The 144,179-nt window shown below is 30.9% G+C and overlaps 10 protein-coding genes, 2 long non-coding RNA genes and 2 pseudogenes across 13 annotated transcripts in view; 9 read left to right on the forward strand and 5 right to left on the reverse strand.

The window, feature by feature from the left end:
* Nucleotides 1-10,503: 10,503 nt before the first annotated feature.
* LOC114412127 (21 kDa protein-like) lies at nucleotides 10,504-11,355 on the forward strand. Its single transcript, XM_028375920.1, has one exon. The coding sequence runs from the start codon at nucleotides 10,548-10,550 to the stop codon at nucleotides 11,193-11,195; it is 648 nt and encodes a 215-aa protein (XP_028231721.1). The 5' UTR covers nucleotides 10,504-10,547; the 3' UTR covers nucleotides 11,196-11,355.
* A 2,219-nt stretch (nucleotides 11,356-13,574) lies between these two features.
* Nucleotides 13,575-15,617, reverse strand: LOC114412128 (annotated as a pseudogene).
* Nucleotides 15,618-25,767: 10,150 nt separating this feature from the next.
* On the forward strand, nucleotides 25,768-29,672 carry LOC114412129 (elongation factor G-2, chloroplastic). The gene is made up of 4 exons (XM_028375921.1): nucleotides 25,768-26,130; nucleotides 26,539-27,953; nucleotides 28,495-29,007; nucleotides 29,237-29,672. The coding sequence occupies exons 1-4, from the start codon at nucleotides 25,884-25,886 to the stop codon at nucleotides 29,402-29,404; spliced, it is 2,343 nt and encodes a 780-aa protein (XP_028231722.1). The 5' UTR covers nucleotides 25,768-25,883; the 3' UTR covers nucleotides 29,405-29,672.
* Nucleotides 29,673-29,991: 319 nt separating this feature from the next.
* On the reverse strand, nucleotides 29,992-33,832 carry LOC114412130 (hsp70-Hsp90 organizing protein 1-like). The gene is made up of 7 exons (XM_028375922.1): nucleotides 32,829-33,832; nucleotides 31,614-31,902; nucleotides 31,376-31,461; nucleotides 31,063-31,286; nucleotides 30,893-30,959; nucleotides 30,729-30,788; nucleotides 29,992-30,637 (listed from the first exon to the last, which is right to left on the reverse strand). The coding sequence occupies exons 1-7, from the start codon at nucleotides 33,690-33,692 to the stop codon at nucleotides 30,524-30,526; spliced, it is 1,704 nt and encodes a 567-aa protein (XP_028231723.1). The 5' UTR covers nucleotides 33,693-33,832; the 3' UTR covers nucleotides 29,992-30,523.
* A 7,589-nt stretch (nucleotides 33,833-41,421) lies between these two features.
* LOC114412131 (vacuolar-processing enzyme-like) lies at nucleotides 41,422-45,817 on the forward strand. Its single transcript, XM_028375923.1, has 9 exons — nucleotides 41,422-41,943; nucleotides 42,167-42,331; nucleotides 43,321-43,477; nucleotides 43,692-43,777; nucleotides 43,870-44,069; nucleotides 44,500-44,548; nucleotides 44,630-44,839; nucleotides 44,990-45,196; nucleotides 45,429-45,817. Exons 1-9 carry the CDS (start codon nucleotides 41,713-41,715, stop codon nucleotides 45,609-45,611), a joined length of 1,488 nt encoding a protein of 495 aa, XP_028231724.1. The 5' UTR covers nucleotides 41,422-41,712; the 3' UTR covers nucleotides 45,612-45,817.
* Nucleotides 45,818-60,350: 14,533 nt separating this feature from the next.
* LOC114412132 (NAC domain-containing protein 7-like) lies at nucleotides 60,351-66,994 on the forward strand. Its single transcript, XM_028375924.1, has 4 exons — nucleotides 60,351-61,162; nucleotides 63,405-63,595; nucleotides 63,876-64,147; nucleotides 66,052-66,994. Exons 2-4 carry the CDS (start codon nucleotides 63,436-63,438, stop codon nucleotides 66,712-66,714), a joined length of 1,095 nt encoding a protein of 364 aa, XP_028231725.1. The 5' UTR covers nucleotides 60,351-61,162; nucleotides 63,405-63,435; the 3' UTR covers nucleotides 66,715-66,994.
* Nucleotides 66,995-74,189: 7,195 nt separating this feature from the next.
* Nucleotides 74,190-74,777, forward strand: LOC114413819. The gene has a single exon (XM_028378345.1). The coding sequence runs from the start codon at nucleotides 74,190-74,192 to the stop codon at nucleotides 74,775-74,777; it is 588 nt and encodes a 195-aa protein (XP_028234146.1).
* Nucleotides 74,778-83,184: 8,407 nt separating this feature from the next.
* Nucleotides 83,185-83,976, forward strand: LOC114413820. The gene is made up of 2 exons (XM_028378347.1): nucleotides 83,185-83,415; nucleotides 83,518-83,976. Exons 1-2 carry the CDS (start codon nucleotides 83,185-83,187, stop codon nucleotides 83,974-83,976), a joined length of 690 nt encoding a protein of 229 aa, XP_028234148.1.
* A 15,746-nt stretch (nucleotides 83,977-99,722) lies between these two features.
* On the forward strand, nucleotides 99,723-103,100 carry LOC114412134 (protein YABBY 4-like). 2 transcript variants are annotated; one of them, XM_028375925.1, is made up of 7 exons: nucleotides 99,723-100,096; nucleotides 100,283-100,438; nucleotides 100,798-100,921; nucleotides 101,876-101,924; nucleotides 102,081-102,156; nucleotides 102,521-102,595; nucleotides 102,702-103,100. In XM_028375925.1, exons 1-7 carry the CDS (start codon nucleotides 100,001-100,003, stop codon nucleotides 102,768-102,770), a joined length of 645 nt encoding a protein of 214 aa, XP_028231726.1. In that variant the 5' UTR covers nucleotides 99,723-100,000; the 3' UTR covers nucleotides 102,771-103,100. The 2 variants fall into 2 exon arrangements, with proteins under 2 accessions (XP_028231726.1, XP_028231727.1); XM_028375926.1 differs by having other exon boundaries at nucleotides 100,008-100,132.
* Nucleotides 103,101-114,798: 11,698 nt separating this feature from the next.
* On the reverse strand, nucleotides 114,799-119,343 carry LOC114412135 (monocopper oxidase-like protein SKU5). The gene is made up of 9 exons (XM_028375927.1): nucleotides 118,862-119,343; nucleotides 118,464-118,573; nucleotides 118,093-118,363; nucleotides 117,830-117,968; nucleotides 116,821-117,187; nucleotides 116,065-116,430; nucleotides 115,903-115,981; nucleotides 115,286-115,485; nucleotides 114,799-115,190 (listed from the first exon to the last, which is right to left on the reverse strand). Exons 1-9 carry the CDS (start codon nucleotides 119,018-119,020, stop codon nucleotides 115,088-115,090), a joined length of 1,794 nt encoding a protein of 597 aa, XP_028231728.1. The 5' UTR covers nucleotides 119,021-119,343; the 3' UTR covers nucleotides 114,799-115,087.
* A 7,099-nt stretch (nucleotides 119,344-126,442) lies between these two features.
* Nucleotides 126,443-130,093, reverse strand: LOC114413821 (annotated as a pseudogene).
* A 6,495-nt stretch (nucleotides 130,094-136,588) lies between these two features.
* On the forward strand, nucleotides 136,589-140,069 carry LOC114412137. Its single transcript, XR_003666590.1, has 2 exons — nucleotides 136,589-137,089; nucleotides 137,686-140,069. It is a non-coding gene; the product is annotated as an uncharacterized LOC114412137 (long non-coding RNA).
* The window catches only part of LOC114412136 (acid beta-fructofuranosidase), a 4,913-nt gene continuing 606 nt past the window's right edge, over nucleotides 139,873-144,179 (reverse strand). Inside the window, exons 1-7 of the mRNA XM_028375929.1 lie at nucleotides 144,134-144,179; nucleotides 143,476-143,484; nucleotides 141,554-142,410; nucleotides 141,149-141,310; nucleotides 140,822-141,057; nucleotides 140,478-140,565; nucleotides 139,873-140,360 (exon numbers count right to left, since the gene is read on the reverse strand). The exon at nucleotides 144,134-144,179 is cut by the window's right edge and continues 606 nt beyond it. Coding sequence (XP_028231730.1) covers nucleotides 140,157-140,360; nucleotides 140,478-140,565; nucleotides 140,822-141,057; nucleotides 141,149-141,310; nucleotides 141,554-142,410; nucleotides 143,476-143,484; nucleotides 144,134-144,179 — 1,602 coding nt within the window. The 3' untranslated portion in view covers nucleotides 139,873-140,156. The remainder of the gene's footprint in view (nucleotides 140,361-140,477; nucleotides 140,566-140,821; nucleotides 141,058-141,148; nucleotides 141,311-141,553; nucleotides 142,411-143,475; nucleotides 143,485-144,133) is intronic.
* Nucleotides 143,032-144,179, forward strand: part of LOC114412138 — a 1,385-nt gene continuing 237 nt past the window's right edge. The window contains exons 1-2 of the long non-coding RNA XR_003666591.1: nucleotides 143,032-143,324; nucleotides 143,455-144,179. The exon at nucleotides 143,455-144,179 is cut by the window's right edge and continues 237 nt beyond it. This is a non-coding gene — a long non-coding RNA (uncharacterized LOC114412138). The remainder of the gene's footprint in view (nucleotides 143,325-143,454) is intronic.

Consider the following 144,179-nt stretch of genomic DNA (forward strand, 5'->3'; position numbering starts at 1 on the left):
GGATTTTTTTAGGTTCAATTAGTTTATTAATCCTTTAATTTATTTTTTAGGTTCGATTTTGTCCTTTAATTTTTTTGAAATTTAATTTGGTCCTCTAATTTTTAAAATTGATTCAATTTGATTTGGTTGTCTAAATTGGACTAATGATGTTAAGAAATCATAGTTTGTGATTGTTTAGATGTCATAACCACTCAAATTAATTTAGACGGCAAGATCATATTGAATTGATTTTAAAAATTAGATGACTAAATTGAACTCACAAAATTAGAGGATTGAATCAAATCAATTTTAAAAATTTGAGTATTAAATTAAACTTGAAAAAAAATATAAAAGATCAAATGTAAAAATTAAATTAGAAAAAATTAATTTAACTTTTTTTATTATGCTTAATTTGGTAGCTCATAAACGGCCCGAGGGACACTTCATCACAAATCAACCAAGAACAAAAGAACAAAAACAATATGAGAAACTAGACATGGAAAACAAAAAAAAAGATTTAATGTTTGTTTAGAGAATAAAATTATTACAAGAGAGGTGCTGAGTGTGAATGCAAGACAAAAGAAAAGAAAGAAACAAATGGAAGAAGCGTTTTGGAATGTTGACTATATCACATATGCTTATTAAACAATAAATGACAATTATGTCAACAACAAGTATCTCATTTTCACTTCACTTCAAGGACTTGCATTGTTCAACGGTCAACATGGGAGGCTGACCATAAGCGCTTCCAGCTGTCCAATTTCACTTCTTCATGTTCCAAATCTGAGCATGTACACACACAAAACTACAACAAATTTGTTTTTATATGTTGTTTTAAACTTTAAATGAAATTAATGATTTTTTACTAATTTTATCTTTATTTCCACCTAATTTTCAATTATTTTATATTTTCATCGTGAAATAATGATAACTAGGAAAAGAAAAGCTAATCAATTAATAACATGATAAGATATATAATAGTAAAAACAAGAATTGTATGTGAATTCTTATGTTAAGGTGTTAAAAGACACTCAATAAAAAATGGAGATAATATTATCATCATGTCTCACAAAGTTGAGGATGAAATTATTGAATGAATTTGTTAGAGTTAATCTTTCATTTTTTTTAATATATTAACGGAAATATCATATCTTTAAAACATATAACTATACACGCATGCTGTATATCATGTTTCACAAACTCACTAGCATGGAGAGCATAAACTTATTTGTCCTACATGATAAAATACATGTTGGTGGTGGTTTGTTTTACAAATAAAAAGAACCAAAAGAAAATTTAAAAAATATTTTAGGAATCACTCAATACTTAATATATATTTTTGTTCAAAGACCAAATGCATAACCTATAAATTTTTTAAGGACCAAAAGTCAAGAAAAAGTTTATTAAAAGCCAAATGTAAGATCCATAGATTTCAAGAAGCAAAAATATATTTAAACTTAAAACTTATTAGTAGTGATGGCTAAAAATCATCACTATGCTAATAAAAAATAATTTTTTAAAGTGTATTTTGTGGGAGGTCAGAAACTCAAAAAATGTTATGTTAGGACTGTTTATCATGCAATGATTATATGTCATGGGAGAAAAATATTCACAATATTTTAAAACACGAGACAAACTCTGCAGGAACATTAGGGTAAATTTTTCAAGAAATAAATAAATTAAGGAAAAAAAATGCAATGAAGCCTATGTTATGTTACTTATGGTAATATGATAAAAACATACTCCTAACAATACATAAACACATTACATCTTGTACTGATTAATTGAGAATAATATATGTGACCTTTTAGTTGTTTGCTTGTCTCTAATAAGTAATTCTCATTGACCATGTACCATGGGGATAATTGAATAGGGAAGCTTTCTTAGCAGCAGCGTAATGGTAGAGAAACTATTGGCTTGTAGGATGTAGAGGAAGGTTTTATAAAAGTTTCAAGCAATAATGTTGTTTTGGTGTTTGGAAGGATTTTTGCATGAAGTGTTCTCTCAGGTAAAATAACGGTGATTTTGTCTTTGACGTGGAATAATACTGAATGTGTGAGGATATATATGAATTGCAATACTCGTGATGTTTGGGAATCAGTTATACATGCAATTAGGATGTGGTGTTGGGGTGTCAAAGGGAATGGATTACTATGGTGAAAATGGAAGGTTGTGCAGTTGCGTGTGGTGTTTTGCATGTTGTGGAGAGATTGTGAATGAATCTAGAATGTGCTAGAAGTATGTAGCTTTTGGATTAGCAGATGGCACATGTGCACAAGTACTTACATCAAATGAGGTCTCGTTTTGGTTTAGTACTTACATCAAATGTTTGATGTGCAAGGGCAATGGATATGAATTTGAAAATGCATGTGGGATAGACAGCTGGATTCACCAACTATAGCCATTGCATTTTGATGATGGCAGTTTTAAGTTTTAACCTGCATGTGGCAACAAACAGGAAAAAAATGTTGTAATTCAGCATTTTTATAGTTACTTCCTTGTTGGACTCCGGGTGCTTTGTTATAGATTGACCTTAAACTTATACAAATAAAAAAACCTTTAAGCTTTAAATATGATTTATTTGATTGCTTGATGCAATTGCGCAGCAATTGGCTTCAAGCTGGGATAGCAAGGGTAAATGCAAAATGTAAAGTATAATTTATTATATTAATAGTTTTTTTTAAATGTTAACTATTTTGATCATGTATACTAGATTCTAATTAACTCAGTGAATCTCCAATGGACTTTGTTACTGCGTGATGATAAGTACTTGCTTCGGTATCGTCTAGAAACCTTTCATGGGCAAGATTGAGGGCGATTAACCTAAATCTAATAGCACAAAATTCAGTGATTATTTTTATATGTAGAAATACTACAGGTAGAAGTAGAACTAAAGTCTAAAATTGGGCTATGTACCGAACTATATCTAATTTTGATAGCACAAAACTCGTAATTTATTTATTTTTTAATGTCCAACTTGTTTTTATCATGTTCAAATCTCTCATGGACTTTAGAAGGTACCCACCCATTGGTTTGTTTGACATGATTAAGGATATCCTTGTTCTCATGTATTTGAACTTGGAGACGATACTTGCCCCACGTTGATATAATTTTGTTATCGTCTTTTAGTTTGAAAAAATAATATAAAATAATGTTGAAATGCAAAATGAACATGTGTTTTCTTATTCTTTTCACATCTACTTGAAAGTTTTATGCTCTCCCCCAAATTTATATATTCGCATCATAAGTTTTTTTATAAATTGATATTACATCTATCTTTATAAGGATCTTGCACATTAGAATGCATATGGCTAATTGACTTCACTACACATTTTTTCCTCAAGAACCGAGTTAGGATAGAAAAAATACCTAATATAATCTACATTACTCAAGGAGAAGAAGAGAAGGAAAATATTTATTTCCTTGATTTCCCCTGTTTTAACCTCGTTCTCTTTATGACTGTTTTATAGTATTTGAGGGGAATATGTCTATGCCTTTATCAAAGAGCTAAGCGCGTGCTCTCTCTCTAAAAAAACTTATTTAATTAATGAATATTTTAGATTTCGTGAAATAATTATTATTGTATTAAATTTTTACTACAGCATTTTAATACTACATATTAATTTGTGAATTTATTTAAATACTTAAATTGTTACTCTACATATAACTAGCTCTTGACTTTGAGTAATTTGCTGAAAATTATGAGTGTTCATATTTGCAAAGTTAGGTTATTAATATGTGGTTGATTTGAATGTAATAATTTAAATATCCTAATTAAGGTCTTGGAATTGAGTCTGATGAAATAATGTGATTAAAAAAAATTCATTTAAGATAATCGATCAAATTTCTTGATAAAGATTAATAATTTATATATTAACTCTCTCCTCCTCCTCACCCACCCATGCACACACACTTCACATCAATAACTTAATAACCCCCGAAAAATTGCAAGTTAGGTTCATCAAGTAAAACTCACTTTCTTTTTGCTCAATTAACTAATAAGGATTTTCAAAACTTCATTTAAAGTACTAAACCCTTAAAAAATCAATCATTAAGTATTCAAAACTAACTATTATTAATATACTATAACTTGTTGATAAAGAATAAAACTTTAGCATACTCATCTGATGTTATTCACCATTATTGTTTTGAAATTAAAAAAAAAATTGTTCTCAAAAGATTCAACACAATTGATAGATAAGTAGATTTCTTAAGTGTGTTTTAGGACTTGGATTCATAGTCATGTGAATGGAAAAAACTTTGTTGGAAAAAGTATAATTCACTACCACAATCTTTATGTCTTTGAAAGAAATTAGTCTTTTACTATCAATTGGGGGAATATCCTTTGTTCACCCAGAAAAGGAACTTGGAAAGAGAAGGTACTGCCGAGGTGAGATGGAGATTTATGTAATTGGAAGAGTTTTTCAAGTTTGTAAAAAAAAAAATTTAATAAAATAGTTTCTAAAATTTATCCAAAATGCTTATTATAATAAGGAAAAATTTTCATGTTTGTCCAAAAAAATTGCAATCTTATTTAAAATAAGAAATATTTATTGAAATACATCTATGGATTTAATTTTATACATTGATCCTTAATTGTTATTGTGGGAGGGGGTTTGTTTCCCAAACAATCAATATATGATATCTCTAATTGAAAGTTGAAGATGAATTCTTTTGAAGATATAGAGATTACTTAAAGTATGTTTTGTGTCTTCTATCAAAGTCTTTTCCACACATGTAATGTACTCATAAAAGTATGATGTTTTTAAAAATTCAAATATATTTTAAATCTTTTATATATAATCTTTTTAAAAATATATTTAAAAAATATATAATTTTTTTATAAACATGGATAAATATCAATGGACACTAAATCTCAATATTTTACTCTTACATCACTAAATATATATTTTAAAAAAACAAGTTACTTAATATAATTATTGAATCATTTAATCATATTTATTATCGTATGTATTAAATTTCACATAATTTGCTGATTTGGACATTTATTGGTCTGTTACCTAGTAATAGACATTCATTTTTATTTTAAATAATATTTTATCCATGAGAATAAAATAAATTTGAGGAGATATCAATTAGAGTGTCTTTGATTCGCTAAAAAGACATGATAAACATAACAACATCGAATAAGTACTTAAGTCACAAGATAACTTTTTGTATTATATGTTGTTTGGTGGTTGATGTATGGTACAAATAATTTTGTGTTGTATCTTATTTAACGTGCGTATATATTGGACAAAATAATATAAATTTTGCTATAATACCATTTGTAATGTGCAATGTTTGATTTGCACTAGGAAAAAATATAGAATAAGATTTTGAAACTTTTTAAATTATTTTATTATTTAACATAAAATTTATTATCATGTTTTAATAATATTTATAATTCATTAATATTGTGATATATTTTTAACTATATCTTATAAGTATCATATTATAAAAATAAAAACAATTCAAAATAAATTAATGAAATGCATAAGCAAACTAATAATAATTTATTTATCATATGTTATAACTAAAACTATTTCACAATCATACAATGTTATAAAAAATATAAAATCCTATTAAGATGAGTTTTGGTAATATGTAAATTCAAGTTTTCTAAATTATTAAATATTGAAGTAGAGGATGGTGGTGTTGGAAGGGGAGTATGGTGCAAGGGAGCGGATTGAGATGGCGCCAAATAGGGAGTCATGGGTGAGATTCATGGAGCGGAAATTGTCGATGGCATGACTGATGGTTTGAAGAAGCATGATGATGAGCTTGCCAGAAGGGGGAGGGTGCAGAGGTCGGACCAAGAGAGGAACTGGAGGAGGATGTGGTAGCAAAGGACGTCGGCAAGGGCGGTTAGGGAGAGGTGGTCGTTGGCAGCGAGGTAGACGTTGGGGACGACGAGAATGGAGAGGAAGAAGCGGTTCGAGAGATCCACGGTGAGGGGTGTGGCAAAGGCAAGGAGGGAGGTGAATTGGAAGAGCTCCAGCACAGTGAAGAGGAGGGTAATGAGGTTGTTAATGTTTGGAGAGAGAGGTTTAAAGAAGGAGACACATGAAAAAAGAAAAAAATGTGTGGGATAATGAAAAGTAAAAAAATAGGATAACATTGTATTTTTACTTTTGTTAGACATTGGACAAAAAGTTATACAAAGTTTAGTGAATTATAAGTTTTTGAACACTTATCCGGTCTATCATTCTTTATTTTGTACTGTCTCTTAGTCATCTTTTAAACTAAACATTGAATAAATATTTTTGTGCTATTCAGTCCCTTATTTTTTAACGAATCAAACACACTTCCAATTTTTTATTTTCCTGGAATTTTGCAAAGATATTCTGCTTTATAAAAAAAATCACTTCAATGGTTAAATTGGTTATATTCATATTCTACAAAAATGTATTAAGTTGTGCAACTACTATAAAAATTTAGCACTTATTTGTTAATCGATCTTTTTCTCCACTCAGATATCTGTGCATCAATTAACGTGATCAAACACATATACTATTATGTTTCTATCTTTAAATTTTTCATTAAGTAATTTAATTTTTCTTAAATTAATCCCTATCATTATTTGGTTATATATCATTTAGTGATGACATGATTAATATAATGTCATCTTATATATCACTTTATGCAATGCTTTCTGTCATGGCATGATGACGTTTGATGTTTTTTCTTCTTTTGATAATTGGATAAATAATCATTTTTTTTCTTTAATATATAATTCACTGACAAATGCGTCTCTGGAAGATGAAAATATAGAATTTAGTTCCTAAAAGTGCAACAAATATATCTAGCCATTAACTTTCGTCCGTCATCGTTAATAAAATAACCTACGTGACACGGAGAGACAAATTTGTCACTAAAATGATTGTCAACGTAGATTGCTAGCATAGGGGCATATTTGTGATGATATTTTTTTTTGACTTTTCGTCTTCCCACTCCGCTGACAAATACGTTTCTAAAAGATGAAAATGCAAAATTTAGTTCATGAAAGTATAAAAAGCGTAACAAATATATCCGGACGTTAATAATGAATTGTATAGGAGAGAATCTAGGGAAAAAGGGATTAAAAAATTAGTAAAATACAACTTAAAATTTGAACTCTTATACTTTGATTATTTATCTATTTATCAATCTATCAAATTGTTAATTATTTTTTTAATTAATCAATATAGCTATTTATTTTCCAAAATAAAATAATTTTTTTAGTTTTATGATATAAAAAAATTGAATTAGCATTTAAAAATATGAAAGCCTTTTATTTCTTGAAATTTTTTATTTCTTTAATTAATTATTAATCTTTATTATGTACTCTGTCACAATATGCCAAATAGAATGTAAGGTCGTTGCAGCCCTTAAATCAGCGAGAGATACAACTCTATGTCCCAAAGACAAAGAATAACCTCTATATTAGTTTTTTTGTTTTGTTTTGAAGTTAACCTTAGTTTGAGCATTATTGTATTTTTTATTTAAATTTATTTGGGTTCTTTATTTGCTAGTAAGTGTTTTCATTTCATCTATATTATGTATAAGAAGTGTTGCCTAGAGTGTAAGCACATAAGGTTTATTCAATGGATTCTTTCATATTTGAGGTATATATATACATTTTATTAATTAAGGAAAAAAACTTATAATTCCACTTTACCTTTATCTAGTTTAAATTTTGTGAGACTTTTTTTTAAACAAACAAATAAATAAATTTGGTCTCACGATCAATTATGTTTTTCTACTCAAAACTGTCGACATATTATTTTCAATCTAAATATAGGGGTACTTAAGTTGGAATTGGGATGTGCAATAACTTTAAAAATTAAAAGTGAGAAATTTAGTAAAAATTTGATAAAATTATAAGATATAAAATAAAGTTTTTTTTAACAGCAAAGATTAAGGTTTGACAAAGAAATCAAAATAATAAAAATATATATATTAAAAGTCAATTTAAAAAATATATTGCATAAGTCCTAAACGAATAAGAGCAGTAAATTACAAATAATAATAATAATAGTAATAATAATAATAATTAGTCACAATCTATTATTAACGTTCAAATATATTTGCTGCACTTTTTATATTTTCTGGAAATAAATTTTACATTTTTATCTTTTAGGGACACATTTGTCAGTGCGGAGTGGGAAGACTAAAAGTAAAAAAAAAAAATATTATGACATATGTTTCTATGCTGTCAATCCACGTTAGCAATCATTTCAGTTTTAAATTTGTCCCTCTGTGCCACGTAAGCTATTTTATCAACGGTGGTAACGGATGGAAGTTAACCGCCGGATATATTTGTCACACTTTTTACACTTTCAGGGACTAAATTTTGTATTTTCATCTTTCAAGGATGCATTTGTCAGCAAATTACACATTGAGAGATAAAAGTGACTATTTATTCTTGATAATTTGATAATTAATAATTGATTATGTATATTAATATCAAAGTCTTAATTTGAATAGATAAATAATATAGGTATAATGTGGTAGAATATTAGCATGATTAAAATCTCAGCTATTATCGATAAGATATGGTCGTGTCATTTTATATCTCCATTTTCATTCCCTTATATCTAATGGGAGTTCTATTAAAAAAAATGAAGGATTATATGATTCATTGCGCAGAACCTGGTGATGAAAATTATGTTTTGTAGGGTGAATTGTATTCATACTTGATCAAGCTCAGTCTCTTAGGATTCGCTTTGAGTTAGTGATGATTAAAATGCTGGCCATGGACATGGTCTATAAAGAAGGGTGAAGGTGATGGGTACCTACAAAGCAGTTAAATGTCCAAATTAGCATGTGAACCAGAAGAGTAATATTGATACTTTTCTTGATAACTTATTTAATTTATAGGACTTGCGTGCAGGTGAATCATATATAGTCCGAATACAAAAGTGCAACTATGAGCTAAACTCTGCCTGCGTGGATCTCCATAAGTGTTAAATGTTTTGAACGATCTTTATGTGAAGTATATGAGTAAACATGAGATATGATCATCCTCAAGTTCAACTTTTAAGTACAGAAAGTAGTGAGAATTGGGTACCAAATGGTCATTGCCCCATTATTAATCTGGACCCTTTTGGGTTCTATAGATCGATGTTTGTTCTGGTAGAGTGCACCTCCATTATTTAATCCAGAATAATACTCCACATTGGAATCTCGTTGATGAATCCGCAGTTTTGAAGTTCACATTTGCAACTAGGCTTGTCTACCAAATCTCACTTTATTATTCGTAGTTTGATTTGTTGATTCGGTCCCAATCCAATCGAAAACAGTCGGTCAATGCCGTGGAGGCGTGGACGAGAGACGTATAAATCAGCATTCGGCAGAAACACATATGTATAGAAAGCTAAGAACTGTGCTTCAATTTTTAACATAATACCTTCGTTGGAATTGTTTGTCTTACTATTTTAGAGTTGATATAGATGTGTTATCCTAGATTTTTGTTTTTAAATAAACACTAATAGAGTACAAGTTATATTTTTTCAGGATAGAAAAGTTTAAGTTTCTAAAATAGATTTCTTTATGACAAAGAGATGTTGCTCATCAACGATTATTTGAAAACAAATGATATTTTAGGTAGTGCTTGATTTAAACAGTGGGAAATGAAAAATAAAATAAAATAAAAAAAGTCACTGCAGAAAGAAGGGGTACAATGAATCAGAAACTTCCAATTTTAAGAATGGAAACATGGAAAATGAATTCGATAAAAACACATAACTGTAGCCTGTAGGTGCCATGCATATCTCTTTGGTTTCCACTTCTAATTTTTATCAAGTTATATTTTTTATGATAGATATCAAGTTATATTATTAGTACAATGTTTTTTATAAAAAAAATTGTAACAACATAATGTTTCTTTTTCATATCTAGTATATTGTATTAATCAGTTATATATGGACACTTCTCCATTATAAACATTCCATTAATATCCAAAGGACTATCTTTCAATCATTTTGTAATACTTATTGATGTTACCGAATTTTTCCAAATATTAATCCAATCTGTCAGAGACTATCCTCTACTTATTTCGAATTCTATCTCCGATGAGAGATATAATATTTAAATAACAATTCTGATGATAAAGTCAATATTTATGTGAGCTGTCTAAAATGAAATGAATCATGAATGTAACTTACTTTTTCTTTTCTTATCATATGTCTTGACAAAGGTTATCGAGTTGGTAATAATTGTACATGTGTAACGATAGTCGATTGACTAACCACTAACGATTAACTGTGAGTTCGGTTTAGTACACTTATTATTCTTATATTTTTCTTTATATTATCTCTTTATCTCTTTAAGTGTTAAATAACATAAGTGTGCATTAATCATTTTTCTTGTTATTTTTTTGTCACACACAGCCGCATTTTTTTTTCTTCCCTCTCTACCTCTTTTTTTATTGTACAAAACTATACAGTATACAAACGTGATTTCTCACCAGAAATAATACAAGAAAATACATAAAAAAAAAACAAATTTTGGCACTCCTCCGATCCCTATATAAGTGAGCACCACATTGCCATATTTTACTACATCACAACACAAACCAAACTAGCATGGCATCAAAACTACTACTAACCCTTTCTCTGCTACTCCTAACTCTCATCCTTCACACGTTTGGCACCACCGCACTTGCCAAACGAACCAACCCAAACCCACCCCCAAACCAAAACCCAACAACAACAGAATTCATCAAGTCCTCATGCAAGGCCACGCGCTACCCCGCCGCGTGCGTTCAAACCCTCTCGGGCTATGCCAGCGCGATTCGCCAGAGCGAGCAGCAACTCGCTGTCACGGCCCTCTCCGTGAGCGTGTCCAAGACGCGCTCATGCGCGTCGTTTGTGAAGGGAATGAAGCCCAGAGAGTACAACGCATTGCGTGACTGCGTAGAGAACATGAACGACAGCGTGGACCGTCTCAACCAATCGGTGAAGGAGCTCGGGCTCGTGGGTATGGGTATGGGTATGGGTAAGGCCAAGGGTAAGGGTAAGGCAAAGGACTTCGCGTGGCACGTGAGTAATGTTCAGACTTGGGTTAGCGCTGCCATCACTGATCAGGACACGTGTCTCGATGGGCTTGATGGGCCCCACGTGGACGCCAACTTGCGGGCTTCCGTTAGGCCCAGGGTTGTGTATGCTTCTCAGGTCACTAGTAATGCTCTTGCGTTGGTTAATCACTTTGCCTCCAAGTATCGTTCTGCTTAGTGCATATTTTGTTTACACTTAGAAATATTGCACAAGTTGCAATGCACGTTTTAATGCAAATTCAATAAGTTGTCACTCGTAATTATGTGCCGTTAATGGTTTAATTTGTTCAATTGTATCCTCGTGGTTATAGAAGCAGATTCACTCTGTTTTTTATTTACGTCCAGCTCGAGCTCATTTGTTTTGAAGCTAACTATAAACGCAATATTGTTTTGAATATTCCAAAATAATGCACACTTCAACGTCTGTATGCTTTTTAACAGGCGATCACGCGGTCTTCCTTTACAAGCAGGAGACTAGACATGGTGGGTTGATCTCCCATATCAAATTTTACCATATGCATACAAAAAATAAATCAGTGGAAAATGCTAACGGTTAAGAAGTTTCTATTGTAAGAATCAACGGGAAAATACATGGCTAAATATATGCTTTTCTCCTTTCTGATTTATGAAGAACTACAGCTATGTTTGGATATCTAGTTAGGTAACACATTATCATCATATTAGGATAAAAGAAATTTATTAAATTTGCATCCTCGACATACTTTCTACACCTCAATTACTTGATTTCTTTAAATATGTATTAGGATTTTGTTTAATTAAGTGTGTTTGTGAAGGAGTTAAATCTCACGTATTCGATGTTTAAGGAAAAAATATCCCCAACATTGCTTTGTCTATTTTGTCTTGAAAATCCAAATTTCTCGTGGTTTGGATGTGTTTCCAAACACACTCTAGTTTCATGATTTTCAGCTATTATCTTGCTTTCAGAAGAAATAAAAAGATTAAACGTTACTTTTAATCATTTAACTTATTTGTTCAATGATTTTCTCCCAATAAGTCTAATGTGGTTTCAGCTCCTCTCGCTACTGTGATGCATGTTGTGTGTTAACTGTTGTGCAAGTCTAAATGGGCATTATAATTTGTGTGCTTTACTGATAAAGTGTTTAATAAATTTATGATTTGGAGAGGATTTTGAAGTGGCTAGAGGGATACAATATAGGTGGGTTTTATCCCATGGCTAACATGGGATGCTCAATTGGTTGAATAAAAAGCATAACAACAACTTATACATGGTGAGCATATATATCCAAGGGTCAAATTTATTGCTTAGCACCATGGATAAATAACGAACCACCAAGAATATATAAGCATGAAGCTAATTAAGACCAAGACTTGGTCTACCATGATTAGAACATCACATGGTCAGCGTGAGCCCAACTCGAGACAAACAACACTTAGGAACTCATGGAAGGTCTCTGCATTCTTACTCAAATGCCACACAGCACTCACTGTTGTCGATCATTGCATTATCTACATATATTAAGCTACTCTGCCACGCCCCTTGCATTTTCTGCATCCCCCGACAAACATAGCTCATGAACCAGTGGCTGGAAACAGCATCAACATGAACTGATAATTGTACATGGCCCCAATAGCATTGCCATCGGTTAGAACTGACCCAAGAGTAAAACAACTAAAACTTAAGTTTTAGACTCATCTATACAAAAATATTTTCTAGCAATTTTTTAGAGTAAAAAAAAAAATATCTCTTAAATTTTATTTTATACTTCCCTTATTATGGGAGTAACCTTGCTTCTAACTGAGAATACGTGTGATTTATAAAAAAAAATTGTTCCATAATGTGATAGATAAATCTCTGATTCAAGGTCAGAGTAAACTCCAAGAAGAAGCACCGAGAAGAGAGAAATTGGGCCTCATTCCATCTTTCAATAAAAAGAATTACATCCGTATATAGGCAATAGCTAAACCAAGTACCTTATTCTAATGGAATTATCCCTCTTACAAACTCTCCACTCCCTCTAACAGATTCACAAGCCACTCCCTATAACCTTCTATTATCTCTTTATCAGTAATAAACATAATCAGAACACCTATTAAGCTTAGCACTGGTTCTTTTGGGCCTACTAATTTAGGCTTCATCCTCTTGGGTCATAACACTCCACCAGTTGCTTGTGCCTTGTAATTCATACATGTTGCCAAAGTATTTGCACACTTATGTCTAAGACTCTTTACAAAACGAGTATTAATATGTTACTTTGTAATATATATTTTCACATGATTTTACTATGGACACTCATGTTATTTAAAATACTAATATGTTATGTAAAAGGACTTAATAATAAATATTTAAACTATGGGAAAACCTACTATATACATGTAAAGTAATGAGGGATGACGGATGGACCAAAATTTTGGGTTCACTGCATGTAAGAAAGTAGAACTAGAAGCCACCATCCTAATGACGTTTAATAATTCGTTCTTAGTTGGACGCACAGAAATTATCATGCATAGTAGATTAAACAAGGCCATAACTAGAGTTATAACTTTTCCTTAAAATGTAAATAAATAATTACGACATCAAAACATTTTCATGAAAAAAGAAAATCCTTATATGTATAACATTTCAAATATTGGCAAAAAATCTACTAATTTTTGTTGAAGAGTTGTTCGCGACAATCTTCAGCTTTGGGGAATTTTGCACCGATTATTTGTTCAATACTAGCAATTGATACAAAATATAATGCAATTTAATTTATTCTTTAAGCCACTTGACAAACTTGTTGAGGTTATCTGAAGATAGCCCTTTGTTGTTCATTAACTCCTCCTTTAGCTTCAAAGACCTTGATCGTATGTTCTCATCACTAAGTAGTTGGTCCAATTTGTTTCGAATCTCCAACCTTGACACAAATCCACTTTCATTTGAATTCAATCCCAACCCAACTTTCAACTCATCACAAATGTATGTTTTGTTATAAATTTGGTCTGCAAAATATGGCCAGCACAAGAAGGGCACACCACTAGACAAGCCTTCTATGGTTGAATTCCAACCACAATGGCTAAAAAAGCATGCTATGGCAGGGTGACTTAGAACTTTCTGTTGAGGTGCCCATCCAACTATCTTACCTTTTTGTCCTTGGAATTCATAAGGGTATGCCATCTTATTGTCTTGACGCACAACCCAAAGAAAAGGTCCATTGGCAAGGTCTAGTGCAAGAGCTAGTTCATTGAATTGGTTTTGGTCAAAAAGACTGATACTTCCAAAGGCAACATATGTGACAGAACAATGAGGCTGTTGATCGAGCCAACTCATGCATGAGAGATCTTCTTCATGAAATTTTCCTAATGATCTTGCAGTTGCATTATTTGTATTCAACAATGGGCCAATTGGGAGGATCTTTGGAGCAAAAGTGAATACCCCAGGTTCAAGTTCATATGTGGTGTTACAAAGCCACCATTCTGTCAAATTTAAAGTTCGTGTAATATGCATCATATTCATACCATCTTTTGTGCCAGGCATATTTAACCAAAAAAATGTTCCTGGGTTCATCTCTTGGCATATTTGGTGATAGTCGAATTGTCTTTTTAGTGGTTAAGAGTGATCCTGCAACGAAAAATAATTAAGATAAGGCTAGTAATATATGGAAATAGAGCTTCTCATGTCAAAATTTTCACTCCATTTTTTCTTGGTAAATTTTTGCAAATTTGACTGGCTTTGTCTATTTCATTGCTGCTAAAAAAGATATGCACAATTTGAATATGAATGTCATATAAAAATCTAAACCAGAATGAACATTATTGTTATTTTCAGAGCTTATAATATAGAAAAATATCCCCATTTATATTAAAACTAACTTTTCTAATAATTTATTATCACTTCTCTTTCATTTAAGATTTATGTATGAAGTATTTATAATTAGGTAGAGTTTATAAGCAGATATTGATAGGAAAACAAAAAAGAACAAAAGAAACACAAGTTAATTTACATGCTTCATCAATCTATCAAGTTTTCTAGAGTAAATAGATCTAGTGAAACAAATTAATATGGATAGTGAAGCATGATATTCTTACCATCAGAATTTATGATCCCATCATCAATAAGCTTGGGGCTATTGCATAACAAGGCAAACATAGTTGCTGCTATAGGCAGAATATAGCTCCTTTGATTCCAAATTTTCTCCCAACCTCCAACGCCCATAGCATGGCCAAATCTGCAACAATGAAGCCAATTCTGTTGTCACCATCCTCATGAGTATTCTCTAAGAGCTTCTCAAGTGTCGTAGGCATAGTTCTTACAACAGCATCATATAGTGCTCCGGGATCCATTCTGTCGTCATCGGGTCCTAAACCATCGGGGATCGAGACCAACTTCATTAGTGATTTATCATCAAGGCTACCTTGTTGCTCATACACCATGGAACTCATCACTCGCTTGTGGTTGAAGTCTGAGTTCACAAAAATGACTCTGCATCCACGCTCAACCAACTTTTGTGAGAGGCTCATCATGGGATTCACATGCCCTACACCTGGAAATGGTAAAACTAGCACTGTTGGAACTCTCATGTTGTATTTTCTTTGCTTTTTCTATCTTGGCCTATAAACATATATTTATATATAGTTTGAACTTCACTTGTAAATATTAAAATGTTCACAAAATATATATTTAAAAGGATGCCTAATTATTATGCACTGGTGTATGTAAATAGTAAAAGATATGAATGCGTCAAATGATAAAATGCTGTCAGCTTTATTGTTAATTAGTTGTTAGGTACGTACCACCTATCATAAGGTTTCAGCAGGTTCACTACGTCCTACACTCAATTTACTTGCAGAAATTTATGACTGGGAGCCACTACTATTATTATGGTTGTAGAAATTTGTGATAGGTACGTACTCAAAGAATCAGCTTTATTATTAGTGGACGTCGATTTGTGACTGGGACCTTCTACTATTCTTATTGTAAGGTCATCGCTCATGTACATCCATATAAATAAATAAAATATAAAATTAAAAAATTTATATGAGTAAAAAATTTATATTTATTTTACATTATTATTAAGTAAAATTTATTAAAAATATAATATATTCGACTCAAAATAAAACTGTTTAAATTTATAAAAAAAAATGTTTTATTAAATCAATGAAGTAAAATAAAATAAAATAAAATAACACATGTAATTAGAATAAAAATTCATTCCCAATATCACATCCTATCAGAGTATGTGCTGCAACGTCCTCTAGCACGAGGTTCTTTAAAGTCATCCACATAGTTATCTGTTTCCACGAACATAAGGTTCGAGATCATCACAGGATCCAAACACAAATAGCACACACAGTGAGTGATTTATCACAAAAAAATAATAAAACAAATAAACAAGACATAATCAAAATAAATTATGGAAATATTTATAACATAACTCAACTTAATACAATCCACGTCACTTCACCACTTTATCTTTAAGATTCATTTTTTCTTTTCAATCACTAATCACATCACACACTCGAGTCAAGACACAATAACACTCATCAATTTCATAATAAGCAATTAGCAAGTGTTATGCAACAATTATACTAAGACTTAAGCCTACATGCAATGTGTTCACGACAATCCAATGGTTAACGAGTCTGGGATCATAGTTTTACTGAGACAGTTTTGGATTTCTGTGGGAAAAGGAAAATCTACGATGCGAAGGGTATTTCTCTGAGCTTCGACATGTTTTCGTAATTCCCAACGGTGAGAATGTTCGGAAATGAGTCTGAGGGCTCAAGTTTCACGATGATCTAACAGTGAATGAGTCTGAGATCATCATTTTTCTGAGACGGGTTTGGTGGTATGCGAGAAAAAGAGAGTTTTGGGAGGAGGAGAAGGGAAAATAAAATTGAGAGGAGGGGACGTAGAAAGTATCGTCTGACTAACCTAAGATGTCTCTATTTATAGTTAGGGTACTCACAACCTATTATTTACTCTATTTTTCTTTATTTATTATTTTACAAACAAATACTCTATTTTATTTCTATCAAATGAATAAATCAAATATCTTTTCTTTTTTTCTTTCAAATCATTATTTTAATAAAATTATTTCTCCTTATTTATTTATTTATAAAAATCTCAATATTTTTCTAAAAATTTATTTATTTATACTAATTTTTTAAATTTATTTATGAAAAATGAGATGTTACAATTATGGTCGTAGAAATTTGTGATAGGTACGTACTCAACAAGTTGGTTTGACAAGTGTACCAATTTGTCCAAGTAATAAAAGTTCGAAAGTCCGAGTGTCAAATTCCACAAGGATTTTGTGTTGTGCCTATTTAAATACTTTTTTTCAATTTATAAGAATAAGAAATAATAATTTGAGGGTTGGAGTACAGAATAAGAATTTATATTCGTAAATAAACAATAAAAGAAAAAACAGAGTAATTAAAGATAGAATTCAAATGGATGTGAATGTTAGGATCTAGCATGCCTTAATCGCCTATGATGTATGAATTCATGATTTTCTTTATCAATTCAGTTGATTCTATTCTACCCACATCTATTCATTTTATTGCCTTTGATGTCTCACGATAACAAGCCTATCTTATTTACCTATCTCCCAAATGTCTTTGAAAAGATTCGATAAATAAAATGCATGAAGAACAAATTCTAGATGTTTGTTTTAACGCATGGGTATAACGCAATTATTCTATGTCTAACAATGATTTTATTAAGATATAATTTCTTTTTGTTCTATTAAAGGTTATCCTCTCTCTAGCATATAACCTTTAAAATCGATACATGCATATTCTCCTTAAATCTTAATTAAAGGTTACGCTCTCTCGAGCATCTAACCCCTAACAGAATAATAAGATGAAACATGCAAGATAAAAACAGAAAGGATAATAGAATAGAATGAACCTGGAAGGGACTCCTTTTTGCATTGATAAATTTGAAGTACATGATACATCATTTGACTTTTTAAGCCTGTCAGACCCTAACTAGGGAATTAGCCACTCATGGCCATGAGGGCTTTACAATGTGAGTGATGGAAGAAAGAATTGGAAAAATGATAAAAGAGAGGAGAAGAGGAGTTTTGAGGCTTAAGGTAGTGGCGAGAGTGCTCTGAGACTCGGTGTGTCTTTTTCCCTTGGTCTGACTCTCTGTTTATAGCTACTGGAGTGAATTTGGGCTTTCTTACGCTCGCTTAGTGGGCTCCTCTCGCTTAGCGCGTGTTGTTCTGGCGTCGTGCGCTTAGCGTGTCTCCTTCTCGTGTTGCTCGCTTAGCGCGAGCGATGCACTGAGCGCATTATTTGGACTGGACCTTGATTTCCTCTTTGTGTTTGTTCATTTTTACTTTTTGTCATTCTGATTTTAACACCTGTAGTCAGAAATTACGAAACATTAATTCTTTCACATTTTAAGCGCAAATAACTGTTAAATAATTATTTTTAAAGATAATTTGTTTTATTTTCTACTCTCATAATACAATTGTTTAGCAGTTATCAATTTGTGACCGGAGCCTCTCCTATTATTATGGTTGTAGAAATTTGGTCCATTCTTACAGCTTTAGAGCAAACGAGGTCCATTGGTGATAAAAGAGTTTGAGTTGAATACTTTAATCTGATTCGTTGGCAGCCTGCAACATGATTAACAAAGGAATATGACTTTAATCATGTTAGTTCGTTGATTAGGAGCATGCAACATGATCAACGAAGGAACCTTGGCCAGCCTGCAACATGATCAACGAAGGAACCTTCCCTCTATGATTTCCAAAAACCCAACTATGCTCTACCAGAATACAAAAAGAAAGCACCCATTTTCACGACTAATGTTCCTAACCCAAATCTTCACAATCTACTTCATAGTTCATACTACAATAGCAAAATCAAAGCAAATAAATTCAAAACAATGCTCACTAGTACATTTTCAAGCTTTTTTTTTCGTCTGTGGACAAATTTTGGGGTGAAAGGAGCTTTCTCTGTCCTAGCCTCCTAGGTGAAGCTTTTCAATAGAACGTAGCCCATCATTTTTGGCATAATATAATCATAGATTATTCTAAACTTACCCACTGAAAAAAGTTAAACCATATGTATCATATGAATCAGCATTTAAATTTTTTGCAGAATTAAGCCTGGTGGGTTACTGGAGCAATAGAGGCAGGTTTTTCATTTCTCTGTTCATCTTTAACCAAACCAAGAAACTTCAAGGCCTTACTACTGTATTACAACAATATATTACCATAATTACAAAACATACAAAAAAAATATATATTTCTAAATAAGAAAAAAAAATTGTCCATTAAAAAAATGTAACATAAAAGACCAAACAAAACACATAATTATATGATTCCTTTGATCATATTGTAGTATAGAAATCTAACTCCATATTTCATATGAAAAAAAACCCATAAAAATAACAATAATAAAAAGAAGAGAAAAGAAATATCATGAAAAAAAGAGGTTTTGAGGAGCCTTTCAATCAACATTCTATCAATAAGACTAACAAAAACCACCAAAACATGAAATTGGGCCTCTGCATTCATACCTATATTTTAAAAAAAATTAAAGTAATACTTTTGCTTAAAATGAATTTAATATATCACTTGTCAACCTACTATTCATAATTCCACATATTTGAGTTTAGGCACACAAAAACACAATTGGATTATCAAAAGTCAAAAGTTTAGAAAGAAAAACTCGTTGATTAAGATCCAACACATGATAAATATAAGAAGACTAATCATTCAACAACCAAAACATGAAATTGGGTCTCTGCATCGATACCTATATTTTTTAAACAATTAGAATAATACCTCTGCTTTCATTTGCAAAAAGAAGAGTTGGATATATCACCTGTCAACCCACTTTTCATAATTTCGTATATTTGAATTTAGGCACACACAAACACAATTGGATTATCAAAAGTCAGAAGTTTAAAAACCAAACCAATGGTACAATAACGTTTACAAATGACACAAGTCAATAGTCTTGTGAGATCAGAAATTGAAGCTTTAGACTTCGTTACTTCAGCAAAGATAACAGAAGGATTAGACAAAGTAACTGATACAAAACATTTGTTAAAATGGGAAGTGAATATTTGCACAGGTTGCCCATGACTCAAGATTTATTTATCTGTATTTAATACTTTGACACTGCATGTCTATGGATATACAATAGAAACCCTTTATTAAAATAAGGCTATTGGAAGCAAATATTCTAAGAGTACATAGATTATTCACGGACACGGATCCTCTCAATATGCACCGTTGGATCAAAATGAACGACTGAGATTTATTAATCATCAAAAGTCACCATTTAATTAAACTGATCGAACCCTCAATTCTAATTTTGTTTCTCTTTCCTGTTCCCAAACCAATGCCGGCGAAGTCCTCATCCTCTGGACCTTCATTTCCGGTGACTCCTCCGGCTAGGTCTAAACAAACAAATCTCATTTTCCTTATTCTGGACCTTTTTTTTCTCATTTTCTCAACAAACAAAATTTCCAGAAGATCACAAACAGGGCCATGTTTAGGAACTTTAGGGCCTTAGGCAAATTTTTAAAGAAACTTAATATTATATAAATTATTTTTCAATTTTTTTTTAATTTTTTATGACTTTTTTACCAATTAAACTCATTTTTATATGCTATTTTTAATGAATAGTAAGACATTTATCAAGAGTAGTGTATATATTGAGATTGAATTAATTTTTTAACTTATTTTTTGTTTTGTTTTGAAAACCAAGTTTCTACTTCTATTTTTTTTTTCCAATTACTACAAAGTATAAGAATAAAATAAAGAAGCACTACATAATATAAACAATATATATATATATATATATATATATATATATATATATATATATATATATATATTTTAAATCTGATATCAATTAAGGTATTAAAAAAATATGAAAAAGAGATAGAAAAACAATGAGTGTTGAATAAATATTATTTTTAAGTGAAGGAACTGATAAGTCATGCATCAATATCTCTAGTCTTTAATGCTGTCAAATTTTTTTTATCTCTGTTAATAACCATGTTCCAAATTAATGATATAATTTCTTATAATAATCTACAAATTCAGTTTTCAATTATATATATGATTATGATATTTAGCTTTTTTACCTCTAATTATTAATTAAGATAAGTAGCTAACTTTTGGATAATTTTTCAATCATAGAACATCTATATCTATTGTAATGTGAACTATATGAACAAATTCATATAAAACTTATATAATAACAAATAAAATAAAATTAAGAGGCCTAAGACAATGGTCTTAATTGCCTTACACTATCCATGACCTTGCTCGCAAATCATTCTTTGTTCCATTTGAAAACAATAATTTTCTTGAGATTTTCAATTCTTTGCAAACATTTTAGAAAATAAGGTAGATAGAGTCTTAACTTACTGGAATTTTCTCCACAAAATGGTTATATGAAATTGATTGAGATTTTTAAGATAATTAGTTATATGGTGTATGATTTAATTTTTAAATATTCCTTCTCCTAAACCTTTTTTCTTTATCTTGACTGTTAGAAATATTGCTTTTGGCCACCGCACTACAGAGAGAGAAAGAGAAAGGAGTATTTTATGACACTTTTCTAGAGTGTGAAGTACGGAGAGAGAGAGAAAGGACAATTGAATCCAATTGATTTTTTAATATTTATTGAAGGACATGTGACTAGATCCGGGAGATTATTCACGTCTCATTTTAATCCTTTCAAAAGAATTTGCACTAATAATTTCCTCTAACTATGCAAATTAAAACTTAACAATAGAAGAAGATGAACCACATCATACCCAAGTCAATTAAGTGACTTATAAACCTGCAACAAAAACTGAGCAAGGGTGAGACGCTTTATTGTACACCATAGATCATATAAATGGTTCACCTAGACATAATATTTTGAAGAGTAGTTGTAGGGCTAAGTAAGTTTATGGATTTGCAAATTATTCCACTCACAACTCTTATAAATAGACAACTCTTTTTAATACATGTCTTGTTTAGTTCCATTCACTGAAAAGAATATTAGAACAATGTTAGTTGATTATTAGAATTTGGTATTTTTAAATTAGTTTTATATTGACACCCAATTTTTCTTTTAAATTTTGTGAGAGATAAAAGAAGCATTTTATCTTTTGAAAAAAGTCATTAAAAAAATTAATAAAATTTAGTCTTATTCAAGTAGTAAAATATGCAGTAATGAGCAGGATACGGTTTAGGAGGAATGAACTGACCATCAAAGGGACTCGAACAGAACCACTATGCCATAAGAGGCTCTTAGACTAAATATAGATTGGCCCTAGTGGATCTGAAATAGATAAATCAAAAATAAATGAGTAAAGAATGATTAAAAACATAGCCTCAAAAAACGAAAGCCAAGAAAGTAAGATTTATAGTTATTTCACTGAGAAGAAAATGCATGATAATAAAAACATATACCTATTTACATGATTAATATTGCATGATACTCCATTTTTCTCCACCACCATGCCATCAAAATATAATAGTAGGCTGGATATAAAGCTTGGAAATTGAGAAAATTTGAAATGCTCCACTAGAAACAAACTTGGAGATTATCTCATGGACAAAAAGATCCAGGAAATGCGCATGAAGCAACTTTTTGACGAGCAACTTTAGTTGAAGCAGCATAAGTTATTTTTTATTTTATTCCTTGATTTCTTGCTTAACCTCTAGTTTTGTCCTTGACATTAGTCAATTAATCAAATAACATACATAATTTATCAAAGCAAGCAATAATCTAAGAGTTGAGACTCTGCCCCAGCTAAACTGACTTCTAAACCTGCAGCAAATAAGAATGAGGTTCAAAAAAATAAATTGCATTGGTATGTTTGGGCTAATAAATTTGGCATGGGTTATGTTTTTAACCCACAAGGACTAATTTTTAAGATTTTCTATATACTCTGTAAATGTGTTCAAATGAAAAAAAATGTGTGTACATGAATCCAAAGTCACCATGAACAAGACTTTGAAAATGAAAATTTTCATATTTTTTGTGAAAAAATGGTATTTTTAACAATTTTCAACTCCAATACACCTCAACATAATATTGTTGTTGAGAGAAAAAAATAGCTCATATATGACAAGAAATGGCTACAACTATGTTGAATGATAATTGTATTTTGAGGCACTTTTAAGCTAAAGTAGTAAATACTTCCCATTACATTCAAAACATAATATATATTAAACCTATTGTGAAAAGACTCCTTATGATGAATTGTAGAAAGGACAAAAACCTAATATTTCATATTTTTATCCTTTTGGATAGCGATGTTTCATTCTCAATACTAAAAACAATATAAGGAAATTTGATCCTAAGTCAGATATGGAATATATTATTAAGTTATTTTGAAACTTTTAAGCCATGTAGGCTTTATAATTCTAGAAGCTTAACAGTTAAAGAATCCAACTATGTTAAGTTCAATGACACTAGGACTAATAGAAAACTATCAAAGTTGGACGAACTTTTCAAATCTCCTTCTAGAAGGCACTAAGATAAAGTGAATGAAGTTGACCAAGAACAATAGAAAGAGCCCACTGGACATAAGTAGGGAATTGCTATTGGCTCCATTGCCATTCCTAATGACCCCTACCAAGGGGTTGACACCTTTGGAAAATGTCAAACATGATTCAATTGTATAGTTATATCATAAAATCATATTTCTCTTATGTGATGAGGTGTGTGGACAAAAAATATTTAATGAAAATATAATTTTGTTGTATATTTGTCAATAAAATTATATTTTCATTATATTAAAGGAGTTAAATAAATTAACAACAAAAATACGATTCCGTTGAAACACAACTAGCACTACCTTAAGGATATAAACCAAAGACAATGGACGTGAAACACTGATGGATGAAGGTTGGATCAAGGCGATATGATCAACTTGTCATGAATGCAACATACAATCAACACAATTCAGTTTACTATAAATTCAAGTTAATGATAGAGTGAGAAAGAGATAGAAAATACATAAGTAATTTTTATCTTGATTTGATCACTCCATTATGATCTATATCCAATCCCTATCAATCTAATTGATATTTTCACTAACACCATCATTTGTTTAGAAACATAACAATAATCAAGTACCAACTAAACCCACAAGATTTTTTGTCCCCTTCAAGAAAATGTTGAACCAAACTTTAATTTGTAGAATTTCTCAGCAAAATATATGAGAGAAACCTTTTTCTCAAACATACAGTCACAAATGAAGAAAAGTTTAGATTTCACTTGATGTATGAGAAATAAACAATTCGAAACAACACCTAACTTCTTTAAGACTCCTTGAGACTCTTTAGTTCTGTTGTAAAACCTTAGTTGAACATCATCCTTCAAGAATTTCGTGTTTCTCTTATTTTCTAGGCTAACGCAAAATTTTTAGAATGGAATCTCATGTTGAAAGAGAGAGTAGAGTTTGTTATTTATAAAAATAACTTATATTATTGATTATCTTGTTCATGGACAAAAAATAGAGTCATTCATTATTTTAACACTTAATCAATTATTACAACAGGTATGTATTTTCCAAAACTTGTTATATATTATGTTTTAATTGATTATAACTTAAGAAACACCTTTTCACAATCCAGAGAATATAATCAATATAAAGCGATTAAATATACCATATTTAAAAGAAAATATTCTGATATACAAATTACGTGAGATTTTTTAAACATCTAAATATTATTGACGTGCTATTACTCATCAACACACAAAGAAAAGAAAAATATAATATTAAGTGTTTTGATAACTAGTGGTCTATACAAGACCATAACTTCAATCCTTTGGAATGACAGCCCTACTCAAAGGACAGGGTCAATTGTTATCCACGTAGCCTTTATTTCCCAACCATGAAAAATAGATAGCTCAAAACTCAAACCATGTAAGCTAATTGCATATTTTGCCTCAAACCACAGGTCATTATTTTTGTCGTGTTTATTTCTGGTGAAGCTTAAATTCTTAAAATAATTAATATTACTCCATGTTTGGACTTATTTATAAGCAAAATAAATATTTTGTATAAGGAAATTTAACTAATTTTATTTTATTTAATAATATTATTTTTTAAATATTTTTCATTTAATTTAGTTATATTTTCAATGACTTATTTTTATTTATCATAGTAAGTTTTAATATAAGGAATTTTAAAAATAATTTTATTTTTATTTGAAATTAACAAAATTAAATAATGTTAATTAACTTTCTAATTAATATAAAATTAGTTATTTTTATTTATATATGAGTGTAAAGGAAATATAATTTAATTTATATATGAGTTTAATGATTATACACTATAAAATTATCGTTTAATCATAATTCTTGATTAATATGAATTTTAGAGTAAATAAGTGTATAATCTTTTTTCTTTTAGGATTAACTAAACTTTTAGTTCTTAATTTTTTTTAAATTAGATTTTTACTTCTTAAGCTTTTATTTGATGACTCTTAAATTTTTAGAAATTTTAATTTGTAAGTCATAAATGAAATTTTGAACTCATTATTTTATTTATTTAATGAGATTTTAAGATTAAAAATTAAATATTTAAAAAGTTTAAGAAATAAAAATCTTAATAAAAAAATAAGAAATTTCTACCGATCAAACTTTTATTTAGAAACTAAAAATTAAATTTTTAAAAAATTAAATAATCTTAACGATCAAATTTTTGTTTAATAATTAAAAACTCAACTTCAAAAAATTTAAAAAACTAAAAACTTAATTAAACCTTCTATATGTGTTAAATGTTATATGTATGCAATTACAACGCAAAAGCTGCTGCCTAGTCCTTACCGAAAACTAGAGGCCAGGGTCTGTAGTGTGCGGGTGGGTTTGTTTATCTCAAACACAGAACAGAGGTGTAGAGAAGAAAGCTCTCAAAAGTATGGCGGCGGAGTCATCACTGAGGGTGGCGACTCCCACTATTTGCAACCTCAATGGTTCTCAGAGAAGACCAACCACTCTCTCTCCGCTTCGCTTCATGGGTTTTAGCCCTCGACCCTCTCACTCTCTCACTTCCTCTTCCCTTTCACACTTCTTCGGGAGCACAAGAATTAACTCCAATTCTTCCTCCATTTCACGCCAACATGCTCCAAGAAGAAACTTTTCCGTTTTCGCCATGTCCGGCGATGGTACCTATCTCTCTCTCTCTCTCTCTCTCTCTCTCTTTTCTAACTACGCTAATGTTACGAATGTGGACTCGGTTTCTTAGAAGAAATCAAAATGAATGTTATGGAAAAAAATGCTTTTTTTTCTCTTCAAATTCTGTTTTTTTGTTTTTGTTTTTTGGGTTTGGTTCATTTATGTATCTTCCTTAAAATTTGTGTTATGCTTGAATTTTGGCTTGAGTTTATCATATTGGGGGGAAAAGACATCATTTGTCTGTGTTATGTTGAGGTTTTAAATGATATAAGGTGTCTTAAAAGATAATGGTTTTTGGTTTTTATATTTCCTGGGGTCCAAGTTTACTCTGTGACTATGAAAAGTAGTTTGATTTCTTTCACCCTTTTGAAAATGGCCCTTTTTAACTTTGCTTCCAGATGCAAAGCGGAGTGTTCCATTGAAGGATTACCGCAACATCGGCATCATGGCTCACATAGATGCTGGAAAGACTACTACAACGGAACGCATTTTGTACTATACTGGAAGGAACTACAAAATTGGAGAGGTGCATGAGGGAACAGCAACTATGGACTGGATGGAACAAGAACAAGAGAGGGGGATTACCATTACTTCTGCTGCAACCACTACATTCTGGAACAAGCACCGGATCAACATTATTGATACTCCTGGTCACGTTGACTTCACCTTAGAAGTGGAGCGTGCTCTTAGGGTGTTGGATGGAGCTATATGCTTGTTTGACAGTGTTGCTGGTGTGGAGCCACAATCAGAAACTGTGTGGAGGCAGGCTGATAAATACGGTGTCCCGCGAATTTGTTTTGTCAATAAAATGGACCGTCTTGGAGCAAACTTTTATCGAACAAGAGACATGATAGTAACGAATTTGGGTGCTAAACCACTTGTAATTCAGTTACCAATTGGTTCAGAGGATAACTTTAAGGGAGTTATAGACCTTGTTAGGAATAAGGCTATAGTTTGGTCTGGAGAAGAGCTGGGTGCCAAGTTTGATATTGTAGATGTTCCAGAAGATCTTCAAGAGCAGGCTCAGGAATACCGAGCCCAGATGATAGAAACCATAGTTGAGTTCGATGACCAGGCTATGGAGAACTACCTGGAAGGAATTGAACCGGATGAAGAAACTATAAAAAAATTAATAAGGAAGGGAACCATATCAGCCAGTTTTGTGCCAGTGATGTGTGGCTCAGCTTTCAAAAACAAGGGAGTCCAACCATTGCTCGATGCGGTAGTGGATTATCTACCATCACCACTTGACTTGCCAGCAATGAAGGGCAGTGACCCTGAAAACCCAGAAGAAACAATAGAGAGGGTAGCAAGTGATGATGAACCATTTGCTGGACTGGCTTTTAAGATCATGAGTGATCCATTTGTAGGCTCCCTTACGTTTGTCAGGGTGTATGCTGGGAAGCTAAGTGCTGGGTCTTACGTACTCAATGCAAACAAAGGGAAAAAGGAGAGAATTGGTAGACTTTTAGAAATGCATGCAAACAGCAGAGAGGATGTTAAAGTAGCTTTAGCTGGTGATATTATTGCACTTGCAGGTTTGAAAGATACTATTACAGGTGAAACATTGTGTGACCCTGATAATCCAATTGTGCTTGAGCGGATGGACTTCCCAGATCCTGTTATTAAGGTTGCTATTGAACCAAAAACTAAAGCTGATGTTGACAAGATGGCAACTGGTTTAATCAAGCTTGCACAGGAAGACCCTTCTTTCCACTTCTCCCGTGATGAAGAGATAAACCAGACAGTGATTGAAGGAATGGGAGAATTACATCTTGAAATCATTGTTGATCGGCTTAAAAGAGAATTTAAGGTAATATCTCATTCCATTTTTGAGAATTTTCAATGATCAGTTAGCATGGTTGTGTTTTATTAGCTTTTTATGTTTTCCAAATTTTTAACTCCAACCTTGATGTTGTGCATGAAAAAATTACAATTAGAAATTATAATAGTTAATAAACATGCACATTATTGTATTAGATTATAATGGAATCTGTTTGCACTTTGAATTATCACTTATTACCTGTAAAATAAGGAGAATCCGGGATTTAAGAACCATAAAAATTTATGATGTTTATGGTACATGACTGCTGACCCTGGATAAAGTCTATTTCTATCATCTGATAAAGCATTAGTATTTGTTAGGTATACTATCTTCTTTTCCTTTTTTATATGATTATTCCCTTTGCATGACCTTCTCCTTTTCTCTTTCCTTCAGTAGTTTTTTGTTAGAGTGTTTTTATATATATATATATATATATATATATATATATATATATATATATATATATTAATGATTATGTAGTAATTATATAATTTAATGAAGATCACATTATCTATATTTGTTAATGCAGGTGGAAGCTAATGTTGGTGCCCCCCAAGTAAACTACAGGGAAAGCATTTCCAAAACTGCAGAAGTGAAGTATGTGCACAAGAAACAATCAGGTGGACAAGGTCAGTTTGCAGATATCACCGTCCGGTTTGAACCCATGGACCCAGGTAGTGGATATGAGTTCAAGAGTGAAATCAAAGGAGGTGCTGTACCAAAGGAATACATTCCTGGTGTGATGAAAGGATTGGAAGAGTGTATGAGCAATGGTGTGCTTGCTGGCTTTCCGGTCGTTGATGTACGAGCAGTACTCACAGATGGTTCTTACCACGATGTAGATTCAAGTGTGTTGGCTTTCCAGTTGGCAGCAAGAGGAGCTTTTAGGGAAGGAATAAGAAAAGCTGGACCAAGGATGCTTGAGCCTATAATGAAGGTTGAAGTTGTTACTCCTGAAGAACATCTAGGTGATGTAATTGGTGATCTCAACTCAAGAAGAGGACAGATCAACAGTTTTGGTGACAAACCTGGTGGCCTTAAGGTATGTCAAATAACTTAGCTTCTCCTTGTCATATCATATTAGCTAGTCTATTAAGTTTGAAGGTATGACTTGAAAGTACTTGTGCTGTTTTGTTAGTCTGAAAATGCACAATGTTTCCAAATTAATAAGTTTTATACACAATTCTAAGTTCTGGGGCAACACTAAAACATGAAACTAAAACATCTAGCTGGACTTGTTCTTTTCTTATTTTTGGTGGTGACAAATGCAGGTGGTTGATGCCCTGGTACCTCTTGCTGAGATGTTCCAGTATGTCAGCACACTCAGAGGGATGACAAAGGGCCGTGCATCCTACACAATGCAATTAGCCATGTTTGATGTGGTGCCTCAGCACATTCAGAACCAACTTGCCACAAAAGAGCAAGAAGTTGCCGCTTAATGTATTTGCTTGGTCTCCTAACAAGGAACTTCTTATTGCATAGTTGTATTATGTCCATTGTCATATAGTTGGGTTTGTTTTTGGTATTTTTTTTATTGTAATTTTCCCTTTACCGATACAAGGTTAGCCAACAAAAGAATTTTCAGAAGAAAAATAGGAAACGATTTTTCTTCCCAAGTTGGAGATAATAATGCATTTTTGTTTTAGGGGGAAGGCGCGGAAACTTGGATTTACAAAATAATATTGAGAACCAAAAATTATTTACCTATCTTTAGTTTTTAATACAATATTTGTCCACATGATGATGTTAATGGGGTGAGTATAGCAGTACGTGCTGAATATTTTTGGCAATTTACTAACTGAATTCTGGTAGCAGTATCCCCATTTGATGCAATAAATGATACAGAAGCAACATTGATTAACTAATGTAAAAGTTTGAACTTGAAGGCATTGAGGATCTATTGTTTACTATCATAACAAAAGCACAAATCATAAAATAGTAGCATAGAATTGAAAAGGGAAAAATTACTTCAAAACCCCATCTTGAATTCAACAATTGTAAAACTAAATGACAAACATAAATTTCAAATTACAAGTTTTGACTCTCAGATTTCATTTCCCCTAATAAGTCCAATGTACATTCCCATTCAAACAACTAAAACGGCAGAAATGACTCTGGTCTAAGGTTTACCAAATCTTACTAGACATTGAAAGCCTAATCAACAGCCACAATTACTCCGAACCTACTTTATTCTAAAGTAAAATGTACACTTGAAACCAAAATTGTAGTCATTCTCAAAGAAAAAAAAAAAAACTTGTACAACCTTAGACAATATCTAAATCCACGACATCACATTTGCGCCACAACAAAACTCAACAGAAAAGTCACAGCAGTGACAGCATGCAGGAGGCACCGGTTAAGAGTAAAAATGGACTGCATTTGACATACTCAAATAATATGATGAATTCACCAAGACAAACGAATGCAGAGAGCGACACAAAATCTCCCAATAGCAAATTCTCCTCGTTTTTCTAATTCAATCTATTTAAATTATATGGTCACACTGAAAAATACAATTGTCAATTGTTTCTCTGCTTGATTGCCACCTTCCATCACATTCATCTCATCTGGACAATCCCGGCACTGATCAGCTTTTGAATCTTGTCCATCACCATTGGATTCTTCGCATGTTCCTCTGCAGCTCTGGGATTTTCCTGGAAATCAGTCAATACCTGCATACATGCCCAACTCTCGTTAGCACAGGTAGTTCCTCTATTACATTGACACAACACATAGCAACATTCAATCGATAAGGAAGTATACTTGTCTCATAACAGGGTCTTGCAGAATGCTTTGTATCTCTGGGTCTTGCATTGCCTTGGCCTGCAAAAACATAAAATTAAATATATGCAGACATGAATTGCCCATTCCAGGTGATTTATTGAATAGAGTTCAAAGATTATCAGTATACATTACACAAGTCACACCTGTCTCTCCTTTAACTCCTCAGGAGTAAAATCTCCACGGCTAGCCTTATTGTTTTGTTCTACACATCTAAAAATGTAGGATACTATGGTGATTAGGCACTTTTAATGGTGCATATGGAAAGTGGCAATATTCAACCCACAAATAGCAGGAATGTAGCACGATACCATACCTTCTTATGCCATTAAGCAATTCCTGATTGTTAGGGTCATGTTTCAAACCCTCCTTGTATGTTTCCAAAGCTTTTTCATATTCTTTCATGAAAAATTGCACTGCACCTTTCCTAGTATAACCCTTTGAAAAGGTTGGATCAAGCTCAATGCACTTCTCTGCATCTTTTAAACCTTCGGGCATTGCCCCTAGTTTCGTATAGCATGCAGCTCTGTTACTGTAAGCCTAAAAGAAAAGGGATATCGAAACAGATCAAGATTTGCATTCGCTATTAAACACAAGGATTATCACTGCTATTCAATGGGTATTATTACCTTAGCATCTTTTGGGTTCCTTTTTATAGCTTCTGTATAATGCTTAATAGCCTCAGGATACTTCTGCTGCTTGAATAATTCATTTCCTGCATTTCAATGTTTCCAGTATTAGAAAGTTAGTTAATATTTTAAGCAGAGATAAGAACCATCCAGTCATCAGGATACTTAGTTGCTTTCATAGGAGCAAAGATGCTTGCAAGAGATGGAGAACCCAGGATTGTAGACAAAAAGATAATACCTTTTTCTCTCTCCTCATCAGCTAATTTTGGATCAAAATATTCTTGTTGCTCTAGTTCTTTCTTAGCCTTTTCAGCTTCGTTCAGTTTCTTCAAGGTGTCTGGGTTGCGGTGCTCTGTAAGTGCTTTCTGGAAAGTCTCAATGGCAGGTTCAAAATCCTTAGAGCATTTAGCCATTTTGGCCAATGCAGTACCTTTCCTTGTCAAAGCTCTTGCTATCATCTTGTAATCTGATCTTAGTTCTCTTCCCCTCTCAACAGCCTTTTCACAATCTTTTATGCAGTCCTCAAACTGGTACAAGATAACAAAAGAAAAACCTCATCAATCAGACAGTGCATGAAATATTCACCAAAAAGAAAAGATTGAACATGAAAGCAAAATCCCCCCACCAAAAAAACGAAAAAATAATTCACAAGGGCCTGTTTGATTCATCTCTCACTTTTCTGCTTTAAAACTGTTTTCTTAAACAATTCTACACTACTCACTACTCAGATATCAAATTTTCATCCTTATTTTTTATTTTTGAAAAATTGTTTCTAGAACAAGTGTTTTAAAAACCAAAAAACATAAACGGCTGAGGGAAGCTTTCCCGTCTTCTTTTTCATTTGTTCAGCCTCTCCTTCAATCCCACACTCTACTTCATGCCTTGCACCAGCCTCCACCAACTGTGCGAGCAACCTTGTTTAGTTGCATTTCGAAAACAAAAAACAGTATTGAAAATAAAATTCAACCACAGTTTTTTACACAATTCCCCAGTGTAATACACCAAATACATAGAGAATGAATAAAACCCCGTTTAAATTAAATACACAGGCACGCCATGACCAGACTTAATCAAATTCCTTATCCGGCAAGTAGGCTTCAACGAGAACACTGCTGTGAAGTAATCATCACACGTGCAATGAGATACATAGACTAAAGTCTAACCTCGATAATACATTAATCCTTTCCCTACCTCATCCCCTAATCAATACTCCAAACATACCCGTTCCCTAACATCAACCTTGCATATCATTTTCATTATTAAAGAACACAACGTATGCTGCATACACGGACATAAATAACGGGTAAATATATAACCCCCCCACTTTTGTTAACGAGCATTAAATTTTTAAGGCCTTCCACTGCGTACATCAGTACATGGGCATATAACGCATAAAGATATAAAAATTCCAACTTTCGTTAATAAAACATTAACACAAACGAATACTACATACCTTTCCCATCTCCAAGTAAACAGCGGCACGATTAGTAAGGTAGGAAATATCCTCATCATCCAACTCCAAAGCCTTGGTGTAATGTCCAATCGCGGTTTCGAAATCCTTCTTCTTGTAAGCGGCATTGCCGGCTTCCTTCTCCTTCTGAGCCTGCCCTTTCCTATCCCTCGCCTCCTTCTCCTCCTCCGCCACTTCAGGCTCCGGTTCGGGTTCGGATTCGGATTCGGACTGGGATACAGGGTCATCCTCGGACACGTCATCACCGGCGGCGTCGGCGTTGTCGTCGTTAGGGGTTTGAATTTTGACATTGAGCAAGACCCCAACGGCATGCATGACCCTCTGATCACTCAAATGCAGGTTGAACTTGTTGGGGTCCTTCTGGATGTCCTGCATGATCTTGACGAACTCGGGGTCCTGGAGGTTGGCACGTGCGGTGGGGTCCGCCGTGAGGCGGGCCCACATGTCGGGGCCGGAGAAGGCGGTGGCGAAGGGGCTGGTGGGGGGCGGGCGGGAGGCGGCGGCATGGGCGTCGGCAAGGCCGGATTTGAGGGCGGCGTTGTCGGGGTCGAGATGGAGGCCGGTCTTGTAGGCGGAGACAGCGTCGCGGTGGCGGCGGAGGCCGAGGAGGGCGGCGCCAAGGCGGCTGTAGGCCTTGGGCCAGTCGGGCTTGAGGTCGACGGTCTTCTGGGCGTCGGCTAAGGCCTCGGCGTATTTCTGGAGGGAGGCGTGGGCGGCGGATCGGTTGGAGTAGAGGACGTGGCTCGACGGGGAGAGGGCGATGGCGTCCGTGAAGTGGCGGACGGCGGCGGCGAAGTCGCCGGCGGAGAAGGCCGCGTTGCCTTTGGCTTTGGCTTCCTCGGCCATTGAATTTGAATAATTAATTAATTAACCGGAGTGGAAAAGTAGAGACGGATTCGGAAAAACAAAAAACAAAAAACGAAAAAGGTGTTTGGTTTTGGAAAGAGTTGGGGAGAGTGGAGAGTGGACTATTGACTCTGGAACAGTGGACTATTACTACTCGTTTCGTGATTAAGACAGAATAAAACATGATAGGATATGAGAGTAAAATAAAAATATAAAAAGTTATAATCATATTTAATGATATTTAAATAATAAATTAGATAATAATAGAATATAATAATTGTATTTAAATAAAAAATATTATTTTATTAAAATTATATGTAAGTTTCTAAAAGTTATGCATTACTTATGCAGTTATTTTTCTTAAAATTATAAATAAAATATATAAGTTTTTAAAATATATTTGAATAATAATTATTTAATATTTAATATTTTAACTGATAATATAACTTAAATTTATGTGTCAAAATTATTATTATATATATATATATAAAACAAATAATACGTGGATTAAAAAATATAATATATATATATATATATATATATATTGTTATATATATATAAATTAATATATAATTTATACAGTAATATATTAGATAATAAATATTTTCGGAGGTCTTTTTTAATATATTATGTAGTATATATTAAATAATTATATATAATTAAATATAATTATATGTATGTATATAATATTAATTTATTAATTAAATGTTATAATATCAGAGAGAGAGAGTGAATTTATCCTATCCAGTGGATTCTAATCCAACTATGCTCTTATGATACAAAAAAAATAAAAAAATATATAAAAGTATGTTCAGATAATTGACAAAATAATATTATTATATTTTATTGACACAACAAATAACATATTAGAATAAGATATGATAATAATTTTATCTCGTCTTATCATATCATCATCAAATGAGACCTTTAGTTATAAAAGTAAAGAGTAATTAATTATTTATTTAAAGTTAAGAGTTATATTAATTGAATTTATATTATATATTACATTAATTTTTATAATTTATAGGATTTAATTAGAATAATTTTCTATTAAATAATTGTTTTGCAATATAAGGTTAAAGAATTAAAATATTTTTATCTAATTTTTTTATAACTTATAGGATTTATACCACCAAACTAGATGAAGTGTGCACTTAAATTTTTTACCATTAAATAATTGAAAATTTAGTATAGATATATAGAATATGTTTGGTTGTTTCCAAAAGTTATTTTTTGACCAAAGTTTCACTTCAAACTGAGTTTCATCCAAAAGCAACTTGAGGATTCCTTTTGAAAGCTCATTTTTCATTGGAAGTATTTATCCAATAGGAACATCAAGTAAAAGTATTTTTTAACTAGTTTTATCCAAACAAATTTTCTTTTACCAACACCTTTTGAACAAAACAAAAAATAATCACACTATAATAAACTATTTTTTTTTTATCAAACTTAAGTTACCAACATATTTTGATTCAAGTTTATATTTGCATTGCAATCTTTAATTCAAACATACCTATAGTTGGCATTAAATTTAGATAAATGATCGAATTAAAACAATGGCAACTTCAACTCTATCTTCCCTCACCCATTTTCCCTCGTCGTTGGTCTCCACTTTCCCGTGTGAAAAAAAATCAAAATGACCTACTCACACGCTAACTTATCAGCTATCACTTTGTTCTTCACTTTATTTTTTTTATTTTATTTTTTATAGAAACACTTTGTTCTTCACTTCTCACCCCGCATTCCCATACTTGGATATTACAGCTAGCCAACGTAAATTGACAACGCAACTAGTTCAACCACCTTGGGATATTCCCATGCTACAATTTCTAAAAGCTCCAAGGATAGATAGTTCAAGCAACAAATTAGATAGTTATAGCATATTAAACGATAGAATGGAGCAGTAGAATATGACAGATCGAACAAATAGAGTCACCTTGGAGAGTGAAGAATATACAAGTAATACAAAATTGAACAGAACCTAACCAACTACTGATTAGCATACTAATTACATAGTTAATTTATTTTATTAACTGTAATAGCTATGCCATTGCTCTTCCTAATTCATATTAGGTTGTCTTGCATTTCCTAATTAAGGCGTTTGCATTCAGATATACACTGGCAGGGTGATGGCTGCAGCTTACGTACCTAACCTAACTGGCAGCCAAGAATAAAAAACCTTGGGCCTACAGAAGTTAAATCAACTACATATACACTAACTTAAGCCACATAGAAAATCTAAAGTCCCAACCCCGTATTAAGACCATAGTTGGAATAAGAAATAATTTTCTAAACAAATCCCAGTGCCGTGTTTGGTCTTAGCCACTTCAAACTTGAAAGACGAAAACAAAATCCTTTGATTTAATTCAGCCCTAATCAATACTAATTAAAACACCTAAGGATAATATTCTTTGCTGGGTCAGTGGATTCTTTCAATACTCAATTGATTAGCCATTAAAATATCTCGTTTGAAAAAAGACTTTAATTTGCTTTGTGGTTCTAATAATAGGCGTTGTCATTTGTTAAGAGAAAACAATTAATATTACTAAGCCGCAATGATTATTCCTTCGGAAAGGATTATACATATCACGACAATTGCAACTTGCAAGTACTAGATATTTCACCGTCTATCTAGTTTATTTATTTGGTAGAATCATGAGCTCATAATCTTGGTTTGAACCTTGTTACATTCATCAATCGCTTGACCTAAATTATATATACAATCCAATACACATCAATTATGAGAATAATATGGGTTGCGTATGTGACTAGTTTAATAAAAGTGATATTAAATTTGCAGATTTGTTTATGAAAATACTCGATATAAAGGGAAAAAATCATAATTTGATTTAAGTTACAGTTTGGTTAAAATCATATTAGTTTTTTGACCGGAATTAGTAGTACCTGATAAATGTGTTTCTTGCAAACGACGAAATTATAAAACTCTACTGTTACTTTGAAAAATATGTTATGTATGTCGTATTTATATTTTACTTAATATGAGAATTTTTGTTGTTACATACTTAATAGGAGGATGTTAAATAGTTTGTTGTTAATGTTTTTTTTCTTTATATAAATTGTTAGTGAAATTTGGTTCAAAGAATTTCTTTGTAATTTTAAACAGTATACTGGACTCATACTTTTGATATGTTTTCATTATTTGATTCAAGATGATGGTGTTGGGAACTAAAAATCAAAATAAACTTTAGGTTGTGTTTGAATGAGTAACTTTAAAATTTTAAAGAGTTGTTTTCCACGGTTGAGTGATTGATTAGCATATTATAGATCAAGGATATGAGGCCTTGAGGGTTATATCTAAGGAGAAGGAATTGTCCATTTGAGAGTTGTCACATATGGTGACATAATTAGTTTGTTGCTTCTTCATTAGATTCACCGGGTGTGTGATTCCTACGTTCTAGGAAAGGAATGTCCATTTGAGAGATTGTGATAGGTGGTAACTTAATTAGTTCGCTTCTTGTAACTTGTCAACTTAGTGAAAATCTCAAGTGTGACTTGAGGAACAAATGTAGATCAAGTTGATGTTGAATAAAAATTAAAGGTTTGAAGATTAATCTTAGATTTTTGTTTTTAATAATTTTATAATGTCAAACAAGTTTTAAAAGATATGACATTTGTATTGGATGTTTTTAGACTAGACATGATGGGTGATTTAGTCTTAGTTTTCTTATATCAATGCTTAGTAGAAATCAAACATGATAGATTAATGAATTGATTTCAAAGTTTCTTAGAAGAAATGAGTTCAATAGAGTGTAATAACTTACAAAGTTTAGTAATCAATTGCAAAGTGCTAGAACAAGTAACATAACTCACTTTTATTTAAAATTTGGTAAGAATCATCGAATTAATCGATTATCGATTTCAGTAATCAATTACATAAGTCACTTTCAACAAAAGGAAAATATTGTGACTCAAAATAATCGATCGTCACATTTAGTAATAGATTGCATTTGGAAACTTTAAGAGCTCTTTGTATGTCGTAATAATTGATTACCACATTTGATAATGGATTATTCCAAAATCATAGAAGCTTGAGAAGCTCTCTGTGAAAAGGAATAATCAATTACCACATTTTTGGAAATGTAAAACAAAAAGGGATTGGAACGAATTAATCGAATACCATATTTGATAATCGATTTAATCAGATCTAGTTGTTAAACTAATAAATATCCACACTTGTTCTTTCTCATTAGTGACTCTTGATACGATTTTATCTTTTAGAAAACACATTCTAAGAGTCATCTAAGGAAACTACTTTATATTTCTTTAAGAGATTCAAGTTGATCAAGATTCATTCATTATTCTTCATGATTTGATAATCAAAGCAAAAACTTGAAAATGTTGTGATTTGCACATCAAGGTGTATTGGGTCTAATTTTGACTTCTTTCTAGATTTTGATCTTGGTTATGGTTGCCAAGGGTTTGTATGTGTTGATAGGATTTCAACTCCTGATCCTTCTCTTGTAAGGTTCAAGGGAAGAGTAGAATTTTAAGAAATTGCATGTGCATAGTATTTATACTTGGTTCTCTATTAATGAAAGTTCTAAAGGGTCTTAGAACAACTGGATGTAAATCTTCTTGAGGATTGAACCAATATAAATTCTATGTGTGATTCTCTCTTTCTTTAAACCTTAGTTTTGTAAATTAATCTTGGTAATGGATTTGATGTGAAAGGATAAAACTATATTTTTCATATGTTTTTGTATTCATTATTTTCATTGTTTGATAATTTTTCTTAACAAAGTTTTTTAGAAAACCTTGATTACATAAAGAGGTATGTCTTAATTGGATCTAAATAATGATGAAGTAAAAGTTTTGAAAAGAATTTATTCGACCCCCCTTCTAGATTCCTGGTTAGTCCAATAGTTGATAGAACTAATATAAAATAAGCTTAAATATTTTTTAGTCCTTGTAATTTAGTGCTTTTTTGCTTTTCATCCTTGCAAATTTTTGTTTTGTTTTTAGTCTTTAAAGCACTTTAGATTGTGAAAAAAAATGTTATCTAAAGTGGTATAAGGACAAAGAACAAAACAAACATGATATGCAAGGACTAAAAACAAAAAATGATTTTGTAAGGACAAAAAACAAAAAAAAATGTTAAATTACAAGGACTAAAAAATTATTTAAACCATAGAATATTAGTGCACTCTCTTGTAATCCGTACTCTTTTAATTTGTTTAATTGTGTTTATTTATGAATTTTGTAGGGCTTGGGTAAAATAACTTTCTTTATCTATAATTGATTCATTTGATATTAAATGTTGAGCATGAAACAAAAAATAGTTAATATAATTCATTTCATCCCTCTCTTGAGTTATAAAGGCCACTTGATTAACTTAGTTGATGGTTGAACCGTTGAATATTTCTTGTATCTACCCTTATGAAAGAAATTGAGGAACAAAAAGGGGACTGGGAAGTAAATTCCTATAGAAGGTGATAAATCACTTTTGGAGTGATATTTTGTGAGTTTATGTGTCATTTGCATGCATTTTTTTTGGTAGAACTAACATTTGGAGGCTAGTTTTATTTGGAGAAGCATAGTTGCTCAATTAAGTAAAAAGATTGGAATTCACACTTTTATATAAAGATTTCAAGACTTTGTCACTTGACCACAGTCATGGTAAGCAGTATGACCGTGATAATATGATGACTCCCCTTTTTTAGCCGCATCAGCCTTCTAACGACAATCGTGGTGGATTCACTATGGTCGTAGCCATCCACAACGTCTCAGAGCTTTAACATCATAATTTTTTACCATGGTTGTGGTGGATTTCAGCATAGTTGTCGTAGAGCGCCTCATACAAGTTATTCTTTTTAGGAAGCTATAAATAAGGGGCTTGGAGTATGTAAAGGGAACCTTTTGTCAATTTTACGAATTAGAGAGTACTTTTGAGGGTTTTGAAGGTTGTGAAGTGTAGGCAACACCATAGAACAGATCGTGATCATCGTTCTTCTCTTGTTGGTATGTCTATGCTAATTTCATATAGGCTTTATGGATGTGCTTTGATCATGAGCAACTAGTCACCCTAGTTCGAGGGTTATGATGTAATTTTCCAATTGTACCCTTTTTCTTTGTTCTTAATGAAATTTCTTAGTGTTTTGTGTTAATTAATTATCTTCCATATTTTTATTGTTTATTTGGAAACTGATCAATTTTATGCTTAATTGAATGTACTATGGTGATCATCTATATGTGTTTGGTAGACTTAGGTAGAGAACATTTTACACCAAATTGCATGATCAAATTGTTTGGATAATCTTTGATAGATTAATTAATCCTTAATTAATCATTCCTTAATTTGATTATATCCTATAACTTAATATATCTATGATCATTAGAGTATTGATTTAAGACAAAGAACATCCTTAAACATTGATTATAGGCTTTGATTGATGTTGAGAATCAGTAATTAACTATCTGAGTAATTTTATGAGATTGAGACTCGGGTTAGAGTACTATGTGATAAAGGTTGGAGAGATCAAACATTCTATATGCATGTTTGTAAGAAATTGTTTTCGAGATACTTAGCTATGTTTGTTTAGTCGTTGAAATCACGTTCAACTCCAAAAGTATGCATTCCAGGAGAGAAACACCAATACAACTATCCCTTGCTATCAGATAAACGTGAGTTACATTGGAGTCAACTACAAAACAAACACACTTAATATCGAAGTTTAAGTCTTGATGGTGCCAAAGATGATAGGTGAGAGACAAATCCAAAATACTTCTTATATTAATTAATTAAACAGTTATCGTTAATTTACTTTAATTCTACCGTGTGTGTTTTTATGAAATTTTATTTTTTAATTCCTATCATTTTGTGTAATTGATAATGGACGCTCTAATTTCTAATGATTTTAAAATTTGTATGTCTACGTTGAAACAGAAGTTAGGGGACACATGAATGAATATGCTGCCCTTCAAAAGTCGCATTTGGGTTGCTATGCATTAAGGACAACTCTGGGTTGGTTGTTTATTGATATGATGATTTTAGTTTTACATAGTACCACACGGAGCTTGCGCATGAATACAATTGATAAACGATTTTGCTAATATAGAATAATGACCACGGAGAAAATATTTAGTGATGGAAAAATGATTGGTACAAAATATTTTCGGTGAGCGAAAGGAAAAGAAAAGAGAAATAATCAAATAAAAGCTGTAATAATTAAGAAATACGAACTGATAAAAAAATATAAAAATAATTAGAAATTAAAAAAAAAACGTTTGGTATTGATGCATGAATATCATCCTTATTTAAGGATAAAGTGATAAATTCGCCAGATCTATCGTGAAGCACCTAAAGTCTGCTTCTCATTGACTATATATATATATATATATATATATATATATATATATATATATATATATATATATATATATATATATATATATATAAAACATAGGAAAACCTATTTGGTAGAGCCGATTCCATTCCAACCTTACAGATCATATACAAATATACATCATTAGATGTTTTAAAAATGAAATTATCTATAAAATACACACGTACACATAGGTCGATTTTAAAATTTAAGTAAATTAAATATTGAATTAAAAAAATATTAAAAATTTTAGATAGAAGATCGCTTTCACGAATCCTACATACATAAAATTGTTCCTATGATAAATAATGTTTAATTAATCGAAACCAAAGGTGGCCCAGTGGATATAAATAAATATATACTAAACCATAAACCAGCGGCAAGAGAGACAGAGTGAGAGCAATGCTTTTCCCGGAAAAGGAGAGAGACATAAAAAAAGTTCCAAGAAAGAATCACAGAATTTTCGCAGAAGCAGGCCAAGAATACACGCATCCCAAACCGTTATTAACGTGTCAGCCTCTAAATTTGCATGGCATATTGTCTTTAACTGAGTCAATTCCTTAATAAACCCTCTGCTTTACCAACCCTGTTCTCACTCATTCACATACTATAATACTACGATAGCGTAGACTCTTCCCAGTTCTGTTGTGTGAGTCTGTGAGTCTTTCTTAGCTGATATGGCGGTTGATCGCTCCCTTACGAGGTGCTGTAGCCTCGTACTGTGGTCGTGGATGTTGCTGAGGATGATGATGGCGCAGGGTGCAGCCGCGAGGGCCAACCGGAAGGAGTGGGACTCGGTCATAAAGTTACCGGCTGAACCGGTCGATGCTGACTCGGATCATGAAGTGGGAACACGATGGGCGGTTCTTGTGGCTGGTTCAAACGGCTATGGAAACTACAGGCATCAAGTGAGTTAATTTGGTTTCTATGTTTTTTTTATTATTATTATGTTATTGATACGGCATGAGATTTGTTTAATAACGATTGGTTTTTGAGTTTTTTAACTTTTCCTTCGTCTCCTTTTTTTTTTTATTTCTAAAATTAATTAATTAGTTATATGTTTTGAGTGGGCTTTGTTTTTAATGGTTTGATTTATGGATGTGGTGATGAATTGAATTAAAATAAATTCAGGCAGATGTGTGCCATGCGTACCAGTTGCTGATAAAAGGTGGGCTAAAAGAAGAGAACATAGTGGTGTTTATGTACGATGACATAGCTACAGACGAGTTAAATCCCAGACCTGGAGTCATCATCAACCACCCTGAGGGACAAGATGTGTATGCTGGTGTTCCTAAGGTGATTTTTGTTAACTCTCTAACGTATATATCAACATTTATTTCTAACGTATAGTGTAAATACTATTTTAAAAACAAATTAAGCTCATCTAGCCCCAGCCTAATAGTAGTTCTTATTAAATTAGTCAGAGTTGATCTTATAAAACAAAAATAAAAACTTAAGAAGTATAATATTAAGATAAGGTTGTCTATAAAACATAATGAAGTAACTAAACATTACCTTCTTTATGTCCTTTTTAATGACTCAAATTTATAAACTGTAATTCTTTTATACTTTTTTAATGACTTAATGTAACTAAAATCATTAGTAATGGAAGAATAAATATCTTTAAACAGTATTTAGAACTATAATAAAATCTTATTGGAGTCAAATAAAAATATAAAATTTGAAATTCTATTTTATATCATGGACTCACGGTCGGCATCAGCATGGACTCATGGTCGGCCTGTGGGCTGTAGCATCTTGTAAGTTGAAATTCTTTTATATGGAAAGGTACGTTGATATTATATACTTGACCCGGGAATAAACTTTTTCAAGAAGGAAAAAAAAAAAAAAGCTGCCTTTGAAATTGTTGTTGCTGGCAATTGAATTAATTAGAGTAATTGTGGTCTATATCCATCATAATCGAGTAACTTAAAATCTAATTTATTTGACTAGATAAAAGTTAGAAGAGAACATTGGTTAACGCAATTATTGCATTGTGGATAGACATTAGCGGGATGAGACGTCTTCACAAATAAAATAAATGTGTAAAGTTTGTGTTTCCTATTGATGATATTTTCCAAATAGTAATAACTTAATGGTCAATTCATAAGCTAGCACTAGCTACATTGTCTAAACAGATTAGTCACAAATTATCATAGTTCCAAATAGAAAAAAAAAGAGGTTGTTCGATGTTACCTATTATAAGATAGTTGCTTCTTTTGTGCTGAGCTGTTCTGTTCATTAAATTTGTCCCTTTGATGGGATGTTATTTATTTATCTTTTAGGATTACACCGGTGAGAATGTGACGGCCCAGAACCTCTTTGCCGTTATTCTTGGAGACAAGAATAAAGTGAAGGGAGGAAGTGGCAAAGTGATCAATAGCAAACCTGAGGACAGAATATTTATATACTACTCTGATCATGGAGGTCCGGGAGTTCTTGGTGAGTTAAGTGTGACTTTAAGTAAAAAAAATAAAAATTATCATCCTAAAGACTTTTTTCTTTCTTTGGTTCATGGAGGTATAGTTTAATATGTGAACATAGTTGTATAAAACAAAATTATCTAAGGGTGTAAAAATGATCAATCCAGAACTATGTTCATATTAGATAAAGACATTATAACTTAGTCATTTCCTATTTGATTTGTATTTTGTAGGGATGCCAAACATGCCATACCTTTATGCTATGGACTTTATTGAAGTCTTGAAGAAGAAACATGCATCTGGAGGTTACAAGAAGATGGTAAAAATTCCATTTCTGTAGTATATCATGATTGGAAATGATGCCACTTTACTTATGTGAAGTTATTAAGGAGTTATCATGTGATCATGTAGGTCATATACGTGGAAGCTTGTGAAAGTGGGAGCATGTTTGAGGGTATAATGCCTAAGGATCTGCAGATTTATGTCACAACTGCATCCAATGCACAAGAGAATAGTTGGGGAACTTATTGTCCTGGAATGGATCCTTCTCCACCTCCAGAGTACATCACTTGCCTAGGGGATTTGTACAGTGTTGCTTGGATGGAAGATAGGTACTAAATATAGTGTTCTTTTGTGATCAACCCATATACTATGCATAATATTCTAATCCAAACTATATTTTTTCTCGACAAATGTTAACAATTACAATTAGTATGTTATGACACTGGAAGGATTTGAACTCATCTCATGACCTCCTTATCACTCCAATCCTTTATGTTCCTTTCCCAAGCACTAAACCACCTTATGACTCCCAAATAACAAAATAACACTAGTTGTATTATTCTTTTCTTTTTAAGTTGTTGTGCACCTCACTCTCTTTGATCAACTTCCCTTTGTCATTGACATTGAAATTGAATTGTAAGGCCTGGACTTAAAGTGTTACAGTGTTAAATGGATTGATCATGTTGGCACCCTAAACATTATTAACTTTCTCTCATTTTGAATGATGAAACTTACCTCTGATGCTTGAATTTTCTGCAGTGAGACTCATAATCTAAAAAGGGAGTCCGTGAAACAACAATACAAATCGGTAAGATATTTTTTTTAATGAATTTCAAATATTAGCATTGGTGAAAAGAACAAAAAAAAAACAAAAGCTATTATTGTGCAGGTAAAGCAACGGACTTCAAATTTCAACAACTATGCGATGGGTTCTCATGTGATGCAATACGGTGACACAAACATCACAGCTGAAAAGCTTTATTTATACCAAGGTTTTGATCCTGCCGCTGTGAACTTCCCTCCACAGAACGGAAGGCTAGAAACTAAAATGGAAGTTGTTAACCAAAGAGATGCAGAACTTTTCTTCATGTGGCAAATGGTATGCTTATTTTCCCCGCAAGTCAACATCTACTCAAACCCATCAGTAGATTTCTCTAAATCCTCATTTTTTTCAAGTGATCAAAACCCTTGCTCAAATACTATAACTCTTCTAATAACATCTATCCATAAAATTGGTTTTTCTTAACAGTATCAGAGATCAAACCATCAGCCAGAAAAGAAGACAGACATCCTCAAACAGATAGCGGAGACAGTGAAGCATAGGAAACACATAGATGGTAGCGTGGAATTGATTGGAGTTTTATTGTATGGACCAGGAAAAGGTTCTTCTGTTCTACAATCCATGAGGGCTCCTGGTCTTGCCCTTGTTGATGACTGGACATGCCTAAAATCAATGGTAAACATATATGACTGAATCTTTTTATTCCTTTAAACATTCATTGCATATATGCATTTTTTTTCCTTATTGATCCATGTACAGGACTCACCAATCTTGAAGAGAGATTGGACCAATCCCTGTCCAAGAATTGGATTGATGTACATATTGCACAAAAAAGAAACATCAGTTTAACACTTTTAACTATTATTGTACATTGCTGTTAACTGATTATTGATATATGGGGTTGCAGGTTCGGGTGTTTGAGACTCACTGTGGGACACTGACTCAGTATGGCATGAAACACATGCGAGCATTTGCCAACATTTGCAACAGCGGTGTTTCTGAGGCCTCCATGGAAGAGGTTTGTGTGGCAGCTTGTGAAGGCTACGATTCTGGGCTATTACATCCATCAAACAAAGGCTATAGTGCTTGATTTTGGGTTTTGTACACAGCTTAAAAACCCGGTTGATGATGTAATACTTCTCTATTGCATTCTCCCTACTGGTTTCTGCTGCATGTGTCAAATTTTCTCTAAACTAGAGTAGCCCAATAGCATACGTGTTATGAGCATTGGTCATGTATATAAGTGTAATAGTAATATCTTTTACATATTATAAGATCAGTTAGTTTGGTTTACTAGTGTCTGTTTCAAGCTCTATTTTCTTGAACTCAACTCCTTCTAAATCAAGGAGATTTTTCTTAGTTCTTACCATGTTACTTTCCTTTGGTGAGATTGATTATAAACAACATAGGTCTAACATTCTGACGGACCAACATTTGTCATTAAAAAAAAATAGTGATTGTAACGAAGCTTGAACTATTAGAGTTTAAATTTTCTCCGGAAATTGGTGGTATTAGTGCTTCACGGTGTACTAGCTATCACTATCACCATATCCTTAAAATGTTCAATAACCAGTTACCATATCCTTAGAATGTTCAATAACCAGTGACTTAATCTTTAGATATCAAGGAATTAATAAAGGAAAAGTTAATTAAATATTTATCTAGATTGTTTTATTTAAGAAAATAGTGCTTGTTGATTTTTTAGATAGATTTAAAAAAACAGAGCTTTTACTTTTATGGACTATAATTAACTTTTTCTAACCTTGTTAATCACCTTTGGTTTTGTAAAATGAAAAAAGACATAATGTTATGAGTTGCATTTTTGTAAAATGAGGATTTGAACTCCTTCTGTGGTGTGCTTTATAAGTTCTATGGGGTGTGAACGAAGTTCTTGATGACTTGATTTTTTTCAAAAGAATTATTACTACTACACTTGAGCATTGGATTAAGAAAAACAATTCTAATATCACCTATAACATTTATCATTTATCATTTTTATCTTTTATTTCTATTTCTCTCATCTTTCTAACTCAATTTACCTCATCTCATTCTCATCTTTAGTGTGAACGTTAATCAGCAATCTTAGTTTTAATATTTACATGACATATATATATATATATATATATATATATATATATATATATATATATATATATATATATATATATATATATATATATATATATATATATATGATATCTTTAGTATAAAATTCATAAGTCTTAAATTTGTTTTTGAAATTTGTTTTTGATTTTTGGTCATGTAAGTGAGTTTTTTAATTTTGGTTCCTATATATTTATTTTTGTAATTTTAGTCTTATAAGTTAGTGTTTTTTAATTTTTATTTTTATAAAATATTTTGCTCACTTTTAATCTTATAAGTTTAAATTTTTCTAATTTTGATCTCTAAAAGCATATAAGTTTAAATTTTTCTAATTTTGATCTCTAAAAGCATAAACTTATAGAGACTATAAAAATTAGAATATTAAAGGAATTAAAATTAAAAAAAAAAACTTACGAACCAAAATTAGAAAAACGTCAACTTAAAAAACTAAAATTGTGAAAATAAACTGAGACCAAAAATTAAAAAACCCTAACTTACATGAAAAAAAAAACATTTTTAAGCCAATTTATAAATTTAAATATACAATTTGATTCAATTCACCTAATGACTTCCTCGTTTGACAATTGATCCACTATCAATCTGAATTTAGTAGCATTAAGCCTTTTGAGTTACAAATGTGGTAAACGGAATCAGAATTCTATGGTCTTATTAGAGCATGGTATTGAGAATATATTCTTTCTACTTGATGGAGCAACAAATTTTAAGGCGCCTATGGTAGCCTCCAGTGGTGGCAATAATCTTCTGAACTCTCTCGAACTCGGAGACTCTGCATGGTATGGTTATTACACCCGGATGATCAAAACCATAAACTTTCTCTGCATCCTCCAATAGCTTCCCAAGGAGAGGGTGATTGAAGTGAGTAACTGGTACCAATACACGTTGCTTCTCATCTTCAGATTCGCCCACATGCACTGCCAAATGCCCCTTTGGTAATAGCTCTATTGGGATGTGGCCCAATTGTACATACCCATTTGTTCCTTGTCCAAAACATCGCACCAATTTGAAGATTACACACATGGGGTTCTTGTGTGACTTTCTGATCATTCTCACGGAATCAATTGAAGAGGGGGAGAATTTGAAATGGGTGTGTAGTGTGTACTCTTTCATTGGTTGATTATGGTCCTTTTTTAAAGACGGGGGAATGAACTCGTTTTGTGTATTTGTTAAAAGACTGATATACTTGGCAATTGGCATGGGAGTTTTGCTCGTGTCATTATATGAACGATAACATAAAGAATACGTGGCAGGCGGCGAATGATCCAAATATTTATGTTGTCTTTTATGGAAAATATGGCAAATGGGGAAGATTTTTCTTGTTAATGTTGAATTCTTGGTTTTTCTCAAACGGTATATTCCTTTTCCTTCGACATTGCCCATAAAGGTTTTTTTTTTTACAAATTTGTAGCTTGGGAAAAGACTAAACCTAGAGAAAGGAAACAAGTTATCCGTCCTTGTGAAAAATATTTGATGAAAACCTACAATATTAGTAGACACCTAAGAAGGGAGGAAAAAAACATATAAATTTAATAAGATTTATAATATCATAAAAATAGGAAAATAAAAAATATTAATAAGATATTTAAAATAAAAAATAATTGATATATCATTATTTTTTTTCTTTTAAGTAATGAAAAGGCCTATGCGGCCGAAACAACGAAAAAAAACTAAACGGCCAGTAAAAGCTTTAGCTGACATGGAGTATTAGGTGACAGTTTGTGATGGAATTGGTGTTAAGAAATATGGTGGTCTTTTAAAAAAGGTCCATTTATGGTACAGTTTGAGAGTTGCTGCGGGTGAACATGATGAATTTTTGAATCAGAATGGATTAGGGATAATTAGATTGATAATTTGTCAGGATAAGATAAAAAAAATCATTTTTATAGCATGTAAAAGTAATTATTTATTATTTTACCTTTATCATAAAAAACAAGTGTTTAATATTTATGTATTTACAATATAAAATAGGTTTACATTATTATTTAATTATATTTATTGTTTAAATTATTTTAAGATAATTATTATAAAAGTTAATAAATTTATTATATATATTAGATTGTGATTGAATGATTGTCAAATAAATCTTTTTTTATAATATAGTGTGATTCGAGAACGAATCAAACAAAAGTTGATGATCATATAATACTTCGGACAAATTATACCAAAAAAAAGAAAAAATAAAAAATTTAGGTGTTATATAATTGAGATTGATTTTAAAAAATGAATTAATATTATTTATACTAACAAAATATATCTATTTTTTATAATTTATCATTTAAAAATTCTACAATTAAACATATTTAACTTTAAATAATTATAAATAACTGACCATGTAAAAAGATTATAGAAACATATAAATAAAGGGTCGTCTTTTGAAACGTCTCACATCAATAATTACTATGCTAAAAGATTTTACAAATAAGCATTAAGTAACTTTGGAGTTCCAACTTGCTCCAAAAAAAAAAAAAATTGGAGATCCAACATTTACACCAAATAAAGTTCTAATAAAATAATTTCCCGTGGATACAAAGGACACGGATCAATAAAAAGTGTTTATTCCCAACAAGACCAAATAAGGCGTTAATAAGACAAATTATTCTCATCATCGAGTTGTAATTTATTTCGAAAATAAAAATATTAAAAAAACGTTATCATAATAAATTAATAATTCATTAGGAATTAAATAATATTTAAATACTAGATTCAATTTCAAATTTTTATATTACTTGTAAAGTATTACTTACATTATTTGATTGACATTTAAAGAAATTTTTACTGATGTCTTTGTTTCTATTCACACCTATTAAAATATTCTGTGTAATTTCTCGCTTGAAAAGTTTAATTTATCTATTCTTTTATCCCAAATAGATAACATGATTGCATTAGATAATAGATAATAAGAAAGAGTTACATTACGAGAGTGAACTCTCAACACTAAGGTTCAGCCAGGTGGATAGAAGAAGTATAGAAGAGGAAAAAAGAATAATTGATAGAAAGATAGTTTTTCCTATTGGAGATATTGAGACTTAGATGTATTCATTAGAAAGCTCTAGTCTCTGGGGTTTGGGGTTTGTATTTCTCCTTTGTTTCCTACTCCTTTTATAGGTTTAAGATAGCTTACTTTTCATGTTGACTTTGCGCTGAGCGTGGACTTTCGTGCTCAACACGCCTTTGGACTTTCTCGTGGGCTTTTTTCGTACTAAGCCTGAGTTTTTTGCCTTCTTCGTGCTGAGTTTTCCGCTTAGTAAGGGTGCGTACTAAGCGAACGGTCTAATTCTTTTAATTTTTCTTAAAGATTTTTTCTTTCAATTTTTGTATCAAAATTAAAAATATTTAAATCATACTTAAAATAAACTATACTATAAAACAGTATATTATTTATTATAAGTGAAGTATGAGAATTCTTTGATTATTCAATTTTAATTAACAATTTTATCATTGAATTTTAAATCATAAATAAAAATATTAAAAGACTTAAATATTCTTTTATTCCTCAACAAAGTAGATTTATATATAATTAAGCAACTTATAATTCATTAGCCACATAAGAAAAATGTCTAAGTGTGTATTTGGCATATAAAGTAAAATATTTTTTCGTTTAAATTACATGGACTAAAAAAATCAATTTTAAGTTTAGATTTTTTTTTTTTTTACTAAAACCATTTTTTGGTATAAACTACAGAACTCAAAAATATTAATTAAAATGGAATAATCTTGTGCTATTTGATATATGCAGTTGTTAATGAACTCAAAACATATTTTTTTTATTGAACTCAAAACATATTTAAAACTAAATTAATTAATCATCAATCATAAATTTTACCAAAGAAAAGAATATATAGTTATATCATACCACGCTTAACACTATTTTTTACAGCAGGACCACTCAGTCAAATGGCGTGTTATGTATCCAAGATTTTAATTAAATTTATGTGAGACGGTGGTTGGCACATGATTGTAAATGTTTATTTGTAAGGGTAAAATAGAGTAAGAGGGTAATCATTCCGAATTCCACACTTCGAAACTTTGTTTGTTCTCGTTTCTTAATCTTATTATTATTGATATAATTGTAAGTATTATTTTGAGGGGGACATATAAACCAATAATCATCATGTATCGATTAAATATAGAGTATAGTCCGTGTTGCCTTTCACATTATTGTTGTTGATCTCAGTTTTCACTGACACTGCTGTCACTCTACTGTCACTCCCCATGTCACAACATTCCAAAAAAGTATGATTTTATTAACAATTTTTTCTTAGAACAATGTCTAAAATTGATAATAAATATTTTTATTGAAATTTTTTCGATATTGTTAATGTATTATCGTTATATTTTTAATTAATTAAATATTTTTATATATTAATTTATTTAATTATTGTGTAATAAAATATAAAAAGTAAAAAACACATTTATTGAGTGTTTAAAGATATTAAGAAATTAATACATATAATTGTCATTAAAAAAATATGATAAAAATACACTGAAAATAAAAATGAAATGTTTTAATATTTTATTTATATTGTTTTAATTTGTTAAACTATGTTTCTTCCATTTCTTTTTACTATCCACTTACGGGGACAATGTACCGATATATTAACGAATGTGTAATTAATATCTTCATTTATGTCAAAATTGTTTTTCACTTTTTCATATGATTTTGACTATTCCTCTTGTATCTATGATAAATGTGTGAAGTATTTTCATCCCATCGTATATGTCTTTTTTGAATATTTTAATTTGTCTCAAAATGTTTGTGATTTTAGAAAATGAAGAAAGGTTTTTGTTTTCACCCTCATTTATTAGTATCATACCTAAGTACTTAAATAAATTCATAATTATATTCTAAATTATTTTTTAATAACATATTATAATTTTTTTTTGTAACATATTCATAATTATATTCTAATTAACTCTTTTAATAAGGAATTTTAAAAAAATATTTTTATCACTATATTTTATATCATTATAACTTAAAAGATAGAAAAAATTATATAAGATAAAGAAAATAGCTATTGTTATTCTCTCAATTTTTTAATAAACTCATCGAAATAAATCTATTTCAAATGTTACCGAATAGAAGAAACTAAAGAAAAATGATAGAAGGGTCTTATCAACCAATATCTTAAGTATGCTGGTCAATTTATTTTTTTTAAAAAAATATGTGTCTTAAATTTGAAATCTTAAATGATAAAAAACAAAACGAAAAAATGATTATTTTTTTTAAAAAAATCTTAAATTGATTTATCAATAAAGAGACATATTTTCTAATGTGTCTTGAGACCTTGGTCCATAAACAAATGTATTAGTCATCATTCAAAGATTTGAAAGGCTAAGAAAATACAATATACTATTAGAAGAAAGATTTGTTAATAAATTTTAATTAAAAATTCATTATAATAACTTAATCAACAAACTTAAATTGTTAATGGCAAATGCTAACAAATTTATTTAGGTATCGGTTAAAAAATTAGGAAAAAAAAGTAAAGTTTCTATTGAGATACAAATAAAATTGTGTGATACATTATCTTTTTTTTGCTTTCCTATAATATGATTTTCATACTTATTTCTTTAAATTTTTTAATCGATCTCTCAGGGACATTGGTTAGCAAATATTTTCTAGTTTCTAATTATAAAAATAATTCATATCTTTTAAGAAAAATAATTAATTTAGTTAATCATATTAAATCTATCAATTAATTATACTATCATTCTAAAATTATCATTTTTATCTCTCTATTCACTTAATTTTTTCTTATTAATATTTTATAAACATAACTAAATAAGGATATACAAAAAATAATTAATATATTTAAAAATTTAAAAAATATTATAAAAAATAAATAATTTATTTTTTAAAAATATTATAATTACGGACGGAGAAATTACTATTATTTGTTTTTCAAAAAGTAAATGGACATTATATTTGTAATTATTAGCCATCATGCATTCAGCAAACCAACAATACATGATGCTATGCTTGTGTTTCCGTGCCAGAACAGTTTTTGACCTGAGTAGTAAGTAGTCAATAATATTATACTCACAAAACTTTATACATGAATTTTATGTATATTATTTATAGTTTGATTTTCAAAATAATTAAGTTTAAATTTTTGAAAAGATAAAAAATAATTATTTCTTCAAAATAAAAGATAAACACTTTATGCTATAATTCTCATTACCTAATTGATTGTTTGATTAATTAAAAGGCTTAATTACAAAAAGTTTGATATAAAATAAACAGTTAAATTAATGATTTTAAAATCGAATCAATCGTTAAACCAATAAATACACTAATTCAAAATTTTCAAAGGTTCAACGTGACGAAACCAGAATAATAATAATAATAATAATAATAATAATAATAATATATAATTCATTAAATAAATATAATACTATAATTTTATAACACTAAAATCTAAAATAAAAACATCATTTCATAGTTTTTTAAGATTTAAACTAAACATAACAATAAAATATATCATAATATTTAGGTTTATAGTTTAATAAATACAACAATCTCATTAAGAATTAACATATAGAATAAAAAATAAAATGAGAAACTAATATAATACTATAAAATTATAGGAAATTAAGTTATAAAAATATAAATAACTAAACTATACGTTTTATAAAAATAATTAAGAATAATTAATAAAATAATTTATACTGTTTTTAGAGCATAATTTACACCTATTTGTAAATCTTATTAAATGTCTTTTTGTTTATTTTAAAAATATTCTAGATTAAATTTAAAAATGAAAAAAAAATTAATACCGGATTGATACCTTTCTTTATTATCGGCTCAATGTAAGTTTTGATTGGTTTCAGGCCAATTTGATCAATTCTTGACCGGTTCTAAAAACAATTGATTTATTAGAGTAAACAAACCGGTCATAGACAGGTTTCTGATTTGACCAATTGAATCCATCGGTTGAGTTTGATTTTCAAAATAATAAGTCAAATAAAATATGTGAGAGGAAATAAGTTGTCAAATAAAAGATATATATAATAAAATATAATCTAATTTATGTTTTATTATATATATATATATATATATATATATATATATATATATATATATATATATATATATTAAATTTCATAATCAAACCATTCTTTATATAAAAAACTGGTTTAATTTGGCTAAATTGGTTTCAAACTTCGTTGCGGAAGACTAGTTTAAAATTAGTTCTAAAATTATATTTCATGAAATAATTAAGTTTAAAACTGATTAACTGTTTGTTAAAAGTATGTTCATTCATCCCCTAAAAAAAGTATGTTCATTTATTTCGAAATTGATTTATATTATTTTGATTTTTAAAATATGATTTTTTTTCCAAACCTCTAATACTAGTAGTCATGGAAATTCAGTTTGGTGGGTATTTCTTTAATTCAAATCTTTATAGGCATGCATTGGGGTGTTTGTTTAATTTAATTATGACTATAATACAAGTTTGTTTAATTACTAGAGGGTGTAAGGTAGGATCCCCAATTGGAGGCATTCATCACAAAATTCTAGATAAAACTCTCTCCTCTCTCCGTTAGTGGAATAAACAGCAATAATGTGTACAATGTATATTCAGGTGGAAGTGCAACGAAAAGTAATTCCATTTTTAGTTGGTGTCATTATATTGAATTAATGGAATCTATGTTACGTGTGCTCGGTGATTAATGATGATCAATCTGTTGCGAAATTCATCATGCATAAAGTGGCTTTAAACCTTTGTTTTCTCCTTTTCTCTAAGGATTTCAGTAATTTTTAAATTTTTTTAACTAATAAACATTTTGTACATTGTGCATAAAAATACTTATAAAAAAATAAAAATTAATAAAAAGTATGTTAAAAGTTTTTTCATATGTATAAAAAATTAAATTATAATAGAAATATGAATGTTTATAACTTTTAATTTAAGAAATCTCATACAATAATTTAATTGACAGAATATTATTTTAATCATAATTATTACTTGAAGAAATCTAAATATTGATTAAAAGAATTAAACAAAGTTAAAAAAAATTAAATTAATATTTAATTGAAGAAATTGTATAAATTTAATTTTTGATATGAAAATTAATTTTTTTATCATAAAGTAAGAAAAAATAAATTGTGACGACAAAAGGAAGTAAATATATGGATTAACTTTATTTCTTCCTTCTCTCTTTTAAACAAGTAGTCTTTAAACGTCTAGTGTTTCTTTCTCCACCATCCTCCACGAAGTTTTACACAACATCTAAATTTATTATCTATTATCTATTATTTAATCCTTTTAGTAAGAAAAAAAAGTCAAAAATTAAAAGTAAAAGTGAATAAAAAATTTTAGAAACTAAAAACAGAAATTATAAAAAATTTAAAGACTAAAAATATAATAAATCCAAAAAAATATTGATTGATGTTTTCTTTTATAGGTCTTGCTAATTATAAAACTCATGACTTCATACATACTATTTAAATCCTTAACCCTAAACTTGTAAAAATGATGGTAGAGTGTAACAATCTTCCGTTGCATAAATACACATGGACAAAGCAAAAATCAAAGACAAAGGAGAAACCATAACTACGAATCAAAAAACAAAAACCCTAACAATGAATAAAAAGAAAAAAAACCTAACTACACTTCAGAGACAAAGAATGGTGAAAAAGATCCTACAATGCCCATAAGGTATCCAAGGACCGAGAATAATGAAAAATTTATGGATCTTACATCTTATTTAATGATTATATTTTATGATTTTATAATTTTTAATAAATTTAAACAAATCATAGAATGCATGTTAGGGGGAGAATGTTAGAGAATTGCTCACAATGCACTTTTTATTTTCTTTTAAAAATTCAAAAAACTCATGTTCAAATAAGTGTTTTATGAGGATAACTACCACATAACACTTGTTTAAATAAGCATTATATGAAAGTTTCGTATCATTTAGATATTGCCTCTTAGCATTATCTGAATGCTACCATCTAACTGTTGTTTTTTGTCATAGTGTTGTTTTTCTCAAGCTTTATTAATGACAAAATGGCTATTTCTCCACCCATTTTTCAAACAACAGAAATCATGTTTGTCTTGTACCAATAAATTTTGTCGCAATATTAGAGCTACATCTATCAACTCTAAATTTAAAATGAACTTCTCAAAGTCCCTCATTTTTAATTATTTTGCGCGTAGCCTCTCCTCTTTCCTCCATTTTCTTCACTGCATTAAAACACAGGTGTACGTAGTACTCTAGCTATAATCAATTTAAATTAGGAAATTTTGGTGGCATGGTGTTCGAGCAGGCTGAAGTTTGTTATAAAATTATATTACCGACTTTACAAACGTGGAATCTTAGTCAGAGGATATAAAATAACAATGCCTAGGCTCTCTCCGTGAATACATTTTGTGTAAGGTAAAACGGTAAGTTTCACAATCCCATGTAAAATAGTGAGAAATTAAATAAGAAAAAGGATAATGACGTACTCTCTCACGGTCCTTTGGAGTTTATACTCAACTTAATTACGCGTATACAAAGGGATTAAAATGTAAAGTAAATAAGACATTTCTCTAAATTTCTAAATTGTACTAACACAATAATCTATTAAAAAATAAAATGAACATAAAAAGTTAAAGATCAGAAAAAATCATGATGAGGAAAAGTTTATTGATAACTAAGAGTGTATAGGATAAGCCACGGAATGTTGGAGTAAGATGGCAGGGGCAGAGATAGTCATGTAGCAAAGGGTTTGAGAGCTTTTTCCAATTTTTATAGAACGCTTTTTGAGGAGTTGCCCATCCTCAGTTGAACGTGGGGAACCGAAACAATAATGTGTCTATATCAGCAATCATTATCTATATGACCCCCCACTCTTTATCTCTGGTGGCTTCCACTTGTTAATCCCATTACTTTCGGGCTAATATAGTTTGATTTGCGGGGGAAGAAATAAATTTTGATACAAGATATTGATTTATATTTGTATATCTTGAAATGTCCAAAACAATTAAAGTTCGAACTTGTGATATATCCAAATGAATAATGCTTATGAAATTTTAAAACAAACTTTTCCATAGGCTTTTAGGAGAACTAGTACTTTTAGAAAAAGGATGATTTGATGGTATAATTGATTAATTTTGATGTGTTTTGTGCTTTCTTGAACCTAGGTTGTTTACCCTCAACATTACGAAAAATATTATGAAACTATATTATCAAAACAAGCTAGGGTGAAAAGACTACATAGTACTAGAAAATAATTAATGGAGTATATAAATGGGGGTTGAAGGAAGGTTATAGTGTGTAGCCATGGTGGCATGCTGGGGACAGGATGACACTTGGATCACGTCTAAGACTTTTGCTTCACTTCTTTGCTAGTTTCAACTTACAGACAAACCATTGTGCACTGTAAACTCTCTTACTTTAGCTTTTATGATACCTTTTTCTTTCTTTTGTTTGGCCTCCCCTTCTTTTCGCTGGCACTTTAGCCGGAGTACTATGGCTTAACGTACCGGCATGCACAACTACCAAACACCTTGCAACACGTGTCATTCTTTTTATTGTTCAATGTTTCTAAACATTGCTATTGCCACAGCCCTAAAATGTTATAATGTTCTTAGTAACTTAACAAGTAATTCAACAGCATACATACAGTGCACGTGTTTTTACTTTTAGTTGAACCCTTTATTTGTCTTACAACAACAATATTTATACATTTGAATTATATTTTTTAAATCTTTTTTACCTTTCTTTATTTCTCTCTTTTTGTTATACCCATATTTTATTTGAAGGATTTTGTTACACCATATTATTCATCACATTTGACTAATATTTCTCTTTTTATTGCATTACATTGTTTATCACATTTTTTTTTACTTCATTCTTTTCTCTCTCAAAAAGTAGATATGTATAAAGTAGATTGAAAATTTGAGAAAAAACTACTAAGTAACTATTGTTGGAAATTCAATGTCCACTAATGACCAAAATAATATGTATATATAGAGGGGAACTTTGATTTTACAAATTTGGATTTAGATATGAGATGTCATATATACACCAAAAAACATTCTATCTAAATTATATGTAACTTATCTTAGCGATTGCTGTTAAATCTATTAAATAATCATTTATTATCGAATCACTTACAAAATATTCAGGTCTTCAGATTTTATGTTTGAGATGTATAATATCCTTAACATAAGAAGATGTATTGAAGATCTCATATTAGCTAACGATTTGATAATATAAATAAAATATAACTCTAACTAATTTTACAAGTTGATTTTGTACATTTGAGTTAAGTTAAAATCTAGATTATAAGATATATCATTTATCAAGTATGTATTTAGTTTACTAATTTAAAATATAATTAATTTTTATATATTTTATTACTATATTATTTAAAATAATTAAAAAGTGTCTCAAATGCCCCAAACCATATAACGGATTGGGAGCCACTAGGAATGTTCTTGAACCCAATGAAATTAATACATTGCTAAAGCCGAGTTCGGCTTGGTAACCTGAGCTGAGGCTTGAGAGGCTCCATTGAATTGATAAATAAGAATGTGAATTTTTAATGTTATCTTTATACCAGAAGGTGTATTTGGAGAGGTGTCCCTATCGTATTGCGTACGGTCGGTTGGTGGGCCCAGCTCGAGGAAGCTTTAGCAACAGATTTTATTTATTTAATAATATAATGTAGAAAAGAAAAAGAAATATATACACTGTGTCAGATTTTAAAAATACAAAAATATTGCGGACCAACCAACCAGGGCTCGCGTGCTGTTGCTGCAACTGAAAAAGAATTATTATTATTTTCCAAAACCTTAAAATGATGTAGCACTTGTGCGTGTATAATTTATTTGCACTTTTTGAAGAGCAACTGCAACACTGCTTCGTTCAACACCTCATTTTCACACAGCAGGAGCAGGGGCTCGCAAGATATGGACCAACTAACTTTACGCAACACTTAGATTTGTTAAAACCCTAGCTAGATGTTTTTTTTATAAAGAGAAGTATTAAGAAAATCAATGAATGTATGTATTTGGAAACACATAAACATCTGCTTATATAAGCAACGACAATTTTAGGATATCAAATGTTGAAAATGGTCAGACCACATCAAACAACCCTATTGTGAGTATTTGCTAATACTAGAATTATTTTTTCTTTGAAAAGGCAAAACAATTAATTATATGAAGTACAAAAAAGCTGATCCAGTATTTTCATTAACAATTTGCTAATAATCCTAGAATGTGTTTTCGTTACCTAGTTATAATTTATGAAAGAATTTAGTTTAATTGATTAAATAAGATGCATAAATATTATAAATTCTCTAATTTTTTATTTTTATGGATAAAAAAATTATTTATAATTTAAGTTGAAAAACCCATTGGAAAAAGAAGAGTGATTTCTTTTAACAATGGATTTTGAAGAGATATAAAATAGATTTGATGACTGAATGAGAAAGAAAGAAGAAAAAGATCACGGGTTCAATCCTTTTATTAACATAACCAATATTTTATCTACTAAAATTTTCTGATAAAAAAAATAATGTATTTCGGTTAAATTAACTTTGATTAGACTCAATGAGTGTACTGGAAGTTTTGCTCACCTTTTGAATTCAACTGATCAACCTTCTCTTTTACTATTCTTGATCAATTTGTTTTTGCTAATAAATAAACGATTATATTATACAATTAGTAAATTCTTTTAGGAGAGAGCATAATGAAAAATGTTGAAGAAGGGATCAAGAAACCATATGTTATTTCCTGTATTGTTTTTTTTTACGTTCTGTATTGTGATTATTATTATTACTACATGCACTAAAACCTTTTATCTGTGTACACCACACGGCGTGGACTCAACTAGCAAACGGATTTGGAACATCCTTGACAGCAAAGATTAAAAGCCAACGGGGGTGGCTAGAAATGGTTAAAGATCCAGTAAGAGTTTCCACTTTTTTTCATGAGTGTGGTTTGGAATTTTCCTAATGCATTTTTTTGGACGACCTTTCTTAGATATTTCTTACATTTCTTACATCCTGTTTGGTAAAGAGGAGAGAAATAAAATGAATAAAAGTAAGATGAATGAGTAAAAATAAGTGAAAAATTATGTAGAAATGATTCAAATGAATGAGAGGTGTATAGTTGAGGAGAAATAGAAAAGATATAAGGTGAAAGATAAAAAGATGAATGAAAATAAGGAAAAGATAATACTGGTGAATCCCATAATTTTAAAAAAATGTTTTCACCCTAATCTTTTCTTCCTAACAAACTAAAGTATCTTTCTATCTCTTTCCCTCATCTCAATTTCTTTAATTTCTACCAAACATAGCCTTAGTGTCTTAGAAGCAGTTGAGTAATTAGAATTCCATTGAACTATTTGCGATTCAAACCTATGCAATGTATAATCTATTATATGGTATATTGTCTTCGGTTGGCAACCCCTTATTGACGCTCTATCCGGTAGTATTAGAGATGTCCTTCTCGTTTTATTACTATTTTCCCCCCCTTAAGAAATGGATTAAAAATAATGGGGACAAGGGGATTGTGTAACTTTTGGCGGGAGGGAGGATGTCATAAGTTACAACCATTAAGGGTCACCACTTAACCAAAGCAAAATAGAAACCTTAATGGATTGCCTATCACTATCATAATTTCTATTCATTGATATATTTCAATATCTATGTAGTATTTTAAATAACCCATTCCATTCGTCCTCATGGTTTGATCTTTGTTGTTGCGTTCTCTCTTCTCCTCCGGCCCCGTTCACCTCAAACGCTAACACCACATCATTCTTTTTATGTCTCCATCAGTTGCTGGTGGGTGGACTTAGAGGCTGACATCTCTTTCTCTTTCTCTCTCTCATTCTCAAGCCGTTTTAGCGCCACCCTTTTATCACTCAGCTTACTGCAATCTAGCTCCAAACCCAAATAAAGAGAGAGAGAGAGAGAAACTCTGGAGAGAGGGGTTCATGAATGCTTTATTAGGGTTCTCATATTTGCTTCGTTTCATCCTCTTCTACTCCTGAAATCACTCCTTTTCCTTCTCTTTTCTCTCTTCTCTTTCTTAATAGTCCTCGGGATCCGATCTCTCTCTTCTCTTGTGGGTTTTTTCTTTTTTGATTTGGAACTCTCTCTTCTTGTGGATAGCTAGCAATTACTACTACATAAGACGCAGTTGGTGAAAGCAAAGCTGTTTGAGGACAAAGAAGGAGGAGATTGAGTTCAATTCCCGAGGAAAACATTTACTACTAACTTTTTCTACTTTGCTTTTCTTGTCTTCTGTTTTTGTCCTCTTGTGTCTCCCTGCCTTTGTTTCAGTGCTGTTTCTTTTTGTCTAGTTCTGTTGGAACTTGGATTTCATTTGTGACCAAGTTACGACAAAAAGGCTGTTGATGATAGAGAGCTTAAACAACTTTCTCATCTACCCTATATACCTCAAGATTTAGTGCTGCGTACTAAGTTTTTGGTTTCATCAGATCCACACCGGAATTCTATTCAGACTCTATACATAGTTACATCGATCCTCGCGGGGAGAGCCAAATAACGAGGTTGTTCTTCTGCCCTTAGTTTTTTAACATTCTCTTTAATTATATATATCTTGTGTTTTATGTATTTCTCCACATCGATCTGTTACATCATATGGGGTTTGGCTTTTCATGTTCTTTACTATATTTTTTATCATGTGAATGTTTGTAAATAATTAGCAGTGTTGAAAATGGTGGATCTTTTGATATATTCTATGTTTTAACTTCTAACAAACAAGTACCACAAAAAGACAAATAGAGGAGAAGCCCAAGTCAAATGGTAAAAATCATAATAAAATCTTTGACTAGACTGTGATCTGTGTTCGGTTGGTGTTTGTATCTCATCGACACCAACCTCCAAATCATGCTTTAACCCCCCTCACGCCGGTCTTCCTTTTGGTTTTAATTTACACCTAACTATAGAATTCTCGTTGAATATATATCCAAGTGCAAACCGGACAGACCACTGTTGCTGGTAATTGATGATGTTTTTGTGTTTTTTTCTTTCTCAAATTGCTTGAACAAGGAGCTTCTTCTAAGTCGTGCTATTAGGCCATAATGTAAATATGACTTCCTTTGAGTGCTCTATCAGCCTCTTTGAGGCTGGAAAAGCTGAATGTTTGGTGCTATAGCGTACAACATCATTCACTACTTCATACCACCCCATAATTGCATTGTAAAAAGTGTGCCCTCTCTGCCGTGTGTCACAACCTAATTTAGATTTTCTTCTTTAAGGAAAATGAGTCAACGGTTTCACAAGGTAAAGTTCTTCTGGAATATCTCCCATGGCTTTTTCATGAAGCTATTACTCAGACCATCGATAGTTTTTTTTTCTTTATATATATATATATATATATATATAAAATTTCTTTTATTCAATTATATAACTTGAAATTGATATGTGTGGGGGTGGGTGCTAAAAAATATCTTCATTAGTGCTTAGTGTTGTTTCTTTTTCATTTCATTTCATTCTTCTTTTATTTCTTCTGCTTTCTGTGATTATTCCTTGGATCTAATTAATCAAACCTAGCTGGAGGCATTGCATTCGATGTTGAAAATGTTAACTGTGGGGAAAGACGAGAAATTTCATTTATATTTTGAAAATTTTGATGGCACAATACTATGCAATGAAGTTGTTTAATTTTGGGGCAGATTTGTTGGACGAAGACTGGGAATGTTTAGCAGTGCTTTCTCTTTGTCCAAGTATAAATGAAGAATGATAATCCACAGCTGATTCAGTCCCTAATGCTGGATAATTATAATGGATTAATTGTAAAATTAAGTTCCGAACTTGAATATATGCACAAATAATTGGGGGACGAGATGTGGCCTTTGTCATCGATAATTTTGTTGATTCAATATACACATTTTAATCTATCGCTTTTTTGATAGTACGTATAAGACTATATTGTTGTCAATTAAATAGTTAAATGCATATTGCACAACGATTTAGTGGAAGAATTTTATTAACATCTATGTATTCCGGTACAAGTTTCCAATTAATTCTTTTTGACTTAGTATTACCCATTTTCTTTTCCCCTTTTTTTCAAAGTTACAAGGGACGTGTTTTATAATTACCTAGGTTTTCTTTCTTCCTTGTTAATATACTGACTTATCGGCAGCTCAATCTTCGACATGTTGCCGTTAGCTGAATTATGCCCGAGTCTGACTAGTCTTTTTATTAATTATGGGTACAGCATAATGGATTCCTTATCAATCTTATTGCTTTATATAAAACGTTCATTAGATAGACATTGAAACAAAGCAACGGTTTTACGTAGTGTCTAAGACATGAATCACTCTTCAATTGCTTTGCTTTTCGACTTTTCGTTTGTCTTCTTTAACTCTTCTCTTTTTTATTTAGACTTATGAAACTACCTTGAATCTTCATTCAGCTCTATCGGTACACAATGTAATCCTTTTTTCTGATTACAAAGCATGTCTGATATTTTGTCAGGAGGATATAAGTAACGAATGTGGATCTTTTTATGTTGTTCTTATTCTTGGTCATGTACTCTCCATCAAACGATTGATGTTATCATATATTGCTACCTGACATAGCATTGTTGCTCAGAAGATTATTCTAAATTTTGAAGCACATGCATGCATAACTTTTGACATATTAATTTTCATTTCTGGACTGATCAACTGTGAACGTTCGATTATAAGTGGCAGCAATATTATTCATTATATATGAGAAAAATATGTTAAACTTCATGTTTACAAGAAAGGTGTTAATTTTTGTTCCTTTTTTTTTTCTTTTCAGATACACAGGTTTTAATTCTTTGAGAGCGGAAATGGATACATTTTCACATGTACCACCAGGCTTTCGGTTTCATCCAACCGATGAAGAGCTCGTTGGTTACTACCTTAGGAAAAAGGTAGCGTCTAAAAGGATTGATCTAGATGTGATCAAAGATGTCGATCTCTATAAAATTGAACCATGGGATCTCCAAGGTAATTCATCATAAAAAGCTTTAATTAATTAAAGAGTAATGATACACAAATCATTTTTTTATTTTAAATATTTCATCAATATTTTTCATTTTTCTTTTTTCATCACATCATAAATTTTATGATATTTATAATTTTTTTCATTTTTTCTCTATACTTTAGATAGCACATTAGATGTCTATCAAATATTTTTTTTTCTTAATGGAAGCATTACATATAGTTAATAACATGAATCATAGTATATAATTTATATACTGACATAATTTGTTGCTCATGTAAACAGAACTATGCAAAATAGGAACCGATGAACAAAGTGACTGGTACTTCTTCAGTCATAAAGATAAGAAATATCCAACTGGAACTCGCACCAATAGAGCTACAAAAGCAGGATTCTGGAAAGCCACGGGAAGAGACAAGGCAATATACTCTAAGCATTGCCTCATTGGCATGAGAAAGACTCTCGTGTTTTACAAAGGACGAGCCCCAAATGGACAGAAGTCTGATTGGATCATGCATGAGTACAGACTAGAAACTAATGAAAATGGAACTTCTCAGGTAATTACTAGTATAACACCTATTACCCTTCTTGTGGTTTAAATAACACTTCAATCTCAAGAGTATTTATCAGTTTGGTTTCTATAACCCACATAGTTTTCTTTATTTGGATATATAAATTCCTTTTTTTTTTTTCATTTTTTAAGTTTGGTTTCTATTGATAAATTATATTTATAATTTTTACTCAATTAGGATATTGGTCGTTATGATTTTTATCCATTAAGAAATCAGCTTTTAAGGGACTAAAGCATAACTAAATAAATAAATAAATAAAAATATAAAGTCCCATATTTCAATAATAAATTATTTAGAATCAAAATTAAAATATATAAATATTACATAAATCAAAATCTTATTTAAATTTTGTTTTGTCATTTTCTACTGCTTTCACTGCATGCTGTCAAGTCCCATATGGTTTCATCTATTACTAGTCGAAATAGATATTATTTCATAATATTTTCAAGTATTCCTCAAATTGTCTAATAAGTCACACAAAATTCTTCTGCATGCGTGAGATCAAACAAGTACAACTATACATAATATTAGCTTAAATATATTTATAATCCTACGGATATAAGTAAATTTAGTGTTAGTCCACCATCTTTTGAATGATTTAAATTATCATAAATATTAAAAATTTAAAAATAATTTTTATCATTATTTAGTGAGTGATATAATACGCCCAAATGCATCTCATATCATTAGCAAGAAAAATCAGGGATTATTTTTAAATGTTTTAAAATTTAGGAAGATTAAAATCAACTAAAGAAATTGTAAAATATTTGTATAAAGACAAATTATTTTTATCCATTAAAATATTTGTATGATTTAATTTCTTATGTCTTCCCTCTTCTATACAATTCTAAAACCTTTTAGTATAGCATTGCACCAACCTAAAAGCACTTTTAATCACACAAATTTATAAATATTAACTTGTCGCTGCTACATATTGGATTTTTGTGAAAATATTGGGGGAAATTGCGTTAAATTGACTTCAACTAGCATATTATGTAGACTTTCTTTTTGTTACAAGAAAATAAAATATATTAATATAGAGTGCTAAGAGTATTCTAACCTAGCATACAAACATAGCCGAAGAATATCACCCCATGAATACATTATGCCATATACTTTCCACCGGATTAAGGCACACTAGTATGAGAATAAAGAGTGTACGTAGCTCCTGCCTTAGATGAAAACTAGGACTAAAATCTCAAATTCAGATGAATCATACAACTGTTCCTGGCTACTTGTTCCCCCTAATGTTTATCTAGTATTAGCATAATTCAAAATAGAATAGTACTCACTAAAAGCATAAATCCAAATAGAACGGATCATTGATTTGTTTTCTAGCTTATGTACGATTCATAAAAATGCTACCAAGTATGAATTCCAGTTGTCAGACTACTATTAAAATTAAGATGTTTTCTCTTACCACCCATGTATGCTTCAACATCTAATTGGTACGAAAATATTTCTTAGTCAATAGCAATGAGCTAAACATATTCAAAAGAATAATGTTGAAGACAGACAACAATTTCACACATAAGGACTCCAATTAATCTCTTGATTTACAACATTAATGTAGTGTTTCTACTTCTGTAGGAGTTGTTTTAGACAAAATAATATATTCTGCTTAAATTTACATGCATTTCAACAACTTAATTCAGAGAAAGTTATTCATATATATTAAGTTGTTATAAAATAATAGTATATTACCCCCAAAAAAGTCCCTCCAATTTAGTTAAACCAACATGTTCCTCATCTTATAACCTTGTAACGATTACCTAAGTATACCTTCTGTAGATATTTTTGTCAACATTCTTAATTTCTACACACTTTGTTGTTTTATTTCAGAAAATCAGGCCAGGGTTTCATTATTAACTTTTTAATTACTGTTCCAGGAAGAAGGCTGGGTTGTGTGTAGAGTGTTCAAGAAGAGGATGACAACAACGCAGAAAGTGGGAGAGTATGATCAATCACCCTGTTGGTACGATGAGCAAGTTTCCTTCATGCAAGATCTTGAATCCCCAAGGCGCAATATTTCTCAGACTTATGCATCATACCACCATCACCAACAACAGCACCACCACCATCCCTGCAAGCCTGAGCTCATGGAATTGCAATACAACAACATTCCCCACGATGCATTCCTCCAACTTCCGCAACTCGAAAGCCCCAAAGTTACTCAATCATCATGCTCAGTTGTCCCTTATGGCTATGAAAGCAACAACAACAACAATGGAAGCACCTTGCAATTCTCATCACTCACTCAGGAAGAACAGCTACAATATTGCAATAATCAACAAAGTCACCATTCTCTCTATGGTAGCAATGATCATGCAGTTGACCAGGTCACAGATTGGCGTGTGCTTGACAAGTTTGTTGCTTCTCAGCTCAGTCACAACAACCAAGATGTTTCCAAGGAAACCAGTTATTCCAATGCACCTATCTTCCATGTGGCTGAACAAATTTCTGTGGCTGCAAATGGATCCAAAAAGGAGCAAGTTTCTCAGGAGTATGCTTCAACGTCTACCTCCAGTTACCAGATTGACCTGTGGAAGTGAATTTTTATATATATATATATATATATAGTAACTATAAATAAGATACGATGCATAATACCAATTATAGGAAGTACGTACAAGTGAATGTTGGAAAAAAAAGACCATAGTGTTGTTGCTACGTGTTGTTGTACATAAGAAGCCTAAAATGTTTTATATATCATTAGTTGTTGAACCTCTTGAGGCTGGAGTATATGGACTGAAAATGTATCCATTAGTTGCAATTCTTCAGTTGCAAAAAATACGCCTATATATAGAAAACAAATTAGTGCTTCAAGGTCAACTCTATAGCAGGAAGTGATCCTTATGATGGAAAGAGTTCTATGAATTAATGTTACAAGTGATTTGTTCACTACAGCTTAATGCTGCATTTATTACAAAAGTTACATATGTTTTCAGTTTGCATTTGAAATAGCCAATTTCTTGGATCTACCAGAAGTTTAAGAATGGAGGGATGAGATATTTGAGAATCTAAACTAAACGTGCTTCTGATATATACGTCACTCCACTGTGCCAGTTTAGAATTGACTGACTGTTATATGGCCTTTGCTGCAAGCGTACAATTTCTGTATAGCATATAAGATGTGAAATTTTAAACACCAAGTTGAAGGGATTAACCAATGAAATTGACAGAAAATCATTAACTATATATGCGCATGTATTCTTTCATTAGTTTTGTTCGTTCAAGTGGACAGACTCTCGAATCAAAATTTAGATTGAGTTTAGGCTTTTACAACATTGGGAAATACCAAAGAGTAATTATGTATGAGCACCCAAAAATTACAAATATCTATTTCACATCCTTTATTTATTTTTTATCTTTCACTTTCTATCAAATCATCACTTATCATATTTGTATTTTTTTTCTTAATGTGTCATATAACATGGAAATGTCTAAACATGCATCTTTTATTGGTTATGACTTGAGATTTTAGCGATATAACCAAAAAAAAAAACTTTAGAATCTCTATTTTTTATTATGTGAAAGAAAATTAAATCATAAGATTAGATTAAAAAAATTAAACTCTTTTTTATATTTACTTTATCTTGTTTTTTGTCAAATACCAATTATTTTGTTTTTGTTTCGTTAAAAAAATTAACACATTCTTTCATACACTGTGTATACCTAGTTTTTTTTATAGAATATATATATATATATATATATATATATATATATATATATATATATATATATATATATATATATATATATATATATATATATATATATATGTTATAAACAAGCTACATCTTAGATATATTTTTAAATAATTAAAATTATAATTATAACTTATTCTTGTTTTTTTTCTTTTAAAATAAGTTTTAGCAAATCTTTTAAATAATATTTTTGAAGTTGGTAAACTTACCACAGCGTATTTGAGTTGATCGTAGGACTCCGGCCTAAGTTTACCTAAGTTAAAATAATATTTTTGAGTTGATCGTACGAGTCGTGCCTAAGTTTACCTCTTTTTTTTTTTTTCAAAGCAAATTGATTATATTAATACTAAGAAGGGTAGCACTTGTCACAAGGAGTTCCAAATGCCCCCAGAACCGAGAATTACAAAAGGAAAAAAGTTCCAGCAGCAGTTCCGTTACATATATTAATGTAATCCTAAACTTTTGATCATACCTCGCTAAGAAATGTAAGATCGCTTGTAAATGGAGTCATTCTATTAGAAGTCAAGTTTATTTATTAATTTTTTGAGGATACGATAAATCGGTACCTTAACGCTAAAAACAAATTGTGTGGAAAGATAAAATATTCCATGACGTACAATTTCGATTAAATACTTTACAAGATGAATTCTTCATATTGGAGTTATTAATTAGTTTAAAGGAATAGATAGAATCCGTGTGAAAGTCTTCTACGTGTACCACAAACTACAGCGACATTTAAGTTGAAGGATAATTCTACCCTAACCTAATTTTTTGACGACACATTTCTTATAATTCAAGAGAGTGATAAGAAAAAAAAAAGTATATAAGATGAGTAATTGAGTACATGCAGTACTGTCTGCATATTGATGCATGTAATTCAAGAAGGGTTGGAGCTGCTCAAAATGGGGTAGTTTTACTTTTAAAATTATTAAAGTAGTATTTTAAAAAAAAATACCAGTACTAATCGGATTTAAAGTCAACTTTTAATTTTCTAAAATACATTTAGAGTGATTTGACAGCATGAAAAAAAAAATTGCGGCAATTTGTAACTGCAATAAAATAGAAATATTAAGCAAAGTTGACTAATAGAAATTCAACTTACCCCATATAAGTATTTTCTTAAAAAAAAAAAATACTACTTCAGTAATTTTATAAGAAGTTATACTAACTTTGAGATGTTGTAGCCGAAAACAATACAGCAGTAATAGCTGGCTAAAAGAAAAATGTTAATTTTATGCTCACTTCCGTGCTATAGATACGCACATATAGAAAGAGATCAAAAAGAAAAAGAAAATCATAAGTAATAACATGTGATAAAAAATAGAAGGAAAAAAAAGTGTCGATGAAATGTTTATCGGTATATACATACAAATCAAAACTATAGCTAATGCATGAGAGCGTTAATTAAGAACACTGCTGAAAGTTATACGGCATTGATAAAAATTAACGAGTTTAACTTTATAATTGATTTCAAACTAAAACGAAGATACGATCATATCAAAGTCTCGGAAAGATACCAATTACAGAAACTCTTGAATCCAAAAATGCCGTTTATATCAAACTACTATTACCTTAACTAAGAGACTTATTTTGCTCCATTCTCAGGGCATACCTGTGTATATATGAAGATGGCTCCTCAGCTACCCCAGCCAAAACATTCTTCCGTCTATCACATGCATTCTCAAAATGTTTCAACATAACCGGGTCCCAAGTAGAGGGATTCATTCAAAAGGTTCCACCAAGAGTGACGTGAGTTTCCAAAAGTTGTTGGTTTTATATACCAATAACAAAGCAAATCTCAAACGACCAATCATATATGTGAATGCTATTCAAGGACAACGAATAGTTACTTGTGTGGCTGTTATTGAAAATCGACGACAGATGTAAATTCTTTTGTCGGGGTCAATTAAAGAAGCAAGTTATATTCCTTCCAAGTAATATATGGCACGACACAATGATTAGGCGTGCTTCCATAAACCTAATCATGATGCATGTTTCAACTCATAGTCATCAGACTCATCACTTGCACAGAAAGAGAGGAGTGTGAAAGAGGTAGCCTAGCATGCTTATTGCCAGAAGGATTCTCAATTTCTCATATCATATGGATGATCGAGGAGGGAGCACCGTACCCGAACTTTATCAAGTGTTTATTTATTTCTTTCTTACCTCGTTTGACTTAATGACTTGCAGCTGTAGTCTACCTCATTAGGGTTTATCTTCATAATATTGCTTCACATGTTTTCTTGGGCGTAATAGAGTAGAGAGAGATTATAGACTAGTGTTCACCCTGAAATTAAAGCCAAAACAAGCAAGCCATGCGCATTGATGCCGTGTGTGACTTAATAAGTGGGGTTTATTAAAGTTTAGTTATACATTGACCATGTTATTCAGCTCCATATCAAGGTAACAACAACATCATTCCAATGTCCTTGTTCAGTTCCCCAAATTTCCCAATCTCCCTCGGCTCCCAAGTCACACAACACTAATCCTTCTTGCTAAGTAATCTAAATGCTTTTTAATAAAAATGAAATAAATTAAAAATAAAAGAGAAAGAAGAAGACATGTGATTGGAGTTGAAGTGTTAAGATTAAATCTCACTTTAAGTTAAACAATATATGAGTGAGAAAAACTCATAAACTTAATATCTTAAGATTTTTTGTTATAAGCGATGTCAAGTTCATTTATCTTTTCAACAATTATATCAGCACCAAATTCAACTAGTGCAAAGATTAAGTCTTACCTTGGATATGGTAACAATATACTATTTGCTAATAACATGCTTTCTAATAAAGTGTGTTAGGGAAATATGTTGACTTGGAAATTACTTTTAAAATTTTGATAATTTACAAATATACATAAAAATAAATTATAAAGTTGTAAATATTTTAAGTATTAAATATCCTAATTAATGGTTACTTTAAAATAAATTAATGGTTATTATTCTGTATTTTATCTTGCAAAAGTGAATTCCAAACTTTAGGAGCCAAATATCCTTCAATTGGTGTATAACATGATTGTCATATATAAAATGAGTAATATTATATTGTCCTATAATTTTTTTAATATTTAGGATACTTTATAAAAATAAGTATTAAATAAAAAATGTATTAGAAACATAAAATCATTTTATATTTACTAACCATATAATGCAAACAAGAAAATTAGTAAGAATATGTTGTAAGAAGATTTAAAATTATTCAGTCCACATGGATGCCTCTAAAACCACCCACAGTTCCTGGAGTCACAAACCTTCTTACCGAAAAAAACTAAACGTTTTACTAGTAAAAACAAAATAAAATAAATTAGAGGGAGAAGAACACATACTAGGAATTTGATTCCCCTAAAGTTTGAAATCACTTTAGATGACATAATAATAACTTTTGTTCGAGAAATAACATTTAAATAATAATAAATTACATATAAGTATATATGTTAAATAAATTCTAAAATTGTTAAACTTTAGATATTTTAATCAATAGTTTTTTTTTTTGAGTCATTTTAATCAATGGTTATTACTTTATATTTTATCTTCCAGCTCGAGTGCACTCTGCATCCTAGAGGAGTGAAGCGCTTAAATTAGTACATTAAAATGATTGCCATACATAGAACATAAATTCGTCTAAATTCCAACTTGGTTTGTCATGTCCAGATTCATGAACTTTGACAAATCGATAAAGTTGATTGGATAAGAGTGTTCTGGTTTTAGTGGATTTGAGGCGTATATTTTCCTTCCATCATTTTTCTAAGCCGCTGTGAAGAGAAAAAAAAAAAGCATTTTCTGCAAATGATTGACGAAGAAGAGGGTCCTTAAAGAAGTAATTACTATACGTAGATTATATCAGGATTCCTAGTACATAGACAGTACAAATACGCCGAATCAGAAAGACAATTGATATTATTTGTGGATCATGCATGCCAAATGATAATACTGAAGACTTTGAGCCTTGAGGTGACGAAAGCACCAATAAGTTCGTTGCAAAAACTTCAGGTCTAGGGTGTGGTCCCCTTACCTCCAAGCAACTAAAAAATATTACAACCCCAAAACTATGAACATGGAACTGTAACACAAAGAGGGCACATTCCCTGTTTGAAATGTTGGGGAAATGGCCAAAAAGGAGACAAGTAATTCTCAGTTTATTATTTATGACTTAGGCTTTTACCTTAATTTGTAAGGAAAATAAATAAATAAGAAGAGAGAAGAAAATAAAGGGCCGGGTTTTGTAAAGACCAAGCAACATGATGGATTTGTTAAGTAGGTTGTTCAGATCTTGGCTTTCGGCATGTGAGGGTAGGGGTATTCTTGACCATTGCTTGTGCCATTGTGGGCTTTCATTGAATGATTCAATTTGTGCAAAGGTACTTTCCGTGCAAGTTGGACTTGGCGTTCAAGCCTTTTCAATCATCGCCATTGGCAAACCTGTTTAGCAGTCCCATTTCACTAGTAGCTAGCTAGGTATATATTATTTAAGAGAAAAAATTATTTGAATAGCACTTTTGTTATGTATTTTTGTTTTGGTTAAATTGTATTTTTGGTTTCTATAATCTGTAATCCTTAATTATGATTCTCTTATTTTTAAATTTGTGCTAATGATTTTTCAATTTTTAAAATTCTATAATTTAGTCTCTTCATCAATTGATCATTAGTTGATTGTGAAGTAACATCTTGACTTTAACATTAGGCTTTAATGTCACACAAACAAATAACATTATACTTACATGGATTAACAATGTGGTGCTAACATGAAAAGTGAAGTAAGTATTTTAAAAATGCAATAATATTACCTCATTTATCACTTTGGCTTGTCAACACACTACATTACCCTTTCATATAAGCGTTATGTTAGAATGTTAGCTAGGGTCATATGAACAACAATAATTAATGTTATTTTTTTGGTATTTAATATTGTTAGCAATTCATGTTAATGCAATAGTGTTGTGTCACTATTGAAGTGTTATATCATTTGTTCATGTTAGTTATGTAAAAGTCAACAGGTCGCTTAATGAAAGGATTGTATTTACATAATTTAAAAAAATGAGATAAAAATGGTTTATTTAGAAATAGGATGACAAAACCCATAAATCTGATATTATATGGAGACAAAAATGTAATTTAGCCTTTTATTTATTATAATTATGAGATAAAATGAATATTTTGATAAATAAAAGTATAGAAATCAACTTTAGTTTTTACAATTATGAAATTTGTGGTTTATTGATATTTTATCAAATCATCAAAGTTCAAGAGTTTGAATACGACATTGAATTAATGAAAAATAAAGAAAAGTGTGAAAAAAATGAATCACAAAAAAGTGTTATAAAAAGTGTGATAACATATACAACTCTTTATCTAACACTAAAATTAATTAATTTTAAGAGTTTAGTTTTCTTGTACATTAGATATAAATATTTTATATTATCAATCAATTAAAAATTATTTTAGACGTAGTTATTATAAAAAAGTAATAAATTTAATGACAATATAAAAAATTATATTATGAATGCATTGTAATTAAATTGGAGTTTTAAATTTGTATAAAATGTACCGTTAAGTTTTTTAGACAAAATTAAGTATAATTTACATTTAAGCACGTGTTATCTTTCTATAAAGTAAGATTTTTAAGTGTTAATCATGAAAAGATATTGCTATATATTGAATATTGAAATAAAATAACATATTTCTTTTATTTTTTATTTGTAATTTTGGAATAAAAAAAGTGGTATTTGTCTATCATTTTCTTGGCATATTAACTACCTATTCAATTTAGTTAACTACGTGAAGCTAATGCTGAGTTATAATAGTTAGTTAGTTGGATCTAGCCCCGGTGAAACCAAAGCAGTAGCTGGATTTCCATTCGGATGCAAATAATAGGGACGGTGGGGATTTAGGGTTTGATCAAATTTTGAGCTCATCTTGCTAGAAAGAAAATCTATAATGAAGGAAAGGAAGCAAAGGTACAAGAATAGATCAGAATAACACAGTAGAGTTCTCATTTGAAGAGCTTCGATTTAGATATTAATTAGAAAAATAATAATAACAAGTTTTATGAGCCTTAAATTGTGGAAGATGAAAGTTGTAAGGTTATAAGTTATAATGTCTTGAATAAGCAATTATGTGAGCATTTAGTATTCTTGAATAAATAAATTATGTGAGTGCTCACTCTATTTTAGTATAAATAGGGGATCATACTCTTGTATTTTGAGTGGCAAATGAAATAAAATCTTCTTCTTCTTCCAACAAAGTGGCATCAGAGCTTGAGTTCTAGAGTGTTGAGAGAGAAACACTTTGTGAGGTGAGAGAGAAATACTTTGTGAGTTGAGAGATGGCAAGCAATGGCTTGAGTATGTTTCAATTCCCTCGTCTTACCAAAGAGAATTATGATAATTGGTGTCGTCGCATGAAAGTCTTATTAGGTTCTCAAGATGCATGGGAGATTGTAGAGAAAGGTTATACCCAACCTCAAAATGAGGCTATTTTGTCACCAAATGAGAAGGAGACTTTGTTGAAGTCAAAGAAGAAGGATCAACAAGCACTTACTTTCATTCATCAAGGTTTGGATGAAGCTATGTTCGAGTTGGTGTCAAATGCAACCACATCCAAAGAAGCATGGGAGATTTTGAAAACCTCCCTTGAAGGAGTTGATAAGGTAAAAAAGGTGCGCCTACAAACTCTACGTAGAGAGTTTGAATCATTGCATATGAAGGAATCTGAATCTATCTCAGATTTTGGCAACAAGGTGTTGGCTATTGTGAACCAAATGAAGCATTATGGAGAAAATATGGAAGATGTTCGTGTGGTGGAAAAGATCCTTCGCTCCTTAATCGCTAAATTTGATTATGTGATTTGTGCTATTGAAGAGTCTAAGGATTTAGACTCAATGACCGTAGACCAATTGATGGGTTCTCTTTAAGCCTATGAAGAAAGGTTCAATAGAAGACATGATGAGTCATTGGAGCAAGTCCTCAAAGCCAAAGCTTCTTTGAAAGAAAATGGAGGAGAAAGTAGTCAAAAAGCACGTGGACGTGGTCGTGGACGTGGTCATGGCCAAGGAAAAGGAGGAAGAGGAGATCGTGATAATTTTGACAATAATGAATGGAGGAGCCATCAATCCACTAGAAGTCGTGGAAGAGGAAGAGGAAGAGGTAGAAACAATTATGAAAAAACATATGAAAGGAGGTATGATAAATCTAATGTTGAATGTTTTAATTGTCATAAATATGGCCATTACTCTTGGGAGTGTAGAACAAATGTTGAAGAGAAGGTCAATCTTGTTGATGATAAAGAAGATAAAGAAGTTGAAGAGTCAACACTACTACTATCACTTAATAATGGTGAGAAGGAAGACAAATGCTTATGGTATCTTGACAATGGAGCAAGCAATCACATGTGTGGATGCAAAGAGAAATTTGTGGAACTTGATGAGAAGGTGAAAGGAAATGTTTCTTTTGGAGATTCTTCCAAGGTGCAAATCCAAGGAAAAGGTACCATTTTAATTTCTTTAAAAGATGGTGCTCACAAATTAATCACGGATGTTTACTATGTTCCTAAACTAAAAAGCAATATTTTGAGTTTGGGACAACTTGTTGAAAAGGGGTATGAAATTCATATGAAAGATTGTTGTTTATGGCTTCGAGATAAAAAATTCTAATTTGATTGCCAAGGTGTTTATGTCAAGAAATAGAATGTTCACTTTGAACATTAAAACCAATGAAGCAAAATGTTTGAAGGCTAGCATAAAAGATGAATCATGGTGTTGGCATATGAGATTTGGACACTTGAATTTTGGAGCACTAAAATCCTTAGGAGAGGAGAAGATGGTGAAAGGGATGCCTCACATCAACCATCCTAATCAATTGTGTGAAGCATGTCTCCTTGGAAAGCATGCAAGAAAGAGTTTTCCAAAAGAAGCTAATTCAAGAGCAAAGGAGCCTCTCCAACTTGTTTACACCGATGTGTGTGGCCCAATCAATCCTCCTTCATGTGGTAACAATAAATATTTCTTGCTTTTTATTGATGATTATAGTAGAAAGACTTGGGTTTATTTTCTAAAGCAAAAATCTGAGGCATTTGTAGCTTTTAAAAATTTTAAAGCTCTTGTGGAAAAGGAGAGTGGTTACGTAATCAAAGCTCTAAGATCCGATAGAGGTGGCGAATTCACATCAAAAGAATTTAATGAATTTTGTGAAAAATATGGGATTCGTCGCCCTCTAACGGTTCCTAGATCTCCACAACAAAATGGGGTAGCGGAGAGAAAAAATAGAACTATTCTTAATATGACTAGATGTATGTTGAAGGCTAAAAATATGCCAAAGGAATTTTGGGCCGAAGCTGTTGCATGTGCCGTTTATTTGTCCAATCGCTCCCCAACAAAGAATGTCAAAGATCAAACACCACAAGAAGCATGGAGTGGAGTGAAGCCAAGAGTTGATCACTTGAGAGTATTTGGGAGCATTGCATATGCTCATGTACCCGACCAAGGAAGATTCAAGCTTGATGATCGGAGTGAGAAACATGTGTTCATTGGCTATGATGCAAGCTCAAAAGGCTACAAATTGTACAATCCAAACAATGGAAAGACAATTGTGAGCCGAGATGTCGAGTTCTATGAAGAAGGCACATGGAATTGGGAGGAGAAAGAAGACACTTATGATTTTTTCCCGTACTTTGAATAAATAGATGAAGAAGCCTTGACTCCAAATGATTCAACTCCAGCACTTTCACCAACTCCTTCAACCAATGAAGCCTCATCATCTTCCGAAGGGAGTTCAAGTGAAAGGCCAAGAAGAATGAGAAATATTCAAGAATTATATGATGAAACTGAAGTTATAAATGATTTGTTTTGTCTTTTTGTTGACAGTGAACCCTTAAACTTTGATGAAGCAATGAAAGACAAAAGGTGGAGACAAGCCATGGAAGAAGAAATCAAAGCCATTGAGAAGAACAACACTTCGGAGTTATCAAGCCTTCCCAAAGGTCATGAAGCAATTGGAGTCAAATGGGTATTCAAAATCAAGAAGAATGCAAAATGAGAGGTTGAGAGACACAAAGCAAGACTTGTAGCTAAAGGTTATAAGCAACAATATGGAGTTGATTATGATGAAGTGTTTGCACCGGTTGCCCGCATGGAAACCATTCGTCTTCTTATTTCCTTGGCAGCTCAAATGAAGTGGAGAATTTTTCAGCTTGATGTAAAATCGGCATTTCTAAATGGCTATCTTGAAGAAGATGTCTTTGTTGAACAACCAATGGGTTTTCTCATCGAAGGTCAAGAAGGAAAAGTCTTGAAATTGAACAAGGCGTTGTATGGTCTAAAGCAAGCACCGAGGGCATGGAATACTCGCATTGACAAGTACTTCCAAGACAATGGGTTTGTTCGTTGTCAAAATGAGTATGCTCTTTATGTTAAAACTTTTAATAATGGTGATGTCTTATTTATTTGTCTTTATGTGGATGACCTTATCTTTACCGGCAATAACCCACATTTGTTTGAAGACTTCAAGGAGTCCATGTCTCGTGAATTTGATATGACAAATATGGGACTCATGTCATATTACTTGGGAATGGAAGTGAAGCAAACGGAGAATGGTATCTTTGTCTCACAAGAAAGCTACACAAAAGAAGTGTTGAAGAAATTTAATATGCTTGATTGCAATCCCGTGAACACACCTATGGAAGGTGGCTTGAAGTTATCAAAGTTTGATGAAGAAGAGAAGGTAGACTCCACGGTCTTCAAGAGTCTTGTGGGGAGTTTAAGGTATCTAACCAATACAAGGCCCGATATTCTATATGCGGTGGGAGTTGTGTGTCGCTTTATGGAGGCTCCTACCTCTCCTCATCTAAAAGCCGCAAAAAGAATTCTTCGTTACTTGAAAGGTACAATTGATTTTGGATTGTTTTATTCTCCCTCCAATAACTATAAGCTTGTGGGATTTTGTGATAGTGATTTTGCCGGAGATGTTGATGATAGAAAAAGTACTACCAGATTTGTATTTTTTATGGGTGATTGTGTTTTTACATGGAGTTCTAAGAAGCAAGGCATTGTGACACTTTCTACTTGTGAAGCCGAGTATGTAGCTGCCACTTCTTGCACATGTCATGCCATTTGGCTAAGAAGATTGTTGGAGGAACTTCAGTTGTTGCAAAAGGAAAGCACAAAGATCTATGTTGATAATAGATCTGCACAAGAGCTTGCCAAGAATCTGGTGTTCCATGAACGAAGTAAGCATATAGATACAAGGTATCATTTCATTAGAGAGTGCATTACAAAGAAAGAAGTAGAATTGACTCATGTGAAAACTCAAGATCAAGTTGCGGATATTTTCACCAAGCCTCTCAAATTTGAAGATTTTCAAAGATTGCAAGCAAGACTTGGTGTGCAGAAGAATTTCCAATTAAGGGAGGATGTTAGATATTAATTAGAAAAATAATAATAACAAGTTTTATGAGCCTTAAATTGTGGAAGATGAAAGTTGTAAGGTTGTGAGTTACAATGTCTTGAATAAGCAATTATGTGAGCATTTAGTATTCTTGAATAAGCAAATTATGTGAGTGGTCACTCTATTTTAGTATAAATAGGGGATCGTACTCTTGTATTTTGAGTGGCAAATGAAATAAAATCTTCTTCTTCTTCCAACAGATGAAACTATGGTTATGCATGATGAACTAAAGCTTCGAGGAAGAAGAAGAAAAAAGAAAAAAAATTAAACTTAGAGTTGCACAGAATGAATGAATGATCTATTACAAGAGTATTTATACAACAATTAGTTAGGAGAGCTACAATAGAAATAACTAACTTTACAACTCAGCACTAACCAGTTGTTGACAACTCATCTTAGACTAACTAACTATTACAACTCACCACTAGCTAAACTTAGTTAACTGAACTGAATAGGTAGTTAATTTGCCCTTGCTGTGGTAAGTTAGGACATATTGTTGATGTATGTCATTGCAAAAATGGATTCCCTTCTTCTAGAGCTGGTAGAGGAGGGGGTCGAGGCTCATATGGCAGAGGCTACAACAACAATAATAATAATGGTAAAATTTGTAGTCATTATGGAAAAGTTGGTCACACTGTTGTTGTGTGTTATCGGAAGCATGGTTTTCCTCTTAAGCATCCTACATACAAGAACAATCAAGGGGCTACAGTGAATAACACTATAACTGATGGAAACACAAGTGTTGGAGAGAATGATGATCAACAGAAACAAGAATATCAGGATATCTACTTCACACCACAACAATATCAAGCATTATTGGCTTTGATTCAAGGAACCTCAATGATAGCAACACCTTACATCAACCACATTGGTACATTTCCTTTTCAAGAACCTAATACATCTGTTGTAGGTAACATTCTTCCTATTACCTGCACAATTAATAAGCAATCTCATGCTTCCTAGATATTAGATTAAGGGGCAACTGATCATGTTCCATCATCTTTGGAATTCTATACTTCATATAAACAAATTCCTCCTATAGTTGTTAAGCTTCCTAATTGTCAACAAGTTCTAGCTACACATTTTGGAATTGTAAAGTTCTTTGAAACTTTATATTTGGTTGATGTCCTCTACTTACCCAGCTTTACATTCAATCTTATTTCCATTTCTAAGTTAGTTTCAACATTGAATTGTAAACTAACTTTTTCTTTGAACAAATGTGTCATACAGGATGTGAACATTCAGAGGATGATTGGTTTAGTTGATGTGATTAATGGTCTATACAAGTCAGCAATATCTTCACTTTCAAATGTCTACTATGATGTAACCTTATTTCATAATAAGCTGCCAATCTATTTATGGCATTTTTGTTTTGGACACCCTTCTCATGATAGGATACATACTATGAAACAATGTTATCCTTCTCTTTTTAGTGATAAAAATTTTGTTTGTGATGCTTGTCACCGTGCTAAACAAAGGAAATTACCTTTTCCAACTAGCAATTCTCATGCTTCCAAACCCTTTCTTTATTCTTTTGCATGTTGACATATGGGGGCCATGCCCCACTGTTTCTATGTATGGACACAAATATTTCCTTACAATTGTAGATTATCACACTAGATTTGTTTGGGTCATTCTCATGTGTTCGAAATCAGAAACACAAACTCATCTACAAACCTTTATTACTTGTGTTGAAAATCAATTTGATACAAAAGTAAAAACTATTTGAAGTGATAATGGTGCAAAATTCATCATGTTTCAATTTTACACATCAAAAGGGATTATTCATCAAACCTCATGTGTTGAAACACCACAACAAATGGTATTGTTGAAAGAAAGTATCAACATCTCTTAAATGTCACACATGTTTTACTTTTTCATTCTCATTTACCTCTCATATTTTGGTCCTTTGTTGTCACACATGCAACACATCTCATTAATTGTCTACCAACCCCTTTTTCCAAATAATCTAGCACCATACCAAAAACTTTATGACAAATTGTTTGATATTTCATCTCTTAAAGTTTTTGGATGCTTGTGTTACATTAGCACTTTGAGTTCTCACAAAAACAAACTCGACCCTAGCTCGTGTTGACCCTTGTATCTTTCTTGGTTCTAAACCCAATACTAAGGGTTATGTCACTTTCAATTTAACAACTTGAGCCATTACCACTTTCAGGAACATTATTTTTCATGAGGATTGTTTTCCATATGCCAAAACACAACTTAGAGACATCCACACTCTCCTTTCTCCCTCCTTTTCATCCCCTTAACCTCTCATCTTTGAGGAGCTATCTTCTGAGGATGAACCAATTACATCTGTCCCAGAGGCATATTCTCAACCTAGCTCTCCTCAAAAGTCTTCCTCACTTACCCTTAATTTTGTACCTTGTTGTTCTTAAGGTGAAAAACATAGACATGCCCGATACAATGATTACCATTCTATCTTTACATCAACTAATGCCAATAATCCTTCAGGTAGTCGCTATCCTTTATCTTTAGTTCTCTCTTATTCAAAGCTTTCACCATGTTATCATAGTTTTGTCATGTCTATTACTTTAGTCACAAAACCAAGGTCATCTAATGAGGCCTCCAAACATGATTGTTGGGTTAAAGCCATGAAAAAGGAAATTAATGCTTTAGAAGCAAATAATACATGGGTTATTAGTGATCTCCCACCAAACAAATACCATTGGTTGTCGTTGGGTGTACAAGATTAAACATCGAGCAGATGGCAGTATAGAACAATACAAAGCTTGTTTAGTGGCCAAGGGTTATACTAAATTAGAAGGTTTAGATTACTTGGATACTTTTTCTCCCAAAAATCACAATTGTTCGCCTCTTACTTGCACTTGCAACTATACATAACTGGCATCTCAAACAATTGGATATCAATAACACCTTCTTGAATGACAACCTCGATGAAGAAGTGTATATGCAACTCCCTCCAAGTGTCTCATCTTCTAAAGCAAGCCAAGTTTGTCATCTACAATGATCTCTTTATGGCCTCAAACAAGCCATTCGTCAATGGTATTCACGACTCTCTTCATTTCTATTGCTACAAGATTACACTAAATAACCTTCTAATCATTCCCTATTCATAAAAACTAATGTTGCTCCTTTCACTACACTTCTAGTTTATGTTAAGGATATTGTACTTACTAGGAACGATTCTTCTGAAATTGCTTATATCACCCGTGCTAGTTGCTATTCAAGAGTTAGTTTGGTATTGAAAATTTGCAAGGAAATAGCAATGTACCTCCAATTTATGGTTCTTTTTGTAGAAATTATACATATTTTCTTTATTGTGTGATTTTATAGAGTAGAAACTCCATTTTTTGTGACCTAATGTTGAATCCAACTCAATTCCAGGCCAAAGAAGAGAAGGTAAAAGCTGCTGATGACTCGCTTAGCAAGCCAGATTGGCTAAGTGAGATGCATCCGCTTAGCGAGGCATCCAGCTCGCTTAGCGGATGGGAAACCCTATAAGAGGATAAGTCAGAGATTTGTGCGCCCAGCGCGCAGCCAGCCCGCCCAATGAGGATGTTGTCTCTTCGCGCGTTTAGCGCGCCTAAGCTCGCTTAGCGAATTTTCACTAACTCTCGCTCAGCGAGACATGCTCGCTGAACGAGCCTACGAAAGCTGAGAAATCCAAGAGCCTTTAAAACACTGAAGTTGGTGGAACTAAAAAAACAACAACTGGTGGAGAGCAACAAGGAGATCTTGGCTTCGTGAAAAACAAAGAGATTTAGGGTTAAGAGGTTGGAGAAGACATTCTCCATCATTTTCTTCCATTTTTCTTTCACCAAAAATAGCTTTCTTCTTGTATTTTGAAGCTTTGCTTGTAATGGAAGGCTAGAGCCTCTTTGTTGGGGAGTTACTACTGAAACTCTTGATGTAATACTCTTATTATCTATTTAATGTTATTTTTCTGTGTTCTTTGCTTCTATCTATGTTTATTTTACATGCTTGTGGCTTGATCACCCATTTGTATGTGTAGTTAGGCTTTTTAGTATTGGAAAATGCTTTAAAACCTTAGAACTTGATAAAGCAAGCTAGAAATCTGTATGTCTAGGAATAGAGTGCAGCGATCTAGTATATTTTACACTATAAGCTTAGTGCAACTCTTTTAGAACAAGTTTGTTGAGGAATCAAGAACAAAGGCTAAGAGAGCTAGGCTCATTCATGTGAGGAATCGTGGTTTGAGTATTTTCTCAGTGTAAGAACACTAGGATAACGTTAAATAGAGAAAAAAACATTTTATACAGCAAGAGAAAATTCAGTAGGACACTCCCCAACGCATTTATCTTGATAGTTGTCACATTTTATAGCTTTGAATATTTTGTTTTTGTTCAAATAGTTTAATAGTGTGGAACTCAATTCACACTCAATATTTGTTTTATTTCAAGCTTTAAAAGTGTTTACATACTGAATATATATAGTCTAGGTGAAACAAATTCCCTGTGGATATGATACTCGGTCTTACCGTTTTATATACTACTTGTGTGAATCGATACACTTGCCGATCGTTCAACAAGTTTTTAGCGCCGTTGCTGGGGAATTTCTTTCCACTTAGATAGTATACTTTAGTTTGGAAACATGTATTCTTTATTCTTTGATTTTTTTTTCTCTTGACTTGGTTAATTGTTGCTCTGTTTAGTTACTTCTTGTATGCGAGGTAATTCTTCAGTAGGGGATTTAGCTCCACTAGACTTGGAGATTGAAGCTACTTGTAGGAGAAACAACGCAGAGAGAAGGAGGAAGGCTTTACAAGAGAGGACAGTCTAGCCAAGCACTGAGAGCACTCTTTCATCCGAATCATTTTCATCATTTCCAACAAACTTGAGGGAATCCAAAGTCACTGCATCGGAAGCTCATATCATGGTGGACGAGCAACCACAAAGGGTTACTCTTGAGGATTACTCTAGCTCCACCGTGCCAAAAATTTTCACAAGCATTGCGCGGCCGGAAGTTGAAGCACACAACATTTCCTATCCACATTCCTTGATCCAGCTGATTCAAGGAAACTTATTCCCTGGCCTGTCCAATGAAGACCCTTATGCACACCTTGCAACTTACATAGAAATTTGCAATATAGTGAAGATCGCAAGGGTGCTAGAAGATACAATAAGGTTGAGCTTGTTTTCATTCTCTTTAGCGGGTGAAGCAAAGAAATGGTTGCATTTTTTCAAGGGGAACAACTTGAAGACATAGGAGGAAGTAGTAGAGAAATTTCTGAAAAAGTATTTCCCAGAATCAAAGACAACTGAGGGTAAAGCAGCCATTTCCTCATCCCATCAGTTTTCGGATGAGTCTTTGAGTGAAGCGCTAAAACGATTTTGTGGCTTGCTGAGGAAGACACCTACTCATGGATTCACTGAACCTATTCAGTTGAATATCTTCATTGATGGTTTGAGACCACAGTCCAGGCAATTGTTAGATGCTTCTGCTGGAGGAAAGATTAAGTTGAAAACTCCAGAGGAAGCAATGGAGCTCATTGAGAACATGGCTGCTAATGATCATGCTATCTTGCATGATAGAACTCATATATCCACCAAACGAAGCCTGTTGAAACTCTTTTCACAAGATGCACTGTTGGCACATAATAAGCTATTAGCCAAGCAGTTGGAATCACTTACAGAAACACGCATCAAATTGCCAACACAGCTATAAGTGGTTCAGCCCTCTCATTCAGTTGTTATGCAAGTGGGAGGCTGTAGTATTTATGGAGGAGCTCATGAATCCAGTTGTTGTATACCCCAAGATGATTCAGCCAAAGAGGTAAACTACATGGGGAATCAAAACAGACAGGGATTTCATTCAAGTGGCTTTTCAGGTTACCAGCAAGGAGGGAACTTCAATCAAAATCAAGGGCAAGGATGGAGGTCACATCCAGGGAACCAATTTAACAAAGATCAAGGAGGACCTTCCAACAAACCCCCTAATCAAGGGCCTAACTTGTATGAGAGGACCACCAAGTTGGAAGAAACTTTGGCTCAATTTATGCAGGTTTCAATGTCTAATCATAAGAGCACTGAATCAGCCATTAAGAAAAGAAAATATTTGATACGCGAAGACATAATTGAATGCATTTTTCAATTATTTCTATAAGATAAAATCGATATAGATAGATTTTATCTTATAAAAATAATTGAAATTGAAATGAATTTTTTCTTGTATTCAGAAAAAAAGATGAGATCCAAGTGAGGTAGCTGGCCAAGCAAATAGCTTAGAGTTCTTTTGGAGGTTTTGGAGCTAATACTGAGAAAAATCCCAAGGAAGAATGCAAGACTATCATGACCAGAAGCAAACGGGAGCTAATTGTGGAGAATGAGAGTAGGACTAATGAAGAAAAAGAGTTAGGAGCTGAGGGAGAAAAAGAAAAGGAAAGAGATCAAATAGAGGAGAGAAAAATAAATGAAGATCAGGAAGAAGAAAATGAAAAAAATACAAAAAAAAAAGAGATAGTAAGGAGGAAAAAAGACTAAGAGTGAACATGCGAGAGAAAAGAAGAAAGAGGCTATCCCCAACTCTGGAAAGGAAGCACCATATCCCTTCGTGTCGTCTAAGAAGGACAAGGAACGGAACTTTGCTCGTTTCCTTGATATTTTCAAGAAATTAGATATCACTATTCCGTTTGGAGAAGCCTTGCAACAGATGTCACTCTACTCCAAGTTTCTCAAAGATCTGTTGACAAAGAAGGGCAAATATATCCACAGTGACAACATTGTGGTGGAAGGCAATTGTAGTGTTGTCATTCAGAGGATCCTTCCACCAAAATATAAGGATCCAGGGAGTGTTACCATTCCTTGCTCAATTGGTGTTGTGTTAGTTGGAAAGGCGCTTATTGACTTAGGGCTAGCATACATTTAATGCCCCTATCCATGTGCAGAAGGATAGAAGAGTTGGAAATCCTACCAACTAGAATGACACTGCAGCTAGTGAATCGCTCAATCACAAGGCCGTATGGTGTAGTGGAGGATGTATTGGTCAAAGTATGTCACTTCACTTTCCCTACAGATTTTATGATCATGAATACTAAAGAAGACGTTGAAATTCCACTGATTCTAGGCCGTCCGTTCATGTTGACAACCAATTATGTGGTTGATATAGGAAATGGTAACCTTGAGATAAGTGTAGATGATTAGAAGGTTACTTTCAATTTGTTTGATACAGTGAAACATTCATATGACCAAAATGTATGTTCCAAGATGGAGAAGATTGAGAATGAGACAGCTCTGGTGGCCAGGGCTAAGGTGTTACAAGACCCTTAGAGGTAACAAACGTCAAGCTAGTGACGTTAAAGAAGCGCTTACTGGGAGGCAACCCAGCCTTTTTCTTAATTTTCTCAATCATTTTATTTGTTAATCAATGCATGTAGTTAGGTTTTAACTCACTTGAGACTTCTAAAGTAAGGTGTTAAGCATGATTTTTAATGATAAAGGGGTCATCCAAAAGCTTCTTTGAAGCATTGGATGAGCAAAGGCTAGAGCCTCTTTGTTGGGGAGTTACTACTGAAACTCTTGATGTAATATTCTTATTATCTATTTAATGTTATTTTTATGTGTTCTTTGCTTCTATTTATGCTTATTTTACATGCTTGTGGCTTGATCACCCATTTGTATGTGTAGTTAGGCTTTTTAGTATTGGAAAATGCTTTAAAACCTTAGAACTTGATAGAGCAAGATAGAAATCTTTATGTCTAGGAATGGAGTGTAGCGATCTTGTATATTTTACGCTGAAGGCTTAGTGCAACTCTTTTAGAACAAGTTTGTTGAGGAATCAAGAACAAAGGCCAAGAGAGCTAGGCTCATTCATGTGAGGAATCTTGGTTTGAGTATTTTCCCAGTGTAAGAACACTAGGATAACGTTAAATAGAGAAAAAACATTTTATACAGCAAGAGAAAATTCAGTAGGACACTCCCCAACGCATTTATCTTGATAGTTGTCACATTTTATAGCTTTGAATATTTTATTTTTGTTCAAATAGTTTAATAGTGCAGAACTCAATTCACACTCAATATTTGTTTTATTTCAAGCTTTAAAAGTGTTTACATACTGAATATATATAGTCTAGGTGAAACAAATTCCATGTGGATACGATACTCGGTCTTACCGTTTTATATATTACTTGTGCGAATCGGTACACTTGTCGATCATTCAACAACCCGCAAACTTGATACTGCTTTGAAAATTAAGGATTTCAAAAACTTGAAGTTTTTCCTTGGTTTTCAAGTTGCTTGTAGTTCTTATGGCATTAATATTTGTCAACGTAACTATGCATTTGAAATTCTCACTAATTCTGGCATGTTGGGTTCTCGGTCAGTCAACATCCCTATGGACTATAGTACTTGTCTTCACCATGATTCAGGAACTCCTTTGTCTGATTCACTGGCTTCTTCTTACAAACATCTTATTGGTAGATTGGTGTATTTCACTAACACAAGACCTGATATTACACGTTGTGCAACATTTCAGTCAATTTGTAGGACAACCTATTTCTGCACACCAACAAGCAGCATCTTGTTTTTTAAGAGTCATTAAAACTTCCCCTGGTTCTATTCTTTTTTTTTTCCAACCAACAACACTGTCAACTAAAGGCTTTCAGTGATTCCAATTGGGCTGGATGTGTTGATACTCCCAGCTCACTCCATTAATGGCTTCTCAATTTATCCTGGTTCATATCTCATTTCTTAGAGATCGAAGAAACAATCCACAATATCTCGTAGCTCCTCTGAAGCAGAATATTGTGCTCTTGCTAGCACAACTTGTGAACTACAATGGTTCACATATCTCCTCGAATATATTCATGTTCCTTTCATTTGTCTTGCTTTGTTGAATTGTGATAAAAAAAATTGCTCTTTGCATTGCTGCTAATCTAGTTTTCCATGAGCGAACAAAACATATCAAAATTGATTGTCATATTGTTCATGAAAATCCAATGTTGGTCCACTAAAGTTGTTACCTATTTCTTCTTGCCATCAACTAGTTGACATCTACACCAAAGCATTTCCATCGGGTCCTTTTCAACTTCTTCATTCTGAGCTGGGAATGTGTAGAGTTTCAAGCCAAAAGATAATGTGCATTAAATGCATAGTGAGAATTGATTTTTTATCACTAAGGTTTAGTTGATTTAAATGCAAAGTGAAATATTGCATTTTACTAGATGAAACTTATTTATATGGATGCATTAAAAGTTATTTTTGTTTCAACTTTCGAGAAAACTTATTTATTATAATTGGTGGCAATCTTCACTATAAATAAAGAAGAGAATTAGTGGAGAAGATACACATGAAGAGAAAGTGTGTGAGAAGAGAAATTTGTGAAACAAAGTCACTTTGTTGGGAGAAAATTGTTTTTTTGTGAGAGTGTTATCATTTCTTGTAACCATTAAGTGGGATACTCGGGTTTGTAGAGTGATACACTATTTATGGTGAGTTACAATCTTGTAATTATTTGTGTGATAATGAAATATTTTTGAGATGATTCTGTGGACGTAGGCAAGAGATGTTGAACCACGTTAAATTCTTGTATTTGTTATTATTTTTCCTACGTTGTAATATTTGTTGTGTTTTCACAATCCTTTGTGGGTGTAAGTAACTTTATTTGTAAGAGCATTGATTACCCAACAAAATGTTTGGCATACATTCTCCAGCTTGCAAGGGGATCTTGACAGATTAACTACCTATTCAGTTTAGTTAACTAAGTTTAGTTAGTGCTGAGTTGTAATAGTTAGTTAGTCTAAGATGAGTTGTCAACAGCTAATTAGTGCTAAGCTGTAAAGTTAGTTATTTCTGTTATAGCTCTCCTAACTAACTGTTGTATAAACACTCTTGTTATAATACTACATACAATACAAAAGTTTCAATAATTGATCAATAGATCATTCATTCATTTTGTGCAACTGATCTTCAGTTTTTCCTCTCTTCTTTGAAGCTTTAGTTCATCATGCATAACCATAGTTTCATTAAATTTTAAAAATTCATTTAATTATACCCTTAATTATTTTTGTGCTTATCAAAACATAGTGATAAAAAATATTATAAAAACAAATACAGTAGTTATATTGTTTAATTTGTATTATAACTTAGTTACAAATAAGAAGACGAATGAAATGTCAATTGAGACATACTACCACATGTGAGATGGAGAGTTCTAAAAGTAATACTAGTTGCATAAGGTTCACAAAATAATAAGTCTTTCGACAGATGCGCCAATGAGATTTTAGATTGCAGTAGTGTTAGAAAATTCTGAAGTGAATATTCTTAGAGTTAAATATATTTTTGTTAGCTTTTAGAAAAAGCGAGTTTTATTTTAGTTTTTGGTTAATTTTTTTTATTTTCATCCCTCTAAATCTAAAACCATTGTTTTCGTTAAATGGGTGTTGTTTTTTTTTTCCTTTTATTTATTAGATTTGTTAGGTGGAAAAAAGATGGAGCACTGTTAATCTCAATTTGAGCATGTCTTATGTCCTCCTTTCCTCTTACTATCAAGTAATTATATCAAATTATCAATTGGAAGACTCTTGTGAACTTTGTAATTTAGTTATATTTAATAAAATTAACTGAAAAATTACTTTAAAAAATTACTTAGAAGTTAAAAAGCTAATTTTTTGAATTATAAGTGAAATTAGGTGATGAAATAACTGAAAAATATAAAATAACAGACAATAATAAAATCATAATTTATTTAAAAAGAATAATCAAGAAATTTAATAAATATATTAAGGATAAAAAACTAAAAGCTATAAAGTAGCATTTTAAAAATATTACTTCAAATAACGAATTATCTAAAAAATTACTAATTTTTTTTATCAAATAATAAAATAAACTTTTCAATTAATAAAAAAACTAAAAGTTGATTAAAATGAGCTATCTAAATATTTTGAGTAACGAGGAAATATTCTAGAGTTTGATCATCAGTTGGGCTTGATGAACCTTCAATCCAATAATCCTGTATCCCCGAATAACTTTAGGGTGGCTTCGGTAGGTGCACCAGACATATTACTTGTGCACCCAACATTAAAACAAAATTCCAAAAATATTCTTAAGTGTTTTTTATTTTTATGGATTACATAATCCATATAACTCATACGGATTATGTGATTCGTAAGTGTTTTTTTAAATTTTTTAATAAATTAATTTTTTTAATAGTAAATATTTTTTATTTATAAAAAATATACAGATTAAATAATTCGTATGAGTTATATCAAAATTAATTACCATAAATTTATTATTTAAATTTACATGCACATTAAATATATATTAGAAATTTTAGTGTTATATATAACAACATTATTTATTTGATAACATAATTGGACTATTAGTTCAGTTGGTTAGAATGTCATGCTAATAACCTGAAAGTCAAAGGTTCGACCCCTGTTTAGACTAATCCGTAAATTTCATACAGACAAGCTAATACGTAAAATGGGAAAATCGCAAAATTAATAGGTGTACCAATAATTCTGCTGGGTGCATGTAGCAATGCCCCTTCAGGGGTACTTTTTGGGTTGTGAACAGGACTAACTAATAGATTAATTCTAGGAGGCCTGATTCGAGTTTGGGCTGTAGCGTTAAAGACGCATACAAGCTAGCAAACTGACTAAACCAGTTTGTCATTGAACCCTTTGGGTGATCTGGTTACGCTCGAGCACGATCTATAGAAATTTATAACGTATATTTTTTAAGGAAATTAAATGTTATTAAAAAATTTTAGGCTAAAATATATTTTGGATCTTTAATAAATTAAAAAAATTATTTTTGATTCTTGATAAAAAAAAATTACATCAAATCTCTTATATATTAAAAATTTTATTTTAGATTTTTATCATCGGTTTAAAAATTTTATAATACGATTTTTTATGATTAAAAAATTGTCACCATTTATTTCAAAATTAAATTACCTTTAACGCCCTTGTTTACATGGCACATTTTGTGTACACGTGAAAGACATGCGACAATTAACGATTATAATGTGATTCTCAGTATTTGATTGTTGACTTTTCAAGCAAGTTTTTGAATTTAATTACTTATTGTCATTTTAACCTTTGAATTTAACAACTTATTAACATTTAGGTGCATGAACATAATCACTTACTGTCATTTTGCTCCTTCAAAGTAGTTTCAAATTTTTAATTAAGTCTCATGTTTTATGTAAATTATTAGTGTAGAGATTATCATATCCCCTCACTTCCATTCTTCATCCCTTATATTTTCACCTTCCTCTTACCATGTCTATCATTTAAAGTATACTATAACTCTAAAACTAATTTATGAGTGATTACATAGTAGAGGTGTGCAACAACTGATTTGGAAAAAAAAAACCAACTGAACTGGATTGAATTAATCAAATTGGTTTGATTTTTAAATCCAAATATGAGAACTGAATTGGTGAATTGGTTCGAAACCAAATTGATTTTAAAGAATCGGTTATGAACTGAATTGATTTTGAATAAGTTTTAAATTGATTTTAAGAATTGAACAAATCCAGATTGATTTTCAAACTGTTTTTTTAAGTTGATTTTGTACGTATTAAAAGAAAGATTACAAATGGGTTCAGTTTGAACCAGTTTTTGTACAATTCCGATAATCGAACTAGTTCAAGTGAAAATTGGTTAATCGAGCTTCTTTTGTACCACAGTACAATTCTTTTTTTTTCCAAACCAAGTTCAAGTGAAAATTAATTTGATTATCAACCAATTCAGTCTAAATTGTTTTTTTTCACATCCCAATTACATAGCATTAGTTAGCATCAACTAAATTTAGGACATCAGTAATAAAATTCTATAAGGTTCCAAATCAGATCTTCGATCCCAATCAAGATGTCAACTTATATGATATTAAAATGTTAGATTATTTAATTAATCTATTTTATTGAACAACATTAATAATGAAAAAAACAATTTTATAAAAAAAACCTGAGAATCACGAAAGGGAGAAAATGAAAATGTTAGAGCTATATGCTTACATACCCTTTCAATATGATAAATATAGTACATGTTGCTCCAACTTTTTTTCCGGTCTTTGAGGTTGCCACATCGTTAGTCAAGGGTTTAGTATTTGAAGACTTGAGTGGATAATACATGGTCAGTGACCCTCTGGTGGCACACACAAAGAACATGTCATTTTTCCATTCTTTTAATCAAGTTTGAAGTTGAGTGTAGAGAGAGAAATATTTCAAAAATGCTAAAGAGGTGTAAGTGAAATGGGTGAAATGATCCATGCGATTGTTAGACACATGATCGATAGTCAAAGTAAGAAGATCAAGTAGAGTAGAGAATGTAAACAATGAAAGTCAGTATGAAAGGGTGGAAGATGAAGGTAAAAAATTGAGGGATAAGAAATATTAAAATAATGAGATATGATGATGACTATTCTATTTATTTATATGTAACGTGAGACATAATTAATTGAAGCCTAGAAATATCTTCACGAATCAAAGTGATAAAATTCATGACCTAAATGTTAGTAAGCAGTTAAATTTTAATTTTTTTATTTACTTAAAAGTTCAAGAGAATGTTATCAATAATATTTTATCTTTAATATTTTTTTGAATTTTTTATAATTTTATTATAATTAAGATACAAATAATAACGAATATCATTTAAGGAATTAAAAATAGTTTTTATATATATATATATATATATATATATATATATATATATATATATATAAATATTAGTTACATATCTTAATTTATGTGTTATCCGTGTAAATAAATAAACTAAATAAAATGGAGAGGTAACAATTAATATCAATTTAACTTTTTTATTTTATAATAGGTGGCCGTTACAATTATTTTATTGCAAAATAACATAATTTTTAATTTTATAATTTTATAAACTGTGCTTTAACAGTGCCATCGTTTATGTATAAAAATATTTTTAAATTACCTTTGAGAAATCAATCAATATATTTTTAAAAAGTATGAATTATATATTTAAAAATACATGAGCATTTATTACTTTTATAAAAATACGTACTGTCACTACCGTCCTCTCTTTAAACTGTAATGTACTTAGGTCTGAGGGAAGGATAGGATGGAGGCAAACGGACACCACAGGGCACAGGCCACTAATTGTAAGAAAAAAAGGGAAGAAAATAAAATAAGATAATAGCATCACACAGCACATTGATTTTTCCACTTTATCGGTTTCTACACAACTCTAACCCCGAACCTCCCCCATGAGATGAGAGAAGAGATTTGATTTTGAAAGATCCTCATATCCCCACAAACAGCAACAAACAGCTCCTACCAGGCTTTTTACAGAGAATGCCTTTTCCTCCTTCTTACATGTGTTTACATGACTGGTTTTCTTTCCAAGGGTTTACACTGGATGTATATATTAATGTTTTAACATAACATGCGATTAATATTCAATATTGTTAAATATTTATTACTTCTCATGCTATCGGATATATATACATCCTTGGCCACGTTCTTCTCATCAATATGTTTACATTGTGTTGGATAAAGACAAATGAAAATGTGAGGAATTTAAAAAAAGATGAAAATAAATGAAAGAGAATCGAATGTGGAGTTGTTTAATATAGATATAAAAAAAAAGTTGAAAAGAGAATTAATATTTCAATTTAAGTGGTTAAGTGAGCAATAAAAAAAAATAAAATTACATAATGATCAGATCTCAATTTTATGTCAAACTTGAAAAAAAATTATTTGACAAAAAAAATTTAATTAAAATTCGATTATATGCCCCTTATTTTTTTATAAATTGACTGGACATAATGGATCATATGCTTATTTATTTTTTAAAAAAATTGAAGGACACAATGCAACACACAAGCGTCACAAGACTTACAAAAAATGAAGGATAGTTCGGGATGTCCATTTATTGCTTAGTTTTTTCAGGTATTTTCACTTAATTTTGCATGTTTTGGCCACCTTTCATCTCTCATTTCATGGATGCCAAACATGAGAGGAGCACCACTTTTAGTTGTGGGCTTTTCACACATTCCAAACACATTATTAACCTTGAGTTTGATAAGCTGAAAAGATCACTTTTTACAAACAAGAAGTAATTTTTATTCAATTTACATAATTTATAAATTTTGAAAAAATTATATAAATAGATAAGTCATGTTTTAAAGCACGATTTTACAAGAAAAAGTTATGTTTTATAATACAACTTTCATTTTTAAAAAAATAAATAATTGGAAGTCCTTTAAACAAATTGATTTTCAAATTAAAAAAATGAGAAAAAAAAACAAAACATAAGAAAGTCTTAAATTGAATCACAACTTTAAGAAAATATTTTTTATTATTTAAAAAAGCCATTTTAGTAACATGACTTACACAAGAAGTAAAATACAAAAAATTAGGAAGTTATTTTTTTTTCTAAACTAAAGGTATTATCCACTTGAGGTTAAGTTGAAACAACTTCACATCAATTGATTCCGATACTTGATGTTTAGAAAGTCATGTTTAATAGTAAAGATTTTCTTAATTTAAATTAAAAATATATCATGACTTCTTAATATAAAGTTGTGTTTTAAAATAAGACTTTTCTATTTTCATAGTTTTTTTATTAAAAAATTATCCATTTTGTTAAATTAAGTAAAAAAAAGTTTAAATTTGAAAAAAAAAACTAAGAAAAAAAGGGGTTGAATCTCTTTTCATTCTCTTAAGTTTGAACCTAATTTTCTTTCAATCTCCCAATTATTTTAAAAGTTATTATTTTTTTTCAAGTAATTTCGAAATAATTCCCTCTAATCTTTATTATGAACTAAAATGATAAAATAAGTGAAAGTAGTCTATCTTTAGTTGTTGCTATTTTTTTCTAATCGTAGATCACAAGTATCCCTCTAATTCATTGGATTAAAGACTACTTAATTCTGCTTTGGTGTGTTTCGCTACTGACTCAAGAAAATTTACATGATCAGAAACAAATGTGTTCTTTCACTATATAAATCATTCTCATATATGTGAACGTAACAAGATCTTACACTAATTTTGATTTTATAGTTGTTTCTATTAATAATTCTCTTACTTACTAGATAAAAAAAATATTGATTGTTAATTAACTTTGGAAGATATTAAATATATTTATTTTTATTTAATGATTTATTCATAAAGTATCAAGAAAATATACAGAATTATATAACATTAAAAAGATTATATCATTTATTCATTTTCTTTTTATCTACTTTTTTTCTCCAACCAAATAATAGAAAGGAAACTTAACTTCTTTTCTCTTGTATTTTTCTTTTTTCTTTAATTTAGCAACCTATTTTTTAATTTTCTCTTACTACTTTCCCTCCTACTTCTTCTCATATCAGTGAAAGTGTATGTTCCATAATACACAAAAAAAGTGTGTTCCATTATTTATACTTTTTTATATAAACTCAAGACTTAATATTTTAAGCTTTTGTTTAATTTTGACAGAGTAAGCAGGTATGTAAACATGCAAAATAGTTTCAAAAGAATAGGAAAAAAAATGTATTTTCAAATCTTTAATTAAAGAGAAAATTATAAAAAATAATCAAATGCAACATACGAAACAATTTTCTCTATAGAGAAAATAAGAGAAAGATATGTTTATTGAAATGAAAAAATTTACTTATTTATTAACCTAGCTATTATTATAATAAAAATATATTCTTTAAAAATTATATTAAAAATATATATAGGTATTTCACATAACTATTTTTTCTTTGATATAATTTCTATTTTTAATTAAATAAGAAAAATAATTATTTTTAAGGTTTTCAGACGCCCATCTATTTCTTGAAGATGAAGTAACTAAGTGTCTTGTAAGTTTTCTTTAAATTTGAAGGCATTGATTGCCTAGGACAATTATTTTAATGCATTTCAAATAAGAGAAAAGAAAATTATTTACTCATTTTTTTCTCATATTTATTTTTATCAAAATAATAGAAATTATATTTTTAACTTTTTTTTTTCTGCACGTTCAAACAAAGCATGTTGATAGAAGAAAATTTTCTTCACGAGCATACAAGATTTTCTCCGGTACATGCGCGTACGATACACACAGAACACGTTGGAACACATGAACTAAGTGCATACATCAATTACTTAATGAGATGCTCCACTGCAGTTGGGGGTTTAACTAATTTGTGTGGGGTTTCAAGTTAAAATCCTATTTTCATTATTATATACACAGAAAAAGAAAAAACTAATTAATCAGATGAGATATATATAATTTGAGGCCTGAATCCAGTAAAGTTCAAAGCTTTTTTTATATAAAAAAAAAAAAAAAAAACTGGAGTTGAGTTCAAAGCTCAACCTTCAAACTCAAGTTCACAATTCAATAATACTCAGCAAATATTGAATATTATTTTTAATCATATTTAGTCCTAAAAAGATTATCTTGTTGTTGGTTTTTTTTTTTGTTTTTGTAAAAAAACACGTGATGTGCGATTTTTGTTTCCAAAAAAAATTAAAATATATGTTTAATAGATGATATAATGTAATAAGAAGAGACTAAAAAAAAAATAAGTGTTAGAGCAAAGAATAAAATGTCATAGATACATCATCACTTACTTTCAAAGAACAAAGCAACATTAATACACTTTTTTTTAAAAAAAGGAAAAAAATAGTTTTTAAGGATTAAAAGTAAATATTTCTATATTTTCATAAACATATTTAATCTTAAAATGTATGATCATGCTCATTGCCATCGTGAAAGGCGGTTTCGAACTTTTAGCTATGGTTGACAAAGCAAAGTGGCAGAGGTAGCTAGATCGGGGAATTAAGGAACTAAAGATGAAGTACAAGTTAGCCATTTATCTCGCTTGTGACCTTTCATTGACAAAAGTGGGATTACAAGTTAAAAAGCTTTCTCTTAAGTGCAGTGTTGTTGCTCCATGGCTTCTTAGTTAGGAGTGAAAAAAGGTGAAGAGACTCGACCTTCGTGCTTCAACTTCAAAAAACTTGTGCACTAATTAATTAACAGCGCTAGCTTCTGCTCAATTTTGAAATAACCCCGCTGGCAAATGTGGCAGTGCCTCTCTAAACCTCTGAACTCTGTACTCTCTACTCAGGTTTAATTAATTAGTTACAAGGCCCTAATGTTAGTCTACACCACTAGATATTATAGCTTTACTATAGCTTTTTCTTGGTCTCCTTAATCGTGCACTTGATACAAATAATTCCAACTTTATACCAACTTTTGGCCACCCACCCTCATGTTTCTGTGTTTCCATCTAAAAGATCCCAAATGAATACTCCTTGCATCAATTAAATTAAATAATGAAAAATATTACATGAACACCTATTATTATGTTATTTAACATCTAGAGTGGGAAAAAAATATAGGTATGATAAGATTTATGGTGATTGATAGAGAGATAAAAATAAATAAGAAGTGTTAAAAGGGTGTTTAAAATAAAATATTTGTATATCATTTCTCTTAAATAATTTTGTGCATTTGGAGTTGATATTGAAGAGTAGTAGTCATTTAATATTAATTTGGGGTGTGCATAGGTGGGGGAGGAGAGAGATAAGAAGACAAAGTAAAAGAAAAAGAGAAAAAAAAATACAAATGTAACGAAAAAAGAGATAGAAGAAAATAGGATAAAAATAAATCATGAGATGGAAGAGAATACAAATATTTGAAATAAAAAAGAACACTCAAATACTCAATCCTTATTGCATATATGTGTGCAAAAAATACAGCTAGTAGAAAACATAATTTTAATTTGCATTATTTTTATGGCAATTGATTACTGTCAAAGAATGTTTGTGGCACGCTTCATAGCATACTTTTTCAAATACGTTCAAAGTCCCACTGGTTATAAATGAAATTCATTAAATCACTTTTGTTTAATGTATAACACATAAATTTCATCTAATAATAATAAGTTAAGAAACGTGGGTTGTTGACATATTTCTTTTCATTATTAAATGCAACATACACATTTTTAGCATGAGAAAGCAAAGGATTTTTTTTGTTTTGTTATTATTTTAATGTAGGTTTAACAAAATCGAAATTTATGAATATAAAATATATCAATATTCATTGGTCATTTTCACAAACACAATAATTACCCAAAGATACCTTTAATATTTATTGTACATCAATTATTTAAACAAACAGTCCCTGGGTCTTTATACTATAGATATTGCATTTTTATAAAAAAGATGTTCCCACGTTTTGCTCTCCTCATCCCCTGGCTGCTTCAGTAATGTCGTATGATGAAGAGGCAACAAGAATGACTTCTATTCTAACTCAATGGAAAGTTGGGAACACCCCAAATGTTGACAAAACATGTAAGTACAATTTGAACTTGACTAGCTATTGCCACCAGTTATCACCATGAGTACTAACAGTCAGATTCCAAATAATAGTAAAAGGAATAAAGAAGAGTGAAGCTAGATATGAATAGCTCACGGCATCAATCAAACACACTTCTTAAAGATTAAGGCCAGTGCCATTTGAATTATTGATTTGTTCCAAATTAAACAATTGTACTTTGACTAGTTAATTAAGTAAATTTCAGTTTCTACTGCCGCTATGTATATTCTGCAATACCACCGTGGAAGATTTTTTATCAATTTTTGGCCACAAACACTGTTAATATGGACACATATCTTCCATTTTCATTTGGCCGTTCTGCAGTTTGGAGTAGGAGGAGATAAAGAAGATCGAGAGGCCACTATGCATGTATCGCGCTAACATTGTTGTGTAAGAAAATGTTTCTTTTACAATAAAAGCGAGGTAACTTTTGCTATTCTCTTTAAGTTTTGATAAATATTTTTTATATACGTGTACAGGAAAAAGATAACACATAAACGTGGGATGAAAACAATTATAAATAATGTGAAATACAGTATCAATCGTTCAATTGTTTGAAGATTGAATAATGAAATTATTTATAAAAATTGTTTCCCTTTCAGCATGTTTAATGTTATTGGTTCCTGTTTGAGAATTTTTTTTTACAATAATATATTTATTATAATTTTTATGATAATCATGATCTGGTTGTAATAAAGAAAAATTGATAGAAAAAACAATATTATGAAAAAAAATATTGAACTTTTTTTTTTTTTTTTTTTGCATTTCAGTGTGTTGCACGGGTATTAAAGCTACTCTGCAATTCTTCCGATTCTGGATATAGATATATGTAATGTAACCATCTTAATGGTATCTGATTGTAAAAGGGGCGAATAAAGCTCACAACTTCCCCGTTAGGAACACATTTAATAATGTTGCACATAGATGGCACTTGACCCATACAATCTAGAAATAATGACACGGTTGTTGTCTTTTTTGGGATGAGGGAATCCCACAGGGCTTACATGAGCATCGATGGCGACGGTTCTGATCAGATCTCTTTCAGATCAATGGATCAAGATAGGAGTTAACAACCATCAATTTCACCAAACTTCAAAATAGCTAGATATTATATTATCCATACAACAAAGTTATGCAATTTATATAACTTTTTTTCTCTATACATCTCACTTCATTACACTATCTATATTATCTCACATTTTACTTTTTTTCTCCCTATGTATCTTTCTTTTATTTTTTATAATTGGATCTATTTAGTATATTAATATAATTTCGCATTTTTTATATAAGCCAGATTGGGTTGGGAGCTTTGATGTGAAATTGAAGTCACTTACATGAAAAGATTCTAACTCAATTGGTTAACATAAGTCGAAAGAAATAGAAATATAGGAAAGGACAAAGGTGGTAAGTAGCAAGAGGAAAGTCTGCTCGCTGAGATGTTTTTTTTTTACTGACTTAAATGCGTATCAGTCTGTGTAAGGCCAGCGAGAGGGAGTTGTCAAATCACCAAAAGTAAACTTGTTTATCTCTTTTTCACAAATAATATTAATTATTATTATTATATGGTGATGGTAGCTATGATGGAGTTTCTCTAGTTTCACTGGCTGTAGGAGCCCTAAGGAAGAGGAAGAGAGAAAGTAAAAAAACAAGCATTAGGGCATACTCACTCACTTCACTGCCTGGTGTGGAGTAGTGGGGTTTCGTTCTTTCTTCCTTTGTTCGGAAATTTAGGAAAAATGATTTTAAAATCAAAGTGTTTTTTTTATTATTTTTGAGACCGCACCACAAGACAAGACCCTCTTTAACTATTGAAAACAACAGGTGAGTGTGTGAAAGCTATATCACTCCATGCACACGTCCCTTTCTGGCTCCTCTCCCCCACATCTGCCGCTTCTCTCTCTCTCTCTCTCTTACACACGCATACACATCGAAATGCCAACCACATATGTTTCTACTATGTTAATTATATAATAACTTCTCCATGTTCATGTACAAACAAACCCCTCTTCCCAGTCCATAAATGATGATGATCATGATGAAATGAATATCACATGAATACATACAAGGTATATGCATGCATGCATACATACATGATATATACATGTGAAGAAGGTCTTGTTGGTCTATAAACAAGAGCAATTATATACAGAGAAAGAGAGGGGTGAATTTTCAATTCTGTGCCTTTGCCCTCTCTTGTAGTATAACTATCAAAGAGAGGACCAGACCAGACCAAATAGATATCAGATCAGCCTCTTTCTTTCTTTCTCTCTCTCTCTCTCTCTCTGCACCTTTCTTTCACAACTCAATCAAAAAAAGCATATCCAAGGTGTGGTGGTTAAGCTGTCCATCTATCAATCAATCCAATCAATCAAGAGACCAATCATCAACCGAATATAAGAGAACGAAAAAAGGGGGCTACCCAAAATGTCATCCTCTTCCACCACATTATCACTGGACCACCTCCCTCCTTCCGAACAGCTATGTTATGTTCACTGCAACATTTGTGACACCGTCCTCGCTGTATGAACCACACAACACATTATTCAATTCTCTAGGGTTTTTCAATGCTACCTACTCCACCCTCTTCTCTAAATTCTTTTACTTTCTTTCTCTCTCAATGTTTTCATCTTGTTTAATTTAGTTAATTATTACTCACCAAACTATGTATCATTTTCTCCATTGATCTTTTCCCACTTAATATTTCAGGTAAGTGTTCCTTGCACAAGCTTGTTCAAGACCGTCACAGTCCGATGCGGCCATTGCACTAACCTCCTCCCAGTGAACATGCGAGGGTTGCTTATGCCATCTCCCACTCAATTTCATTTGGGTCACTCTTTCTTCTCCCCATCTCATAACCTTCTGGTATGTGTATATATACACACACCACCATAGTTTTCTTTTTCTCTTGTTTACTCTTTACCTGTTTGATAAATTAGTGTATGTATGTACGTACTGTTACCCTTTTATATAAATATAAAAGAATTAATTACTGATTAAAGAGCTAAAGATAAAGAGGTGATGATATGTTGATTCTCTCTCACTCTCTCTCTCTCTCTCTCTCTCTCTCTCTCTCTCTCTCTCTCTCTCTCTCTCTATATATATATATATATATATATATATATATATATATATATATATATATATATATATATATATATATATACACACACACACACACACTTTGTTTCTTGCATGGTGGATGATATATTCCATTTCTGCAGGAGGAGATACCAAATCCCTCTCCAAATTTTCTGATGAACCAAACAAATTTAAGTGCATCAAATGAGTTCTCTATGCCTGCTAGGATTGCAGCTGATGAGCTTCCACGACCGATCATGAATAGACGTGAGATATAAAATCTACTCTTTTATTTTATATTATTATTATTATTATTATTATTATTATTATTATTATGATTATATGACTGAAAAGTAGTAACTCAGGTTTCTCTCCTTCAAAACGATGGTGCCCTTTCTTGTTCACCCATGATCTTGTTTCTTTAATAATGAAGTTATCTTTTAGATGAAAGCAACATTTGTCGTATTAAAATGTACTGTAGTTTTTCAAAGAAAAATAAAACATGTTGTTGCTTTTATGGTCAATATTTGACAGGATCGGTTCCTTCGGTAGAAGGAAAAGGGTCTTTTGAGGCTTCATCGCGAAAGTGCCTAAACCCTTCCTTGTTTCCAAACGTACATGCCCTAAAAAAGTTATCAATGATCCTAATACGTAATTAATGACCAGGTCTATATATAGAACATCACCACCCTAATTAAGCCTAGAAAAGGTTCTCAATATCTGGGAAGTTAATGAATGTAAAAGAACAGCAAGTAATACCTAGCTATTAATTTCTGATTCTAGGGCACAGTCTGTGAGGCTGTGTTTCATTTTCACTTTTATCAATAATATTTAATTTCATTTTGATTAATTTTTTTGTTAGAAGCACCGACAGAGATGAAGAGAAACGTAGGTTAACTTTGGTGTTCGTAAGTGGCATGGGGAAAAATAGGTGGTAGAGAGAGAGAAAGACATATATAGGGCAGTTTCTTCTCCCCCGGAATTATAGTTGCTTAAAGCTTTTAACACTGAGTATATCATCAGAATCAGAAGCATATATATATATATATATATATATATATATATATATATATATATATATATATATATATATATGCAGACAGAGCCAGTAATGCTCCATGCCACGAAAATAGAGAATTTAAATTGCAAGAAGAAAATAAATATAGCAACTGAAAGTCAAAGGAAATGATTTTGATATATGACTGGGGTGCCATTGTCCAGCTCCTGAGAAGAGACAGAGAGTCCCCTCAGCGTACAATCGCTTTATCAAGTGAGTATTCATTTCAAAACATTCGTTATTATTATTAATTTTAAATTTTATGAAGAACTTCATATTTATATATTAAATGTGTACATATTTCTGTTATGATTAATTAAAGGCTTTAAAGTTGAAGCAAATTTGAACGGTCCGTGTGTATTTCTGCAGGGACGAGATCCAACGCATCAAGTCTGTCAATCCCGATATAACTCACAGGGAAGCCTTCAGTGCAGCTGCAAAGAATGTATCAATCCTTTCCCCCTGTTAAATAAATAAATAAACAAATATACAGCACTATGGTTCTTTTACGTACTAGGGTTTCAGAACTTTGAACGGTTAATTATTATTTATATTTTCTCTCCAAATTTCGCATGCAAACTTTTATTAATTATCTAATCTATGCCACTATTCACAAATTGGTTTCACAATAATGAAAAAAAAGATGCATTTCTTTCTAGAAGATAACACGTAAGTTTTTTAAAATAATTTTTTGAAGTACAATATTGTGGTATTTCCTCCCACTATTTCTATAATCAAATAAATCAATGATAAGGTTTTTCTAGTTCACTTTGGACTTCTTCTGATGTATTACGTGCTTTGTGTGTCAGTGGGCTCACTTCCCACACATCCACTTTGGTCTCATGCCTGATCAGACTGTGAAGAAGACAAATGTGTGCCAGCAGGTAAAATTATCATGCACCCTCTTCTTGCAAAATGTTGCAGACAAAATAATGCATAACCCTGACTTTGATTTCTGAGTGTGTGGGTGTGTCTTTCTCTTTTGTCCAGGAAGGAGAGGAGGTTCTCATGAAAGATGGGTTTTATGCTTCGGCTAATGTTGGTGTCTCACCCTACTAATTCACCAGTCTATTTTCTCTTTCAAGAAATTATGCAAAGAGGAAAAATTTTCCAAGTTCACCAACCTTTGAAGCTCAGCAACGATCTGATTCCTTAATTAACTTATATATGCATCTATTTATGGCTCAAGGGCGGTTATGTTGATATAACTAAGGACTACTACTACTACTACACTATGATGATTAGCTCTTGGGGTTGTGCATGCATGCATGTAGTTCTCTTCTTATGATTAGACTTTAATTATTAACTTTCATGTTCTTCAATTCCCCAAGTACTACTGCAGCTGATTGCTTATCTAATCAATAATTAATTAGCCATACTTTCAGTTTCTGCCTACAAGTATGTTCCTTTAATTTGTGTATTTTCACCCGGGTAAACTTATATATATTGTTTTATCGGTACGTCAACTTGTTAATTGGACAATCCTAATTAAAGGTACACTCCAATAATGGGGTGTAAGGGTACAAGGAAAAGAAAGATGAAGAGAAAATAAAAGAAGAGAGAAATTGATAAATATAATAAATGAATGATGACATGATGAAAATTGAGAAAAAGAATGAAAAATTGGATAAAATTAAGATATTTGAGTGTATGAATATATAATAGCTTGTGTTATTTATAGATTCTAAGATGTTCTAGATGTAGTTAAAATTTGGATGGAAAGATATAAAGCCATGCCGTTTATCTTTTAATTTACACCATAGTATAAAATATTTCAGGATAATTAAAATGTGCAACCTGCATCCGTAAGTTGAAAAGGATTATTAGATTAACCTGCAAGTTTATTACGGAGATACAGAACCGACGTGGAAGAGAAGTTAATTCTAGACACAAATTGCACGAGATCTAACGTACATTTGGGTTACGTTTTTGTTTTGTCATTGTTTGTTTCTTTCTCGGAAATCCTTTGGTTAGAAAAGAGTAGTCCTCATCTCAGCATTCTTAACGACCAAAAATTAGAGTCTATGACACAACCTGTTTTAGGAATTTTCTGTTTGATGTTTATCAATGCTTTGCCATTACTGGAATTAGGAAAACAGTTGGCTATATTTAGTTATTTAAAAAATTAATCCTAACGTTTGCTTCAAGTTAAATCTAACCGAAGATATTATGCTTCATAACAAAATAAAGTTAGTTCGCTTCTAAAACTTAAGAATTGGAAATGTGGTGTAGGTAAGAATTTAATTAGTTATCAAATTCGATCATTTAAATCAAATAACGTACATTAAAAAAATGATGAAGAACAATTTTTGTAATATTATTGAGAGTATTTTTAATCAGCATAAATGAAATGATTATTTAAAGGATCGAGTACGAGAAGTACTCAAAAGACATCATCAATGCATCATTTTTTACCTGTCATAAAAAAATGGAAAATAAATACAAAATCATATGTAGATGCAATCATCTGCCCATGCCACTTTTCCGGTTAGGAGATATATATCCCTCACCTTGTTCCAGTAACAGGCTCATCAGACCATTCAAACAGAAAATAATAATTAAACAAGCACACTCTTAAAAGGAAGACACCCACAACGAACTTGATTAAATCCAAGGTATGCATGCAGTACATCCTTTACCCTTTTGGCGAAAGGAATTTCTAAATCATTTTGAATAATGATACTTGGATGCCTTTTTCTTTTAAACGCCCTAACAATATTTATTATTTTTCTTTATTATTATTTTTTATCACATCATAATTCCTACGATTAATGTTTATATTTTTTTTCTCACTAGACGTCTAATAGTAGCATTTAGGATGTCCATTCATCCTTTTCATATTTTTTTAACCTTTTAGGTCGGGTTTGCACATTTTGCTATAAAGAATAACCAAACAATCTAAAACATGTTAGTTTAGGATGGGTTTATAAGTCCAAAAAAGGTTAAAATGTTTAAATTTAAAAAAAACTATAAATAAATAATGATAAATATTTAAAACAATATATATTATATAAATCATAATTAAAAAAATTAATGTCATGTAAACAAGTCATCAAGTCATCGGGTTCACGAGTTTAAAAAAAAAATTAAAAAGAAACTCATTATATATGAACCGAAGGCCATTGGTTTGGAATGAATCAGGCTGAATTTTACTTGAACGTACAACAACCAAATCTAGATCAAATATTTGGGTGGGTTGGGTCGAATTTATAAGTTCCCCAAACTAGCAAACACCCCCTACTTTTTCATATTTCCATCTCATTACTTTTGCTGATTTCGACGATTAATAAATTAAGCATTGACTTCAGCACTTCACCTTATTTAGATTTTGCCTAACCCAACTTTATGAAGAAAGTATTTTGACTTTGACAAAACTTGCATTCAACTAATTTCTTATCTTGATAAATTATGAATCATTTAGCCAGCTATGCTGCAATCCAATCTGAGCCTTCAATCCAGCGTTAACTCCAACTTCTTTGGCTAGCAATAGTTTACTGGTAAACAACATTGTACATTTGTACAAGAGTAACATTTAGAAGCACTTTGAAAAAAATCCATACATTTTTAGGAATATTCTAATTCAACCTACATGCTGAGAGCCTAATACATGTTGGCAATTTGGAATTGTAACTGTCATGGCTTATTAGTGGCAAGTAATAATTATAAAACTTTTTGTTTTCCACACCAGGTGACTCTACAAATCAATTTTCATTCATGTGACACTGTACTCATGCGTACAAAAGCATTATACACTATATTTTACATAGTACAAAATATTCTTTGGGACTTATTGGGACATTGTTGTTTGAAGCACATATAAGTTGAGTCTAAATGACTAAGTCTATTGATGGCTCTACTTCTTTGTATAGAATTGGTACCCCTGGTACCGTGATGTTTTCATAAAATTTTACTGCAGACCAAAAAAAAAAAAATCCACCGTGCTCAATATTAATATAATAATTGAGAATGAAGTCATATATATATATATATATATATATATATATATATATATATATATATATATATAAAAAGGAACCATAGCATATCCGTTAGACGACAAGTGAAAATACTTCCATTCAATACATGAATATCTAATTTTTTTTTATATTGAAAGATATATTAGTTATTAGTTTGTCATTTTTTTGTTAGTCACCTATATATTTTTTTTTCAACCACCAAATCAATCTTATAAATTTTATATATATGTATCTAATATCTTTTCATTAACATACAATAACTCTGATTCAATGCATACTTATAATAAACTCTATTCATATAAGGGAGAAGATAAAAAACTCTTGTCATGTAACCTAATTATTAGATTTTCTGGAATGTAAAAATGAATATATATATATATATATATATATATATATATATATATATATATATATATATATATATATCCGTGTGAGTGAAAATTTTATATTTCCATGAGAGTATTTAAAATAATTTTTAACTTTCATTTTATTCCAACTCATAAAATCATTTATTTAACATTTTTGTTTTTAAATTAAAATAAATTTAGAAACATTCTCAAAAATTAGAAATATTTATCAAACATCTTTAAAAATCAATTAAGATTAAAATAATAAATCATATGTCATTAGTACTACTTGTGCAACAACAGTAGTTGCTGTTGGTTGATATAATGTAATTATCAATTCTTAGCCAAAAAGTCTACGGGTTAGTAGGTTTTACATGTCACAAGTTAATGCTTGGGCCTGGGCGATTAAAATGGGAATCGCCGCTGCGAATCACATTCTAACAAACTAATTAACCATGCATCAAGATTCAAGAGAGTCAAGTTCATCAGTTGATGATTTCTAACTTTATCATTTTCTTACTCACAAGCATACTTTTTTTTAATCTTTGCTATAATTTGTAACCAGGTAATAATTCAAAGATCATTTTTTTTTTAGGAGAAGCGTAATTCAAAGATCATATAATTCCCTAAATATAAAATTTTCCAATTTTAGTATTTGGAACATAGAATACAGGCCTGGTAATAATAAGAACCATCTGTTTTCAAATTTCAAAATGAAAGTTTCTAAAATAACTAATGGTGCGGTTATTTGATTATTTGAGAGTATTTTTTGCCTATACTAAGAGTATCATTCAATCGACAATTAAATATTGATCTCTTTTATGATATAGAGATCACTATAACAGATTTTGTTTCTCTTAATCAAGCCTTTTCCCGTACATTTAGCTAGAAATCGAATCTTAAATTTTTTATTTTTAAATTAATCAGGGATCGAAATATTTTCCAATTATGCCTAAATTTGAAAATAAATGGAAGTGTAAATTAATAGTGAAAACTTCATTTTCTGAAATAAAATTTCTAATTTATAATGACTGTATGGTAATATATATATATATATATATCACTCCAAATCGGTCTGGCAACTGGAGCCTGTGCTTGTACATGAAGAACTGTTTTCGTTATTTGTTTGTTACAAAAACCTCCAAAAGTTAGTACAGACGAATCTGTTTGCACGAGCATGGCAGCATGTTGGCACTTAATTTCGAGGAGTCGGTTCAATAGCTGTCAGATAAAACAATGATCCAAAATAAAGAATGTGAAAGAGGTAAAGAACAGAATGGGAACTGCTCGAAGTCCATAGTTCAAATTTGAGTCGTATAAGATTTCTTTTATAATATTATTTTGTTTTATCTTTTTTACATTATATCTAGGGCTGTCAGGAAGATTTAAAAATAATAGATTCAGTTCAATGTTCGAGTTGAGTTTGATATGAATATTTTTTTTTCTCACTCAAAGTTGACTTGATTCAAAGCTTAGCTCATCAAATCAATTCAATTTAAAGTTACAATTAATTTACTAATTTTATTTAGAGAGAGTATAACATTATCTTACGTGTGAAAATAGGAGAACAACTTATAACATCTATCACGTTAAGATTAAGAATAATATATGATTGAGATTGAAATATTTAAAATTTTAAATTAAAATATAATATATTATCAAATATCTAAAAAAGTAATAAAACAACAAATAAATTTATAAAGATCTCAATTATCACTTCATAAAATATCTCAATGAATCTATCACTATCACTATCATTATGATTATCATTGTTATCACCATAATTATCATTATAGCCATCACTATTGTTATCATTGATTATCGTCGTCACCACTACTATTATCGTCAAATGTCACCACCTCCTCCGTTATAATTATCGTCGTCATTGATGTCACCATCGTCGCTAATGATTGTCATGGCGGAAGAGGTGGTGGGAACCATAGTCATGTGTTAACGATGATTGAGATATTTTAAGACAAGATTTGTTCAGTGAATCTTTAAGAAATTTGATATTTATATTAGATTTTAATTTGAATTCTTAGATATTTTAATCTTAATTGCCTATTATTTAATCTTGATCTAATGATTGTTATTAATTGTTTTCATATATGTGTGTGGATTTGCTAACCAATCATTATTGTTTTCTAAGATGAGTGAGTTAGCAAGTTATATCATCAATATATTTTAAGGTATTTTCTAATTATATCTTGTTAACACATTCATACTAAAAAATAAGAGTTTATAAGTTAGCAAATTCCACAAACATATACTAACATCCACATTCTTATATTTTGATATGAATTACACCATTATATATTTTAAGATATTCTCTAGTTATAACTTACTAATACATTTACATAAAAAAAAAGTGTGTAGGGCACATATACATATATATGAGTGGTTCATAAATAAAATCCATTCAGAATAAATAAATTAATCAAGTCAAACTATACATAGTTGAAGTTCAGTTCAACTTATTTATTAAATGGATTCAATTTTTAAATCAAATCTAGTTTATTATTTGATTTTTAAACAAAGTTAAACGAATAAAATATTGAATCTCGAATTATGTTCAAATTGTTTCTATTAATTGTAAGCCTTACATCATTCATTTTATCTTAGTTTTTCCTTCTATTTATGTTTCCTTTATGCAAAGCTATTGTACCAATAACTAATATAATTTCTCTTTTAATCAAACATGTTGCTTCTGGGGCATCTGGCAGACAAGTAAAAAACAGTTGTTCGTATGCATCGGATGCTAGGTACTATAACCAAAAGAGTATTAAATCTTGATCCCCAGCAAAAGAATAATTACATAGCACACAGTTGCAATTGTAATCAAGAAAAGGCACATACATAGCCCCACATTCCACAAACGACTGCTAATAGTATTTGGTGCTCCTGTACTTTACTTTTTCTCATCCATTCATCCCCCCAATTGGGTGGGATATTTTCCTAAGAAAGCAAAAATGCACACTTTAGCTCCAACATGTTAACACGCTCAATTCTTTGCGCATGCATCCTAGCCTTTTTTGATGTAAAAGCAAGTGCAATACAATTATATGAAAAGAAGAGAACACAAACCAGTTATTTTCTCTCAAAATTCCAACATATTCAACTATATATGTACGCAAGGCATCACCCACAAGCATTATACAAGCCATATATACCGAGACTGAGACTGTATCTTTTGGTAATAGTTGGGTCCATACTAATTTTATTTCCAATATTATCAAGAGAAGGCGATCCATACTAATAATAATTGAGAAATGCTAGTATATGTTACTACCTGTATGATTTATTTTAACAAAATTCTTCGTTCTTAATATGCTTATTAATAGTTTAATTAAAATCAAAACTTTAAAGTAGGTTTTAGGATAAAATGTGTTCATCTTCTTCAACTTGTTAAAATAATGCTCCTATATACTGTTTGGTATAATGGAACGTATATAGTAAACTTGTTAATTGTGCAAGGTTGATCGAGACTCTGCTTTTCAATTATGTGTTTAAATATTTTTTCTCATTTAAAAAAAATAAAATGAATTTGCATGAACAATATACAAGTGAGAATATGTTTTTTTATATATTTTATTGAATTAATATCTCAATGTTTACGAATAAAAAATGACAAAGGGACGGAGCTATAACATGAGTTTTAACCCATTGTCACCCGTCCTATCAGATAAAAGATTAAGTATATATGTCTCATATTCACACAAATATTCATTAAGGAATGAAGCATCCTCTTAAAAAAAACAAGGAATGAAGTAGCAATTGTACTAATTGACAATTCACTCAAAGTAGATGAATTCATTAACACAAGCAATGAAGTATGAAATAGTTACACTATTCAACATTTAACTCAAAATATTTTAAATCCATTAACATATTAATCAAAATACTCAATTTAGAAGTTAATTTTAAAAGTTTTTTACTTTAATATAATAAATCTAAAAAAAAAAAGCTAAAATACTTTAATCTCATAAGTACGTAAGTAGAAAAAATTGAGAAATTTATGTGTGTGTGTGTTAATTAATGCATAGAAGACAAAGTCGTTGCAGATATCTGTTTAGCTATCCAAATTTAATTAATCCGTTATGGATTGTACACATGATAAATATTTATTTTTATATAATTAAAATTTATAATAGTAAATATTTTAATAATTTTGAACATATAAATTATATTTTGAGTTTATAAAAAATTAAAGTGATAGATTGAAAGAGATAATTAGTTAAGAAAATCAAATCCACATGAAGATAAAATAACGTGGTTTGTGATAATCAAAAAAACATTTTTTAAGGAAGATTTTTTTTTTACTTTAGTTGTTAAATAAAATTAAACATGAAATTAAACAGTTAATTTACTTAGTTGGTCTCTAAACTATTTGAAAATCTTCAAGTTGATTTCTAGAAAAAAAAATTAATTAGGTCTCAAAGGTAGGAGTGTTCATAGGTAAAGTTAATTAATAAACTTGAATTTAACGGCACTGATCCAATCATTTGGTTTAAATTTTTTTAGAATTTGGATCGAATTCAACCAAATTCATTCCTGTACAAGTTTGGTAACAAATTTTGATTTTTGAGCATGTAAATCCAGCCTATTGATTTGACATTTTATTATTATTATTATTATTATTATTATTATTATTATTATTATACGCATATTTTAAATTATAAATATTACTGAATAACAATGGTTACAAAATTTCTTGAGTATTAATTGTTTAGTAACATAAGTTAGCCATGAACTTGTCTAAAAGAATTATTTATTGTTTCACGTAAAAGATTAGTCATACAATAAATAAGTTATAATTATAGAAATAAAATACATGAAGAATGCATTAAGGTTGGTAAGAAAAAAAATAAATTCTAAAAAAATTTAAAATAATTTTAAATGTTCTAACCTGATTAACCTAATTCAAACTCATTTATTTGTTATCAAGTTAGTTTGGATTTGACAACAAAAACACAAACCCAACTAAATTTGGATAATTTTAATCAGGTTAGATAATGAGTTTAGTTCAATCCAACTCAAATCGGTCTTTGAACATGTTTAAATTAAAAAAAAATTCTTTTGATTAGTCTTTTATAAAGATGTAAGTAAGCACGAATCACCTAGTAAATCTGAATTGACCTAAATCAATCCAAATAATTTGAGATGGATAGTTTTTGTATTTGGGTCAGACCTAAATCAAACTGATTAAACCCATTAAGTTTTGGTTGGGTCACGGATTTTAATTTTTGAACCCACTAACACATTAATCTCGCCTGTTGACTCATTAATTTGTATTAAATTATTATTATTATTATATGTAATATATAACATATATTTTTAAATTTTAAAAAAATTAAATATTATTGATCATTGATTACGTAGACTTATCAACCTGAATTGAGTAAAAATCAACGCATCCCTAACCTTTAGGATTAAAGCGATAAGGATTTTATTGATTAAAGTCACTTCAATTGGCTTCTAAAAATATTTCAAATTTATTGGTTTTGTAATGTTCCATTGATTTTGGTAGAAAAAAGTGTTTGAAACTCATCTTCATTATGTTGATTGAAACTCCTTATCTCGGATATGGTATGTTTAACTTTTCATCATCTATGGATAGATAAATAGATAAGAGTTACGAGAGTAAAGTGGGTTGTGAGAGCATCACAAAAATTTCTTTTTAATAAAAAATCTAACAAAAAATAGTTATGTTTGATTTATTTAATAAAAATTTTAGCTTATAAAAAATGCGTTCTAAAAAAGAATATACAAAATTCAATGTTTTGATCGGTTGACCCAACCCAACTCAAATAATTTACAAATGGGTTGAATTTCATTTTTTTCCTTAGAAAACAAACCCAAACCAATTCGTTCATATTTGATTAGATTGAATCATAAATTTGACCAAACTCACTCCAAATTGACCTCTTTACACCCCTAATTTTTTAGCTGTTTAAAACCACTAAAAATGATAATTAATGATAATTTTAAAAACTTAGGAACTTAATTAAAAAATTAATTAATTAAGAATCTAATTTAAAAAAATAGTTTAGAGACATAGTTTAAATTTGATTAGATTGGATCATGAATTTGATCCGCTCACTCCAAAATGATAATTAATGATAATTTTAAAACCTTAGGAACTCAATTAAAAAATTAATTAATTAAGGACCTAATTTAAAAAAATAGTTTAGAGATATACTTAAAATTTTCCAAACAATTTTCGAAATAATTAAGCAATTTAACCACATTAAAATTATTTGACTCAACAAGAAAGATAACAATTATTAAAAATATTTTCATTTTAAAAAAATACTCTCATCAAATAATTAATTCTTAAAAGTACTTTTATCTTCTTAAAAAAAAATACTTTTATCTAATATAGGAGTTTAAGATAATAATGATTCAGATTTATAATAGAAGTAAGTTATGTTTGGTTTTTCGTTTAAGGTGCTCCAAATTTAATTTAAGAGTAAATTCAGTCTTGTGATATTTTTTTATGCATAGTTTTGTGATATATTTAATTACCTTCAAAAATAAGTTTACTTGTTAGAATTTTGCATCAAAACTTAATTTTGTAGAAGAAAGATTTGAATTATTTTTACAAATTTAAATTAATTAAAACTTTAATTTATAAACTGTAATAAAAAAACATGCAACAATGTGGTCTTCCTTTTGACGTTTTCCTTTCTTTTATCACCCAGAAAAGTATTTCAAAATCTTTCCAACTAAGGATCTGAATTGTTTAGTTGGCGATGGCTCCTATATTGGTCCAGTATTAGAATGTTGACAAGGTCGATGGGATAAGTAACGATGTCTCCAAATCTTCGCATGCGATTGATAAAAGGAACGTTAATTTTTTAATTAAATTATTCCTTAAAATGAGGGTTTTAAGAATAAATTTCTAAAATTTTGAAAAAATAATTTTATTATAAATAATATTTTAAAAAATTTATTTTTCATATTTAATTCAAATAAAATATTTTAAAAATGTAATCCAATTCTTTTAAAAATATCCACATTAAAATGAAAAATACTGAATAACTGAGTTATAATATATGTGACGAGAATGACAATTGAAGTAATTAAAATGGTAATAATAAGAATAGAGAAAAAAATTTAATAATGATAGTAATAATAACAAAAATTATGACGATAATAATAATTTATTATTTTAAAAGAATTTAAATAAATTGAATCTTCTCTTTTTAATAGAATTTACATAAAAGTAATTTAATAACTAAAAACATGTTGATGATATTTATATTCTTTCATTTATCATATTGCATAAAATGAGAAAATGGGATAAAATGAATAGTAATGATTTTTGCACCCAAAATAAATTGAGAACTTTTTTTGACAGAAAGAAATTGAAAACTCATGCATGTCTTATTAAAAAGAATGATTACCTTTTATTCTTAAAAGCAATAATTTATTTGGCACAAAAGCAATATTTTTTTAAAAAATAATTAAGGAAGAAGCTATACCAAAAAATTAAGTAGTTGTAGAAAACTGAGACAAATGAGCAGATCTGGTGGAAAATAAATTAGTTGGGTGCTAAATAGAAACCTTTGCCCCTCTTTGTTATATATAAAAAATAATCAGTATGTTAAAAGTTAAAGATTGATAATATTTTAAAATTTTACTAGAAAATAAAGTATTTAATTTGGATGAAGTTTTATATATAAAAAAAAGTGTTAAATGCACAACATAAATATGTAATATTTTGTCATTATTAAGAGTGAAATTAGCAAAAGAGTTGAGAGTTCTAACTACAATAAATATGACAATAAAAATGTAAATTATATTAAAAATATGTACTGTAAAGTGTTTAACGTCATTAAAAAAGTTATTATTTATGATTTTTAACTATAATTTCATTAAAAAGTTATTATTTATATTATTATTCTTAATAAAGAACACTATTAAGGAAGGAATTGTAATAAATGATGAATTAATAGGAAAAAGATTTCATTGTTTTTTTCATTTTTTTACATATTTAAACAATGTGTTACATACATTATATATTTTTTTTACTTTTCTAAATCTTAAAAACTATTGTATACAATTAAGGAAGAAATTGTATAAATTGGAGCTTATGAGTATATTTGTTAAGATATTTCCATAACTTAGCTTATAAACTACTACTTTATTTTGGCAGGAATGCTGAAATAGAGAGGAAGTTGTTGTGACACTGTACTGCCGACAAGATCCGCAAGTGTCGTGCACATATTTACAATTTGTACATGCATGTTAAGCATGGCCTTTTCCTTTCCTTTGTTTTTTCCTCTTTTTTTTAGGGAAAAAATGGTCCTTTTCAATAGATGTAGCAACCTAAATTAAACTTTATCTCTGAAAATTTCCGACGAGTGCTGAAATTGTGATTGAAAATTTATGGAGTGTCACTTTCAACCTCTGAGGGCAATAAAAGTGGTAACGGTCCCTCAAGGACAAAAATTAGTCATAACAAAAATGAAGAATATAGAGGAAAGTGGGGGAGGAAGATTTTCAAAGCTAAATGTAGCATCTACCCAAGCTCAATAAGGCAAATCCAACAAATTTTCTCCATGCAAACTTGCATGTGCAAAATATTCTGTTTGGTCATGTCATTATGTCAATTTGTTATTTTCCTTTTTTTTTTCATTTTTTTTTTTTTAAGATATGCTAGCTAGATCATATCTGTGAAACATCTAGAGAAGCATCAAGCATCTTCATCTGGGTCCATGCATCTTGACCTTGCATGATAGGCTACAAACTACACAAATATAAAGATGAAAGTAGGAGTCGGCAGGTAAAGTTACATGTATCAAGAGTATGATTAAATTGTGATTACTACATCAATTATAGGCATTAAAAGAATCACAAGTCCCAATAAATTAAACATGGAACCACAAGCATAAAGCTAATAGGAAGAAGAATACAAGTCAAAATCACTGCAAAAGATCAATAATTTATAAACAAGACTTACAAAACTAATAACTCAATCACAAAACCTCACCAACAAGCCACAAGTCCACTTGAAGCAACTAAGAGTAGATGACCCAAAATGTGCTTTTTACTGGAAAATGTGGATCCATGCCCATACAACGAGCCAAGTGAAGAGCAGCTTCAGTTTGTTCCCAGTGATTGATGGTGCATCTGACGAAACCTTTTGAGGCCTGAAAGAAAAGAAAACAATTGACCTCAAAATTTAGAACCATACACAATTTCAAGTTAATGGTGGTTAGTTGGGAGAGAAGGATTTGTAGCTTACTTTTGCAATTTGCTAAGGGCACCACAGAAAAGGGCATTGTCTGGAATGGGAAGCTCAGTTTTGTTATTGACCTCTGGGTTGACAACCCTGACATATGTTTCTTGACCAAGATACCATGAATCAAGGTTTTCTGTTCTGAGATTCCAAACTCCTACGTTGTCAAGGGAAACCAAAATTGCTGTCCATGCTCCGGGATAGACCTAAAATGATAGGCATTAGGAAAATGGAAACAAACAGATGTGAGATTGAGTTTGAGATTATAACTTCTATGAATCATGATTCATTGACATAGAAGGTCAAATCATTAAACAATGAATATAGAAGCAATGAGGATGGTAAAGAACACAGACTATCCATATATGTCAGTCAGCAACATGAGAAACAGGAATTTATTAAGTTTACAGTTGCAGCAAAAAGTTCCAACATTTCAAATGCCTTGAAACAAAGAATTCATCAAGAACATGAGTGAGAACTTGAAATTGTTAACAAAAAATTATTGACCTGTGATATGAACAGAATTGAGGTTCTAGTGATGCATTTGACATTTTGGAAAGCATGAAAGTTTCAATGATTTTAGTGTTCAGGAGGAGCCAAACATATCTAAGATAAAAATATACCTGTGCTGTAGTGCGAGCTATTCCATCCCACTTGTTATATGTACCCCTGCTATTCTCAGACCAATCACCAAAATCCATCCTGCAGCCAACAAAATCAAGTTGTGTTATTGATTCCTGAAACATGGAATGGCACAATATAAAAGAGAAGGTATTAGCCAGTACCCGACTACAAAAAATGCATATCCACTCATGTGATAAGTATGCATCTTAGTATCATTGTTCTGCAGTATAACTTCCATAAATCCCCTATAAGTTCCATTAATGATTGATGTTTCTGTGCGAGGTGATCCGGTAAGAGGCTTGGTGGGGAAATCAAGCTTGTATACTCCCTTTAGTTTGTACTGGTCAGCAAGCCTGATTGGAGTGGAAGGATTGACAAAAGAGTTTCCACTGAGTGTTGCTCGCTGCTTCCCATTAATTTTCTCCAGTGGCTTATTTTTTAATACATAAATATCAGTCACATTGATGGAACCATATCTGAAAGACCCTTGTGGGTTAGGACGAGCACCACTTGCTGATACATTCCATCTACACAGTTAACCACAGAAATGGAGTGAGTAATGATTTTTTTAATTCTCAAATTTGAGAATCTAATCTGCATAAATTCAAGAGGAATTATTATTCAATAATACATTAAAGTTTGATACTTGCAACACATTTAAGATGTCCGTCCATGTAGTTGAGACACGGTGACATACATACAATCCTTAGCTGAATGACACAAAGATGTTGGTTTAGTTTGACACATTGATTATCACCATATCCAAAAACTCCTTAAAATAGTTGAACCTCCAAAACAATACAGAAACTCAATACCAAGTATAGTTGCTTAATTTGACACTATTCCTTAAGATTGAAGATTTAAGTGTGAACAAATATGTGTAGATAACAGAAAATGCTAAAAATTGCAGCACTGACCTGATGGATCTTGCTTGGTTCATTGAGTAAGTTTTGTCAAATTGATCATCAGGACCCGGTGGGAGAGGACCACGGGCCTTCCCCTTGGAATTTGTATAGCGCAAGATAGCAACTCCAGTAACTCTTTGCCAACGTGATTCATTCACAAACCTGGCACTTGCTACAATGTAGTAATCTGTACTTGCATTTTGATCTGTGCTTAACAGAAAAGAATAAGATTGTCCAACATGAATATCTAAGCTAGTGTAGTTCTGTTGCACTGTGTAAGACCCTTCTGTCTCTGCTAGAAGTAAGTTGTGACTCTGGATCCTGAAATTCAGACTTGTTGATACTCCAACATTATGTACACGAAGTCGGTAAGTTTTTCCTGTTGAACATCATGTGATAACCATTAAAATCATTTAACAGGTAAATCATTATCAAATATGACATAACACCAGACCCAAAGTCATCCAAGGAAATAAATTATAATGAATACAGTTGTGAGAACCACAAGAAGCTTTTCTTTCTAATAGAAATCTTCCACCCTACACAACAGATCAGATATTAATCAATGTACCAATGTCCTGTTGGATAAACTTTTCCATAAAAACTTGTTAGGGAAAAAAAGAAAGAAAAAGAAGGTAAAATGAATTGAGCTTTTCCCATAAACTAAAATCAACTTATACATTTCATCTTTTGGAAAAGTTAAATGAGAAAGTTTCTATAAAAGTTAAGTGTATAAGTTGCTTTTAGCTTATGAGAAAAACTCAATTCATTTAACCTTCTTCTCCTTGTAATAGTTGTAGAAAAGTTTGTCTGAACATGCATAATGCAGTATGCAGTATACAAGACAGATTTTGCTTGTTTTCCATAACTTTTAAGTCTATTGTTTTTCTCACAATTCGGACAAGCGTATTAGTCAAGGATTCCATGTTTCTATGCCTAAAGAAGCCTAACATAAGACAAATTATACAACATAAGTTTCTCACTTTGTCCGATAGGAATTAAATTTCTTCCAAGAACTTACCAGGATGAACTTCAATTGTTTCATAATCAATGCCATCAGGAACAAGGGTGTCATTATATCGGTAAGGACCTTTCCCGTTGATGAGAACACCATCCGGCATGCCAAGATCTTTTCCATCATCAAGAGCCTTCCTCAAATCCTACATTCCAAAGCAGAACCAATATCAAACAGTTTGCCCCATGTTATTTACAGTATAAATTGAATTGACACTTAGCAGAAAACAGGAGTTCCCAACTTCCCATTAATTAAACTATCACACTAACCGTATGATTGCGGGTGTACCAATCTCCAATGAAAACAACAATGTCCCCATGTGGGGTATCAAAAGGAATCGGAATGATGGGTCTGTTGTTTATGATGAAACCCCCAAATCCACCAGCAGCTCTCTGAAGATGAAGGGAAGGGAAGTAGAAAAAGCTTCCAATTTGATCCTTCACCTGAAACTGGTAAGTCCAGTTCCACTTTGCAGGAATAGGACAGTTTGTGCCAAGAACACCATCTTGCCACGAAGTCCTCCTTTGCTGAATCCCAGACCTGTTTCATATGAAAATTCCATAACTTTTCAGCTCACTGAAAACAAATATTTGTTTAAAATTGAGGTTTTTGAAACTGAAGCAAGCAAAGCACACTCTACCAATGAATGAGGAGGCTCTCGTCCAACTTGTTCCGAACATTGACAGCAACGTTGTTGTTTGTGGTAACATTGATAGTAGGACCTGGGAACTTGTTGTTGATGGCAATGACCTGCAACAGAAACAATGCAGACGAGACATGAGGGCCATAACCAAAAACCCTGTACTAGTGTTAGTGTAGCTCTTTCTTCCTACCCACCAACCAAACTCTTACTAAGTCAAACAAACAAACACCTCATAATGACATTCACAATCACATGACAACCTTTCACAAGTTTCAAGTGTTGAAAAAAGGTATAACATTGCTATCTAATAGTGTCCGTTGATGCAGATCTGCAAGTAAAGCTTGAGACTTTACATGAACACACACACACCCAGATGGAGAGAGAGAGAAAGGAACCTGCTGAGGAACTCCAAGAGGGGAGGCAGTGATGTAAGAGACCTCAAATTCGTAGGAAACGAATGGATCCGCTGCAGAAGAGAGTGTGAGGAGCAAGGAGACGTTGATAAGAAAGAAGAAGAAGAAGAAGAAAGCTCTAGAAGAAGAAGAAGAAGACATTGTGTGGAACTTTTCAGGTTTTCCTCAAAAAAAGAAAGGTTTAGAGCCAAGTTTTTAGTAGCTTTTTCTTTTTCTGTGATTTTACATTATCAAGGGAATTAGAAAGAAAGAACTTGGTAAGGGTTTTTGTGTGGTAGAGAGAAGAGAAAAAGAAGGAGGATTTGGAGGAGAAGAAGAAGAAGGGGAAGGGCTCTATTCCAGCACTTTTAGCTGTGGTGTGAAAAAAGCTCTATCCGTAGTGTAGACAGACACTGGAAGAAGATGAATGAAGGGATGACAGCCAGTAGCCAGTTCACACCTTCTCATTTGTTTGTTGGCTACTTGACTATTGTCTCTCCTAAAATAAGTAAAATAATACACAATTTCTTCCTTTCTTAAGGTTACAATTAACGTAGCCATGTCATGGGCTTAAAGTGCGGCTGCAAATTGCATGGTTACAATTAATTTCAAATATAAATTTCGGACATACTGTAAATATATGTGTTGTTATTAAGTTAACAATGAAGCTACAATGAACACATAAATCAACTCAGAATTTTCTAACACAATCAATCAATAGTTTCAAATTTGAGTTTAACCCACGAAAATATAAATGTATCAAAGCATCCTCTTCGTTTTTTTTACTTTTTTTAGTGCATTTTAAAACTCTTCATTAATGTGAAAATTCACATTTACACCAAAAAGTAACTTTCATTTTGTTTAGCCTTTGAATATGAAGAGAGAGAGAGAGTGAAGATGCATTTTAAATTTAGTTTCAAACATGCAACTCAATAAATAACATGTTTGATTTCATATTTTAGACGTTATTTTTTACATTTTAAATATGATTTTAAAAGGTTAATAGTTTTGATATTAACATTTAAATGTGATTTCTTCAATCTTAGTAAGTTTCCAAACATGCACAAAGTACATAAATTAAAAATTTATGTTATCAAGATTTTAACAGAAAAATAAACATAATTTAAATATTAATGGAAATTTTTTTTTCACATGATGGTCTTATTTAACTCCAATTAGATTGTATACTGTGAAAGATATATATAATTTCTAAAAGGTAATAATGAAGCTCTCCTGTAATGTATTATTTAAATCTATAGTATCTTTTTTAAAATCAAATCTTTGAAATCCGATTTATAGGTAATTTCTTACGTAATAAAATAGTCCATATAGCCGTTGTTGGCACCATAGCATTCTTTCTTGCTTTCTGTTAGGGTACTGTAGGATTCTATAAAGAAACAACAACATATGCATTGGCAATTTGTTTTATTCGATTATTAATTAATTAAATTTGGTGTTTGATGGATGGGTCATTATCCCTTTTGGTTTGATAGGGGCAGCGGCGTAATTTGCGTTACAACGGTCGGATCTCTGCAAAAAGCGCCACATGCTTGCCAGCCGCGAGCCATTTTACAAGTGGGGCCCACTACTCCAGGCCGTGTGGGGCCAAGGCTGTGCTCCGCGTAATTACCGTCGGATCGTTTTGACTCATCTCAACGGTTCGTGATGATGATGCATAACCACGTGAGTCCAGCCAAGTAAAGTGTTCAATTACAGCCTCAATTCCTCTCAAAACATTTCCATTTTTTTTAATTCTGATTAAGGACAAACTTTGATTTTGACACAATATACCACTTCTGTGCCAGTTAATCAGTTAAAACAGAAAACGGTTTAGCAGAAAAGTAGGAGCATAATGGTTAGTAATAATCATGTTCCCTTAAAAATTCAAATCTTAATCACGTTCTGAAAGATTAATTCTTAATTTTCGCTAAATCTAATCCACCGTAGGTTCTTTTTCTGTCTTTGACTCATGGTAGAGTTATTAAACTAAATTCTCCATAATAATTAATTAAAATCTTGATATCACTCAAATTAATAATATGTTGATTTTAAACTAGGGTTTTATTATTAAGTTCCTAAATAAAATTTCAGACATTATAATTCACTTTGAGTACTAATTAGTCTTGACCATAAAAACAAAAACTAATCAGTCTTATGGCAAATTTGATCACAAAGGAAGTACAAATTAAGGTGGCATAATTGTCGTTTTCAAAAAAAAAAAACTGGCATAATGAAACTGTCGTTGAATGAATTCCTTGCATAATGAAAGATAAACACTGTCAGTTTGTGTATTTCGGCAGTGATAAATAGGATTCATTTTTTTTTTTTTTTTATCTTTTGAATGTGAAAATGGTAAGCATGCAAAATTAGAAAACGTGTCGTGATTCAAGAGAGGTTTAGAAAAGGAAATAAATACTTGTGAGCCAAAATGGAAAAAAAAAAAAAAAACTTTGGGTGGAACTAGCTAGGACCCTCATCCAACTAACACCATGATCATATCCTGACATGGTCCTTTCTTTTCTCTAGGAGCATCTGACAGAGTTAAACATTCTTGACACCGCAAAAAATACGAAGCAGCTCAAAATCTTCAATTACTTGTGCAAAACAAACATGTATATTGATAATATGAGTTATAAAGAATAGTAACCTCACCCATCACCCATGTGTCCTATAATTAAGCCATTCGATATGATTTTTACTAATTTTACTGATAAAGGTGACATTTCAACTAACTTTGACACTTGTCTACGTACAATTAGCAAAAACAATTTGAGAAAAGAAAGCTGAGATTCAAGAATTCAGGAAACATGGCCTGAATTTATAATGTGGATTGTAAGACTGACAAAAGATTTTATGTATGTCTTTTTAATTAAAACCAGCCGTATGCTTGCATAATATTGTATCATTAGATGCCCAAGCTGTAGGATAAATAAAACTTGTTTTAAAAAATTATTAAAAAAAAGCCTTTATTGTATTTTTTTTTATTTCATTATTAATTTATTATGGTCAGTTTATTTCGTTAATAACTTTTTATTCGAACTAATTTTTATTAATTATTATATTAAAATTTTCTATCAACTTTTCTTCCTACATAGAATCTTTATATTCATGATTTTTTTTACTTAAATGATAAAAAATTATTTAAAAGATTTAGGAATTCAAAAATTGTGAAAATTGGAAAAAAAAATTATAAGGTTCAAATAAGGTTATGAAGAAGCAAATTTTGAAATTTTAAATTTAGATAAAATATAATAATTCGATTAGTTGATTTTGAAAGGGAAAAAGGTTTAAAATGCTATGTCTGCTTTAATTCATGATTAATAAAAAAGGAAAAGTTAAGAATTTTAAGTACAGAAAAATTGATAAAAAAAACTTAATTGTAACAATTAAAGGATAAATAAAGAGGTGTTTATTAAGTAAAAGTAAATAAATAAAGAATATCGTTACATCATCCTATAAATTTTCTTAATACTTTGTCAAGAAAATATTAAAAAATCTTGTACAAAAAAATAAATATATGTCCTAGAAACATTAAAAGTGTTGAATTCTTTATCTATCTAATTTTACTAAGTAAGAAGATTTTGATTGTTGCTAAATTTTGAATTATTCATAAATAAATGGCAGTTGCTGTTGTTGGAGCCTGAGTTAGTAATTAACGCTGCAGTGGTAGATAGCATGTGGACATAATTATGTTGATGCTTTTTCTAACCAAGTAAGTAATGTGTCTAAACTCTAAACATAAAAACACAGTCCTTAATTAATAACATGGGTTATATAATGAAATAATTTCCCTTCATTGTGTCGAGAGCCAAGGATATTAAAAATTATTCAATGGATTTGAATAAGTCCATGTTCTCTATCCAATTCCAATCCATGTTCCACCTTTTAATGAATTAATAATCGGGCCAAAAAGTAGTTCCTATACCTCCACCGAGTAAAAATAAAATGAAATGAACTTGTAAAAGTTTTGATTCAAACATAAATTAAGATTGCCATTGCGTACAAGTTTTCAATAGTACTATATATTTCGGTCTTGCGAGGAACACTAGTAGCAATTGAAGCCACCTCCCACGCTCATGTGATTGTGATGCTATTGAAAGCGTATTGACATGGGACACCAGACTGGAAAGTGGGTGGGTGGGTGGGAATTATAAAAACTATTCTAGTCGCGCAATTGGCAACATTCAAGGACAACGTACCAATCTTCAAAGATTGATAATTGAATACTAAAAATAGGTGTTATATTAATAAGGGTGTATTCGATTTCTGCGGTCAAAAACATAAAAAAAAAATAGAAAAACTTGTTTGATGGATGAAATCAGATTTGTCTTGCGTGTTTATCATGTTCTTTCTTCATCTACTTTGTAACAAACCATATTTTCTATTGATAAATATCTTGGTTATAACGTAGAGTACAGACTTGAGGTAATATTTTACATCAGATAAGAATGAAATTAAAGATTGAATATCATATAAGTGAGAATAATACTCATAAATCTAAGTTTTAAGATTTTGGATTAAGGTATAGGTTATGTTCACTTATATGGTTTGTTAATGACCAATTGGTTAAATCTCACTAGTATTTACTCTCCTCAGTTATGTAACAATCGATATTAGAACTTAGGTTGACTTGCTGACCGACTCATATGGATATAATAAAATTTACGGTGGATTCATTAATATGAGGATTCCTTGTATCGAAAGTCTCTTTCTTGGATAAATCCATGCATGGAGGCCAAACAACATGTCCCACGAGTGTTGCGGCGGTACAAGATATTAGAGCATATTAAAAACAATGATTAAGCAAGTCGTGATAGTCACGGTTAAGCTCTAAAGGGCCACCATTGAATGCTAGTAAATAAAAATGACTTCCATTCAAGGGAGAGATTATCACATGGAAGAGACTCACATTTAAAGAAGAAAATATTAAAATACAAAGTATGAGGTGAAATCTCACATTGGATAAAAATGAGAAAATTGAACACCATAAGTGAAAATAAAACCCATAAACCAAAGCATGACCGTGTACAGACATTTTGGGGCCTAAGGCGAAAATGTTAAAGGGGTCTTTTTTTTACAAGAATTTTAAAGAGACTTAATATATTGTATAAAATATCAATTTTTATATTAATCTTCTAACTTTTTTAGCTGCAAAATCATTTATCAGAGTTTTATAATCAAACAATTCTAACACTTCACTTTCAATAGATAAAATAGCTAACACATTCTATCTATCTAGTAACATTGTTGATTTTAGATATGATTTAAGCAATTTTAATTTTGAAAAATTTCTTTCAGCATTAGCAACTATTACAGAGATTGTCAATAAAATTCTATATGCAATGTAAACATTTGGAAAAGAATCTAAAATTTTAATATAACTCAATATTTCTATTGGTGTGCTAATTTCTTCTCTTAACACTTCTCTTAGTACTTTCAATTCTGAAAATAAATCAAGAACATCAATATTAGAGTATTCATTAAACCTTAAAAACTTTTCAAGATTAATACAATATTTTTTCAATTCATCCTCATCTAAAGTTTTAAGTTTTTTGGAATCAAATAAAAAACCAAAAATAGTCTCATATTGTAAAAATTGTTCAAATCGTGTAACAGTTGGCCTATATATGTTCTAGTCAAAGTCATATATATGTTCAATTCATTCTCAAATAAAAAAACAAAAAATAGTCTCATATTGTAAAAATTTTAAAAATAGTCTCATATTGTAAAAATTGTTCAATTCATTCTCAAAATAGTTCAGAAGGGTCATTAGCCTATATATGTTTTGGTCAGAGTCGTATATAAAGATTATAAGATCTAAAATAAAATTTACTTCAAATTTTAATTTAATACACTTTGTTAATTTTTTAAAAAAAAATTGTGAGTTGCTATTTTAAATATTATTCAAATTTCAAATTGACTCAATTAAAGATTTAAATTAATTTATATATACAAAATATCAACATGAAATAAAATTTTAACTAAGTGTGTGATCTTATAATTAATATTTTTTGCAAAAATATCTTTTTTTATATATCAACCATAGACATTAAATTTAAATTTTATACTAATTTTAATAGATTTTTTTCAGATAAAGGAGAGGTTAAAAATAAAATAGATATGAAATAATTTTCTTTAATATTTTGAAATAAAATTAAAATTTTAGATAAATGATTTAACCATTAATTCATAACTTAAGATTATGTAGTCTTATTAATGAAAAAATGATTACAAATAATAAATCATATCTTAACAAAATTTATCACTTAATAATTTAAATTGACAAAAAAATATTAAAAATGTAAAAAAAAAAACTCTTGAGGGCTTAAGACAAAGGTCTCATTGGCTTTTATGGTTTCCACGACCCTGATCCAAAGTCTTAAGAGTTTTTGTCAAAGTGTGATATCAAATTCAGCTTACCCTCATACTCCAACATTTCTTATGATAAATGAAAAAAGAATAAATGAAAATTCATTTTATCCACACTTTACAGTTTATGCCTTATGATAAAACAATAAACAAATAAATGAATAATCGGGACAAGAAGCTTGTGCTCTCTCTTCATCTTAGAAGCATCTCCAAGTTATTTTTGTATTTTAGTTTTTAAAACACTTGTTTGGGAAACAGTTTTCAAAACATAATAGATTTCAGACGATAAATTGATTGATTAATTAATAAAGTAGAATTGTTTTAGAAAATAGTTTTTATATAAAAAAAAACAAAGTTCAAATTTCTACACCTAAGGCTGTTAAAAAAGAAACTAAATTGAATTGGTGTCTATGCCAAAAAAAAAAATTGAACTGTTTTGAATAAAAAGCTGAATTGAATTTTTCCATAGTTCAGTTTTTAATTTTTAAAAACTGAATTGATCTAAAATCAAACTGCTTGAACGGAACGGTAACATATGAGATTAAAAAATGTGAGAAATTTACTCTAAAATAAGATATTTATTGAGAATAATTCAAATAATTTGGAACAGTTCAGGATAATTCAGAATCATTTGGAACAGTTTGATTTAGTCCGAACTATTACCTAATTCAGTTTAGTTTATCTGAACTATTTTTACCGTTCAGTTCATCTATTTTGTCCATTGGTCCCACCCGTCTATACCAACTTATAATAAGAAATGTTCCGGAGACATATTATTGTGGCTTGGTAGAGCAGTTAATGGAAGAAAAAATTCGGGTGGCTTGGTCATTCATTTATATTAGTATGCTATAATTCAATAGAGTCATTTTATTTATATATTTGGGTGACTCAGTTCGCATTGCAAATCCTTTTAATATGAAGGGGTCTAAAATCTAAATGAAAGTTGGGTTACGGAACCAATAGTCCAAGAAAATAACACAAATTTGAATCTTTCAGCACTATCTTTATCTGCGGTTGAAAGAAAATAACACAATGACGACGCCTGTAGCAGCATTCACTCCACTGTCAAAACAATGATATGATGAGACTCCAAAGCACCTCCTTAGGTAGATGAAAATAATTTTGAATTAAAGATGAACCTCTGATAGAAGCTGTTTATATTATCAGTAAAATGAAACAACATTGACTGTTGCTCCTAGTTAAGGCACTGAACTTCTATAATACTGTATCCATAATTGGATAACAACCAAGAACTCGAAGAAAACTAGCAAATTCCTGAAATGGAAATCAAATAAATAGACAGATGTTACCAACAATTAGATCTGGCGTTTGATTTGAAAGCCACCTTTTGAAGACAATAATACATTAATTTAATACTTTTTATTTTTATTTTTTTTGTAAAAACACATTAGTAAAGGAATTTTAACAATGTGCTAAGCAATTGATATGGAAAAAGAGTTAAAATTAGTGAAGGCAAAAGGCTTTCCTAGCAGGATTGTGAATATGTCATCGGGTCAAGCACATAACACTTAATCTACAAACAATTGTGAATTTGTGATTGTGGGTATTCTACGTATCTCCATATATAGAAAAGCTCAGACATTTTATTCTACACAACTTATATTAGTGAATGATATCCCACCATTAATACTTGAATACTCAGATCAATAGGATTAAATGTGGTATGATACACCAGAGCACTTACTCGCTTTGAGACATTTCATCTTATCTCCTAATCCTTTTTTGGTACATACATTTTTCTTTTTGTGCATATCTTATTTCTTAATCTAAACATCCTAGAGATAAGATAATATTCTTTTAAATCTAAACAATATCCTAAAAACTTAAAATTTAAATTGTTTTCCAACATTCTATACAAATGGTCAAGAATTAAACCTTAGGTTAGCATGCTCAAGGGACTAAGTGTGTGTTTGTATAAGCATTTTAACCTCTTGTTGAATCGGATTTCACACATTCTCAAGCACTAACATGACTGTAAAAATTTAAAGCTTTTACGTTGAATGTGTTAAGAATCAAAAACTGAAATGATGAAGAAGAGAAATAATTTGATTGTATAGTAAGAAAAGAATAAAAAATAAGAGAGAAAATTAAGAATTTTCCTTCATAAAAGATTTCTCCCTTTACAAAGATTTAATACTCAATTTATAATGACAATCAATCTGTCTCTCTCCTATCCTTTTTTCTCCTATTTGTATCTAAATAAATTTTTCTAACTAACTAACTCATTAATAATCTAACTATCTTAACTAACTCTCTTTTCTCCTTATATCCAAACGGAATGACATTTCAATGTGTATTCAAATACACCCTAAGCTATTTACTAAGGGTTTTGTTAGTCATGGATTGATCTCACACTAATGTTTGGTGGAATTGGATCAAATCAGGTTCAGTACTGGATATTTGGTTCAGATCTAAAGACTAATGACTAAGCAAGTTGGCGGAGCACAGTGGAGGTGATGGATATAGCAGTAGTGGAGTACTTACTAGTACTCTAACGCACAAGTAAATGTTTATGTGAAAGAGAGTACATAATTTGAGTCAGAGACAAATTCATACCTAAGACTTTTCTTATTTGAGCACTCACATGAAGTCACGCGTCTCAGACCTTTTCCCTTGTTTGTGACGATGATCCGGGTAAATATAGGACATCTCTCGACTCAAGGAAGTTACCAAGATACTACTCCAGTACAACTAATTAGTTAGTACAACGTATTTTTTTTATTCTTTCCTTTTTATCATCTAATTAAATTACTTTTTACAAAAATTGCATCCTTGTGTTAGTTTCTAAACTCAATATTGTGTAATTAGCTCATTGTTGATCAATACAAAATATGTGACTCAAGAAACAAAATATTAAACTCGAGTTGCATAGATAATGGGCAGACGTGCAACACTCCTAAAGCATGTTGTGCACGAGGTTCTGCCATAGAAGCTTCAATATCAATGTAGAGGAGGTAGTCAAAGTGCCTGCCACCAGAAAAGTTTTATGCCTAACATCATAGTTTTGCAATACACTTCTATACAAAATACAAGAATCCTATGATCATAGTTGTGAAGTAAAACTAAACCCAATCTGAGAACTTTCTCCTTTCAGTTTTTGAATCGAAGACTTGGAAATATTTTTATCAGAATAAGCTATATTATATTAGTGGGTGCTTGGAAGAGTTAATGGACAAGCTTAGTAAAATAAGTTATTTTCAACTTATTTCAGTAAATTTCAGTGAGGCTCTCAACTAAGTTCTTATTGAATAAGTGTTCAATTAAACTATATATCCATGTTCAATTACCCAAAGACACCTTTGATAACCTAGTAATGTGAATTTCAAAATGAATTTCAACATATCATGAACTATATCATATGCCCTCACATTTTTATTCTAACAAGCTTCTGGCCCTTTAGTTGTATCTCCATCCAAACTCCCATTATCTTCATAAATATTCACAGGATAAAGTAACTATGAACCATTGGTCAATTTGCATTTAAACTAGAAAAATTACACCTTAAATTTTACTACTACAAATTGAACAGGGAACAAAAATACAAAATTACTTACATGACACTCCCTTGATTTGAATCATCAACAACCCTTAAGGGATGTTGCTTCAGTGGACGACTCTATGTCTGAATTTACATAAAAAATTATAAGAGAAATAATCCTTATACAACAACTTGTACAACAAAGAGAGAGAAAGGAAGAAAAGTAAGAGAAAAGAGAAAATTTTAAAATGTAATAAATGATATGAAAAAGAGAGACAGACAAAAAAAATGGTTGATATATAAATTGTTATAAGAATTGTTATAAGTATATCATATTTTAAGAAATAACAATAATAAATGTGTTTTTTAATTTCAAAAGTCCAATATCAATTAAATATAACACACCTTTGACAAATTAATATCTCTCAAAGCAAAAGCTGCCAAGGCAAAAGGCTTTTTCTATTAGGCTGAAAACGATGCTAGTATGAAAGAAAAGACATGAACTCATCACCAAGTTCATAAAAGGATAAATGTAAAGAATAAATTTGTATACCTTATGGGGCCTGTCAGTTCCTGCAATTATAGGCTCTCTGGCAGGGACCAAGAAACGAGTAACATTCACATTATCATCCTATGAGAATTGCAATAAATTAGCTAGACTTTAATCTTGACTTCACCAGCAACAAAAAACATTTTTGTTTTCTACTTTTTTGTGGCTACAATAAAACATATAGACCCAAAAAGGCTAAAAATGAAGGGGAATATTCCCCGGACCGGAAGCATAACTTGAAAGTTGGCATGGTGAGACAAGCCATTATTACATAGCAGAACAGTAAATATGATTTATGTAATCCAATAAATTATACTAAAATTTTTATTATAATATTAATTGCACTTTTCTATCAATACCTCTAATAAATGTCACTTTAATGTTTGAATCTAATATTAATACTACTTTTTTTCATTTATTTAATAAGGTTAATTTTATAAAATTATTATTTTTTTTCATTTATTTATTAATTTTTTTTTATCTGTTTAAAATAATTTAGAATGATACTTATTTTGAGAAGGAGGGAGGAGTACTACTATAAAACTGCTGCTATCTTAAGGTCGAATCATCCATAACAAGCCACTTTGTTCAAATGGGAAACATAATGCATCATATTCATTCAATCTTAATTAATTTATCACAATGGAAAACATAGAAAAGAACAATGTGCAAGACTCACAACTACTTTGATCTCCTCCATTTTCACATTAGGCAATCCTAAAAGGCAGTGGTTAACACGCAACTTCACCTCCCCAATCATGTGCAGCCTATGGCGAAGAAGTAAGTCATAATTACGGTGGATGCTTCCACTGACCATAGTTCAACTGCCTGAAGAAAATACAAATATATCATCAAATATAACTTACTAGTCAATGCATCAAATATAGACACAAACAGAATAAATAATGAAACAAGAAAGGGAACCTTAAATGCATCTTCAAAATTGTCATATGGCACAGGCTCACATTTTGGATACGCTTCCAAAGCTACATCCTCACTATATGCCCCTGGAAGCTCCTGTATTGGCCAATTGACTAGTTAGCAAAGGCGACAATGTTATGAATTTGAAAAGAAACTATTAAGCTATCATTCATCACATAGAGGCTCTGCAATTAACCAAGTTACATAATCGTGATAAAAGGGTAGAATTAAATAGCAAAAGGAATTACATCACTTAGAGGATACTGCTAACAAAAAAAAAAACATAAATTGCACCTATTATATTATGAATATCATTTTGTATCTGCATGCATACACATGCGTACGCTAACACGGGTGCATGTTTCATACTTTAGTGTGTATTAATTAGAATAAAACATCAATTTAATTTACTATAAGAAGCAATAGCAATATGAAAATTAATTATTTTTCATGATTTTTTTAAATGAAATACAAAATGGAAAAAAAAAACTACGTGTACAGTAAAATAATGAAAGAGGAAAACAAAGAAAAGAAGAAAGCGAAAAAAGATAAACAATATAAACAATGACATGAGATGAGGAAGAAACAAGATCGTAGGGAGCAATACTTGTACAAAAAATTAATATCGATCGATAGCAATAATTAAAAACTAATGTAAAGTGCAGTGCAAAAGTGAGCTAACGTGAACTTTATATACTATTCGCATTTATTGGTAACAAGTATGTATAAAAAAATTACTAGATACAAAGTGAATTGAAATAGCAAGATATGTTTCATGCATATACAACATAAAATTAATGATGAAGAGAAAGAAGAAAAAAACAGTGAAAACGAGATCTTTTTTTATTGCTTCCTACACGTATTGGCGTGTTACTGATGGTATTTAGCACTGTATCCGCCAATTGTAGAATTGCGGTATCAACAGGGAAAGGAGGCAGAAGATTTTTTATCCTTTTTTTCTGTTATTTTTTTTCAATCGTCAAATATTAATTGTTGATATTAGTAATTTTTGTTAGAAGACTTCCACCTTTCTCATCATTTCTTTTCTTGTTTATCACCAAATTAATCTTATATTTTTTCTGTTTTTTATCCGTCCAGGTCCAGTTCCCCGTGAAAGTGAGGTATTCTCTTAGAAATTACTAACTTATATTTTTTTTCTTTTCTTTTGACTGGTTCACTCCACAAATCCTTACTTTTAGGCACAATTAACCAACAAATATTCCTATGTTCTTTCCACAAGTGATCGCTGTAGGGTCTGCATTCATGCGTGGCAGATGCTTCACTTCTCTACTATGGGAAATGATAGCTGATCACTATGATAGAAAACCCGTTGTGATTTAAGTGTTATCTCTGTGTAAGTATATCTAGGTCAAAGGTCAAGGTGCATCGGTGCATGGATGCTTTCTCTCAAGCTACATAAACTATGATAGCTGATCACTATGATAGAAAACCCGTTGTGATTTAAGTGTTATCTCTGTGTAAGTATATCTAGGTCAAAGGTCAAGGTGCATCGGTGCATGGATGCTTTCTCTCAAGCTACATAAACTATGATGCTTAATTTGTTAGTCTCCAACTTATCTTCTCTCCCTCTCAAGAAAAACTTAGCTTCTCTCATTTTCTGATTTTTTTTCTTTCATTGAATTAAAAAAAAAATGCACCACCTGGATAAAACTGGTTATTCATATGGACTAATATTTATTTTCTGTAAAATTTAATATTAAAATTTTAATTTTACAAATATATAATTAAAAAATTATATATGGTGAAAAATTGTATTGTCCTATCCAACTAAAAATCTGAAATGTACCAAGTTTCAATTGATTTACCCAAATAAAAATTTTAAAAAATAAAAAGATATTTAAATCCGAGCAATTCAAATTTGATGGTATTTCAAATTCTCTAAAATTTTAAAATTTCTCATCTACATAACTTAAAAAGTAATATCAATAATAATTTACTAATATTTTAATTTAATTATTGGTCAATTTTAATATCTAAATTTTATGGTTATAAAAAAATATAAATAATTATTTGCATTACATAATTAAAATAAATAACAGCTAATAAAACAATAATCTATAAATTATAAGAACAAATATTTACATCATAAAGAAATACAAGTTATACCTAAATTATATATCCTATATATAATTACATAATACATATTTATATTAAAAGATGAAAACTTTACACATAAAAATATCAATACATAAATTTTGTATGATTTGTCTCTAAAAGATTAATTAGTTTATAATGATAAATATTTACAATGTTATAAAACAGATAGAGAGAGGACATTTCAGGTGATAGCACTATATTATTGTCATAGATGAGAGACAACCATTGGATTAAAGTAACTTTCCAGATTTAATCTACTGTGAAACAGATTTCACGCAGCCTATTCTAACATGCAACGCATCACTCCGAGTTTATCCCACGTTTATTGCTTCTCATTTTCGTGCCTCCCGCGCAAAATAAATAGAGTTCAGAAATTCTACGTGAAATTGATATACCAATTCTTTCTCTGCAACAACGTGATCTGATTCTTAAATTACTTGATCTGGAATTGTGATCTCATTCTTTATTTACTTGATCTGCTTATGATCCCATTCACCAATTTATAAGTTATCTCATTCACCAAGTGATCTACAGCAACGTGAAATTGAATTCTTCTGAAGGTCTACACCCGAACGTCTTCACCTCCTTTTGTAAACCCCACACTCTCCCTTCTGAAAATTAATGGCCACTAATTCGGTATCTCTGATTAACTTGTTAAGGGTCCACTGTTAAATTGAACTCATTGAAGATAGGACAAGCCCTTCACTCTGTGGTTGTTGTGACTTGTGAGCAACTTGTGAGAAGAACTAACTTTGAATACTGCACTTTTGTCAATGTATGCAAAGTTGGGTAGTCTAAAAGATTCAAGAATGTTGTTTGAGAAAATGCCTCAGATGGACATTGTAGTCTAGAACATAATCATAGCATACGTGGGGAATGCATGCCCAAAGGAATCCTTGGAATTTGTATACTGTATGGTTAGATCAGGTTTTAGACTTGACTTGGTCATGACAATCCCTGCAATTTTTCGATGACATAGTTAAAGTATAAGGAATGGCGAAAGCAAATGCATGCTCATCATGTGATAAGAAATGGTTCAGATTATCAGGTGTCCATTCACAGTTCTCTTATTGACATGTATTCTGCATGTGGTTTAGATGTTTTTAGTTGTACAGCAAAATGAAACTCTCAAACATTAAACCAGACCAAGTAACATTTCTGCGACTGCATGTAGCTGTTTGGTGTAAGAACACTTGAATGTGTAATTTGATCATTGATTTGTACTATTAAAGAGAACTTTATATTTGAGAAGGCAAAGTTGTGTAAGACTCTTAGTACTACACATGTTGATAATTGTGAATGAAGACCACAACAAGTAACTACTAGACTTCAAGACAATTTCTTCTACAGCTTCTAATGCTGCCAGTACGATATTATTTTCTCCAAGATAATTTCTTTATTTGATAGAATATCCTAGTCTTTTTCTCCATAATTCACTTCCCTCATGTGGTCTACGACTTTCTTTGATTCAACTATTTTTCAAAGTTTTTTCTTTTTCTTTCAGAAGCTGCAACTAAAATAGCCTAGTAAACATGGTTTCTGGTTTTTCTTTTTCTCTAAAAGACATATAACTATTATAATTTTTTTAAACAAGTCTTTTAATTGATACTATTATTAATTTTTTTAAAAATCCTTTTAATTGAAAAATTACATTTTCTGAAAAATACAAGAAAGGATAAAGCAAATGGTCCACTGTTTGCAAAATTCTAACATTGCAGAACATCAAATGTAAACATTCAAAACCAAATAGAAAAACTTCATATAATTTCCCCTTTTATTAAAAAAAAAAAAAAGACATCCAATTAGTGCGGGTATAGACTTCAAAAGATGATATAAATTGGTGAGGACATGTGATAGCAATTCAGCAGAATACCACACAGGCCACAATACAGAAGCCACTTACCTACAGGACTTCAAAAGAATTCAATTTCATGTTGTTGCTGATCACTTGGTGAATGAGATAATGTTATAAATTGGTGAATGAGATCATAAGCAGATCAAGTAAATAAAGAATGAGATTATTATGTTGCTGCATGAGATCACATTATCAATTAATGAATGAGATATCAATTGCAGATCAAGTAAATTAAGAATCAGATCTCGTTGTCGCAGAGAAAGGATTGGTATATCAATTTTACATAAAACACAATCTATTTTGTGCGAGAGACACAAAAAGAGAAGCAATAGACGTGAGATAAACTGAGTGATGTGCAGCGAGTTAGAATAGGGTGCATGAAACCTGTTTTACAATAGATTATATCTAGAACGTTATTTTAATCTAATGGTTGTTATATAAGCTTCTCATCTCTCACAATAGTATAGTAGTCTCACATTCTCACCTGAAATCATCTCATATATATAAATAATAAAAAAAATTATTAACTTATACTGACTTATCTTTTAGAATAAGTAAATTAGCAAGTTATATATACATGAGTATATTTTTAAAAAAAATTATAATTATAATTTTTGCTAACTTCTTGATTCTAAAAAATAAGTGGATGTAAGTTAACAAAACTTAAATGCATTTGTTAACATATATCTACTACTTTTTTGAAGAAACAAATTAACAAGTTATACTAAAAGTATTTTAAATAAATTTATAGTTATAATTTATTAATTTATTCCTAAAAATATAAGTGAATGTATGTTAGCAAACCTCATAATAAAAAATAAAACAAAATTTTAGTTTAGTATCTAAAATAAACATTATCAGTGCCCTACTTTTATAGTCAATTAAGAGAAATGTAAAATTGTTATCCTCTATTTCAAATTTAAAGGAAATTTAAATATAAGCAATTCAAATTTCATAATGGTTCGAATTCTTTGAAATTTTAAAATTTCTCAGACATAGCTTAAAAGTAATATCAATTATAATTTATAATTAATTAACTTACGGACATGAGATTGTTTTTGCACACATTAATTAATGGAAGCGGTGATTTTTAGTCGTCACAGTAATATTTTTAAATTATAAAATTAAAATTTTCTTTGGGAACATTAAAAACTTTGTACCTAATTTCTCTCCTACAGCTCTGTGAATCTTAAAATTGATTGAGAGCTACTTTAGATTGATACATTGTAATCAAAACGTCCTAAAATTTTGAAACAAATCGATGCTTAAATTAAAAGAATTGAGCGGATCATGTTAAGCCGTATTGCACAAATGGGTTTTTCCAACCCGGAAAGTTGACATAATTCGTTCTTTCTTAATCAATTGTAGAATATATAAACTCAAAGTATAGATTGAAACAAATTAAATGGATTCAGTAAAATCTACGACATTAAAATATTTTATTCTCATACGTGCTTTAGTGAAATCATTTTATTTTTAACTATATTGATTGAAACACACAGGCTAACAGAATCCCTGAATGAAATTATTCATAAAATTGTTTGAGACAATTGAGCACAAAAATGTTAACGTTATTCATTCACAAATGAGTTTTTAATTTTAAATATTATATGACAATTAAAATCTGTCACTATGTAATTACTCGTGCGAAAACATGTCCAAACAATAAGTATTGTTTTGTCATAATTTTCAATTGTCATTATGTTAAAATCAGACAAAGTTAATTCTAAACTAACAGCAGAACTTGAATCAAATTTAAAATATTAAAGACCAAATTAAATCTAACTAAAAAATAAAAGATTAAAGATTAAAAGTATTATTTAGCCTATAAAAAATATAATATATAATAGGCTAAAATATGTTTTCAATCTCTATAAATATGAAAAAGTTTGATTTTCGTCCTTGTAAAATTTTTTATTTATTTTTCGTCCTCATATTTTTTAAATATGTCATTTTTTTGGCTTGAAATCAGATTCAGTTATATTCAATTCTAAGTGACATATTTTATTTTAAATTTTAAAATACGAATTATGGGGGTTAAAAGTCGTCACAAATTGTATAAAAACTAAAAAAGTACTATATAGTTTGTGGCATTTTTAAACCACCACAAATTGTAAATAAATCACTACTAGAAAATAAGTTTTCAACGTTATCATTTTCACATCGATTTTCTAAAAATCGATGTTCTAAAAATCGATGTTCAAAATAGCATGACTACATAATTATAAATAAATTAAGTTCATTAACATCGATTTTTAGAAACACGAAGTTGTGTGTTGATATTAACATCATTTAAAAAAATCGATGTTTTTTTATCAATTGTTAAAAAAACATGTTTGATCAATTGTTAACATCATTCTTGTAAAAATCAATGTTGTTTATAGATCGCTTGGACAAAAAGTGGTGTCTAAGTTTTATGTTTAGTGACCTCGCTGTCTCGCATAGTCACACTCTTAATTGCACTGTTACCCCCAAATTTCAAACCCTATCTCCCAACCCTAACACAACCTCATAGTCTTGCACTTTGCGCAGCCGCCAAGACTCGAGTTTCAGCCACACCCGCTGCGGGAGACTCAGATTAGGTGTTTCCTAAGAAGAATAGTTTCCATCGAGTCTCAATTGTGGGTGGAACTTCAAAGATTTGTACACATCATGGTGCGGCATCAGAGAAGAAGGTGCCACCAATTGGAGATGGAGTATCGAACAATCCTTAAGTTTCATGAACAAGGAAGAAACTACTGTTCAGTTTTCTCATCCTTGGCCCAAATGGGTCCAACTCATGAAGTGCTTGCTTGACAATGGATACTTAAGTCATGAAGAGGTAAAAATGTTTCGCAATGTTGGTATGAGCATGAAGGATTGCAATGTCATTAGAATCATGTGCCTCAATTTCTGTAGATACCACTTTCATCTTTTAAGGTAAAATATACATTTTAAAAGAAAATGTTACTTGGATTGCTTATGCACATGATATAATTTGTTTGATGTTTAGTTATTCATTGGTTTGGTTTGTTCTGTTTGTACAAAGGTTTTTTTGTGATCTGAATTCTATGACAAACTCTGATATCCAATTGGACACGAACCTAGGCTTGATTTATACCATTTTTATATTCCATATTTGAGTTTGCACCTTCATGGAAACTTATTTTTATTGTTAAGAAACAATGAAGTATAGCTCCTTATTATTAGGGAAATCCCTCTCAATTGCATAGTCTGGAACGTATAGGTTTTGTATCTTTCTTTACACAACTGTAAGCTTAACTGTGAGCTTGTATAATATAATATTCAATTTCTTCTCTTTAGGCCTAGGTGTTAAGTTGTACGATTTATGGCTTTTTTGCCTGCACTCTTGGATAGTGTTGCACATACAGGAGGTGTAATAGTTTCAAGCACTTATTGTGCTCTTTAATGATATTTTATTGTTGGTAAAAAAAACTATTGAGAAAAATGTTCCTTTGTTAGAAATATCAAGTATGCATGTGTACTAACAATGTTATTATATTTGATGCATGTAGTTCATATAGAAGCAAGGTGTCCTTATAACTGCCACTTCCAATAACCATATCGAGGCAAGTATATCTATGGACTTGCTCACATTTTGTTTGCCTCTAAATTTCATTTTCACCAAGTTTATTCCACGTACTACTAAGATTCACAATGTTAGTAAGTTCTTTTTTTCGGTGTAATGGGTCAATATGTTTTTATTATCATGTTTAAGTTTAGTTTATTGGGAAAAATTATTGTCTTAAAGAAATTTCACATTTAGGTTTGGGACATAGACGAGAAACAGTCGTCTAATGTGTATATAGCTAAAGAAGAAATCACTTCCTTTGCAGTCATTATGCCTTTATATGTAATTAGTAAGTCTAATTTGGAACAAACTATGCGATAAAGAAAACAAGAAGCAAATTTGTTGAACAATCCATTTTTTTTATAATAATATCATTTCTATATATATGAATACTTTTTTTTTTCTACAAGTGTAGTTGGAGAAATTTATCTAAACAGGTCCTAAGTCTTATTTTTTATGAAGGAATTGAATGAGTGAAAGATAAGTTGTTTTAGTCCCTTAAAGATAGATCATGTTTGTAATGTACTTATGATATCTCCAGCTTTGCTACTTTTGATTTGGGGGTTTATTATAAAAATTTATTTATACTTAATATTTGATCCAATGGCTAGTCAAATAGTGAATTTGAAAATCGTATATTATAATCATATTTATAAGTTGGTCAAATTAAGTTAGATCATATGTGTTGCAACTGGACATATTGAAAATAAAGTGTCAAAGTTTGAGTTGAATTGTGAATTAATAGTTATTAGAACATTAATTAGCTCTTGCTATCATAACAAAATATTTTTAAAAAATTGCAAAAAAAACATCAATTGGTCTAAAATCGATGTTGTAAGTACCATACAACATCCATTAGTTCGGCCAAAACCGATATTGTATGGTACTTACAACATTGATTTTTCCAAAACTGATGTTGTTTTTGTTTCTTTTTTTTGTCTATTTGTTATTATACTACATTGGTTTTGGTCAAAATTGACGTTGTAAGTACTATACAACATCGACTTTGATACAATCGATATTGTGTGGTACTTACAACATCATTTTTTCCAAAACCGACGTTGTTTTTATTTTTTTGTCTATTTGCTACTATACCACATCGGTTTTGGAGAAAGCCAATGTTGTATAGTGGATTTCAACATCAATTTTTATAATTGATGTTAAAAATGGCTTACTTTTAACAATGGTCATTTCAACATCGGTTCAAAACCGATGTTGAATGTCCAAAAAAATAATGTTAAATATCAATTTTGTAGTAGTGAATATAAAACAAACAAGCTACCACTTGAACCATCACCATGACACTTGAACTACCATCACCACTATGTCCAAACCAAACAGCCACCACCTCCAATCAAAAAGCCCCAAATCCTAACTCCCAAATTAGACATCCCCTACCCCCAAATTTGAAATCCTAACCACCATCACCACCACACCTGAACCAAACAACAAATCAATTACGAAAATGAAACACTCACTAAAATCTCAGCGAGAAACACTTTGAGATTATCAATGCTGATTCTAGAAGCACCTTCGGCCACCGTCACCTTTGGCTTCTTCTGCTTGGCCTTTTTTAGCTCCAAAACGGTGTTGGCTTCATGCTCTGCATCACCGTCGTCTTTTTCATTGGAAAGTCATTTTGATCTGCTGGAAGTGGTGGCTGTAGCTAATTCAACCTCGATGTCGTTTTCAAAGTTCAAACCCTTGAAAACCCCATTGGAAAAGAGATGAAGCAAAGGGCAAGAGAGAGAAAAACATGTCGCATTTCTAGAGAGAGAAAGACGAGTTTGAAAAAGGTAGAAGGAATTGATTCTAGAGAGAGAAAGTATGGTGAATTTCTAGAGAGAGAGAACAGAGGGACAACCAACATTATCGACTACGACGATGATTACCTTGACGATAAAGAGGATGAGAGGAGGCGTGAATAGAAGAAACTTAAGCTCAGGGCAAAGCTGAACTAGGATGGCAAAGAAGAAGAAATCAAGATGACACGGAGCAAAAATTTTAAAATAAAAAATAATACCATTTAGGATCGGATATACTGAACCTAATTCTGCGCCAAAAAATGACACATTTATAAAATATGAGAAAGAAAAGTAGACCAAAAATTTGACAGAAACAAAAACCAAACTTTTCCATATGTAAATATTTTTAGCATAGAATTGGATAACATTAACATCATATTTCTTTGAACAGATTCTCTTGTAAGCATCATTTCACATGATATGATAAAATTACAACAAAAATTCTGATAAACATAACTGGGCAAAAATGAAGGAATGCGCTTTGAGCAAGAACCATAACCTTATGTCGGTTATTCAGGGGAGGACATTACAACTGATAAGTACAAATTGCCAACCCAAGATGTATTCCAATCCTTTGTGACTATAGCTCTTCTATCTCCAATTCAAATTTTTAACTCTTCTGATCAGGGTGGAATGGGCGTATAAATGCAGAATTCATTTGCCAAACTTTTAGTGAGGCTGTCACAGTGGCCTCGGTAGCATTGTTGAACAAGAACAACCTAGCAGCTCCATAGATTGCCTTTGTTGGATAAACCCGAGATGTCACAACCGTCCTTCCACCTTGAGCAAAGCTTTCAACAATAGAATGGTCCACCTAAATTATAATTAAGATTAATTAATTAGTTAATTAATCTGGTTAATGTGCACAAGATATGCACTTATTTGAGCAATAAAACTATAGAAAACTAAAAGGCTCGACTCAATTAATTACCAGTATCCGCAAGGAAAACTTTTCGCCTTTAAGAACTGGAACAGCGCTGCCAACGATTTGCTTGCGGACATCATTTGCCTGAGAAGACCTACAAAAACAATGTAACAAATTCAATATTGAATTTAGTACAACCTAATGCAAAAACATTTTGTCTCTAATTAATGTCTATATATTAACAATGTAACACAATCATTTAATTATAAATTATCATTTAAATTATTTTAAAAATTAATAAATTTATCATACATAATAAATTATAATTTGATGAATGTATAAAACTTTTTACATAATGATAATAATGTATGGATAACTTTCATGTTGAAAATTAACGGATAATCCAATACCTTGATTGATCAGCACAAAAGGAAGTCTTAAGATTTCCATTGCTCCCTTTAATGACATAAAAATACTGAGGAGTATACTCAGAAAGCCCCTCATCTGCCAAAACCAAAAGACCAAAAGGTCCTAAGGCACCACGTTGTTTAGATCCACCACTGGTGCTGCACGTGTATTCCTCGTTGGATTGAGGAATTTTGTCAAGGGTTTCCTTGTCTATCTCAAACTCGGCAACAATGTCCAACTGATTGGTAGATAAAATGTCATGTAATTTAGCTTCACATTTTTATTCATGTCTACAACTTTAGAAACTTGATGATATCATGAACACAAACCTGCGTGGCTGTTTCAATATCTACTGACACCACTGACCCTGGTTTAGCCTTCAAATTTTTAAATTCATCACTTCTCAATCTCAAACTCTCGATCTCAGCAACAGGCCACTGAAGTAAGTTGCTGCCAGTCTTCCTATCAAGCTCCACAGTTCTAGGAATACTCTGTACAATCGAAATTTAGCAATTCTGTTACTAACAATAATAGAGTTAGAAAACACATTACACATTAAAAAGAAAAAGAAGTTTTTTTTAAAACTATCATTCAATCATAAATTGTCATGTATGTTAAGTTTATTAATTTTTTTATACTTATCCAAAATGTCTTACATATCATGATTTCTGATTTCTGATTAATTAACGGTGTAAAAAAAAATTAGAGACACTATAAAAATTAAACTCTTATACCTGAACTGAAGCCCAACCTTTGGCCACATCAGCATATTCACTGTCAGACTCCCCAATCCAACCCCACAAAACTCTCCTCTCCTTATTCTGATCATAAAACGTCTTGGATGCATAGAATATCCCATAGTCATACCTCAATCCAACGCCAACATCATTCTTAGCATCATCTGGTGTGAACAGAACATTCTTCTCATCATAAGTCCCAATTGAATAGTAATCATGTCTATCATCATCCAGGCTCACCTTCATCACATGCTTCACCTCAGCCCCATTAATAGAAGTATCCAATCCATTCTCATTCTCCTTGGACACAGGGAAGAAGTCCACACACTCCCACATGCCGGTGCCAGCGACAGCACGAAGCAGCCCCTCCTTGAGCTCATAGTTCTTGAAGTCCTCAGTGTCATAAACCAACGCAATGCCGGTTTTGTTGAGCTTGGAACCTATGGTGATTCGCCACTTCCCTTCTGAGGTGAGCCACGCTGTTGTTGGGTCACGAAAGTCCTTGGCCCCAATGCCTGGTGGTGGCACCAAAACGGGGTTCCCAGGGTATTTGATCCAATCCACAAGGAGAGGGTCAGAGGGGTTTGCAGGGTATGCAAGGTTTTGAACCTGCACTGACTCGTTGGTGGAACCTGTGTATAACATGATGATTTCACCATTTGGTAAGATTGTGGCTGAGCCTGTCCACACACCTTGCATGTCATACCATTGATCAGCCACCATTGCCAGTGGAAGGTGAAGCCAATGGATCATGTCCCTTGAAACTGCATGTCCCCAAACTATGTCACCCCAAACTGCACCGTTCGGGTTGTATTGGTAGAAAAAGTGATACCATCCCTTGTAGTACATAGGACCTGAAATGCATAAATTGTAGCAACCATGTCAAGGAGGTTCTGACTAACTGTTGAGGATTCCAAACTATAGCATTATGTGATTGAACAGAAGAAGTTAAAAGTTATGTTTGGATTGATGGAAAGAGATCAAATAAAGTGAAGTTGGAATCTTTTTTGTTGAAATCATTTAAAATGAAAGGACTTTGCATATGGTAAAGTTGTGCCTTAGTGACTTGTTGGTCATGGGTTCGAATCCGGAAACAGCCTCTTTGTACATGCAAGGGTAAGGCTACGTACAATATCCCTCCCCCATACCTTCGCATAGCGAAGAGCCTCTGGACAATGGGGGTACGAAGTTTTTTTATTTAAAATGAAAGGAATGAATTTAAATTTAATAGAAAGAGATTTTTTTTTACAAGAGTGACACTAAAATTAGAACGTGTGACTTCATGTTTCATTTTTTTACATGAGTGACATTAGATGAAGTGAAATACGATGAAATTAGATTCTTTTGTTTAAATTATTAAAATGAAAAGAAATTGAAACTAAAAATTTGTTTTTGGTACACACATTCCATTAAATATCCTTTGTATTCTCCTAAAATTAAAGGTGAGAGAGAAAATATGTTTTATTTATTTATTCTATTATAAAAATATTTTAACAATAAAATAACTATTTAATTTTTATTTCATTTTATTTCCCTGTATTCTATTCCATCTTATTTTATTTCATTTTGTTATTCGACTCAATATCAAATATTCACTGATCATATGTGGGTCCCTTTTTAAACTTTTATGATGCCATTTTCCAATATTGTCGGAAAAGTTAATTGCTTCTAGATCGATAATTTTGTGAGGCTGACTTAATTTCTGATACTTATATTGCTAAACCAAAATTTCAGGGTGTCAAAATCAAATTGAACTGCCTAGACCCAGGTCAGTTGTAACTCGGTCCCAGTATTTAAATGCTATTTATTTATTACAATAAACGGAGACAATTCAACCCAAAATTAGGCAAATTAGAAGAACATTAGCAAGAAATAAAACTGATTTACGCAAACTTTAGACATGGCAGAAGTGTCCTTACCATTGGGATCTGAAGCAGAGCAAACCAGGTTTCCCAATCAGTCCAAGCCACAGCAATCCAAAGAAAAAAGGGAAAAAATTAGCTTGAGATAATAAAGAATTGGTATCGGTAGTACAGCACCACGTGTCAAAACATTCAGAGGTAATCACATTTTATTTTAATTAAGACAAATCATTCTAACAAAACGTGGTTTGACACCCACAGAAAACTCGTTTTAATTACCCTTTTCCTTTTTGTTCATTATAGGATCCTTTTCCAAGTAGAGAAACCAACAAAATCCTAATCCAACAATACGACATCTCTACAAAGCTATCAAACACCAAAATGGAGGTTTCATTGGCAGTTCATGTAAACTTTGTCATTCTAAACAAAGAGTGAAAAATCACTGCAGTGTCTAGAATTATGTGATCTTACCGATTTCTAAGTGATATGTAATCATGTTTGTCAATCTAGGAGAAAAAACTAATAACATAATGAATAAAAGTTGACAAAGAAAATGTAGCTGTGAACAAGGTTTTAAAAAACTGCGATCGTGATTTCAGCCAAAACATCAAAATAATTTAATTGTCCATAATTGTAAAGGCACCGTAATTAGAATACTACATCTGCCAGTCATTTGGGAGCAGATCAATTAATGAATAAAAAAGCATTACATTACCGTTCATCCAGTTTTTCTCTGGTTGGAAATGAAAAGCAGTTCTCTG

Source organism: Glycine soja, chromosome 5, assembly GCF_004193775.1.
Source record: "Glycine soja cultivar W05 chromosome 5, ASM419377v2, whole genome shotgun sequence".
NCBI lineage: Eukaryota > Viridiplantae > Streptophyta > Magnoliopsida > Fabales > Fabaceae > Glycine > Glycine soja.

Coding starts and splice junctions, on each gene's coding strand:
- LOC114412135 (XM_028375927.1), bottom strand. CDS start 119,020: ATGTCTTCTTCTTCTTCTTCTAGAGCTTTCTTCTTCTTCTTCTTCTTT. Junction 118,574..118,861: donor CTCTTGGAGTTCCTCAGCAG/GTTCCTTTCTCT, acceptor TTTCTGTTGCAG/GTCATTGCCATCAACAACAA. Junction 115,486..115,902: donor TAGCTCGCACTACAGCACAG/GTATATTTTTAT, acceptor CTATCATTTTAG/GTCTATCCCGGAGCATGGAC.
- LOC114413820 (XM_028378347.1), top strand. CDS start 83,185: ATGGTGGACGAGCAACCACAAAGGGTTACTCTTGAGGATTACTCTAGC. Junction 83,416..83,517: donor ATATAGTGAAGATCGCAAGG/GTGCTAGAAGAT, acceptor TTGAAGACATAG/GAGGAAGTAGTAGAGAAATT.
- LOC114412134 (XM_028375925.1), top strand. CDS start 100,001: ATGTCATCCTCTTCCACCACATTATCACTGGACCACCTCCCTCCTTCC. Junction 100,439..100,797: donor CCCCATCTCATAACCTTCTG/GTATGTGTATAT, acceptor CCATTTCTGCAG/GAGGAGATACCAAATCCCTC. Junction 100,922..101,875: donor ACGACCGATCATGAATAGAC/GTGAGATATAAA, acceptor GCCATTGTCCAG/CTCCTGAGAAGAGACAGAGA.
- LOC114412132 (XM_028375924.1), top strand. CDS start 63,436: ATGGATACATTTTCACATGTACCACCAGGCTTTCGGTTTCATCCAACC. Junction 63,596..63,875: donor TGAACCATGGGATCTCCAAG/GTAATTCATCAT, acceptor TCATGTAAACAG/AACTATGCAAAATAGGAACC. Junction 64,148..66,051: donor ATGAAAATGGAACTTCTCAG/GTAATTACTAGT, acceptor TTACTGTTCCAG/GAAGAAGGCTGGGTTGTGTG.
- LOC114412130 (XM_028375922.1), bottom strand. CDS start 33,692: ATGGCCGAGGAAGCCAAAGCCAAAGGCAACGCGGCCTTCTCCGCCGGC. Junction 30,960..31,062: donor TTGCTTAATGGCATAAGAAG/GTATGGTATCGT, acceptor CTACATTTTTAG/ATGTGTAGAACAAAACAATA. Junction 30,638..30,728: donor AAGACCCTGTTATGAGACAA/GTATACTTCCTT, acceptor GCATGTATGCAG/GTATTGACTGATTTCCAGGA.
- LOC114412127 (XM_028375920.1), top strand. CDS start 10,548: ATGGCATCAAAACTACTACTAACCCTTTCTCTGCTACTCCTAACTCTC.
- LOC114413819 (XM_028378345.1), top strand. CDS start 74,190: ATGGCAAGCAATGGCTTGAGTATGTTTCAATTCCCTCGTCTTACCAAA.
- LOC114412129 (XM_028375921.1), top strand. CDS start 25,884: ATGGCGGCGGAGTCATCACTGAGGGTGGCGACTCCCACTATTTGCAAC. Junction 27,954..28,494: donor GGCTTAAAAGAGAATTTAAG/GTAATATCTCAT, acceptor TTGTTAATGCAG/GTGGAAGCTAATGTTGGTGC. Junction 29,008..29,236: donor ACAAACCTGGTGGCCTTAAG/GTATGTCAAATA, acceptor TGACAAATGCAG/GTGGTTGATGCCCTGGTACC.
- LOC114412131 (XM_028375923.1), top strand. CDS start 41,713: ATGGCGGTTGATCGCTCCCTTACGAGGTGCTGTAGCCTCGTACTGTGG. Junction 43,778..43,869: donor CTGGAGGTTACAAGAAGATG/GTAAAAATTCCA, acceptor GTGATCATGTAG/GTCATATACGTGGAAGCTTG. Junction 44,840..44,989: donor TTTTCTTCATGTGGCAAATG/GTATGCTTATTT, acceptor TTTTCTTAACAG/TATCAGAGATCAAACCATCA.